Source organism: Grus americana, chromosome 23 (genome assembly GCF_028858705.1).
Source record: "Grus americana isolate bGruAme1 chromosome 23, bGruAme1.mat, whole genome shotgun sequence".
NCBI lineage: Eukaryota > Metazoa > Chordata > Aves > Gruiformes > Gruidae > Grus > Grus americana.
The window spans coordinates 7,507,295-7,650,278 of record NC_072874.1 but is presented as its reverse complement, the minus strand read 5'-3'; the positions used below and the strand labels follow the sequence as shown (position 1 = coordinate 7,650,278).

The 142,984-nt window shown below is 48.5% G+C and overlaps 2 protein-coding genes across 18 annotated transcripts; one reads left to right on the top strand and one right to left on the bottom strand.

Moving 5' to 3' along the window:
• The first annotated feature begins 32,089 nt into the window (after nucleotides 1–32,089).
• Nucleotides 32,090–52,444, top strand: CTPS1 (CTP synthase 1). Of its 3 annotated transcripts, none has more exons than XM_054802641.1 (19): nucleotides 32,090–32,249; nucleotides 32,601–32,778; nucleotides 33,235–33,405; nucleotides 34,179–34,279; nucleotides 35,478–35,594; nucleotides 37,020–37,103; nucleotides 37,341–37,421; nucleotides 39,155–39,306; nucleotides 40,628–40,760; nucleotides 42,256–42,344; nucleotides 43,256–43,350; nucleotides 43,899–43,961; nucleotides 44,838–44,881; nucleotides 45,794–45,890; nucleotides 46,153–46,208; nucleotides 46,293–46,389; nucleotides 46,687–46,831; nucleotides 49,138–49,227; nucleotides 50,748–52,444. In XM_054802641.1, exons 2-18 carry the CDS (start codon nucleotides 32,613–32,615, stop codon nucleotides 49,220–49,222), a joined length of 1,776 nt encoding a protein of 591 aa, XP_054658616.1. In that variant the 5' UTR covers nucleotides 32,090–32,249; nucleotides 32,601–32,612; the 3' UTR covers nucleotides 49,223–49,227; nucleotides 50,748–52,444. The 3 variants fall into 3 exon arrangements, with proteins under 3 accessions (XP_054658616.1, XP_054658618.1, XP_054658617.1); XM_054802643.1 differs by having other exon boundaries at nucleotides 32,094–32,249; nucleotides 32,605–32,778; XM_054802642.1 differs by lacking the exon at nucleotides 50,748–52,444 and having other exon boundaries at nucleotides 32,095–32,249; nucleotides 32,605–32,778; nucleotides 49,138–49,462.
• Nucleotides 52,445–54,315: 1,871 nt separating this feature from the next.
• On the bottom strand, nucleotides 54,316–130,996 carry SCMH1 (Scm polycomb group protein homolog 1). Of its 15 annotated transcripts, XM_054802626.1 has the most exons (17): nucleotides 130,866–130,959; nucleotides 120,159–120,308; nucleotides 114,371–114,432; nucleotides 111,109–111,193; nucleotides 107,294–107,362; nucleotides 101,413–101,483; nucleotides 100,380–100,614; nucleotides 97,296–97,384; nucleotides 96,093–96,336; nucleotides 77,169–77,401; nucleotides 76,482–76,608; nucleotides 75,248–75,448; nucleotides 74,385–74,570; nucleotides 68,134–68,265; nucleotides 60,511–60,714; nucleotides 59,192–59,334; nucleotides 54,316–56,398 (listed from the first exon to the last, which is right to left on the bottom strand). In XM_054802626.1, the coding sequence occupies exons 4-17, from the start codon at nucleotides 111,131–111,133 to the stop codon at nucleotides 56,273–56,275; spliced, it is 2,085 nt and encodes a 694-aa protein (XP_054658601.1). In that variant the 5' UTR covers nucleotides 111,134–111,193; nucleotides 114,371–114,432; nucleotides 120,159–120,308; nucleotides 130,866–130,959; the 3' UTR covers nucleotides 54,316–56,272. The 15 variants fall into 15 exon arrangements, 14 of the variants coding, with proteins under 14 accessions (XP_054658601.1, XP_054658600.1, XP_054658605.1 ...); XM_054802625.1 differs by lacking the exon at nucleotides 120,159–120,308 and having other exon boundaries at nucleotides 130,866–130,996; XM_054802630.1 differs by lacking the exons at nucleotides 120,159–120,308; nucleotides 130,866–130,959 and adding an exon at nucleotides 126,405–126,544.
• Between the last annotated feature and the right edge of the window lie 11,988 nt (nucleotides 130,997–142,984).

Here is a 142,984-nt window from a genome sequence, read left to right as displayed (position 1 = left end):
GGGGAATACAAGAAGGAAAAAAGGTGTTTAAATGCAGCTGTGTGCACATAAAAACTGGAGGGTGTTGTCAGCACCCCGTAATCACCACACAGCAGGTCAGCACATCCAGGACCCCATCGAGGCAGCAGAAGTGGGTTAGTCCCAGTGGGCGGCTGAGCCCCCCCACCTGCTTGCTCACCCTCCCAGCAGGACGGGACAGAGAATTGGAAGGGTAAAAGTAAGACAACTCATGGATTGTGATAAAGACAATTTATTAGGTAAAGCAAAAGCTGTGCACAAGCAAAGCAAAACAAGGAATTCATTCCCCACTGCCCATGGCAGGCAGGTGATCAGCCATCCCCAGGAAAGCAGGGCTCCATCACGCCTAATGGTGACTTGGGAAGACAAACGCCATCACTCCGAATGCCCCCCCTTCCGTCTTCTTCCCCCCAGCTTTATTTGCTGAGCATGATGCCATATGGTGTGGAATATCCCTTTGGTCATTGGGGTCAGCTGTCGCAGCTGTGTCCCCTCCCAGCTCCTTGTGCACCCCCAGCTACTCACTGGCCAAGGCACCATGAGAAACAGAGAAGACCTTGACACTGTCAAGCCCAGCTCAGCAATAGCTAAAACTTGGGGGTGTTATCAACACTGTTTTGGTCACAAATCCAAAACACAGCACCATGCGAGCTATGATTAAAGAAAGTTAGCTCTATTCCAGCCAAAACCAGTACACATATCCTGGAAGGACCGCTTTGGCCCGTGTGGGAGAGAGGACAAGAAGATTCTTCATATGTTCGTGTGTGCATTAACAGGAGCATTTTCACAAAGGTCAGGCTGATGGTGAAGTAAACGCTCTGCTGGGCTCGTTCCGTGGCTGGGAGAGGGAGTCTGGGCTAGATGGAGAAACTGTTAGCTCATGCCACGAGGGACATGCAGAGCAGTCAAAGCGATCAGACACTCCACGTGAGCCCCACACCCACTGATGTCTACAGGTGTGGTTTTCAGTGGGTTTCCATGTTGTCAGTGTATCCAGATGTGTGCTCACATCTGTATCGAGCAGCTGCTTGAGAGCGGCGGCCATGATGCCCACAGAGCTCTGCCATTTCATGGCAGCCAAGCTCTGGTTGGCAGCACCTTATACTGTGGCCAGGACATTTTGCGTGCTCATGAAGGCCCACCACCTACTGTGCCATGGCCTTGGCTCTCTCTCTTGCAGTGATGGATTTCAGACCTCCAAGAAGGGCTGGAGTTCTTAACTGGGCATCACCATCAGAGGTTTGCACCTCAAGCCCTTGAAGCAGAGGAGTCCTCCAGCATCTACAGAGGCTGCGGGCTCTGACATACCACCACATGTGACTTTGGCTTCCCAAGGGGAAGGTAGCACTTTAGAAAGGAAAGGGTTCATTTCTGTTTTGTCACAAGTGGGCAGGTCTCCTCAAACAAGCACACTGAGGTGCTGGCTTTCTGGAATGGGATCTTCTGGGTGGCACAGAGCATCTCCATGTGGATCTCTTCTTCGCAGAGTGTGCAAATGTCCCCCTGAAGGTGTCTGCCACCTGGTCTTGATAGTTTGCCTAGTCAGATACCCATTCACGAGCCTCCTGCCCTCACTCTGACATGTGGATGTGCTTTAGAAACGCTGCATTCCACAGAGGCCTGAGGGCTCCTCATCAACTTGTCAACGCACCATTCGATCATGCCATGGATGTGCCCTTTGCAAACAGACTGAGGCGGAAGAGCTGACTCACCTCCCATTCACATGCATCCAAATACCAAAATATCTATGAAACAACTCCAGAGCTGTTGATAGACATTTTGGTGGGAGCAAAACTAAGGTGTAGGTGGCATTTGTCCCACCTAACTAGTGATTATGTAATTTGTATTTGGGGTCCTTTCCAGAGCCTGTAATGAGAGAGAGGGACTATCCTTGCCATGGGATGGACCAGTGATGATTGGCAGTGGTGCCATCCCACCTTGTGCTGCTGTCTTCAGCAGCTGGTCACAGGACCAGGGTGGAGAGCACAAAAAGCACCCTGGGCAGCTCTCACACTCCTCTTGCTCTGCCAGGCCAGTGGTAAGCCCCACAAAGGAACAGCACAGTGTGGACTTCAAAACTGAGTCATTAGGAGCTGGTAGGAAACAAGATGAAGTTTATGCCATGCCAAAAATACCAATGTCACAGCAGCACCTCCTCCTCAAACATCACGAGAAAGTGAGACATTTTTACACCTTCCATGTAAGTGCATTTTGCACCCAGTGCCCCCTCCAGAAGTGGTTTCTACCTGGCTGTGCTTCAGGAGATGCGTGAGGCTGCAGGGATGTCTCAGAGCTGGGACTGGTGCTCCCCAGGTTGGCTCCGCTTGGCACCAGTACTGGCACCACTGGCCATGGGTGTCCGTGCACCTTCCCACCAGCTTTGGGTGGGAGAACCAGCACAGAGGTGGGCAGCCACAGGCCCACATGGTCTCAGACTGGCATGGGTGGCCGTGGAAAGCAGACCTGCAGGATCTCAGACCCTCTCAACCTGAAAGGGTTAATAGGGGTTCTTCAAGCATTGGGGAAGCAGCAATACTAAAACAAACATGGAGCTGGTCCTGCTGAGGCTGGTTCCAAGTCAGCAGTTGTCCCTAGGGTGTCTGATGTGCCCAGTGGAGCCTTGGCTCAGCTGCGAGGCAGCGGCCAGCTGAACACCAGGGCTGGTTCAGGCTAACAGCCCTGCCTCATCGGCCTTCTCAGCAGCTCCAGCCTCTAGAGGAAGGACAAAAGGCTGCCAGAAGCACCGACTGCTTGGTCAGGGACACCTCTGGTTAGGAGCAAACCAATCTGCTGCTGCAGTGGCAGGGGAGTCCCAGTGACTGTGAGGAGAGAAAGTGCCCCCACGTGAAGAGGACACAGCTCAGAGGTGAAGATCCAGTCTGACAGGGACATGGAAATGTACTCCAAGTTTTGAATAGCCTGTGTGTTCCTACTGCTGGGTCTGCAGAGGTGGTCCCAGCTCACGCCCCTGACAGCTCTTCTGTGTAGGCACAGCTTCTTCAGTGCTTGTTGAAGAGCATGAACTTGTCATCCAGGAAGAGCCTCCACTGCGCAGGCATGTCATTGGAAGCATCCTGGACAAGAGCCCTACATGTGGCCTGTAGGTGTACAGAGGAAAATATTGATACACTGAATTTAGCAGCCCCCCCAGGACACCTCTGCCAGGGGGACATTCAGGAACATGAGAGCAATCCCGGGCTGGAACAGAAGGCAGCAATGCCTATGCCATAAACCGGGGTTCAGACTGGAGGCAGCCTACATGGCCCATAGGAGAGAGTAAGCCCTGTCTGAGCAAAGGGGCGATGATGTCCCCCACCCTGGAAACACATGAGGATAGTTATTTATGACTCAGGTAGACTTTTCTTTACAATGACCTGTCACCACAGAGATGTGATGTGCAATTTGACCTTCCGCACAACTCCAGTACTACAACCTGTAGTATTTGCTTGGTTGCCTTTGTGTACTGACATTGCTAAAATGGAGACAAAATACCATGATGAAGCAGCTCAATGTCCTCAGTGACCTCTGAGCAGGTCTCTGGGAGAAGACGTAGCTGAAAGGCTCTTGGGAGGAGCAAAGACTCGAGGGTGTAACAGTCACTTAAGCCCCCTTAAGTCTACACTGTGAATTGTTGCCAGTGGTCTTAGGCTTAGATCCCAGGCAAGCAGGTTGGCACAAATGATAGACTATTTTGCAGAATATAAATGATGCAAGAAAAGCAAAGCCTGAGAACCAGTACACAGAGCCAGGTTTTCAGCAACTGTACACCAGTGAATCATGCTTGGTTTCTGTCACCGTTGGATGTGGCCCACAATTCTGAAGAAATGGAAGAGAATCTAAAGTGAACATAAAGAAAACAAGATCTGAAATAAATGAAGTGAGAAGTGGTTGTAAGTATGTGCAAGCAGGTAGAACAACCTTTGCTTTTCACATCACATGTGGTATGCAAAAAAGTCCAGGAAGGGTAGAGGCTGGTGGGGGGGCCATTAAACACATAATTAAAATAGAAGCAAAAAGGGAAGAAAGAGAACAACGGAAAGTTTTGAAAGACAAGGATACTGAATAACAGCAGAGAGAAAGGGCACTTTGTTCAAACCCTACCAAAAGGTGGTTCACTCATGAAGGGCAAATGCAGGCCCCAAGGTCTGATGAGTCTCTGCATCAAAATGAATTTAGAGAGGAACTGCAGGGGAGGCTGGATTAGCCTCAGAGCTTCTGCGGTCAAAACATGACACGAGTATTATACCCAAGGAGCACCAGGAAAATGTGAGGCTCCAACTGAGTCCTGTAGTTTCTCTTAAGGCACTCGATGCCTTGCTTATAACCTGGATCCTGGTGATATCTGAAATCAGGAAGAAGAGAGGAGCATTGTCTGGGATCATACAAGTCATGGGAATGTGCAGGAATGGTCAGACCCAAGGGCATCATCCTTAGTGACAGCATGGCCTTGCACTTGGGTGACATGGCACCTTATTGCTTCCTTCCAAGAGTCACCCTACTGTCCTTCTACCTGGATTCACCCATCAGCTGCAGTTAGAGGGACTGACTTTTCTCTCCTTTGTTTTTAGTTTAGTGAAGCTAACATTAATTTCATTCACACTAGCTCAATATAAATGTGGTTTCACCAGCCTTAACGGGATGGCTTTAGATTTACAGCAAGGCAAAGGACAGCAGGATCTGGTTCTGTCCTTAATTACTGTTTTTCCTCTTTCCATTTTCAACTATCTCTTACTGATTAAGGAACAAGAGGAAAATCGTGCCATTCCAGCTGGAAAAAATTAACCTAAACTCCAGCCTCCTCCATTTTCCTCATTTTCAACCAGTGCTGGAGGAGAGAACCTCTGCATGGACCTCTGCCCATGCTCTGAGGACACACCAGCTCTGCCTGTTTGAGCACAGGTCAGCTGCAAACTGGAAGTCCATTAACTATGGTGGCAAGGGATGCAGTCTTGGAGAAAACACCTTGCCTTTTCATCACAGCATGACCGTGGGAGCAGCAGTGCACTGGCCACGGCTCCATAGCTCTCCTGCAGAGCCGGCTCGTGTCCGCCCTGTCCAGAGCACGGCAAAGGGACCGGCACAAGGCCCGTCTACGGATGGACGTGTAGACCTGCCTTGTCTGCCTGCGTGAATCAGTGCAAGGGGAGTCCAGAGCTGAGCGAAGATGGTTAATCGGTGAAAAACAGCCTTGGAGATTCATGTTATTTCTGCACAGCATATGAATGCCCTGGATGCAGCTGAGGCTCACCAGGTCCCACAACCACGCAAGCCACTGTGGTGACGTGGGGACCCCACATTAGCTGTCCCTGTGGGCAGGCAGCACAGCCCGCTCTGCAGACCCTCAGTGTGGAAGCACCTTGTCTCTTGCACACTTGCGTGCCACGCTTGGCACCGACCTGTGCAGGGGAAGAGCCCGGTGCAAACTCAAACATCAGCATTGCTTAATCAAGCTCCCTGCTCACCCAATTTTCTCCATCCCCCACCATGCTCTGACAGCATCTCTCCCTTCTCTCCCCACGCCCCTCACCCTGCTTGGAGAAGTGCGTTCCCGCAGATTGCTTTGTAGTAATTAGCACGTTGGTGGGGCTGGGAGTGCAGAGCGGGGAAGTGGAACAGGAGGAGAAGCTAATGAGATCAGAAGACAGCATGTGGCATCCCCATGAGGAGAGGGAAGAGGATTCGAAACCTGCTGCAATCAAAGAGGCACCTGCCCAGGATGAATCCCTGGGGCCAGGAGGGTGAAAGGAGAGGGAGAGGATTTCTTACTGTAACATACAGCGTCAAGTCTTTCTCTCCCATTTGTTTCAGAGACTAATTAGGTCAATGTTGCCCTTGTAGATTCAGTCTGGAAACCTGAGGTCTGCCCGTGCTCCAGATCTCAGGGTCCTGGCAGACAGGGAGGGAGCGGGCTGGATTGCAGCCGGTTCATGGCTTTGTACAGGGTGCTCAGCGCTCTCTGCCCTTTGATACTTCCTTGATTTAAATGGCTTTTCACCCCCAACCTTGTGGTAGAAAAACGCCACCAATTCCTCAGCCCCATGCTGGCAAATCAACTGGGAGGCAAAACAGATATGACTTTAAAAAACCCACACTGCAGCCACTTACAAGTGTAAATAATGCTGCACATAACAGAGACTGCTTTTCCCACCTTGCTGCCAGCAGTGTCTGGAGCTCACAAGGCTGTTCTAAGCCACAGCATCTTTCACCTGTGAATTTTTGATTAGTCTGTGTTTCTTTCATATCATGGATATTCTGGGAAATCTCTTAGGGATCATCTCCAAAACCCTGAACTTTTGGGGCATTTTGCTTCTGTGTTTGCTCTCAGTTGTGAAACACTGAGCTACAGAGTGAAACAGTGTGCCAAGAAATGCAGCAAACCCCAGGACAGGCCAGAAAGGGGTCAGCACGGAAGACAGAGCAAAAAGATCCATCACCACTCACCACCAGTGGTCCCAGGACTTCTGCAGAAAGAAAAAGATAAAATCAAGATGTAACATATCCTGAACATGGTTCCTAATTTTATTTGACAGAAATATACAAATATAAGCCCTAAATTCTTGTGTACCAAGGTATGAAGCAGCTTGAAGAGGAAAGAAGAGAGGAAATTCTTTCTTACAAGGATTATTTCATTGCTGACAACCCCGAAATCCTTCCTGGCTCCTCTGGATCACAGTGGAGAGCAGAACTGGTCAGTCACTGGACACAGCTTTGATAAGATCTGTTGGTTCCTATGTCCATAATGGCATCATATTAAATGATTGGGGTGGCAGCGGCTCCCAGATGTGTTTTGGTGAGGGCAGACAGGCAGCTCCAGGCAGTCCCATTTAGGAGGCTCTACGAGCCAGAAGGTGACAATCCCTTGGGCAAGTGCAGCACAACCCTGCTTTCATGGGTAAAAAAGGAACCGAACGCTGATACCACCCAGATAAATCACCACAGGGATTGAATCCCAGTCGTCTGCCTTCTCTGTGTGCCCCTCTCACACGCACACGTGCACGCGTGCACATCCCCCCATCCTCTCCTCCCATTTCAGCTGGTGCTGGTAAAGCGGGTCACCTTGTGGCACCAGAAAGGTCCTCCTGCGTGACAGCTGTTCCAGTAGAAACACGTCAGCAGCTCCCATGCTATGTTTGGGTTGCGCTGTCATTATCTCCTGCTTTATCAGGTCAGCCTCTGTGGCATCTAACCTGGGGACTAATGGAGGTCTATTCCTGCAAGCTCCTTTACAGGCTTACTGAGTGCCGGTCACAGCGTCTCCATCAAGTGACATCCTGGGAAGCTGGCAGCGTCCCTTTGACTTTTCCAGATCAAAGGTGCTTGCTTTGGAAATCAGAAGCTGGTTTTCCTCCCAGCCGGCTTGGTTTTGTCAGCTGTTGGTGAGAAACACGGCACAGGTGCTGTCAAAGCTTGTGGGGAACAAGGCAGGAGCCCTTCAGATAATGCCCAGCCACGTTGGCTCAGCCTGTGGGCAGGTTGACTGCTGCTTGTCCTCTTGTCATCTCTGTCACCCTGAAGTGATGGCAGGTGGCACCATAATGCCATCTCTGCCATCCCTCTCCTCCAGGACAATTTCATGCACAGTTCTGCTCCTTGCTTTCTGCCACACTGCACATTGCCCCAGAGCTAATGGCAACAGCGTCTTACTCCTTCCATGAAAAGAGAGAGATGAGAGAGGGAAGGTAGGACTCACCCTTCACCAGAGAGACTTTTCTTCACTGGGCTCTTCATATTTTACTCCCTTTCTCTCTGGATTTTTGAATCCTGAGTTTCTTCCTCTCTGGGCTGACAGTGGGGAGTGTTGATGGGAAGGCAGATTCCTCCTTCACCACCCTGCTGCCCTGCCCTGCCCTGCCTGCAGACAGCCTGCAGGAGAGCCCACAGGGCTCAGCTCCTGGGTGAGAAAAGTGTGCCAGAGCTTTGCTGCCCTGTCTTGCCCCCATCACTGCAGGGCAAGCCTGGTTCCCTCCTGGTCAGAGCAGGATGCCTGTGGGGAAGGCTGGCACCTTGGGTGCTTGCACCAATGCTCTCTCCCCTCTTTGCTCCAGGCAAGACCCACAGATCTCTCTTCCAGCAATTCCCAGCGAGTCACCCTGCTGGGAACATCCCCTTCCCCTTCTACCTCCCCACCACAAGAAATCCTCTCCCATCCTCTCTCCACCCTTCCCTCCTCTGTGCTCCTGCCCTTGTGCTATCAACTTCTGCCTTGAGCTAAGAGTTGTAATCACCACAGCTTGGTGAGTGCTTTTGTTTTGAAAAAAGCCAGACTTAATTTGATAGCAAAGTGTCTGCAAACATTGGGAAAAAATCATGCCACTGCTTTTGGAGGCTGGATTATTAAAAAATAAGTCCTGGTCTAAAATATAGATGCCATTTCTCTAGTCTGTAGTGCAAAAATTATTTTTATTGTGCAGTCGAGATTTCAGTATTCTTAAATCTCCTTGGAAACTTGCATGCCAGCTGCATGGGGAAAACAGATCATAATTCTGCTGTTACACAGCTCTTGCTGTGGACACTTTGAGGCCAAGCCTCCCCACTTTGGTCCATGAGTACTTCTCCCCAGGAATCCCATGGGAAGAAACGCAGGCATGTGTGCCTGCCTCCAAGCAGAGCAGCTGCTGGATGCGCTGACAGAGCAAGGTAACATTGCTATCGGAGGCAGAGCTCTTTACTCTGCTGATTAGTAAAGTGTGGGTAACAGTTTAAAACTTTGATTTCATAAAAGTCTTGCTCACATGATACTGGAATGGACAACACAAACTTTGCTGATGTTTTCAGATCCTTTAGCAAGAAATCTTCCACGCTCCCGGCCCCAGGCTGTGCCCTCTGTCTTGCTTTCCATGTGCTCATTAACAGGACAGCGAGATGAGTCAGTAGGGTCACCCTGTCTCAACAGTTGTCATGCTTTCTGCATAGCTTGGCGGCTCTGCGCCAGATGAACTCCCATGTTTAGCTGTGCCACAGCTGAGGACATGGGTGGAAGGAAGCGATACATCGAGAACAGAGAACATCACCTCCTGCAGCTTCCAGCTGGGAGGTCAGATCCCCTCTGTGCTGCTTCTGTCTGTAGTTCACACCACTACAACTGCTGCCCACTGCCAGGGCAGCAGAGGTGGGACTTCTAGGGAGGGTTCATATCTCCAGCTAAACAGGTACATGTGACAGGGGAAAACCAGACCAACCATTGTAATGAAGCTATCACAAATCTCCCTAGAGTACTGCAAGACACAATGGGGAAGAGGAGGCTCTCCTTCATCCCTGATGCGTTCAAGATCATGTGCTAGCACAGGGTCCATCCCACATGCACTCTCCCATCTGTGCTAGGAGAAAGGCTGAGATCCAAGCCTGCCAGCTAACTGCTTCTCCATTTCACAAGTCCTGAAACCCCTCCAGGCACAGACTCACGACTCCAGTACAGTTGTTTCAAATCTTGTCCACTCACCCATGCTGCTTTTCATCTGGTGATGGTTTGTTTAGCCTGTCCCTAGCAAGTGACCCATAAGGATCCTGGTAGTGTTCATGCTACTGCTGATTAGCAAATAGCCGTGTGACCCGCTGGGAAAATCTAAGTCAAGTCCTTGTCTAGCTGCTGACCCATGTAAACACTAAGAATTACTCCTTTGGCTGGAGTGATACAGGTCTGAGGTCAGAGGATTAAGCTACAGGGAGCAAGGGCTGCTTTACTTCTCAGCGACAGCATCTGCACAGAGGTTTGGTGACTTACACTCCCAGGCACTACCTTCCCTGCTCTACCCAACTCAGCTTTCCCAACCCTCAGGAGACAAGCTCAGAGCATCCATCTGTTTGATCTGCTCACCTCATGGGCCTGGGAAACCAGCAAAGGGTGCAAAGGAAAGAAAAAGAGGTCAGGGAAGAAGCAGAGTGAGAAAACAAATGCAAAGGAACAAAAGGGTCTCTCTATGCCAGAGGTGGGACATCACCACTTTCTGTGAATGCCACTTTGGAAGTTTTCCAAAACAAGAGGGAAGAGATGCATCTCCCACCCCCAGCACTTGTCCTGTGGCAGCTATAGTCACTGGATCTGGAGGGAGCACAGTGCAGTCACTGGGGGCAGAGAGACAGTGAAAGAGCATCACGTGCCAATGTGATGAACTTGGTGTGACGATTCTGCTTTCCTCATACAGCCAAGGCCACAAGCACTGAGTCCACTTGGGGTTTGTGCTCAGATCTCTTGTATACTTCCTTCCACTGAGTTTTCAGCTGTGTGTCTGGCTGTACCTTCCATCCTTTGCATGCTTGAAAGCAACTATTCCAGTGAACTGGCATTCATGGTTATCCACAGTGCCGAGGCAAATACCAGAGCTGCACATCTGAACTGACGTGTCTCAAAGGTGATTTTGCATCAGGGGCACAAAAATAAACAGTCTCTGGTCTTCCTGCTTCTGCTCTGGTTATTCCACTCGAGAGGCACAGGAGAAAGGAGAACATCTCCTCTGATGTTTGTCAGCAAAGGGGCACGTGAAGAGCCACAGTGACCCCAGCTTCATGGATACAGACCAGGAGGAGAAGGACAGCAAGTAAAGCCCTCGGCTGTGGCTGGGCTGACAGCAGGGTTGGTCTCTTCAGGAGCCACTGGACCTTCACAGGATCCAGTCAGGTTGCCAGGCCCCAGCTGGCCTCCATCCCTTTGTCCAGAGACTGATGGTTTCTGGTGCTTCCTCCCAAAGACAGTTTTGGTAACACCGAGCTTTAACGCAGAGTCCCCTGCCCAGGAGGGGCATCAGCTTGGTTCATACTCGTTAGTATCTCTGGGGTTACATGGCATGGGAGAGGATACCAAACCAGGGTTTTCAGCTGAAATGAATGTTTTCTGAAGACACCTCCTCACTTCCCCATGACTGCATCTGGAATTGCAGGGGAGGCGGCTGCTGTGACACAGCTGCTCCTGGCACAGTGCCTCAGACAAAGAGGAGGATGGATTTACTGGGACTTGGGTGACATTAATAATAGATAGTCATCCTGAAATAGCAGTTTTGTCTCTATCTCCAAACTCCATACAGAGAGAGGTCTCATTTCCCAGGGCAGCATGTAACCCCATGTGCCTGTAACAGAGCTGGGAATAGCATCCACCATCCTGCGCACCAGCTCTAGCTCCTGTTCATGATGGCTCTGCCACACATGTTGTGCTGCTGTGGGTCTCTCGCCTTCTTGCTTGAACCTCCAACCCCTCCTCATATCGAGGGGATAATTAATATAACGTTCTTTCCTTTGTCCCACTCTTACCTGCACTGTAAGCTGATAACCCACAACAAGTATCTCTTACATAGTGGAAACCTATCCTTCACCTTCTCCATCAGCCTTATCTAATACCTGCTGCCTCACCTTGGCTCAGCAGCAGGAGTTAAGAGCAGACTTCTTCAAAGAGATGGTTTCCTAGTTATTGCTGATCTGGGTCACTCATAAATTTAAACATGAGTTAAAAGCTGTCAGCTGTTTTGCCTGATAATTACATGCACATGGGATTTGTTTCAGTTCAAGAGAAAGTAGCAATTTCTTTGACTAAAAGTTGTTTGGAAAAACTGTGGCTTATAGAAATTAGTCTTGCAACACTCCAAGCTCTGACTGCTCTGAGACCTGCTTTCTGCCTTAGTATCACATCCCTTTGTTATTCACCTAAGCACTCCATAGTTAATTGCAGAGCTCACACTTTTTCTTGGCTAGCTAGCTTCCTGCTGTTTCATGATTCATTACTTGTAAATGAGTCCCTGCGGTTCCCAGGCAAAGCTGATTCCCAGCTACACAGAAATCCTCAGATCTGTCCTTTGGCTGAGCTTTCGCTGTTAATGCGTGCGCCTGCTACTGGGAAAACTGTTGCTGAGTTAGAGGTAGTAGCTGCAATTTGAAGAATTGTTTCATATTCCTGAAAAAAAACCGCTTCTTTTTTTTTTTTTTTTTTTTTTTTTTAGTTCCCAAAGTTTCTATTGACTGTGAAATGAGTTCTCCGCTGTGCAACAGCCCCAGGGCAGGGCCACAAGTCATCTCCAGATGGGGACCATGGGAATAAGACCTATAGGCAGACAGTGCAATTGCACTTCACCACAATCTCCACAGCAGATCACTCATGTCCAGTGTGGGTCCTGGCCCCATGTTCCCCTTGATCAAAACACCACCAATGCCCAGCAATGTCTTGATTGTGTCTCTGGGAATAGTCATTTAAGCATCACCTCTGAACTGGAGCAATGATTTGTTATCACCCATAGATGGACAGAGAACAACCATCCCAGAATGAAAAAATGAATTTTGTTGCAGTTTGCAATGAAACCCCCAAATTTCAGAGTGATTCTCCTGGAATACATGAAGCACCTTCTCCAGAACTGTGTGTACAGCAAGCTCCTGCCACCCAGGACAGCAGTGCAGGCTGCAACGGGGCAGGCAACCAAGAATTGGCTTCTTCTGACTGGTCACCACACTCAGTGGGAAAAGCCTCACCAGGGTTTGTGTGACTCATCCATGGCAGGACAGGCAAAGCCTCCATGTGCCCGAACTCCTGTCCTGGGAGCCCATGTGGCTGTGGGCAGGTTCCAGACCATCCTGCTCCTGATCTCTAGGGCTCAATCCCAGGGCACAGGCCTCCCCATCTGACACCCCTTTCCTTCCTCCCTGAGGAGGACATTGCTATGGCAAGAGCTGCAGTCAGGATGAACTCCTCCAACTATGACAGTGGCTGGTGTCCTGTTCCCCCCAGAGCACCACAGTTTAATTTTCTGGAGAACATGAGGCAGTTAGGGTAAGGAGCACATACTCCTTATGGCAATTTTTAACACCTCGGAGAGATGGACCCTGCACTGACAGAGTGAGCGTGGGGCATGCCCAGCACTGGCAGGCCACCAGCTGAGCCAGCCAGGCACTAGGAGTGTGCAGACAGGACAGTACTTGCCCTGGGAGGGTGAGAATTGAGCCATGCAAGCATTTAGGAAACAGGTGAATCCTTCCAGAAGACCATTTGCCATCTCAGAGCAGGCGTTCAGCAAGTGTGTTGTGTGTCTTCACAATCAGGACAACATTGCTCACAGGGTGTTAGCCCACCTGTCAACTCACAGCCAGGAGTCACTCAAGCTAATGGCTGTACATGTACAGACCCACGTGCTCGCAGGCTGGTACCTGCATTTTTGCTAAAACTTGCCCGTATTGACTGTTTTCTGATTCCAGACAGAGGCTCTAGCTGCACCAATACAAGGGCCATAACTGCCAACCTGCAAGAGAGCATCCATCATGCCAGGATGTCAACAGAGTGCCTTGTGTGTGTGTCCTCATGGCTGGCTGCAACAGATAGGGACATCACCTGGGACCACAGTCCCCTCTGAGAGCTCCTGGAAAGAAAAGGAGGAGGAACATGTGTTTTCCCTAGGCAGCACTGCAAGGCAGGAGTGACCTTCTCCCAGCTGTTGGGTTAGGACTGCTTCTGACTCATCCACCACCTCCCAGCAACAAGTGACCATTACAGACCAGTCAGGAGTTTGCAACTGAACTTGGGCAGTCATTTGGGGGATCTTCCCTCTTCTTGGGGGAAGACTTTAAAACAACCTGCCTAACAAATGGGTATGCACAGCTCTGATGGTGAACACCATGGGAAGGGACCATTTAAGCACTCACTTCTCCAGGGCTCATGGTGGGCGACTCAGCCCTCTATGCTCACAGCTGTGCCCCATTGCTGGATGGATGTGGACAAACTGCTTCTCCCGCTGCAGTGGGTCCCAGGCAGCAGGCTGTCATGGCAGGAGTCTTCATCTCTGGAACAGCATCCTTCCCTTTTGTAGTCAGATAATGACAATGATTTCATTTTTGTTTCACTTTCTTCCTTGTCACCAACATTTCTTTTGTCCCTTTCTCCCTTTACAAATGTTATTTTCCGTCTTTGTCTCAGCTGTAGCTGTTTCAGTGCATTGTCTTTTGCCAACTGAAATGAAATCCTCCTCGATAGGCAGATCTTAGAAAATTAACATTATGCTGCAATTTGGAACAAGCACAGCTGAAGCAGCTGCTCAGCTGAAGAGAAAGAGAAACAAGAACAACAGGACTGTTAGTTTGAAAAGCACCTCCAACCCAGAAGAGCTTTGCAAATTTGGGGCCATACTCCGCCTGTTTTCACTGGAGTGGTGGTACTTTGTCATTTGAAGCCAGAAGAAATACCTCAAGACAGAGAGTTAGGCAGGGTTTTATATTCCTGTTGAATTTGCATCAGCTGGGGCAAGAAGAGGGACTGGGAACTATGGGCCAGTCAGTCTCACGTCAGTACCTGGAAAAGTCATGGAGCTTGTTCTCTTGGAGTCCTTATCCAAACCTGTGAAGGATGAGGAAGCGACCAGAAACAGTTAGAATGCGTTTACCAAGGGCAAATCATGCTCAGGCAACCTGATTGTCTTCCTCAACAGCACGGGCTGGGCAAACCTGCACTGAGGTGGCTGAAAACTGTCCAGACCAACGGGCCATCAGCAAGGGACTGACTGCTGGCTGGTAGGCAATGATGAGTGTGTGTCCCCAGGGGGGACATTGGGGTTCACATCATTCAATGTCTGGACAATGACACAGAGCTCACCCTCAGCTAATGGACACATGACACTAAATTAGGGAGAGTGGCTGGTGTGTCAAATGAGATGACCTCGGAAGCTCAATCCTTGGAGTGGGTCAACAGAAACCTTGTGAGTTCACTAAGGAGAGGTGCAAAGTTTTTCCTTGTTATTATCTAGCCACCCATGAATGTAGTGAGGTAACCAAGGACCTGGTTGTGTGTCACGACTTGAAAAGTTGGTGATATCCAGGCACTTGGGGAGGAAGAGCTGCACCAAGGAGTGAGAACAGAGTGATCATCTACATTGCCATGGTGTGAAGCCAGACAAGGTAAGCTTAGTGCACAGCAGACATCACTGGTTACCACAGCAGAAATGATGCAGATCTGTGGGGAGGGAAGGCCATTGTGCCAGCCATGCCTTCTGATGTCCTCTGCCTCTTCAGCTCCACCAGCCCAGTCCAACAGGCTGTTTTGTGCCACAGCCACTCCATCACTCGGTACAAGAAGACACGGCTGGTCTCCTGCAGCTCTTGCAGATGTCCCTGTCCTCCAGAGGCCGGGCGCAGGAAGGACTTCACAGCTCAGCACAGTGCTCCTCTTAAGAACCCAAAATCCTGGTTTCAAATCTTTGTTTCAAACCCTTCCATTGCTGCAAATATATGTAGAAAGTTGGACATACCCTTTCCTTGTAGATAAATTGTGTGGCCTTGTTTTATGGATCACACTTTTCATAAAGTCTTATACTTTACTCGGATAGCCAAAAAGGTTTTTGTTTATATTGTTGGGGAAAAGCCCAAAATCTGGGTGTCTGAGCAAAGCTGGAAAGTACAGAGGATAAAGCCTTGGAGCAAAGGACCCAGCAGCTTGTGTGTAGGGTCTACCCTGAAGGTGTTGGGGGTGAGCTGTGGAGAGAGCACAGTCCGGAGCAGAGGGATGTGTAGTGACACTTTAATGTTTTCAGAGCAATAAGTATGTGTTACAATGTGGTTACAAATACATTGATATTAGTTGTAAGTGAAGAAATGAAAAGAAAATATTCACAGTGAGAGGTAACCTGAAATGTCTTTCTCTCCCGAAATTCAGCCAAGTAGAAGGTTTGGGGCACTGTCTTTCTGCAAATCTGTCATCTCACCCTGTATGTGCTGAGGATAAGTTTCCTGATGTGTGATTCCCTTTTGGAGAATTTCCTTCTTGGACTCCCTCAGGGACTCCATTCAGATTCAATGTCCATCCATCAAGGCTCCGTCTCTCATTTGTGTAGTTCTGATGAATTTCCACTAAATGTCACCACACTGGAGGTGGACTGCACACCTCTTGGGTGATCCACCCCAGTACGCCACTGGCCTACAATCCCTTGAGAAGAGAAACAGCCCATCCAGTGAATGCCTACATTTCAGAAGGGAAGGGACGTCATTCATACCTCATATTTAGATCAACGAGTAAATTGGCAAATACACCTGACACAACGAGGTGACTGAGATTAAAAGTGCAGTTCCGTACTGGGATCAGCCACAACAGCGTGTCTTTCTGTGACGAGGTGTCTGCGATGACTGATCTCATGCTTACATTCAGGAGGTAACTACTGCTGGAAAGCTGACAGACACAATGACTCCATTGATGTTGATGGGCTTAGTAGCAAACACATACTTCCTTGGTGCATGGTTTTGCCAGCCAAGAGTTGTAGAAAACTGCCACCGTTGGGAGAAATACAGTAGTATGGCAGCCCACAAAGCCAGATGGAGGGATACTCCTCTGTGTTGATGTATGGGAGGTGAAAAGAACAAAGTATGTGGATTTGGTCTAGTCAACAAACATCCCGTCAGTGGAAGACTTCGCATTCTGCTGGGCAACAGACAGCAGGTCAAACAATACACACGTCCTGGCCAGTCTGTTATCACACATGTGGCCTTGGGACAGGCACAGCATGAGCCCACTGCCCTGCTCAGCAGGTGAATTGTGGTAGGTGAGGAGTGGTCGTAGCACAGTGTGGGGGCTCAAGGGCCTTGGATGGGTCGTGGTGGTACTACAGTGGTACAAGAGACAGGGCAGGGAGCTGAGGGAATTGTGTTTGGGCACCCAGAGGGACAGGGGCACCATGGCATGGTCTGGGGTCATGGGAAGGGCCTGTTGATACACAGTGCCAGCACCACAAGGCCATGGAGAAAAGGGGTGTTATTTCAATGAAGTGTAGTCAGGGCCATAACACCAAAACCTGGAAGACTCAGGTTTTTCAGTGCCTATAATCCTGAGATTATAGGGAGACAGAAAAATCATAGAATCATAGAATCATTGAATGGTTTGAGTTGGAAGGGGCCTCAAAGATCATCTAGTTCCAACCCCCTGCCATGGGCAGGGACACCCTCCCCTAGCCCAGGTTGCCCAAAGCCCCATCCAACCTGGCCTTGAACACTGCCAGGGAGCCAGGGGCAGCCACAGCTTCTCTGGGCAACCTGGGCCAGGGCCTCAACACCCTCACAGGGAAGAATTTCTTCCTAACATCTAATCTAAATCTTTCAGTTCAAAACCATTACCCCTCATCCTATCACTACATGCCCTTGTAAAAAGCAGCACTGTGATTAAGCTCCAGTGATACTTATGGCCCTCATGCGATCTCAGGTTCCCATCGCTCAGGGACTGTGCCAACATGCACAATAGTGCATTTGTCTCCACAGTATTGGACACAAACATGCAGAGTCTCAGCTTTGAGACTTGGTGAGAAATTTGGTCTCACTCTCAGTAGCTAAAAGCTAAGTCCTGCGTCACTCCGTTAGAAATCGTCGAGGCCAAAACCTGAGCTGAGGCTTACAGCAAGAGCCCACAACCATTCTTTTGAGGTTTTAATTTATCACTTTCTGGGAGATAAAATTGTTTTGGGTCATTCAAATTCATATAGCTGGGGATGGTGTCTGAACTCATGGTAAGAGCAGCAAGACCTTTGTGCTGCTAGAAGGGCAACATAGCTTTAGGTACGAAAAGCCTGTTAGCAACTTGAATAATGTACTATTTACAAGGACATGGGTGTTTTTGTTGATGCTAACAAAACACCCATGGTGTCAGCTTGTAGAAATCTTCATCTTAAACAGGCAAGTTACCATGTCAGAGACCTGGTAAGTTCCAAGTGCCGCTCCTTGTTTCAGGTTCCTTGGAGTACACTATTTACAATTTTGTGATGAGGAAAGGAAAACAAAGATTTAAAAATTGCTTTGAACAAAATTCTGCAGTTGTCTACTGAAGTCTAATAAAGTGAAGAACATGCAGACCTGCTTCTGCCCCCCTTGTCCCATGATTATACCATTACCTTATTCCTATTCACGCCAATTTGAATAAGACCAGAATGAGCCCCTAAGGTTTCGAGATAATCCCTTCAAGTTTTTGGTTTTACATGTTATAGTTCAGGAACTCCAATTTAATCAAAGTGCAGTTATTACCTTGTAGCTGCGTTACATATTACAGCTACAATTTGCACAAATGCACTGAATGAAGATAGAAATCTCTCTTGGTATTGTATCATTTTGAGAACAAAAGCTAAACATCTTCCTGGGATGCTAAGACAAACACCAGAATCAGATCTAACAAATACCATGTTCGGCTGCAGCTGCAGAAAAAAGACTTTCAGCAGTTCTGCCTCCAAAGTGAACTTTCTCCCTTGAGCTGCAGGCCACACAACACAAGGCATTAGGCAAGCATTGAGGGTGAAAGAGCGCTCAAAGGCCTGCAAAAAGGATACTGATCTCTAAAGTTTCCAGCAGCTACCATTCCAGGGATTTCGGAGGAGGTTGATGGTATTTAGTTGTTTACAGGACTGAGTCCAGACGGACTGGAAACCTCTGACTCTGGGAAGCTGACTGATTATGTTGTGGTAACCAGCAGAATGCCTCAATTAATTCCTCAATTAAATCCTCAATTAATTTATCAGATGTAGGACAGGCTGAGCTGGACAAGGCAAGTTGATGCCTCAGCAGAATCCTTTGCCAGGCTGGAAGGAATGTGGAAACCATTCAGGATTAAAATTCCTCTGGCCCATCCAGATTGCTCCTCTGCAAACACAGCAGGACTGCAGCCCTGGGGTGATGGCAGGGACAAAAGCCTGCTCTCTGATCCGCTGTTGTGGCACATCTCCTTCTCACTACTGGACTCCTAAGACCATGCTCAGCCTTATGCTAGAGAGATCAAGAGAGAGAGATCAAATAAAAATGCCAACTGTTTCACCGTGGGGTGAATATTGCTGACTTGACACTCCTGAAGCTCCCACCACCTGGTTGGGCCATTTGCAGGACCGCTTGCTGTTCCCTTTCTCCTAAAACAAAGGAGATGAATGGCACTCATTTATATCTGAAAACAACCCAGGTGTGCTTGCTCAGAGCTTTCCTCTCTTCCTGACCCAGTTTCTTCTATTTCTCCTGACTGAAACAAATAAATCTTGTTACCCCTACATGCTCAGCCAGTATATCACAGGTCGTATAGCTCGCAGATGTTCTCGCAGTATCCATGCCGAGGTGTGGGTAGCTCAGCATGCAGGTGTTGCCTGTCTTTTCACACCTTCATTCCCTTTGAGCTCTTTATTCTTTTGTGTGTCTCATAATGTTGGTCTCTTCTCAGCAAGGACTCGAGTTTATAACCTGCTGGTACTTAACTGCCTGTCTTATCTGCAGGCACAGAGTGGAGTTTGCAGGAATGTTTAACAAAATGAGCTGGAAGCATTAGCTTGACTGCAGCTCAGCAGGAAAGTGCACCAAAATCCTTTGCATTTGAGGGTTTCTTCTATAATGACTCACTTTGTGCAGGGAAATGTTATAAATTGAGGCAGAAATTAGTAGCACAAGCGTGTGAATATTTCCTCATTGACAGTTAAGCAAAAACGGTATAAAAATTAGCTGTGAAATGGCCTTTAAATGAAAAACCCATTACAGCTACATCGGCCTGGTAGAAATAGAGTGCAAGTGGTTTTGTTTCAAGAATGCAAATGGTTTTATTTCAGGAGTTTTGATTGAATTAAATAGAAGTTCAAATTATCCTGCAATTGAATTAACTGAAAGTCACTGTATTTCTCACACATTTCATAAAGATGAATAATCCAATCACATAAGATTTAAAGAGTACTTACAGCAGGGTTTCGCTGCCTTTAAGACTGTATGAACTATGAGTGATTTGTCCTTTTCCATGCAGGTCATTCTGAGAGATCCCACACTGTTTATGTGATACGCTCATTACCAACCAACAAAGCTAGCACATAAACATTCAGAAAAGAGTTGAAATCCCTCAACTTCTTTGCCTCTTCAAAATTAGAAACTAAATGGCAGAGAATGAGGAAGAGGCCACCTGCAGAGTCAGGTTTAAAGTGTAGGAGTCCAAAAAAAAATCAGTGTAAGAGAGTTAAAGACATTTCAGACTGGCAGGTGTCCCTTAAATGACTGCACCGTGGAGCTGTTATCACCCTTCTTGGTAGAAAGAGGGACGTCACTGATGGTGACAAGCTCTTCATGGGGGCTTCTGCTCAGACATAATGTGTGTTGCACTATATCTGCTATTCACACAGCCAAATGTTTTGCAGAGACTCAGGATTTTATTAAAAAGGTGTTAGATCTGGTGGCTCAAAGCCCATCCAGCTGCTGAAACAACCACACCAGTTCTGCTGATACCCTATTCCTGCTACCTGCTGCAGCCAGAGAGGCTGGTTGTTAGAGGCAAAGCCTTTTGTTGGATTTCTTTGACTTTGGGCACTGACCAAAAATACCCCACCTGACATTCTGTGGATGTGTCCATGGAGCAGCCATCTCTCAGTGTGAGACAGCAGACCTGCAGATGATTTGGGCAGAACATGCACTCAGCTGCCTCTGTGAGGTTTCCTTGCAGCTCAGCTTCACCTCTGCAGAAGTCCATCCAAGAATCCCCACAGGGCAGTCTTCCTCTCTCAGGGTACAATGTCAACCTGAATTTCCTTCATTCTCTCTCTGGAGCCTTTATGCCTCTCCTCTCCCGCTCTGGCTTGCCAGAAGGAGACTCACAAGAGTGTCGCTGTGCGACCCGGTCTTTCTCTGGCAGCCACACTGGGCTGAAACTCTTCTGTCTGCACGTCTGCTCATTTGATTTCTCACACCATCTGCTTGTGCTGGGGTCCTCTCACACCAGTTCCTCTGTTTGCTTTGCTCTTCGTCAGTGTAGCTCCTTCTGCATGTGCTGAGCTGTGCTTTGCTGTCCTCTAGCCAAGGTCAGGTCCCCACGGCTCATGCACATTGCTGTGCTACTAGCATACTTTCTCCTGCTGATGATCACATATGCTCTGCTCCTAAAATGGAAGGAGGATGCTACCTTTTTTACAGGCAAAAGAACCTGAGGGAAAGTGACACCTGGGTGAGAGTCTGTGTCATCTGCTTTCTGCAGGAGAGAGTGATCTTGTCAGATTTATGTTGTGGAGTGAAACATGGAGATCTGATCTCACTCCTTAACCCTGCCAGAAATCTTATGTGACCTTCAGCAAAACACCAAGTGCCTTCACCCCTACATCACCATCTTCAAAGAGGCACCTACAAACTTGTGGGAGAACCCAACTTTCTCCCAGAGCTGCCTGGCCGATGCTAGTCCCCAAAAGGTATTTCTCGCACCTTGGCAGCTGTTTGCAGCTCTAAACCTTCCCCTGAAAAAGAAGCTCCCTTGTGCCTTGGATAGAACTGAATCCTGCACTGAGCTGAGAGCTCTCCCAGAGGAATGGGAAGGCTCAATGCTCCTCAGTTATCCAGAAATCACCTTTGCTACCAGGCAAATGTTGAGGTGAAAGCAGAGAGTTCAATAATTACAAGCGAATATTGTCAGTATAGGTTTAAAGATGTGTACAGAAATAATGAAGCATGTTAAGAGAGCTTTAAATTAGCTCCAGATGGGTTGTTTACTGCGGTCAGTGAGGTGTTGGGACACTTACACAGCGATGTGGTAGAAAACCAGTATTTAAATAAAATTCCGGTCTTTGGCACATCCACAAAAGCATCCTGAATTAGGGACAAGTGTAACTTCACATCCCCAAACCTCCTCTGGGATTCTGGTGTTTCCTTGCAGCAGTTTGCAGTGACACACACGTCTCCTATGGACCGGTCCCACCTAATCTAACAGCAGTGATGGCCTTTGTTGCAGACTGGTCCTGACCAGATGGCACACAGACCCAAGGCGAGGAGAGGGCTCAGCTTCTGGCATTGACTTTGTCATATACTACCAAATGTACTGCGTATAAATATGGACACGGATAAACACACTTTCTACAAGCATATACCTGAAAATGTCCCTTGTGGATCAAAGTTTAGACATGATGGTAGCCAAAAAGCCACTGGGGGAATAATGAGCCTGGTATATATTTCAATTCAAGTAAAAATGTTACAGAGAATCACACTTATTCTTTTCTCTGACTTTTCTGTTGAGGATATGACTTGTTTGGGAGAGAGGTGACCTCTCAACGTGTGCCTGCGCAGTGCCTCACATCCTCCTCTGGGCCTTGGAACACCTGGCTAGCACAAACAGCAGGCATTAAGATAAACCTTGGTCACACTCTGTTTATGCAAAAGGAGACCAAACCCTGTTTTGCCTCTTGGTGCCTCACTGCTTTGCTGAATGTTCCTGCCCCGCTCCACAGAGGTCATGATGCAGGTTTTCTACATCTGACCCTTCACTGAGCCATTGCATTATCCTGTACGGCACTGAGCCCCTGTTCTGTGGCTGGCAATGACCTTCTTGTTCCCATGCAGAAGGTCCCATCACAGCAAATTCTGGCCATTTATTGAACACCTGAACAAACAAGCTTTCCTGCGCTGTATCACAATGGCAAGACATGCATGACTGACAAATGCACAACTAGCAGGGATGGCTCGTGTTTGCTTGTGGAACCTGCTAGCACACCCTGGCATCCCAGGGTGAAGCCACCTCCACAAATGTTCCTGCAGATCTTTCATCTAGTCCTTTCACCTCTTTGTACCAAGCCTCTTCAAAACTTTGCTCATTACCACGACCATGTCTGATGGGCAGCTCTGAGACATAATTTTACAATGGCGACCTGTAGCTACTAAGATGAAAGGGAACAATTAGTCTCCTTGGTCAATAAGAACAGAAGGTGTTAAAATTTAAGCCTTGAGAATACAAAACCAACAGTCAGTGCATGAGGATTTGGATGCTGGCCTGAGAGGCACCAGAGAAATCTCCCCAACGGTCAAGCTCATGACATTAAAGAGGCAGATGTAAATGACTGTATGGAAATACGACAGGCTGAAAACATTAAAGGCAGGTGATTCAGGGCATGTTGCCTGGGGGTAGCAAGTCTCCTTTCCCTATACCATTCTTCTTGACTGACTCAATACAAAGTCCTTGTACCAGCTTTCTCTGGTCATTACTAGAGGTGACTTATTGGGCTTAGAGGACTAGCAGACCTGTCACAGCACTGCGGATTGTTAGGAAACCTAAATCTTGTGGTTCATGTACAAGGACCAGCCAGCTCTCCTGGGAGCAGGCATAATTAAATTTTGCTCAATCATGCAGGTAGAGAAGAAGCTCTTGATAATCTTGCCTCTTGTCCTTGCACGCCTCCATAACAGACTGTGTGGCAGCTGGCCTTGCCTCTCTAGAATGCACGAGCTGGAAACTAAGAACGCTGGAGATGAGTATACCCATTAGGTTTCAAATGGTCTGTCTGGTTTTTCTCCTCAGAACGGTGTCCAGTAAAGCTCTCACCAGCACTGCACTCCTCAGAGAAGGAAACCTCATTTTTTCAAAGGAAAATGTCTCATTCTGGGTCTGCAGCTTCTCCATGCATGAAATACACCTGAGTCTTGCAGCAAACATGAGAGCCTGCAGACTGCACCCTCACCAGGCTGGCCAGTGACCAGCAGCTCAATCAGCATCCGTCACCCCTTGAAGAGCAGCTGGCTTTAGCATATCACAGTTTGTTTTATGTAGGAGATATAACCCTGATCGAGAGGAGGGGAATGAGACAGCACAGGTTCAGGCCACCTGGCTGGCCAGTCTCGTGAGTGGAGCTAAAGCCTCATCTCTTTGTGACCCCACGTAGGGAGGACACAGGCTTACAAGTCACCAGCAGAGTCAGTAATGAAAACACAGAGCTGTAATGTCCTTTTCATTGTAGATATCAAAAGACTGTCCCAAAAGGATCGGAGTCCTTGACTCCACTTTACACAGGAGAAACTGAGGCACAGAACTGTGGCATGACCTCCCAGGAATGAGGACGGAGAGCTGTCCAGCACTCTAAGGGCAGCACAGGCTTCATAAGGACATCATAAAGAGCTGAGAGCACATGCTACCTCCTGCATTTGCAAAACTTCTTCTCCCCGCCTTCTGGTACTGTGCTTCCCTTTCTCAGCCAGCCCTCCTCACTGCCATCTTCTCCTTAGGTCACAGTCCTCTGATCAAAATGTTTCCTTCCTAGCATGGATGAGCTCCACAGCACCTCAGTGGGTTCAGTCCTTGCTTCCTAGAAAAAGAAGCAGGTAGGAAGAGGCCTGAAGGTGAAGAAACGCTGCCTGAAAGAATCAAGACCTGCCAAGAAGGATCACAACTGCTCAGTCCCAGTGGGACAAACTACAGCTAGTTTGAGACAGCACAGCAGAGACTGATGCAGAAGGGTGCTGCCAAATGCTGTCTAACCCGCAAGGCGTATGTGGTGCTCCAGTACTCGTCCCAGAGCATCTCTGAGGTCCCCACGTGTGTCACTGCAGCCTGGCCCGTCCCTTTGTTACTTCAGAAACTCTTCTTTTACTGTTCAATTCCACCATCTAGTGGACATTTCTGGAGAAGACACAGCGCAGCCATCACTGGGCAAGACAAGAGGACAGGAGCTATCACAGAACCTGCAGTAACGCACCTTCCTCAAACAGCTCTTATTCCTACATTATTTTGCATCTTTTGTAATATCTGCCCAAACCCCCTTGTTACTCAGCATAACAGATGTGTTTACTTTGCACTTTGGTGAAAGGCTAATCAAGTTCAGAGCAAAAGTGTAGACTCAGTAGAGGATTTGAACACTTTGCACAAACTCTGTATTAATCCTGCAGGAGCCATACAGAAGACCCAAGGGGAATGTCCTGCTGTGTAAAAGTGGGGATGGACCCCACTTGTAAAAGAAGAGTTTGTTCCCAAATCAAATTCTGCTTGACAATTGCCAATGACTCCACATCGTTAACCCTGTTAAGTTTATTACAGTGAAACATCAGATGAAGCCCAGTGGTCAGCACATAACGAAAACCAAAAGCAGAAGAGTTTCTCCAGCATGTTCCAATGCCTGACCACTGCAGCAGCTTTGATCCACATGTTGATGGGAATTGGTCAGAAGAAACTAAAAATTGGGATTTTTACAGTCTTCTCTAGAGAAGAGCGAGCAGTGTCATACCCCAGGTAGTACATACCTATATTACTGAGAGAGAGCTGCCACCACCACCACTGAAGAAGCCTTTTAGTAGACATTTGGATCACGGTACGACTATATCATCACTGTTTCAGCAGCCACAGAGTAAGAACTAAGGGTGACACTGGAGAAGAGCAGATGGCAATCACTCTCATGTCTTGATTTCTAGCTGCCTGCAACATTCTACATTAAAAACAGCCAGTGATGGTTTCCATCATGGTACTCCGAGGCAGAGATGTCCAGGGCACTTCAGCAGCATGTGAGATAGAACAGAACAGACTATTTCAGTTGGAGGGGACCTACAACAACCACCTAGTCCAACTACCTGACGACTTCAGGGCTGACCAGAAGTTAAAGCATATTATCATGTCTAAATACCTCAAACACCGACAGGCTTGGGGCATTGACGACCTCCCTAGGAAGCCTGTTCCAGCATCTGACCACCCTCCCAGTAAAGAAATGCTTCCTAATGTCCAGTCTAAACATCCCCTCGCACAGCTGTGAACCATTCCCATGCGTCCTGTCACTGGATCCCAGAGAGATCAGCACCTCCCTCTCCACGTCCCCTCCTCAGGAAGCTGTAGAGAGCCATGAGGTTGCCCCTCAGTGTCCTTTTCTCCAAACTAGCCAAGGCCAAAGTTCTCAGCTGCTCCTCAGAGGACATTCCTTCCAGCCCTTTCACCAGCCCTGTTGCCCTCCTCTGTATGCATTCAAGGACCTTCACATCCTTCTCAAACAGTGGGGCCCAGCACTGCACACAGAGATCAAGGTGAGGCCACATCAATTGGGTACAGTGGGACAATCCTCTCTCTTGACCAGCTGATCGTGCTGTGGTTGATGCCCCCCAGGATGTGGTTTGCCCTCTGGGCTGCCAGGGCATGCTGCTGGCTGGCGGCAGGCTCAACAGGAGTCAGCAGTGTGCTCTGGCAGCCTGGAGATGCTCCATCTTGTCAATGGGAGGCTTTGTGCACTCCTCTGAGTGAAGGGTAGCATTCAGACACGTTCTCTGCTGTTTTGGGTTTGCATGGCAAGATTTTGGTGGTGGGGAGCTACAGGAGCGGCTGCTGCAAGAAGCTGCTAGAAGCTTCCCCTAGGTCCGACAGAACCAATGCCAACTGGCTCCAAGACAGACCCACTGCTGGCCAAGGCCGAGCCCATCAGTGATGGTGGTAGCGCTGCTGTGATAACATATTTAAGAAACATAAAACAAAAAAAAGGAGCGGGAGCTTTTGCAGCCAGAGAGAGGAGTGAGATGATGTGAGAAACTTTGCAGACACCAAGGTCAGTGCAGAAGGAGGGGAAGGAGGTGCTCCAGGTGCCGGAGCAGAGATTCTACCTGCAGCCCATGGAGGACCCCATGTTGGAGCAGGTGGAGACACCTGAAGGAGGCTGTGACCCCATGGGAAGCCCACGCTGGAGCAAGCTCCTGGCAGGACCTGTGGACCCGTGGAGAGAGGAGCCCACGCTGGAGCAGGTTTGCTGGCAGGACTTGTGACCCCGTGGGGGACCCACGCTGGAGCAGTTCATGAAGAACTGCAGCCCGTGGGAAGGACTCACGTTGGAGAACTTGGTGGAGGACTGTCTCCCATGGGAGGGACCCCACACTGGAAGCAGGGGCAGAGTGTGAGGAGTCCTCCCCCTGAGGAGGAAGGAGTGGCAGAGACAAGGTGTGATGAACTGACCACAACCCCCATTCCCTGTCCCCCTGTGCTGCCAGTGGGGAGGAGGGAGAGAAATGGGGAGTGAAGTTGGGCCCAGGAAGAAGGGAGGGGTGGGAGGAGGTGTTTCAAGATTTGGCTTTATTTCTCATTATTCTACTCTGTTTTGCTTGATAATAAATGAGATGAATTTTTTCTAAGTTGAGTCTGGTTTGCCCGTGACAGTAATTGGTGAATGATCTCTCCCTGTCCTTATCTCAACCTGTGAGCCTTTCATTGTATTTTCTTTCCCCTGACCAGCTGAGGAGGGGGAGTGACAGAGCAGCTTTGGGGGGCACCTGGCCTCCAGCCACGGTCAACCCACCACATCCGCACAGCATTTCAGGTTGCTCCTTGTGGTTTGCAGTACATAGTGATGTTAGTGCGACACAAACCAGCTGGATCTGCGTGAATTGCTGCTTTCTGCATGTGCTGCTTTGGTGTGCCCTGCACAGTACAGAGGAGAACAGAGGGGCTGGAGTAGCTGCACCTCCAGTATGTCTGCTAGTGCTATGCGGCTGGGTGGTGCCAGTGCCTTCCTGTCTGGGAGGGTGTGCTGGGGTAAGTGTTTTGCAGTTTTCTGTGAAGTTCTCAAACTACACAGGATAGGGGAAAAAAAAAAGAAACAAGTCTAAAAACTATTATAAACTGCAATAACGGCAAGGGTTTTAAGCATAAGAAAAGGGCATTTGATTTTGCAAGACTGGGAGGGTTTTGGCTCACCGCAGATATTGTATCAAGCTCTTCGGGACAGATCAGAGCTGGCTCCGGGCTCAGGGAGCAGAGCCCTGGGGTGACAGCCAGCTGATGCCACTTAGGCTAGAAAGGAGAGGGAAAGGTGTCCAGCCTGTCCCTGCCGATTCCAGCCTTCTCCTGCAAAGCCCTCTGCTGCCACCAAGGGACAGGTCAGGGTGGATGGCGAAGTCAGGGGTGTCCTCACCCACAAGGTTGCCATTTGGGGCATGTGGAGGGCATCTGGAGTAAACAAGAGTATGAGCTCAAAGCCACCCAACATGATACGACCGAGACAGGTGCTAAATGTAAATATCAGATGTGTGTGGTGATACGCAATACCGATAACCATAAAGACAAAATGTTTTCTCTGCACAGCTGCCCAGTGGTTGGGTGGCAGCGAGCCCACATAGCTGCCAGACTCTCCTCCAGTGGGTCTCAGTCAAGCTCCTGGGTATCCCATCACTGTCAGAAACACTCCAGTGCAGGGCCGTCTTTAGCTGCTTCTTTCACTAGTTACAACGAAAAAGGGTTACTGGCCTGAACTGATATCCCATTCTCAAAATCTTGTGGCAATAGATCACATCTTCATCTTCAATAACTATGTTCATCCTTACTCGAGAAGCAAACGCTTCTTGGATGTCAGCCATCCCTTCTCGGGGCAGCATCTCGGAGAGGTGCACGCCTCTCCATTGCCTGTAAGAGGAGTATAAACAACTAGCTCAGGGGAAAACATCTATGCTGTAGGCACTGAATACCACATCAGGCTGTGTAATTCCATCTGCGCTTGCTTATTCTTTTGAAACGCAGGTTAGTTTCAATACTTATACATAAAGTATTGCTCATCACACACCAGCCAAGAACTGCTGCATGGTACCACCTGGGCAGAGGGGGCTCCCTGCTTCTCTCAGGTGGAACTAGAGCCCAGAAATATGGCAAAGCCATAGCTGAAACACTGTTTTGGCAGCAAGATCTCAGAAATTAGGGCAACAGCATGATTCAGGTTAGTGGACAACTGGCTCACACCTGAAGGCTTAAGATAATTGGTTCTGCATGGGTCTTAAAGGGTGATCATTATTAGTAAATGCAGAAATAGAGAGTACAAAGGCATCGCCACAGTGAAAAAGCAGAATGCTCCCATCATGTCCAGCACCACGGAGAAAGCCCTTGGAAATGACAGGGAGAGCATCATGAGGTACACACAAAGTGGTGACGTCACAGACACCACCCTCTCACATCAACCCCTCCAGCACGTCTGCCAAGGTATCTGTCTGCAGGGCACCCCCTCTCTCAACACACTGAGCTGACTGTCCACGTACCAAAGGAGAGCACACATCACCGATGTGCGACATTTTGCACTAACATGGCAAATAAAACTTCATCATCTGCTTTAAAATGTTTGCATACATGTCTCTTCTTCATCTGATAACTCTCCCATATACTCGTCAGATTGATTTATGAGGGCCTGCAGAAGCACGTTTGACAGGCCTCCTTTTGCTTGTAGATCAGGGCTTGCATCTTGCAGATATTATAATTAGGCAAACCCAACTTTTCTGTGGAATTTTAAGGTAATCAAAGAAAAAAATGTAAAACCAATGATGAACAATGTGAACTTGTTAAGAAAAGCCCTCACTTGGAAAAAAAAAAGTGTTAAATGTACCTTTCAGAGAAAACACAAATCCCAATACCTATAATTGGGATTACAATACAATATAATAATAACCAATATGTCAATACAGTAATACATTATACAATAATTTAACTTGCATAATCATTAATATTATATATATATAATATAATAAACATTTCCCTGCATCGGTAGGCACCTGAACAATAAGGAAGGTCAAGTGGGTATCTGAGGATTCCAGTACATTATTTCCTCGCATAATCCCTGTAACACATTAACACCAGAACTATGCCAGTCCTCTGAGCAATGCTTTCCTGTTAATTTGTTCTGCTGAATCAAATCCTGTTAAACAGAGTGGATCTATTTAATCCCATTTCACATTTCTGAAAGGAAAATATTCACAACCTGCATTTTACCGAGAGCTGAGAACAAGACATTATAAAGCCAAAACTAAGGGTGAAACAACACCACCACTATTCCCCCACTTCTCCTCCAAAAAGTTGATGTAATTTTGCATAACTTGAGATATTTGTGATTTGACTTTTCTGGGTCACTGTTATTCCACACCATTTAATGTTCATAATAGCTCCCACTGGGTGTTGTTATCTCTTAAGCACCACTGGATATCCAACCCCTGAGGCCTTAGTTAGGCACTGAAGAAATGATTTATGTGTCTAAAAGGAGATGCTCATTTAGGTTACATACACCTCTGAAAGTAAGGACTTGCCTTCAGTCAGAAAGCAGTTGTTGCAGGCAGATGTCTTATGCCCCATCAGTGAAATGGGAAAAGCTGGGACATCTAGACCCAGCCCAGAACAGCTCAGCCCCCTGTGCCTTATCGGGATGTGCCACCAGACACAGCCAACACACACAGACGCTGCACACACCCATCTCCTTTCCTGCATTTGTGCACACTCACTGTCACCCCTTCATCAGGCCCATCACCACTCCTTCCTTAAAAAAGTTGTTAGAAACTGGTATTCTCGTTTATGAGCTACTTGCATAGCAGAAGAAAGCAAGAGGAGCCCTTCATGGAGAAATGAAACAGCACTGCCAGGCAATTCTGAAAGCAAATGCTTTCTCAGAGAAGGCACCAGACACTGTGCACTGCTCCTGTGCATGGTCACTGCTCACCAGCAGCAAGGGGAAACCTCCATGTGGGGAAGGTGGGAGGCAGCTTTGCCCATAGAGCTGATCAACGTATGGGAGAACGTGTCCACGGAGAAATATGTGAACACTGGAAGAGAAGACCAATGACAGAATCTACCGACATACACATTTCCACAGCACAGACAGCAGACGCTAACTGCCAGCAAGGAGAGCCTGGAACAGCATCCCCCCACCACCCCAATTCCCAGTACAGCTGCCTGAGGATGTGGCACCGTGTCTCAACCAACCTCACAGGCTGACAGGGGCTGCTCTGTGCAGCCACCACAAACACCAGACGACCTCAGCCTGGGCTCACCCCAGATAGGACCAGATATGCTTGTGAAATCAGTGCATTCCTCACCCACGCCGAACACTGCACCCATGCCCTCCACAGAGGGGTGCTCACACTCCTCACGCTGGACAGGAACCATTGGGCAAAAACCTAAACTGTGGAGGGTCTGGGGATCCCACAACCCCAGGGGATACTCCTGCAGTAACCTTCCCCAGGCTGGGAAAGCCTGGTGTAATTAGGCATTGTGACTGGGGGCAGGGAGTAACTTGGGCACATTAGCTGCAATCAACAGCAATGCATTTCATGTAACCCACTCACTGTGAATACACACAGGGTGCTTCTCTGATGTGCACATCATCCACCAAAGAGTCAATAAGCTCTTCAGAAGCAAAATCCTCTGAGTATTTGGGTCATGGAGCAGTATTTTAAATTTCTTAATTTAAATATACCTTTTGTGCAGGCAGACAACTCCTCTTGCTGTGAAGGTTGTCACATCACCTGCACAGAAGGGGTCACAAATCACAACGGAACACAGAACAGAAACAAAGATCAGTGAGCACGAAGCGTGACAGAACAGCTGGAAAGGCTGCAGTGCTGAGGAAGAGGAGCACAGCAACAGTCACCAAAGTGATAAGCGATGCTTTTCAAATCACAGGGACCTAGCTGCAAGGAAGATGCATAACAGAGAAAGGAAAGTAGGAGAAAACAGGAGAAAAACAGCTCGAAGCTGCATATCACGAAACCAAAAGACCGAGTGATTTATTTCTTAAAACTGTACTTCCATGTACAAATTGCATTTGTCATAGACAAGCACAGTGATGAAGGCGTACTTATTACTCCACAGCTTAAAATCTGTGAGAACATTTTGGATGATTTATGATCAGGTAAAATTGAGCCAGGGGAAAGGAAAACATGTGCAGAACATCAGGAGCAGCGTTCCGACAGTGAAACGGGTCGGTCTGTCCAACAGTCAAGAGAAATCCCTTGCTATGAGATGCCACCCAACTGCTGAGGACAAAACACCGGTCTACCAAAGATCAGGGCAACACTTCTTCTGGGCCAAACGGGCCGGGGCTTCCCTCGCTCCTCCCCTCCATTTGCTCGGGCGCATCCTTTTTCCTGCAAGAACCGCCTGACTGCGTCCCACTCACTGGTTGGAAAAGAGCACAAAAGTGACTGTAAAGAAACCTTTGTCTGATATTCTGAGTTCCTTTAAGTTCTGCTTCCCTAGCATACAAAGAGCGGCTGTTAGCAGCCAGTCTGAAGGGAGGCCGAATCCTCTTCCTCCTCCTGACAGGGCCAAACCTCCCCAGGCTCCCTTCTGGTCTTCTCAAACCGCGCTCTGGAGCCACCTCAAGCTCTCCTGGGCCAAGCCCGAGGTCTGCAGCGCTGCAAGTCACCCACCCAGCTTCCCACAGAGCTGCTTCCCTCGCACCCAGCGGCGCTGGAGCCCCCATCCCTCAGGGATGGACGGACCACACCTCCCAGGGAGACCTGCCAGATCCAGGACCCGCCGGCACCGGATCCCCGCCGCTGCCGGGCCGATCCCGCCGCCCGCTGAGGCGCCGGTGCGCTGAGGGGCGGGGGGCGGGGCGGCCGTTACCAGGACCACGCCCCGCCCGCGCTGAAGCGCGGCGGCCTTCCCCTCCTCCCCCTACCGCGCAGGCGCGGCTCTCCCACGGCGCCTGCGCTTCGCCGCGCACCGGCCTCATGCGCTTCCCCGCCGAGCCGGCTGGCAGCAGCGCCGCGCGCTCCGCTCTTCGCCCCGCCCGCCGCGTACCCTCCGCGTGCCGCCCCGGGCCCGGCGGGCACAGGTGAGGGCGGGGGGGCGCGGGCGGACGGGACCATGTGGGCAGGCGCGGGGGGGGACGGGGAGCGGGCGGGACCACGCGGAGGGGGGGGTGCAGATGGTTCGGCGGGGGCCGCGCCTGCGGCGGGAATTGCTGGCGGGGGAGATGGGGGACCGGCACTCTCTGAGAGGCGGGAATGGCGGGGGTGTGGGGGGGGCGCTGACAGGGAGGGGAATGGCGGGGGGTGGGCGCTGACAGGGGAGGAATGGAGGGAGCGTCGCTGACAGGAATGGCGGGGCGCGGGGCTCCTCCAGGCAGCGGGTCCGTCCCTGCCTGCCCGGGGCAGAGCCCTCGCTGAGGCGGTGTCGGTGTCAGGCAGCGAGGCAGATGAAGTACATCCTGGTCACGGGTGGGGTGATCTCGGGCATCGGCAAGGGGATCATCGCCAGCAGCATTGGCACCATCCTCAAGTCCTGCGGGCTGCATGTCACCTCCATCAAGATCGACCCCTACATCAACATTGACGCTGGCACCTTCTCCCCATACGAGCACGGTGAGTGGCCCCGCGGGGCCGAGCTGTCAGCGGGCAGCCGGCCCTGAGCTGGGCACCGGGGTCTCCCGGGTGGGTCCCAGGCTGGCTTTGCCTGGAAGGGAGCAGCTCCTTTGCGTGGCGGAAGAGTTTGCCTCTGGTCCTGCATGTAGGACCCGAAGCTGAGCCTGCCGGCGGTTTCTGACTAACTGGTGGGGCTGATCATGCCACCAGCAAACAGCAGAGATGAGCTCTAGTCTTTTATCACTGCTGCCTGGTTGGGGGGATTCGGTTCTCAGTGTAGTAGTCCTCTTTGTTATATAAGGCTTTTAGTTTTATTAGCCACTCCTAAACTTGCTGTAGCAATCAAAGAAGGTGTTTCCTTACATTGAATTTTTCCAGCTGTCACAGGCAAAACCAGCAAATTGCTGATGCGGACTGTTTCCCATTGACGTCTGTGCCTTCTTCTGTGTGCCGCAGGGGAGGTGTTTGTGCTGGATGATGGAGGGGAAGTGGACCTGGACCTTGGTAACTATGAGCGCTTCCTTGATATCCGACTCACCAAAGACAACAACCTGACTACTGGGAAGATCTATCAGTACGTCATCAACAAGGAGAGGAAGGGAGACTATCTTGGCAAAACTGTCCAAGGTGACGTGAAGCTTCATTTCTGATGCTTAGTAGTCTGTATTTCTGTTCTGGTTGGATGCTTTTGTATTTCATCCTAGCTTATATGCTGTCCTTGTGATGTTAATTTTGTTTGTGTTTTTAAAAGGGGAGGTAGAAGACACAGCAGTGCAGGTGTAGTGGTGCTGCCATACTGATTCAGGTTATTTGTAAGCTCCTCAAAACTTTCCAGTGGTCAGCAATGTGCTGCCTGTTGTTGGGACTGAATGCTGGACTTGAGTCCAGCTGTCTAACATAGCCAATACTAAATGTGAACAGACTTCAGACTAACACACCTGTGGATTGTTTCTTAGCTGGTTAAAGTGGTTATTGCTTTTGATAACTGTCGTGTAATTGGAAAACCCAAAGGATCTTTGAGGATCAGACCAGTCCCTTCCCTTTTTAAGCATCCTCCACAGCTGGTTTGGATAAGGACTTTTACAGACAATTTAAAACAGAGTAACTCTCTCTGCTTAAGCGAAGAACTGTTTGTACTTGAATCTTGCAGCTTAAAGGAAATGTTGCTTACATGTGTTTAAATTGAGGCAGGATTACATTTCCTGCCAAGGCACTTCTCTTGAAAATCGCAGCCAAGAATAATCACTTCAAAAATGCATACTTCTTTAAAGACACAAATCAGTGCTGAAGTGATATGGGAAGCACTGGCTAGTTAGTTTCAGTAATTTGTTCTGTAATGAATTAGAGGGAGAAAAGCGCAGGGGCTGTGGCTTTAACCCTTGCCTGGGTTTCTTTTTCAGTTGTTCCCCACATCACAGATGCTATACAGGAATGGGTAATGAGGCAGGCACGAATTCCTGTAGATGAAGATGGCATTGAACCCCAAGTTTGTGTGATTGAGGTTTGTAGCTCTGAAAGAAAAAAATAGGTCTGCTTCTTGTATGGAGTAAACTGAACTGTATACTTATTTTGCACAGTGAAATTTTTTCACAGTAATGTTCAACTTTGCATGTTGATGAATTGGTTAAAAATCCCCCCTTGCTAGCCTCACTTATTCAGTCTAATCTTTTGAATGCTCTGTGTCTGAATCCACATGTAGAAAGAGGTAGGTGTTGGACAGTTACATTTTTGAGATGCTTTGCTCTCTAGTGTATTGTGAATTAATCTACAGAATGAATTTTAGGTCTCATAAGCATATACCAAAGCCTGAGTTAGTCATGCTGTGCCCTCTTCTTCCTTGGTGGGTGGAGGGAGGGTAGGTAAGTCAGCCTCTTGGTGCCCTTGTTTTTCTTCCTTAGGGGTAAAGGGAGCCTTGGTGTGACTAGCTCAGGCATAGACCTAGAAAAGTGAATGGCACAAGTTAGTGGTGACAAACCCTGTTCAGTTTCCTGTGTGCTGTATGAGCCATCCTGCTGCCAGAGGAGGTGGAGCAGGGCGAAGACTCAGATGGTGCTGCTGAGTTGGCTGCAGGATATCCTAACAGAGGAGAGAGGGAGCCTGCCAGAATGCCCGGGTCATGGTGACTTAGGACTCTCCCTGCAGTGTCCCTTGAGTGCCAATTTCTGTTCCAGGATTCACAAGCCTGGATTCTGCAGTACCTAGGAGGCATTATCTGACAATGCGTGGGAGACTGTCAGTGCTCTGAAGAATGCCTTGTGTTTCTGTTCCTGCATGCGTCCAAAACTGCCCTATATAGTTACTAAAATTTAGTAGAAATTTTGCTTCTCAGTGCCACCTAATGTTCATAGATGATAATTTTAACATCTAAATCTTTTCCCCGAAGAGAGAATAGAAGTAAAGCTAATGTCCCTGGAGAGGTGCTACCCATATAAGAAGTTGTTTTTCTCGTGGCTTTTTGATTTTTGGGAAATCATGAAGGTAAAATAATAGTAGGTAGATGGGCAGCCGTGGAAGTAGTACCTATAACTGGGAAATCCTGGTGCTTTTCGTCTTGGTGTTGATGCTTCTTTAGGGAGTCGGAGGTGCTGGGGAGGTGTTTTAGTGTCCTTTTATGTATGTTTTAGTATGCTTTAGCATACAAATTCAGTAGATCATGTTTTGGTCCTAACTTTAATTCTAAATGTCTTTGTCTTTTTTAGCTTGGTGGGACGGTAGGCGATATTGAAAGCATGCCTTTCATTGAAGCTTTCCGCCAGTTCCAGTTCAAAGCCAAAAGAGAGAATTTTTGTAACATTCATGTCAGTCTAGTTCCCCAGGTAAGGACCTAAAATGTTTTGGTGGTCAGGGGCTTCCCCAATCCGGAAGTTGCTTTCTAAATATGTCTTTCTGAAATGCTATAACTGTAGGCTTTGTTATATTTGTATTTCTATATATAGAAACTTGTGGAAGAAATGCAGAGAATATATGGTTACATATTTTAAAAGGTTTGCAAGAACTGAACAGAAACTTATCATAGTGTGTAAATGTGTAATAAATAGGAGTTGCAGCAAATGTAGTGTTGCATCTTTAACTGCTGTTTTTCTCTGTGGAATTGTTTCCTAGCTTTTGCAGGTAAACTTGCTGTCTACAGCTGAAAACTTTCAGTTTCCCTTCATTCGCATAGCCTTTCATTTCTGCAAATCTCATATAAAATGCAGTGATGTAGCCATATTTCACAGCCATTTGGACTTATTAACAAGATCAAATTCTAAGCTCTTCCTGGAGTTATTTAAGATTTCTGTTGCTGTGTGGCCCCCCCCCTTTTTATTTTCTTTCCTTCCCCAAGATTTACAGTAGCTGTAGTTCATTAAATGCTTTAGGCTACTCTTGTAATTTCAAAGCATAATACTGTGTTTTGAAACATAATCTGGGGTTTTTTCCCTAGACGACATTTTTAATGTGTGTTTTGATGTTTGATATTAATTTCATAGACTCTGACTGCTGTGTAAGGCAGAACAATCTGAATGGCAGTTGCCCTTGATTCAGAGATGCAATTAAGAAAAGGTGTTAGGAAGCAGTGCTGCGATAAGAATCGGTTAATTAGGAATCACAAAGAAAAACAACATATCCTTATGTGCCAAGCAGATGGGGTGAACTCCAGTTAATATCAAAAGCATATGAAGGTGTTTTATGCCATATAATGCCTGATACAACCTCATCTGTATTATCTGCTCTGCTTTTGGAGGCAATTTATAATCTTAACCAAACAAAAAATATGCTGAAAAAATTCTTACGTGGTTATGTTAACAGTACTGGAGAGCATGAGTATTCCTTGTCTCGGAACTGGATTTGACAGAGCAACTCGATAGTTACTGGAGTGCAGATAGATCAATCTTGGTTCTTCTCTCTCTTTCTTTCCCTTTCTGTCCAGGCCAGGTTACTTATGGAGAAAAAATTAGAAATATAAAAAATTAGGTATTTGGAGGGAGCAGTGGATTAAAACCTTCGGATTTCTGCTCTCTCCTTCCCTCACTGTAATGCACACCTACTTACAGACCTGAACTCCGGTTTCTGCCGGTTGCTTTCAGTCTTTGAGATTAACATGATAGCGTACAGGGGTATTTAAAGTTCATGTGAATTGTCTAAGAACTGGCTCAAAGTTTTTACAAGATGAATGGGGTGGAGAGTCCCGATTAGCCTAATGAATCATTGCTATATGTCATCATAATTTGATATACCAAATTCTGCTCTCCTCTGACCAGCCAAGCTCTACAGGAGAGCAGAAGACTAAACCCACCCAAAACAGTGTTCGCGAACTCAGAGGTCTTGGTCTCTCACCAGATCTGGTAAGTTTGTTACATGGCTTTGGATTCGAAAATGCAGAACTGGCATGTTGCAATGACATTCTAGTCTAAATAATGCTTAGGTTGAGAGCTGTTGTATATTAGTAATAAACAAGTACCATGGGTTCCCCCTGCCCCCGTCACAGAGACTGCAGAAAGACAGCTTTTTCAGAGGTTTGTTACATGAATGTCTCAGTACTTCTGTTTTGCTTCACAACCTTGACGTTCCTGTTCTGTTAGATTGTTTGCAGGTGCTCCACTCCATTGGATACCTCAGTAAAAGAAAAGATTTCCATGTTCTGTCATGTGGAACCAGAGCAGGTAAAGATTGCTGTCTGCACTCCCTTGCAATAAATATTCTAGCTATTTGTCAAATGCTGAGTGGAGTTTTATCCGAGTGTAGCATTTTTGTGTTCTAGCTGTGTCTTTTGTTAGTTGCATAATTTATTTGGTGCTTTGTCTTACCTACCTTCCTTACACATGTAACCGTTGCAAAAAATAGTCCTTTTTATACCAGCACACAGGTTTTCTTATAAGGTAGTTAGCATAAGCTTAGAGAATTCTATGGAATCTAAGCTATTTTCTCAATAGCTAGTTTTGACCTTAGTTATTCTTCCACATTCCTTCTGTGAATACAGAAGAATGAGACTTTTTCAGTGTTAGAGGTGAAAGAGTAGTTGCCTAAAATTAGGTTTAAAGGATACCTGAATGCATTTCAAAGAATACGTGAATGTACACTGCTTTTCTCACAATATTATTCTTCTGCTCAACATTGGATGAGGAGGCATTGCTCAGAAAAATTGAAATGGTATTTGAGAGAAGCATTGCTTCACTTGAATGTTATTTGATATGCAAAAATTCCACATTAGCATGATTCTTTTTATACTGATACTTCTCTGCATAGCGTAGTCTGAGGTAGACCTTGGAAAATGATCAGTCTGTAGGCTAAATATTACCACTTTGCAATCCAGCTGGAGCTTGACAAATTTTGTCATTGTGAAAGACTTGAGTATCACTTCACAATTCCAGGTGCTGTCAAGTCATCTTTGTTAACTTTCTATACAACATGATCAGACTGAGTCGTGTAGTTTCACGTATTACATGCAGAATTAGCTGCCAATAATACTGATGTGTCAGCAGTACAGTATCTGCCTCTTGTTGGTCAGGAATTGAAAGTAAGTTGGCTCTTGTCAGTCACTTTCCAGGAAGTTTAGTGCAGTTTTACATAGCTGTCTCTCTGGCTGCAGTTGCACTTGAATTGAGATGTAAGTGCTGTTGACTATAAAGGAGGAAAATTTGCATCCTAGGGGGTTTTACTGGTGCAGTGTTGAACTCAGCTTTCATTTGAGTCAGGAGAAACGAGGCTTTAAAAATAGTTGTGCCAGTATATTTTTGATCCTTAAAGTACAGTCCCATTCCTGATGGACAGGTGACAGTTGTCCAGAGCCATCTTTCCTTTCTGTGGAAGCCCATTTTGTTGAACTAGAACCACTGGCGTAGATATGCCTCATTGACCTAAGAGTTCTTTGCTCATAGTTGTTTAATCCTAAGTCTGATGAAGGAAAACTTATTGCTGTATTGACATCACAGATTTCCCTGGGCTTTAATCAAACTGGGAACCCTGGTTATGAATGACAGTGGTGGGAAATGGGGAAGCTGGCCTTACGGGCAGTTTAACCATAGTTTCAGTTAGGATTCCCAAGAAGCTGTATCACAGAAGTCTCTTTGCAGTGTTCTTTGAACTTTGCTATGCACTCGCATGACTTGCATAGCAGCTGACTGTCTTACTGCTAGCTTATCGTGTTCTAGCCCTTCCCAAGGAGCGCCAGTGAGCAGTAATCTCTGGGAAGTGTTGACGGATGACCTTTTCAAGTATGTGGAAACTACTGCTAAGCTATTCATATGTTGTTATGTTATTCAACAGATGTTATTTCCTGGAAGTTTATGTGGTCATATGGGTGTCTGCTAGAGATAGCAGCTCTCTGAATATCTGTCTAAAAATAATTGCAGAGTCACTTATATCTGGTTTAATGACATTCATATTTTATGAACAGGTCATCTGTGTTCATGATGTCTCTTCTATCTACCGGGTTCCTCTGTTGTTAGAGGAGCAGGGAGTTGTTGACTACTTCAGACACAGGCTTGACCTTCCCATTGAGAGGCAGCCCAGGAGGATGCTCATGAAATGGAAGGAAATGGCTGACAGGTGAGCTGCACTGCTGGGCGTAGTTTGAATTAAGACTCCAGATTAGTTTCTTTTCTTGGTCGTTGGTTATTAGATGACAAGTGTGATTTCATGCTCCTCAAGCATTCTCATGTGGTCAATTTTTTTCTTTCTTTTTTTTTTTCTACAAAAATTCATTTTCTTCCTAGATGTTTAACCTTTAAAAAAAAATTCTTCAACATGAGGATCCTGTAAGATAACATTATTGAGCTCCTTGTCTTGTGTTGATAATGTACTATGTCAAAACTAGTTTGAAGTAATTAAAAGGTGGACTGCTCTGCCCTCCTTTTTTTATACAAAAAACCCAGTGATGTTACAAAGTGGTGAAATCCTTTTGTAGACATATGTAGGAGTCATCAGGAGTGTCAATAAAAAGGTATCTTTTGAGTGTGCTTTCAAGCAAGTGAAACAACTGTTTGGTAACTGTTCTGTCTGAGACTCCTAGGATATTTGTTTGGTGTGGGTTTTTTTGTTTGTTTGTTTTTCTTGCGAGGCATAGGCTCCATGCTTGTGGGGAAACAGTGAATTGAATTTGTTCATTTGGCATTCAGCCCCTTTCTGAAGCCTCAGATATGTTTGTCCTTAAAAGAAACTAATTTTCAAGATCTAGATGTTTCCCTTTATATGCACGACACAAGCCACCACGGTCAAGAACATTTTCTTTTGACAGGGAAAACCCTTGGTAACCAGCTTGGTTGAAGGTACTTAGCAATTTTGAAATAAACTTTAAACAATCTGCTGTAGCCAGGAATGCCACGTAAATCTCATGCTGCCAGATGCTGGGGATTGAAAGTGTAGGCAGTACAACTGCAGGACTCTAGAAGTCCTTTCTGTATTTCTAGGTGCTGAAGTGAACTCAGTCAGAAGCAGCGTGGGAAGATGCTGTGCAGTATAAACATATGCAGAGTTGTGCTTTGATCCTCTCTCCTAGTAGTTTACTGCAGACTTTGAATCTAATACAACTCCCTGAAAAGACAGTTTGGATCAACTCAAAATGGTTTTCGGCATAAGGAGCGATGAGTTAATTTATACGTGACTTTCTACAATTCTTTTTCTGTGTCATTGTTTTGGTTTCTTTGGTTTGTGGTTTTTTTTTTTTTCCTGCCTTCTATTCTTGCTTTGATGTTTCTAAGTCATAATTGTTACAAAAGGTCATCTCTTCCAAAGTAGTCATCTCTCTAGTTGGACAGACTTTCAAGAGGCCAATTGTTTATATTACTTAAAAGCTGAATAGAATGTAAGTGATTCTTGCCCTCATTTCCTGTTAATGACGAAATAACCCTTGTGTTTTGATTTTGTTTAGGTATGACCGTCTCCTTGAAACATGTTCCATTGCGCTTGTTGGCAAATACACCAAGTTTTCAGATTCCTATGCATCTGTCATTAAAGCACTGGAGCATTCTGCACTGGCTATTAACCACAAACTTGACATTAAGGTAGGGGGGTGTGTGTAAAAAAAAAAAAAAAAAAAAAAAAAATTCCCTCCCCTCATACTCCTTCCACCTACAGTGCGACCCATCTTAATTAAGCTTTTCACAAACCCTTAGAAAGTAAGGGAGAGTTGATTCAGCCAGTAAACTTTAAATTTGTCCTTGGATTACAGCATCAAAACATCTGTTGTCAGGCATAAAACAGCATCAAAACATCTGTTGTCAGGCATAAAACAGCTTCAAAGCAAACCAGCCTTTCATCCTGTAAGTTACACAAGGTGTCTGTATAACTGATGGAAACCCTTCAGCACTCGGTGTTGCATGCTGAACTGTGATAAAGCAGTAGATATATTTGAGGAGGGCACTGTTTACTTTGATTTCTCTGACAGTTGTTGAAAGTGATCCTTTTTTTTTTTTTTGGGGTTGTTGCTGTTATTCTTGTGGTACTCAGAGGTTTTATGATGCTTCTGCCTCAGACTTTATTAAGGTTTTAATGCTGGTTTGGCTCCACAGGTGCTTTTAAGGGCCTTGGTTGTAGCTAGATGCTCTGAAGAGGTGAAATATATATCTGTTGTCAGAAATTTTACTCTAAATATTATTTTTAAATGTCCAGTGGTTTCATGATGCTGGTGAGTCATGGAAATAGGTACTTACTTTATATAACACTGTTCTATGGTTTGGGTTACCTTTCAACTTACAAATCAGTAGAGAAGAAAAGAAAAACACTAAGACTGGAGAAGGGTAAACCCTGCGCATGCATCTATGGGTAGTTCCTGACACAGCTGTATTTGTATAGTTCAGGAGGGGAATGGGGTCTGTGAGTTCTCTGCATGGAGATCTTATGCTAGGTTCAAGAATGGTTTAGCAGTATTCCAAACTTTAAAAAAACAAAAGCCCAAGACATAAATGGTTGTTTGAAAGGGTAAGCAGACTGACAGGACGTTCAGAAGTTCAGAGATACTGGAATACTGGAGATGAGAAACTGGAAAATCTGCAGTTTTTTCCATATGTAACATTGGTCATAGCATCCTTTAATTTCAACAGCCTGTGTTTCACCATATCCTATTTGTTCTTCAGTCTCTTTTGAAGATTAATTGATGTATATTTGATAAGATAACGATACAGGTTTTCTTCTCGCTGTGCGGTTGTTTCTGTCTGCATAGCCGTGTGTTCCCATCTTGCTGTGCTCTTCACATTTAATGGGTCTGGGGCTTATGGACATCAGCTTCACTTACGTTGCAGCAGAGCTGCAGAGAAAGGAAGATACAAAAAACATGGCTTCTGTTTGTGCATCAGTAGTATGATGGTGCTGGAAAGCAGTTTTGTTGACTAGCAGACGGGAAATCAGCTCAGAAAAAACATAAGCAAGTGTCTAGTAGGAAACAAATCCATAGCTATCGAGGAGGGATGATGATATCTTAATTTAATGAGAATTAAGGAGACCCCATATTTACACTCTTGTGGCAGTATCTCATCATCCTTTTTTTGGATTTCTTCCCAGTATATTGACTCTGCTGACTTGGAGCCAGATACTCTGCAGGAAGAACCTGTCCGATACCATGAAGCATGGCAGAAGCTGTGTGGTGCTGAGTAAGACTCTTACACTCTGGCCATTTCTTTGGAGCATGTCTGGTAAAGTTGCTGCTATTGACAGTTTTGGAATTAAGAGCCTCACTGGAGACTGTTTTCTGAGGCACCATACCAGCACACTCTGACATTGCCCCAAATACCTCTCAGTGAAATTTAGGATAAGATGTAAAATGGAGAGTTGTTAAATAAGCAAGTTTATGAAAGGCAGCAGTAGGGGAGATGATCATGCCGTCGAGGATATGCACAGGCTTAGCAGGGAAACTGGGTGAGAGGAAATAAGGGGAACGGATAGGTACTGGCAAAGGCTGTTAAAGCCAGAGAGGTTGGAAGGTGTGAATGTGCTATGAAGTTCTTCAGGAAGAAAGCGTGAGAAGGGGACAAAGCATTAGAATGCAGAGGAGTGCCAAGAGTTAGCTCAGAAAACAAGAACAAGTGGGGCTCATTAGCCCTGAGGGAAGCAGGCTTTGGGTGCTACCAGGAGAAGGAAGAACTTCCTGCAGAATTTGGTGTCCTTGTTCCTGCAGTTAGTACAGCGTGATGCCGCAGCCAGCGGCTTCCTCAGCATGGGCCTGGCTGGGTGATAAGTTTGCAAACACGTTTGGTGCGGAGCATGTGAGTCAGGCAATATGAACCATTCTAATGAACCTGCATTGTATTGGGGATTTCTCAGGAAGGTAAAATGTGCATTTATAAAATGTTTCCCTGAAAATTCTGTGACATTTTATGTGACGACTCATGTGAAATCATATGGAAACTGCTGCAGACAGGCCTTGCCACATAGGCCACTTTAAAGTACTTTTCAGGAGTGAGGTCTTGCAAGCCCAAGATTTTATGGGAGAGAGGTGGTATGTGGTTGGGGAGAACCACGCTGGTGAGCCTTGTGTGAATGGAATCTTTTCATCCTCATGCAGTGGAGTTCTGGTTCCTGGTGGATTTGGTGTTCGAGGGACAGAAGGCAAAATTCAAGCTATCTCCTGGGCAAGAAAACAGAAAAAACCCTTCTTAGGTGAGAAACATGCTCATCCATAAGAGGAAATAAAGAAGGAGGTTGAATAACAGCCTAACTGGTCTGCAGCAAGAGCTTTACTGAGTTTCATTAGTATTTAGAATGTACAATTTTGAAGATAATTGGCTGAGGAAGGCAATGATCTATGCTCAGCTTAACTGGGTAATTCAGCCGTCTGTAGTTGGCTCTGAAGTGGTCAGGGCTGGCTGGAAATGTGATGACATGGAGTCTCTACAACGAGGGGTAGGAGTCTCAGAGGAAGTTTCAGAGGAGGCTGTGGTGATCTTGGCATGAGGAAATATGTGACTGCATTTAAATGAAATGGACGTGGCGAGAGACTGGAAACGTGAGCAGAGTGGATGGAGGAGGGAGGGGTGGAGTAAAACTTGTCAGAACTACTTGGTACAGGGTGAACAGACCCCTAAATCCAAGTCAAAGGTCTGTCTCATCCAGGTTTTCCTTTGACTCGGGACTGCTCTGTGAAGGTGTGTGTGCTCTGCAGTGGTCCTTGTCCTGACTTGCTCTGTGTTCTGCCTTGCCTTCTGCAGGAGTTTGTTTGGGAATGCAATTAGCAGTTGTGGAGTTTGCACGCAGTGTTCTTGGTTGGCAAGGTAATTGCACAAAATGCTTCCTGGGTTTTGGTCATTTCTTTGATTGCTTGAGTAATACCTGTAGTTTTTTTAAATACTTGTAATTTTTAATTTTTTATTGATAGGTAGATTTAATTTTTTTCTAGGCCTGTAAAATTCCCCATCTCCTTTGCCAAGGAGAAAGGAAAAAGAACTATTTCCTTATCCTATTGAAATAAAAATCAATGGAGTAGGGCATGCTTATAACGACACAAAACTTTCTATTGCTTAGAGTGAGGTTCAGCTCCTGAATGAAACACCTAAGTGGAGTTGTGCCTGTGTGTGCTGGACATCCTAAATTCCCATTATAGCCAGAGGGAGTGAAGACCAAAAAGCAATTCAGCTGACGAGGCATTTGCACCTACTTCAGTGAGTTGAATTGCTTTCTGTGCTCCACAGCTTGAATTGACTAGGTCCCTGTTGTCAAAACTCCCTGTACAGAGTGCTAAATTTAGTTTCTCAGCCTGATTCTGAGTGTCACTAGTAGTGAAGGTAGGGGAAAATTGTATTTCTGAGTATTTTTGTTCCCTTCCCTCTCCCTGGCTTTATTTAAAATATTCTAAGCTGTTGAATGTGTGCTTTTCCTGAATGACCCTCACTTTCATCACTGATAGAACTAGAGTGGTTGCCCTAAGGTTGCAACCTCCAGGCAGTCTCAGAAATTCCTATCAAACAGGGCTGACAGAGTTCTGTTTCTGCTCTCTGGGTCTGAGCTGGCAGCTCTGTGTGGGTGAGCGGCTCAGCACGGTTAAGGTTGCTGCTTGCCAGAAGCATGGGGATGAGACACAGTACCTGTACCTGGGGGAAGGCCTGTAAGTGCATGTCATGGTCTGAGGGATTTTGTGTTTCTAATTGCAGATGCTAACTCGACAGAATTTGACCCCAAAACTGCTCATCCAGTGGTGAGTTTATGGCGACTTGCCTGTAATATCCTTGCTGCACTAGACTTCTCTGCACCTACCTCTTGGTACAGTTATGAGCTTGTAGCTTTTAAGTATGTTTTCCGTCTTTCACTAATTTGAAAAGAAAATGTCTTCGCTTAGTTAACTGTGTGGCAGTTGCTTCTTCATAGAAGATGAAGTGCTTATTATAGGTGAAACACTGATTGCCCTTTTTTTTATATTTTTAATTACACTTTTCCATAAAACAAGGTGTTTTCTAAGGTAAAAGGTTCTTAAAGTGCAGCTTGAAAGCTAACTGATTTCACAGAGTAAATGATCTGATGATATCCAGATTCCACTGCATAACTGTTTAATTATGATCTCAGAAATTAACATAGACATGAATTCCTTGGAACATTTGTGAACAGGTTTCTGAACCTGCATTTCTCAGACTGCAGGCTCTGTGTGCCTTGTCCAGGGTCCAGCATAATGATTGACCTCAGCTATAATTTAAAGTGCTACTCAAAAGAAAAAAGTTTTCAAAAAAATAGCTTATGAAGTTATTTATCACAGTATAAGTGATTCTGATTTGGGGATTTTGTTTCTGTTGCTTGTTTTTTTGTTTAACATTTAGGTCAGTAAATAATGCAGTATTACTGCGTGGGATCTTTGTAGGCTTTCACTGAGATGGTCTCCTATGCAAGAGCTTTTGGAATACTCCAAACCTTCTGTATGTTCTGTACAGCCTTTACTAGAATAACTCAACTAACCAATCTAGTTTTGTTGGTCTACCTTCTCAAGACAATGTTCCTTGGGGTGGTTTGCTTGTTTTCTGTATGGATGTTGTTTTTTTCCCCCTTTAATGTTTCAGAGTCTCCCTGGGACTGTTATTCCTCCCTCATTCTCACCTCCCTCTCTGAATGCTTCTTGCAGGTCATAGACATGCCGGAACATAATCCTGGGCAAATGGGTGGGACCATGAGGCTTGGCAAGAGAAGAACACTCTTCCAAACCAAGAATTCAATCATGAGTAAGGCATTTCTTACCTCTTTTGGAAGTGTTTCCTGGGAATGAGATGCATATACGGGGAAGAGAGACTTGGGAATGTTAAACCATCCTTGAACGGTTGGTGTTTGCAGACTTTGTTCTGGTAGTGAAATGGAGATCGTTGAATTTGGTCCCCTTGAGAAGCAGCAGATTCTGATGGATGCTATTCATATGAACTTGTTAAAACTTCGCATCATGCGAACTGTTTGGTATTTGCTCTAAGAAGTGTCATCCTTTTGGTGTAGGGAAGCTGTATGGAGATCATGATTTCTTGGAAGAGAGACATAGACACAGATTTGAGGTAAAAATGCTATTGTAGGTTTTGAGCTTTTTTGTGTAATCCAAACACAAGAGATCACAGGTTTTCTTGCTTCTGGTCTTCTAGGTCAATCCAGAATTGAAAAAGTGTTTTGAAGAGCAAGGTTTGAAGTTTGTAGGCCAGGATGAGGAGGGAGAGCGAATGGAAGTGGTTGAGTTGGAAGGTGAGTACTTAAGCAATTAGTTTGTGGGTGTAGGTATTTACAAGGGAAAGTGTACAAAGGGTAGTTGAGCAGGTTTTTGTGTGGGACCAGTCCAGGCACTCTCAGAATGATTCCATCCATAAAATTACATTAAAAAAAAATAAATCCCATGTGCCTGTCTACTTAGGGACAAAAGGCAGGGTAGAAATGACACTTCTTCCCCATCATCAGGGCTTCAATGTGGTCAGCATATTCAACAGCAGTTCAGCCACAGGCTTAAGAGACCTGACGCTAATATTTTCTGATTCTTTCTCTTAGAGCATCCTTTCTTCGTTGGTGTTCAGTATCACCCCGAGTTCCTCTCTAGACCAATTAAGCCATCTCCCCCATACTTTGGCCTCCTCTTGGCATCTGCAGGAAGACTCACACATTATCTACAAAAGGGCTGCAGGCTCTCACCCAGGTAGGTTGAAGGAAGATGCCAGTCAGACCTCTCACAAGGCAGTGCTGCTTCCTACGGGATAAACCGGAGAATCCCCTTGGTACAAAGTTACTGCGGGGTGACGAGGGGGTATTGGCAGCACCTCTTTTTCCACTCTTTGAAACATCTTGTCCTGCATTTTAAGATTGACTGTAGTGCCTTAGAGCTGTCCCGCAGTGAGGTCCTGACTTGAGGGAGAGGTGACTGCAGTTTTGTGTTGCCAGTCAGAGGTGTTTGAGGAAACTGCAGCTCTTAGATGATCGGAGACCTCGTGGGGTTTCCCCACGTTCCTTGTACGGGGTCCTAGCTACAGGCTAGTCCTTCAGAAACTTGTTCCTCTTGCTGATGTAAAGAATGGGCCCTGGTGGTTGCAGCTTCATTCCCCCCCCCCCCCCCCCCCCCCCCCGCTAACTTAAGCTTTCTTTGTCTCAATTTGCAAAGCAACTAATGTTCTGGGTGGACTTAATGGTGCGTTTACTTCCTTCTCCTGCTCCCTAATGCCCTGCAGTTCTGCTCAGCAGTCATGGCAATATGCAACAAATAAACATCACTTTGGTAGTGACCCATTTTCCTCCTTATAGAGGAGAACACAGAAGGTTTGCCTGTGTAGCTGGAGTGCTAACATGCACTAAACAAATAAACCCAAACTAAATGCAAAAAAGAAATAGCAGTGAATGTATTAAACTAAAGCAATGGAAAAAACAAAGTATTGGCCTTTCTGGGTTGTGCTGCGATGCAGCTATACCACAGGAATTCCTGTGTCAATGTCTGGAGAATGGCTGTTAGCTGTGCTCTGACTGATCTGCTCTGAAGAGAGTTTCTGTGTGAAGATGCCTCACTTCAATGTTTCCAAGGGTTGAGGGATCTTTTAATTTCCTGGTTTTGCACATTTGAGTTTTAAATGGACTCTCACAGCAGAGGAGCTGAAGTTTGCTCTGTACTGTAGCATCCTAGGTTAGTATTGCCTGCTGTTGGAGTCTTTTGTGATTGTGATCACAAATTTTTTTTACAGTTAGCATATAATCTAAAAATACTGGTGGCAGTTATAGCCCAGCCTGTACTCCTTTTTATTCCTGTGCTCTTGTAACTCTCATCATGTTTTCAGGTAAGTCTCATCATGGCACTGTCATGAGGTTTGCCAGTGACCCCAAGCCAGGGGGAACAGACTTTACGCTTGAGGATGGGACCACTGTTCGGAGGGACCTGGCCTGGAGGAGTGGGCCAGCAGGAACCTGAGAGGTTTAACAAGGACAAATGCAGAGTCCTGCATCTAGGAACCCCTTGCAGTGACACAGGCTGGGGAAGGGGCAGCTGGGGGGCAGCTCTGCTGAGGACTTGGTGAACAGCAAACTGAACATGAACCAGCAGCGTGCACTGGCAGCAGAGGAAGGACGAACAGCAGCCCGGGCTGTATGAGTAAAAGCACAGCCAGCAGATAGGAGTCATTAGGAGTCATTATGTCTCTTGACTTGGCATTTGTTAGACCCCATCTAGAATATTCTCTGCAGTTTGGGGTTGCTAGTACAAGTAAAACATCAGTAAAGTGGAGACAGTTTAGTGGAGGGCCACTAAGAAGGTCAGGAGGTTGGAGTACTTGCACAGTGAGCTGAGACAGAAGGAGCTGGGCTTGTTCAGCCTGGAGAAGGGAAGACTTTATCAGGGACCTAAGAGCAGCTGCAGCACCTACAAAACTGTTATCAAGAAGATGAAAACAGGATCTTTGCAGAAGTGTATGGTGGGAGGATGAGAGACAAGGGGCATAAATGGAAATAAGAGAGGTTCTGACTGGATATAAGGAAAATCTCACCATTGGGCCAGTCACATGTTGGTGCAAGTTGCCCGGAAAGGCTGCGCAGTCTCTGTCTTTGGAGAATTTTGGAATGTGACTGGATAAAGCCCCGAGCAGCCATGACTGATGCACTTCTTGTCCCTGCGGTGTAACTGTCCTGAGGTCCCTTCCGATCTGAATTATTTTGTGATTCTGAACAAGCTGTTTAATGGTTTCAAGGCAATCAGCTGTTACTGGGAAGCTGAAATAGAATGGCTTATGGGTGGTTAAGCAGTCTCCTATTTCCTATTTAATGAAATTCCTTTAGAATAACTTTGCCTTATCAAATGCCTGTTATATGTATAATCATTTTAATTCACAAACCTTAAAACTGATGATGACTCAGCCCTGTTTCCAAAGGGACAGCTACACTAGGAATTTTTTGTGCTCTGCTTTTCAACCTCAGCTAGCAGTACTTACTACCAAACCCTGCTAACTAAAATCTCTCTGAATTCTGCAGGGATACCTACAGCGATAGAAGTGGCAGCAGCTCGCCTGACCTGGAGATAACAGAGCTGAAGTTTCCATCAGTAAATCATGACTGATTCTGGTAACTTCTAATAACCTCAACATCTTCCTTTATGGAAAAACCTCCTTGCCCAGTCTTTCCTCCTGGCATCTGAATGTTTCACATCAGTTGGCAGAAAACTGGCACACCATGAAAAGTGGTGGTGCTCACATACGTGTTCCAGCTGTGCTGAGGGATGCATAATACCTCATGTCTGTGTAACAGATGTGGGGGGGGGTGTTTCCTTAGCAAATTGACACATAATAAAGTATAAAAGTACATGCAGGAGTTTGCAATTAAATTCAAATAAAGAAACAAAGCACAAATCTAGCACACATTGCTGAAAATGGAGGGAAAGCTGAGCAAGGGGTTACTGGATTTAGAAAGTTTAGCGTTTTGGGAGCAATATCTCGCCTTTGCCAAAACATTTTTGAAATTGCTGTTCTCTCCATCTCTTGAGACAGCGAGTTTCTCTGTCAAACCAGTGGGCTTGAGCTCTGAATTGTAATAGCTGCTGCAGATGTTATGTGGATGCAAAAATTGGAAGTATATAATCCAGTCTTGTGGGGGGGGGGGGGCACTAAAACCTCGTGTTCAGACTTCACTAGCAAAAAAGGTAGAGTTAATTTTTAAATGAGTTCTCCCTTGGTGCAGTAGGTGATCGTGGACGTAACACTTTCTCCCAGTGCTCTGGCTGGCTTTGTGTGGTATTTTTGGAGAAGTTCAGCAGCATTTGTGCACACACATGTCAAGTGAGAGCAGGGGTTTATTGTTGAATGCCAGGGGACCAAGGATGTCCAACTCTTCTTCCTCCCCCTTCCCTTCATATAACAGATGCTTCCAAAGGTGAAAACGAGTGTTAGCCTGAGTCTAGCACAGAAGTGTTTCCCCATTCCTGGTCATGGGAGTGGGCCTTTGTAGTGCTGAAGATACTGGCATTGCTAGGTGTTGGGTTGTTCCCGATCTGGTCAGCAGCAAACTAAAAGCTGAAGAATCCTCTCTAGATTTTTTTTTTTTTTTATCCTCCTGAAGATATGCTGAACCTTTGGCTTGCTGACAGTATCCACAGTGCTCCCTAATGTGACAAGTCTGGCGCTGCACTGATAGCCGACAGCATGGAGGCTGTCCCGAATGGAGAAGTTGTAGGGAAAGTGACACTGGCATGTGTGGTGTGTCCCCTGCCTGGCTGGCGGGTATACGTCTCACTCAACTATCTCTTAATAGCTGCATCATTATGAAGATTTTCCTTTGGTACTGGCAGTGCTGGGAAGGGCATGAAGTTAATTCTTAGCTTACAGTGCTCATTCCCTACGTTTTATTTAAACATCAGCTTGTAGAAGGTGCTTGCTTTCTTAGGGATGTAATACTCTGGTCTTGGTGCTGCTATACTGCCCCTGTAAAACCAACAGACTACTTGTATCTGGGGAAGAGGAGTGTTGTCGGGTCCGCGTGTTGTGTTTGTCTGGGGTGATGTATGTAAGACTCAGACTTCAGCATGCTGTGCAAGTCTAGCTCTTCTCTGTCAGTAATTCCTGCTCCTTTTTCTTTCTCTCTTTCTCCAGATGTGTCTTTGCTGAAGAGAAGAGTCTTCATTAGATTTTCCAGGCATTCTTACAGCAATAGCATGAACACTGTCAGCTTTGGGCTTTCTTAAGTTATGGTTTTATAATTTTCGTTATGAAATCCTGTCCCTTTATTTCTTCTCCTATCCATTTATTTTCGGTGTAGATTCTCTTTATTTCTGGAGGAAAGCTCATCACAGCATATGCATCTCTAGACTTTCTTCATTTAGCACCATCTTGGAGATAAAAAGCAAATTCGGGTATGGGATTTGATGTGTTGGGGAGAATCCAGTTGCACACTTCCTTCCCTAATGTGTGGCAACACCAGCATGAGTTTGTATCGGACACGGACAGCTGAGTACCTTTCTCCGGCCTTTCTGCTCCCTCAGCAGTCTTTATTACTTAATGGTGAAATTACGTGGTTGACCAGATTTTTGGGGCTCACTCAGTTCTTGAGCTGTGCTGTGCTGCAGAGGATGAGTCTGTGCAGCTTTCCTTTGGTGGAGGGTGGGATGTTTTGTTATTTTTGGGGGGTTTTTTGAGGTTTTTTTTCAATAGTATTTAAAGCATTTGGCACTGGTGGTTTTGGTGCATTCATTGCTGGCAATGAACTTTTAACCAGGAAAATCTTCCTGGAATAGAGTTAACCTGGAACATGATCAGCTCTAACTGACATGTCACTCTGCAGGGATATGAATCTCTTGGATGGGGGGGGAGGGGCGGGCAGGGGAAGAAGCAAAAAACTGTCAGGAAAGCCCACTTTTGCCTGAAACGAGGCAAAACTTTAGCCCTTTCTATGCCAGTGTTTGCTGGTGCTGCTTCTTGGGCTGGGAAATTGCAACTCCTTGCATCAAGGGGAGGTACAGAAGAGACACAAGTGACCTACTTTCAGATGCTGCCTTTAACAGCTCCTGTTGTGATTTGCCTTGGACTGAACAGTTCATGGTGCTTGCTTTCGTTGGTTGGAATTGGAGCCTTCCGTTGCCTTCTTTTATACGGCAGAGCCATGCGTCCCGCACTCGATGCAATACAGAAGTGCTGTTTCCTGAGGGAGGGGCTTCACAATTTTCCTGCGGTGTTCCTTGGATCAGTTGGTAGATGTGTGCTGTCTCGCTGTGACAAGCTCAGCTTTGCAGTCCTGGGGTAGGAAATGCACTTGCTTTTTGTTTTCCTGCCTCTTGCTGCAGTGTAAGCAACACAGTTCTTGGTCTTTGGGAATTCAGAAGAAAGGAAGAAAGTGTCTCGGTTGTCTGAGGTGTTTTTTGTTCAGAACCCTTCAGTTCATTAAAGTTTGGAGGAGGCTGCACGTCTTCAGTCTGGCTGAGTACTAATGCCTGTGTTGTCTGATGCCAAACTTAATTAAACACTGTCCTGTCTCATCTTAAACAATCTTTTCCACAGCCCCTCTTGGTTTATTCCTCAATTACATTAAATCTACGCCGTAAAGCTGCTTTTAGCCACGAAAGCTTTGAGCATTCTTTGTGTGTGCCAATTACAACAGTTCTGCAAAAATGATCAAGCATGTTGAGATGCTCGCTGTACTTGAACAAACGCTGGTGGTGAAAGGGCTGGTCCTCTGGCAGGGTGAGATCATTCTTATCTGTAGCACAACGTTGTTTTCTTTCTCCTGAAATATTTTTGTTTTGGCCAGAACTGTGCAACTGACTCCGGTCATTAAATGCTTATTTGTAATAAAATAAGTAGCCAAGAGTTTGCTACACTGCTTCTATAGCTCAGAGGGAGTGAAAAGGACTGAAGTATAATACTTTTTAAGTTAATCCAGTGTAAGCTAGAAAAAGTTAGTTAACCATATTTGCAGTGATTCTCAGACATGTATTTCCAAAGTCTGGGCCTTTTCCCCAGCAGTGGAGAACCCTGGGGAAGCTGGACTGATCCTGCAGCCTGTGTGTCCTGCTGGGGGGGGGGGGGGGCAGCGTAGCCCAGGGCTGCAGGTGTTTCTGCTTTGATGCCTGCCCTTAGCTGCTGCTAGCTTAGCTGCTGGGGCTGCAACCGAAACGAGCATTCGAAGTTAAAGGAAGATGCAGTGAAATTTTACAAGTAAAATGGGCCTCTGCGGGGCTTGTCACAGGGGTGCAGCAGCACGGTCACCGTGGGACCTGGCTAAGGCAGCGCTGTGCTCCTTCCAGCCCCAAGGGTGGATGGATCCAGCTGCCACCCAGGCTTTGCTGCCGTGGGGTGGGGGCTTGCTCCCATGGCTGTCCCGGGAGATGCGGGATCTGGGGGGAGGGCTGGGTGCTGATGTGGTGGCCCATCAGCCAGGGCTGGGAGCACCACACTGCTGGCGTGTGGTCCAAGGGGTCCTGGGGTGCCCAGCGAGACCCAAGGCAGCAAAGCCAAGGCTGCAGGAGAGACCTGGGGTGCTCCTCCCACCCCACCCAGTGTTGGACCTCCAGGACCAGCCAAGCCCCCTTCTCCCCTGCAGCACCCACCTCACTGCCCTCCCGGGGGCTGGGTGCCTCTCACCTGCCTTCTCCAACCACCAGCGTCTTCCCTTGCCACCAGCCCCTGAGGAGATGTCACAAGGTGCTCCAGGCACCTGTCGAGCCAGAACAAAACTCAGGCTTGCCCCACACGGAGGCGAGACCCAACGGTGGCTTCACCACCACCTTGTGGTGGTGCCGCTGGAGGACCAGCCCTGCTGAGCCCAGGGGCACACCCAGCGCCCCTCAAGCACCGTGTGGGGCCTGGCCGAGCCTTCTTGGTCTCTGCCCCTCGGTGTTGCCAGCCCATGCCCCATCCCCCTCCCTGTGGATGGAGCTGCCCCCGACAGCTCATAGGAGCTCCTGCCTGACCCCGATGTGGGGTCCATGGTCATGGCAATGGCCTGGGTTGGTGAGCAACGGGGGCACTCAGGGCTCAGCTGGTCCCCACCATCTGGCTGCGTTACCTGCCCTGGGCACCACGGTGGGGCAGACGTGCGGATTTGAGGTGTGTTTGCACAGTGAGGGGTTCAGGGACTCCAGCCAAGGGCTGCTCCTGCCCCAACACCCCCCACAAGCTCCCGTCAGGAACAAAGAATTGTGAAAGCCTCTGCCTGCACCATGGCACATCCCTGAGCAGCTGTGCACCTGGGCCAGGAATGGGCAATGCTGAAGACTCCAAGGCAGCGCTAGAAAGGTGGTGGTGTTTGTAGGGCCGGAGCCCTTCCACCATGCATGTGTGGCAGTGCAGGGACCTGCAGCGCTTCTCTCAGGGATGCTCATGGGGAAAATCATCCTGGAGAGCAGCGAACAGCTGCTTTGGACAGGGCCAAGTTACACTCGAGGCTTCTTGCAGAGTTGCAAAGAGCAGGAGCCTGGGGCAGTGTCAGAGGGGCTGAGCAGAGATTGGGCAGAAGCCGATGCACCTTGCTCTCATCACCTCATTCACTGCATCACCAGACTGCTTGTGTTGGTTTGCTTTCCTCAACAAACAGCTCTCCCACAAACAGCCCCGGAGGAGCCACCATGGGTTTGCCTGTCCTGAAGCAACACCCTGCTCCCTGTCCCCGCGCTCCTGCGCAGCAGGGGCCCAGCCAAGCGCTCCCGTCAGTGCACACACAACCAGTGGGGAGGAACATAGTTATCCTTTTATTTATAAACAAATCAATGTAAAATACGTGCAGAGGAAAGCACTGGCTGACCCCGCACGGGGACCTGTCTGCAGCGGGATCAGCGTCAGGTAAAAACGAGGGGTGTCCCGGGGCCAATGCTGTGAGCGACAGGGCTCTGCGAGTGGCCGGAGCCCCACCTCCCTCTTGACCACGCTGCCGCAGCAGCAGGGACTGCAGCACAGACTTTGCTGTACAACTAAAAGCCTTTGTATTACTTTGGGGTATTTTTTTTTTTTTTTTTTTTTTTTGCAACTTTTCCCCTTAGGGGTAAACCTGACCCAGTGCAAGAGACTGGAGAGTTGTTCACCACGGGGCCCGTTCTGCTGCTGGCCAGGGCCCTTGAGGTTGGCAGGGAAGAGGGTGCGAGATGTTGCTCTGGATGCACGGAGGGTGAGTTAAGACAGGAGAAGAAAGAAGTGCTCGCAGTGGAGACCCTTGTCCCAGCACTTTGGTCTTTGCAGAAAGGAAGCGTGTGCAGGAGCGCGCTGTGGGTGCACATATGGGCGCGTGCCTGGGCCAGCCCTTGCCTCCACCGCTCCCCGTCAGCCCTCCCCAGCTCGTTCCAGGCCAGGGCAGGCGACGCTCCAGGGGACGGGCAGCCCCTGTCCCCACAGGCAGCCCCCAGCCCGGCAGCTGCTGTGCAGGGGACGTGGTGGCACGGCTGGGTGGCCTCTGCTCTGATACTCCTCCTGCAGCTGCAGTAACATGTCTGGAACAGCGGGTTACCGCTCAAGTGCCATCAACAATAAATACATTAGACTGTCTGAAACAAACAGGTGCCCCCGGGAAGGGCCAAGCCCTTGCAAGAAGAGCAACGCAAGGGCAGGTCACCACACTGTTGCCAGACCCAACACCCTCTTGCACACACTGCGCTGGGACGGTAGTCCGAAACACCAGAGGACTGGGAGGGCTCCTGGGAAGACGAACCTTTGCATCTCTGGCTAAAAATCACCAAGAGTTGCGAGTTCAATAACAGGTAGAAAAAAAATCATTTCATCAATTTAAACAACTCCTTATAAAAAAAATTAAAAAAAAAAAAAAGAATCAGTTGAGTCCTGCAGCATCCAGCCAGCCTCCGACACCAACCCAGGCGCGTCCTTGCCACGGGCACGCCAGACCCAGCCACGCTCCTCGGCTTTCCCACAGCCTGCTCCATGCTCCTGGGCAGCGCCGTGTGCCGCCTCCCCAGTCAGAAATAAATATGAAGGCCTCCATCCCCGGCCCGGCATCCCCAGCCAGAGGAAGGCTAGGAGCTGAGGGGCTGGCAGAGCTCAGGAGGCGAGTGGCCACCGGGACGGGTGTCTGGGCGCGCCCCAGGCGTGGAAGACAAGGATGGGGGTGGTTGTTGCTCTGAGCTCGATGCGGTGCTACAGGGGCTGAGCGTGGGTTGGGGGCACTGTCCCCCTCGCAGCTGGGCTGCCTGGCAAAGCGTCCAGCCCCCCCGGCCCACCCCCCTGTGAGGGGCTGGGAGCTGAGGGCCGCCCTGAGCAGGCGAGGCCGGGAGCACACGAGCCACAGCGAGGGAGAGGAGCTGGCACGAGCACCCAGTCCCCATGGGCTCTGCCCAGAGCTGCTGCTCCATCCCAGGGAAGCAGGACCGGGAGCCTGCAGAGAAGCACTGGCTGGGCAGCAGGGAGGGACCCTCCGCTTCCAAAGAGGATGCCCACGACTGAGTCTGGTGCGAAGCCTCGGGACCAAGCACGTGCCAGCCTCCTCCCGAGCGCCCGCCGGGGCCTGGCTGCTGGCGCAGGGGTGGGCGGGCGGCTGGACCCCTGCAGCAGGGCTGGGGTGTTGGCGAGGTGTCCGTCTGCGGCGTAAATGGGTGTGTGTGCATGCGTACCTGTCAGCAGGCGAGCGCGGGTATGGATGGCCAGGAGCGGAGCTTCCAGGATCCGTCCTGCCAAGCGTCCTCTCAGAACTTGCCTTGCTTTAGCTTGTCAATGTGGTAAGTGAGCTTCAGGGCTGGCCCCAGCTTCAGCCCCATGTACTTCATCATCATGTCACTCCGCAGCAAGAGCAGGGCTTTCCCGTCGATCTCCTGCAAGGAGGGGAAACGAGCTCATGAGTACCACCAGCTGTGCACACCTGGCAGCCCCAGCCCTGCCCACTGAGCCGTGCTGTGCCCAAAACAATGATGGCTGAAGCAGCACGGCTGGGTGTGGGAGCTGCACCATCCCGGCGTGGGCATCCCTGCATCCCGCCCTGCCCGCAGCATGGGGTTTAGCCTCAGAGCCCTGTGTGGCGGTGGGAAAATCTGCTGTGTGAAACACCCAGGAGCCATGTCCAGCTGGTCAGCAAATCCTGAAGGGAGAAAGGAAAAGAGGGGATTTCCCTGAGAGGGGAATGGTCGAGGCAGCAGCCCTGCAGGGAAGCAGTCTCTCACTCGAGGGCATCATCATCATCCATTGCAGCAGTCCTGCCATCACACTTGCAGCCCTGAAGTCAAGGTTGGAGAAGGCAGCAAGGGACCAAACCCTGAAAACCCAGAGAGAGACTGCCACTGCTGCAAAGCAAATTTCTGGAGTTTCTAAGCAAAGTCCCAGAAGCTGGCAGAGCAATGGTGGAGCATCTCATCTGCAGCAGGGCTGATTTCAAAATCACAGCTTTCAAAAGTATTTGGTGCTTCACAGCTGAGACAGATGTGCCTTCACTGAGGCGCAGGAGGGGAAGGATCCTGAAGCTCAAAATAACCAGAGAACAGCTTTGCACTTAGCATCTGCGACTGGAAGTTTTCCAGTCCCTTGCAACACTCCTTTCCTTGACCAGAGCTTTGCAGTGGACAGATTTCCATGAAGAAAACGTTAATGGACTTATAAACGAAAAAAGAAAAATAAATCACAACCTCTAACAACAGAAAATCCTGTCCTATGCCAGTGCTTGGTTAGGTTCTGTGTTGGGTTTTGTGTGGCAAGGTTTTGGTAGCGGGAGGAGCTACAGGGGTGGCTTCTGTGAGAAGCTGCCAGAAGCTCCCCCTGTGTCTGACAGAGCCAATGCCAGCCGGCTCCAAGACGGGCCTGCCGCTGGCCAAGGCCAAGCCAATCAGCGCCTCTGTGATAACATATTTAAGAAGGGAAACAAAAGAGTTAAAAAAAGCTTTTGCAGCCGGAGAGAGGAGTGAGCAGATGTAAGAAACTCTGCAGACACCCAGGTCAGTGCAGAAGGAGGGGCAGGAGGAGCTCCAGGCGCCGGAGCAGAGATTCCCCTGCAGCCCGTGGTGAAGACCATGGTGAAGCAGGCTGTCCCCCTGCAGCCCATGGAGGAAGGATGAGGGGGTGTAGAGATTCCACCTGCAGCCCGTGGAGGACCCCACGCCGGAGCAGGTGGAGGCACCTGAGGGAGGCTGTGGCCCGTGGGAAGCCCACGCTGGAGCAAGTTCCTGGCCGGACCGGTGGACCCGTGAAGAGGGGAGCCCACGCCAGGGCAGGTTTGCTGGCAGGACTTGTGACCCCGTGGGGGACCCCACGCTGGAGCAGTTTGCTCCTGAAGGTCTGCACCCCGTGAGAGGGACTCCATGCTGGAGCAGGGGAATGATGAGAGGAGTCCTCCCCCTGAGGATGAAGAAGCGGCAGAAACAACGTGTGATGAACTGACCGCAACCCCCATTCCCCGTCCCCCTGTGCCGCTGAGGGGGGGGAAGGTTGAACCTGGGAGTGAAGTTGAGCCTGGGAAGATGGGAGGGGTGGGGGGAGGTGTTTTAAGAGTCGATTTTATTTTCTCATTCCTCTACTCTGTTTTGCCTAGTAATAAATTAGATGAATCTCCTCTCTACATTCAGTCTGTTTTGCTCGTGACGATAATTAGTGAGTGATCTCTCCCTGTCCTTATCTCGACCCAAGCCTTTTGTTAGACTTCTCCTCTCCCATCCCGCTGGGAGAGGGGTGAGTGAGCGGCCGCGTGGCACCCAGCTACCGGCTGGGCCTAAACCACGACAGGTTCATACTTGGTGACATCTCCAGGAATCTCCAGCACCAGGTTTGTTCTACTTTTCCCTTCTTGAAATGAAAATGAAGTTCTTCCTCAGGATTGCCAACACAGGGAACTTTCACCCCTTAGCAGAGCTGAGCACTCTCTTACATAATTAAAACAAAACATTTTTCAATTACTGGCGGTTCTAAGATAGAGCTAATTTAAAAAAAAAAAAAGGAGAGAGTGTTGTCTCAGCCCAGCACAGAGCAAGAAACATTCCATCTGCCTCTCCTGCCTGGGGAAGATGGGTATTTTCTCCTACTGCTCTTCTGACTTCACGAGCACCAGCATGTATAACATGGACTGAATCAAAAGGCAGAGGGAAGATGAACTGTCTGGCAGGAATCAGGATGTGGAGCTGCCAAAATTTTTGTAGCTTTAATTGTACAAACTTCGTGCTGTATGTCTGCAGCTATTTTACTCTTAAAAGACATGCACAAGAACCAAGACCCCTTTTTATAGGAAATGGGAGTTTAGCAGCAACGCGCTCAATGAATTCCACTTGGAACATGCTTCTTGCCAGGAGAAACTTGCTACGAGGTGAATATTAAGACTCCAGGATGAACAAGGTTTCATGTTTTTGGCGCTAGGGTTCAAATCCATCTTGGAGCTGAGCTCTCCATACACACAAAGGCAGCTTTGGAGCTTTAGCTGGGCTGTGATGCCTTCCCCTTGGTGATCCCAAGCCTGAACATGGTATGAGCAGGATTTATGAGGGTATCTTTCTTTGCACAAAACTCCAGCTGGAACAAAGTGCTGCCATTCTGACTCTCCCAGATTTTCCTTGTGTGACGATCTGCCCCCTCCCATACATAATATATACATACACACACACACACACAAAAATATACATATACAGACATACATGTTTTCGAAAGAGGTCAGCGTGGGGTCCCAGCTGAGGATCCGCTTCTCGTATGAACTGCATCACCTCCTCCACCGTCCAGGATGAGGGGTCGCGGCTGCTGAGCCGTGAGACATCGCGAGATCCGAGGTATCTGTCAGAACCTGGGGGATTGTGAAACAGCAGCCGTTACTCCACGTACCCCACAGCCACACTCCAGCTCTTATTCACCCTTAATCTATCACTCAGTCTCTTCTCTTACAGCAATGGCAGAGACAACATGAAGGGCACGTCCCAACCGTGCCCCAGAGATTCCGGCAGCACAGGTCTAGCACTGAAGCCTTGTTCTCTCTCCTTAGGCCTTACTTTTTGGGGCAGCCTTCTATACTGAGCCCTTTTCCTCCCTCTAGACCCCAATTTCCCCTTGCCCCCCTTCAGCTGAGTTTGCCCCCCCCACCATTCCCACTTTTCCTTGCCCATCTGCTGATGGTTCGCACCTTTGCAGAGAACAATCCTCCATTCCCACTTCTCTGCCCAGGCACCATTATCCCCTCGCTCGCCTGCTCCGAACACCACCTTTAGCAATTTTAACAGGGAAAGCTGGTTCGTGTTTTCATCGGCTGCGTTTTCTGATGGACTGAGCCCATATGCGAAATTCTGTTGCCTTGAAGCACCGCCCAAGCTAACAAGAGTCCTGCTCCCAACGTGCCGGCATCAGCACAGCCCGTTGTTCCAGCTCTCTGCCAGCATACCCAGACATGGGGGGAGGCAGACAGATCAAGGCATCGGCAGCCTGAGCTTTTTAGAGACTTTTATTAATGCCGTGCACCCAGAAGTACAACTTTTTTTGCAAACACCTGGATTTGACACGTGCTGATTTACTGCAGTGACCAGCTCTCCCGCCCCTACTCCTCCAGACAGACAGGTGCCGTTCGTGCATCCGCCCATGCTCCTGGCCACCCGCCCCATCATCAGGCACGTCTTGACTCCCTGGCCATTCCCGATCCATCCTCACGGACTCAGACACCCATTTAGCGCTTTGACAGCCCCCTGCCCATACTCGCAAGCTCAGCTCCTGCCTACTTCTTCCTCTCCACTGACCTCCAGGTCCCACCTAGCCATCACGCCAAACAAGTGACCCTGCAAGCGTCACCTCTCCGTATTTCCACCCGCCCATCTGCCATGTCTCTAGAGCTACCGTTAAACCTAACAGACTACCTGTTTAACAGTGTAGAAGCCAGTCTCTGGTACTTGCTGAAGTTAGAAAGGTGTAACTGGAGTTAGAAAAGCCCTTTATTGCCAAATTTACAATCGGAGGGCTGGCTTCTTAACTCTCTTACCCCCAGAGCTAAGCCTACGCAAGGCAGAGGTACTGCCCTGGGTGAGGCTAGAGGGTTGGTGCAGGTGCCTGTATCCTTGCAGGCGATAGTCTCTGGAGCTCCTGCTGTGGCTGGATGAATTGACAGAGTTCAAGGCAGAGTCCATGGGGTCCAGGCGAGGCTCCAGGGGGCCTGGGAGCCCATCTCCCAGAACAAAGGTTTCACCTGGAACGCACCAAGCTGCAGTCAGTGCACCCGAACGCCACGCAGCCCGAAGTTACCGCTCGGCGGCAGAAAGCAGAACCGCAGCAAAGGCAGCGCTCACGTGTGGCTACGGGAGCGGAGTCGAACCACCTCATCGGTTGTCTCCTTGAAAGCACAGAAATTAATCCAGGCACTGCTAAAGCGCTGCAGCCTGGTGCTTGCCCAGCAAGTGCCAGTCCAGTCAGTTACAAGTGACAGTGGTTGGTACCCAGACTGAGCAACAGCTACTCTGCTAATGCCACCACCAGCTCCGGCTTTGGTCCCATGTCCTTACTGCTTCCAGAGGCCCTTCTGTGACAGTGGGGCACGGCGGTGGTGGGCGGCGGTGGACTGCCCGTTCTGGATGCTAGCAGACACAGGACTCACACAACAGCCCTGAGTGGGGAGAGGGGGCTCCCTGACATTCGGGATCAAGCACCCTACATCACCGGCATTAGTGTGCAAGGTAACGGACCAGGCAGTTGGCATCGTGGGGGATATTTAGTGAGACTCATGCTGTAGCCCAAATGGCAGCACATGTGCACAGCGGGAGGGAATAGCAGGCTCCTCTGAGCAGCTCAGCTGCACCATCACAGCCAGGCAACGCTCTCATACCACCAGCTGCTCACCCCTCCTGACCTCCGGCTGGGCCCCTTCTCGTGGCCTGACCAGGTCAGTGACCAACACCCTTTGCTGAGACACATGCAGGAGGGACAGGGCAGAGGGCTCTCCCTGGGCAGGGGGCCCAGCGCAAGACTGGCTTCCTCACTTTCTCTTCCAGAAACACATTTAATTTTCAGCTGTCAATGGCAACTATTAGGATGGAGGGGGAGGAAACGATGCAGGATGATATATTGTATTGGCTGAGCCAGCAAGATCTCCCTTTGCTGTTATACTGTGACAGCTTCATCCTAGGACCCACGTGTTTGAGATTTTACTATGGCACGCACAACCTACTCTCAGTCCAGGTGGACCTGATGCCTCATGCATCATCCTCAAATACCTGCGTTCTTTATTATGAAATACCTGGCAAGTTTGTACAGCCAAAGGGGAAAGCAGCTCCTACAACAAGGGGTATTGCCTGTGCACTCTAGGCCAGGCCACCATGTCTGGCTGGGAGCTGGAGCTCCACTACCAGCGTCCATAGAGACCCTGAGATCAGCTCACAGTCCTGAGCTGCTGCCACTCAAACACGACAGGGGGTGACAAGGATGAAGAAACCTGAGCGACTGCCCCAGCCAGGCCCTGGGCTTCTTCCCTGGGACTTCCCAGACCACAGGAGCAGCAGGTGAGAAGCCAGCACAGTGAGACTGTGCTGAACTGGGATGGTGGTGAGGGTGCAGAGACCCAGAAGCTGTTGAGATCTTCCCAAACTTTCCTGCTAAGCTGATGCTGCCCTGCTCCAGTGGAGGGAGATACAGCTTGCCAGAGTCTGAAGTGGTACCTGCATGTGGCAGAGGATGGGGCCCACCAAATGGGACAGCCTCTCTCGGAGATACGTTGTTCCCTCTGGTTTCTCTGAACTATAGGACTATTCTGTGACCTGGGATCCTCTTGTTTCAGCTGTTCTGTCCGTGCTTGAGCAGAGATCCCAGAGGTGAGTTCAGCTGGAGGCAGCCAGCCCATACCTTCTCTGGCTTCATCTCATAAGGCTACAAAATGGAAACATTCCTCTTGTCTAGCAGTATGGCAATTCAATGAAGCAGATGTGAGGTTATCACCTGCCTACCCTCCATCTCGTGGGCTTTGTTACTCTGCACTTGAAGCATTTCTGCCTTTCTTTGCTTTTAGGTCTCTGGGACGCTCTTAGAAACCAGCAGCACATCCTTAAAATCTCATGTAGACACAGTGCTCGTGTGAAGACTGTCATTCCCCCGGTGACCTGTGCTGTGTGCTGGCCCACATGTCACTAGTTTTCTGTGTGGGTAGATGTGTTAGGGAGCTTAGGCAGTGTGGGTTAGATGAGTGGACAGTGAGGTGGGTTGAGAACTGGCTGAATGGCAGAGCTCAGAAGGTTGTGGTAAGCGGCACAGAGTCTAGTTGGAGGCCTGCAGCTAGTGGTGTGCCCCGGGGGTCGGTACTGGGTCCAGTCTTATTCATCAATGACCTGGATGAAGGGACAGAGTGTACCCTCAGCAAGTCAGCCGATGATACAAAACTGGGAGGAGTGGCCGACACACCAGAAGGCTGCGCTGTCATTCAGAGAGACCTGGACAGGCTGGAGAGCTGGGCGGAGAGGAACCAAATGAAATTCAACAAAGGCAAGTGTAGGGTCCTGCACCCAGGGAGGAATAACCCCAGCACCAGTACAGGTTAGGGGTTGACCTGCTGGGAAGCAGCGCTGTGGAGAAGGACCTGGGAATCCTGGTGGACAACAAGCTCTCCATGACCAGCAGTGTGCCCTCACGGCCAAGAAGGACAATGGTACCTGGGGTGCACTGGGAAGAGTGTGGCCAGCAGGTCAAGGGAGGTTGTGGAGTCTCCTTCTCTGGAGATATTGTGTTGGGTTTGCATGGCAAGGTTTTGGTAGCGGGGGGGGGCTACAGGGGTGGCTTCTGTCAGAAGCTGCTAGAAGCTTCCCCTGTGTCTGACAGAGCCAATGCCAGCCGGCTCCAAGATGGACCCGCCGCTGGCCAAGGCCAAGCCAATCAGCGCCTCTGTGATAACATATTTAAGAAGAAGAAAAACACTTAGAGAGAGAGAGCTTTTGCAGCCGGAGAGAGGAGTGAGCAGATGTAAGAAACTCTGCAGACACCCAGGTCAGTGCAGAAGGAGGGGCAGGAGGTGCTCCAGGCGCCGGAGCAGAGATTCCCCTGCAGCCCGTGGTGAAGACCATGGTGAAGCAGGCTGTCCCCCTGCAGCCCATGGAGGAAGGATGAGGGGGTGTAGAGATTCCACCTGCAGCCCGTGGAGGACCCCACGCCGGAGCAGGTGGAGGCACCTGAAGGAGGCTGCGGCCTGTGGAAAGCCCATGCTGGAGCAAGTTCCTGGCCGGACCGGTGGACCCGTGAAGAGGGGAGCCCACGCCAGGGCAGGTTTGCTGGCAGGACTTGTGACCCCGTGGGGGACCCACGCTGGAGCAGTTTGCTCCTGAAGGTCTGCACCCCGTGAGAGGGACTCCATGCTGGAGCAGGGGAATGATGAGAGGAGTCCTCCCCCTGAGGATGAAGAAGCTGCAGAAACACTGTGAGATGAACTGACCGTAACCCCCACTCCCCGTCCCCCTGTGCCGCTGAGGGGGGGGAAGGTTGAAGCCGGGAGTGAAGTTGAGCCCGGGAAGATGGGAGGGGTGGGGGGAGGTGTTTTAAGAGTCGATTTTATTTTCTCATTCCTCTACTCTGTTTTGCTTAGTAATAAATCAGATGAATTCCCTCTCTAAGTTCGGTCTGTTTTGCTCGTGACGATAATTAGTGAGTGATCTCTCCCTGTCCTTATCTTGACCTACAAGCGTTTCGTTATGCCTTTTCTCCCCTGTTTAGTGAATGAGGGGAGTGAGAGAGCGGCTCTGGTGGGCACCTGGCCTCCAGCCAGGGTCAAACCCACCACAGATATTCAAAGCCTGCCTGGATGTGATCCTGTGCAACCTGCTCTGGGTTATCCTGCTTTAGCAGGGGGGTTGGACTAGATGTTCTCCAGAGGTCCCTTCCAACCCTGACCAGTCTGTGGTTCTGTCATTCTGTGTTTTCACCTGCTCTTTATGCATAAAAGGCTTCTGACTCATGACTGTCCCTGAATAACTTTGAACCCCTCCTTCACTCCCACACCTCTTTTCCACCATCCCATTTCAGCACGAAGCTGGATGCCAACCCAGCACTGACCTGACTGCTCTGGGCCCAGGGGTGGGCAGAGACTCCCTGGCCCAGGCCCAGACAGACCCACGCTGCGGATGTGACTGACGCCAGTGGCACTCTGTAGGAGCTTCTTTATAGCCACTATACAAGGTCTCCTCTCCACAGGACAGTTTTACTTAAAACCCAAACCACTTCCCATTAAACATCTGTGCAAAAGGGTGATGTCTGACTCATGGGAAAGTGCAGAGGCATGAGAGGGATCAGCGGGCACAGCTCTCTGCACTGGCCTGGGTGCTCTAACAGGAAAGTGGCTGTGGGCATGGGAACAGGTCTGTGCTGCACAGATCCATCCTCCAAGGAAAGCCAACACCCTCTGCGAGGTGAGGCACAGCCTCAACTTCCCAGGAAGCCCTGGGACACTCGTGCCAGATTGTGCTGGGTCAGGCAAACGCACGTGTCTGTCTGCTTGTGAGGACCCCGAAGCTCACACAGAGGGGATCTGTGTCAGCAGAAGGAACTTCTGGGCTCAGTTAGCAAAGACTCCAGCCTGGGAGGCTGCAGGACCACGTGTACAGGCTCATGTCAGTGCAACGCTAAGGATCCAAAACTCACCCTCTGAACATATTTAACTCAATTAACACACTGTCGTTATCCTGATGTAAGTGCACTGTGATGCATTCCTCAAGTATGTAATCATGTTCTCACATGTGCTTGTGATCATACATCTGACAAAGAGGATGAGGCCGTGCAACTGAGGAGCTCTGGGTTTTGCTCAAGAGGTAGAACTGAAGCTGCACGTTCATCCTCAGGTTACCTATCGTGGGACTGGCGAATGCTTGGTTGGGCTGTAAATATTGCAGCAGAGCTGGAGGCTGCTTGGTAGGGTCAGTGCAAGAGAGATTTAGGATTTTCTTAAGAATACAAACACACAGGGAACAGCTCAGATGAACGGTACCTCCAGAAAGGGGAGAGGGAAACAAGGCAAGAGGGCAATGATTACTGGCTCTGTGAATCATCTGTAGCAGGAGACAACATGCTTCTGCAAGTGGCACAGACTGCGTTCAGGCATAGACACAGTCCAGAATCCTTTTGCCCTTGATAAGTAGCTTTGGAGTGAGGAGGAGGTGGTTAATTCTTTGGCAGATTTTCTTATACAAACTGCTAGTTTTAAATAAAGGCTTGCATTCAGAGCTTTGTAGAAAAACACGCCACAATTAGTGGTGAAGAGGCAGGGAGCAGATAATTAAAGTTTAATTAAACAAATAGTACTATAGATTCAAGAGTGTCATTTTACTGCTAAAACATGGGAGTTTGGCCACAAGCATAAATCTGATTTGCACAACTACTAAACACCCACTGTTTCCAACAAATGATAGTCTTTGAAAAGCAGGTCCCCACTGTGCTGGAACTGCAGCTTTTTAGCAAAAAGCTACATAAATGCCCCTGGATGCAAGAGGAAAAACAATGTAAGAAGTGAGATCCCCTCCTCATCTATCTGACTTTTTGCCAAAGGCACGATGAATGCAGACTTCCCACTGCTACTCACTGCCTTCAATTTGGCAAACTGGAAACTGTTCAGGTACTGTTGTCTGTCACACTGCTGAAGCCAGAATATGCTCTGCTGGAGGAGTTCATCCCTGTGAGAAGATGTACCTCCTTCCTTGAGAAATATTCAATAGCTGAGAATTTCAGGCTCATATTCTTAAAATATATCCTCTGGAATGCAAATATTCCTGCTTGCACTTAAATTTCATGGGGGAGGAGGATGAATAGGCTTTTAGCTATGGGATAAAAATTATTTTCTAGATGGAATTTGGAACTGCCCCTCATTTCCCCCTGCCCTGTACACCCCCTGCTTGGACCAAGAACAGAACAGGACCAAGTTTTTGTAGGAAGTTCTCACATCACCAGAACCATCACCCTCACATGAAGGCACACTTTCTGCCCACTTGTCTCTAATTTTACAGAAGAGGCTGGAATATTCTGGGCATCCAGATGGCATGACCCATTCAAAAGCCAAGAGATAATTGAATAGACTTTAAAGTAGACTAAGAATCAGTCTTGTAGACAACCTAACGTAGGTTCCTCCTTGGAATTACCCATTACAGAAGCCTTCTCACTTCCCTGACAATAAGGCAAGCGTACAATACCCACCACCTAACCAAGGCACCTTAATCTCTAGAGCACACCATCATGCTTCAACACCAGACCGAACACTGTATGTTCCACCTGCCCATAAAGAAGGCGCAGACAGGCTTTGCTAATGGTTACCTAAGTGCAGTGGTTGATGCATTAGAGGAGAATGTCAAGGAGACCAGCAAGGACGTGTATCTAGAAGTGAGAAACAGACTGGGCCTCAGGGAACAATTTTTGACTTGTAAATATGCTGGAATAGATGAGACAGTCCCACACATCACCTTGTTCTTCACATCAACTATGTGACAAACCTACAATTGCAATCAATGTAGATACTAAGGCCACTAGAAACTGTCCATCATAGGATGCAAGTTTAGATCAGCTGTGCTTACATAGGGGGTCAGTAATCCTGAAGAGGACGGCACAGTGATGGATGGAGACTAAAATTACATCACAGCACATGGGAGGCCGTGCACTCTCAAATCCAGGATCAAAAACCCACAGCGAACTCAGCAAGAACCAGGGAAACAGTGATTCTAAAGGGACAGCAACAGAGCACAAAGCCACTGAACTACGGGTCCAGCCAAGAGTCTCCAGCAATTTTTCAGGAACGTATTACAAAGAATTGAGACTAACACCTTAGCATTTCATCATTAGTTAATTAAAAGGTTTTAGTAAGGTTAAATCTCCAGTCTGCATTATGGAGTGCTTGCAGTTCAAAACAAAAGGGAAGGTGGAAGCATATTAATTGAAGTCTCCTGCTCAGGCAGTCCTCCAGCTACCTGGTCCCCCCAGAAATATCCCACCTGCACATGCAAAGGACACCTAGGGACCATGTACCAGAAAGGACATTTCTGCAATTGCTTTTGAGAACGTTGCACAGCACATCTGCACCAGCTGTACCAAATGGACGCTGCAGGAAGCAGCAGCGCTGCAGGATGTGATTTGATCTGGTTTAGCTGGTGGAGCACACGCCAGTGAGACCCTCCCTGCTATTTAGGGAGGACTGTGAGGAACAAGATGGGATCCTGGGAAAGGGCAGCAGGTTCCTGGCTGGACAGCTGCACATCAGCATCTGTACAATACACAGCAGCAAACCATCACGGAAAACTTCGGGGGAAGATTGAGTGAAGCAACTGGGCAGTTTCATGACCGTTGTCACCATGCATAGCAATGGAAGCTAAAATACGTGTCATTAAATCCCACATTATATGGTAATTAGATGATGACTATCAGGGTTAGAAGGAATTCTCCCTGCATTCCACATGCCTTACACAACTGCGTGGGGAACCTGCCTTGGCATAGAGTGGTTTCTTCACTTCTCTCCGAAACGCCAAGCACCGACCCATGCCAGAGACAAAGCAAAGCAGACTTCCTAAGCGCACTGCCTGATTTGGCACTGCAAGTCTAATCCTGCTGCATCCGTTACAAGTCGCTATAAGCAGCCAGCTTTGGGAAGAGACGCTGTGCTCACCTTCCAAAGGGTGACGGTCATTCTTTGGTAACTTGGGGGAGAGAGGAGCACTGTATGGAGGGGAATCTTGGGAATATCGCTTTGTACCCCGGCCTGGTCCCTGCAGAGTGCCGTCTAACGAACTGCTTCTGTCTAGGAAAAGAGAACAAGCCCTATTTAGGAGTGCAGACTTTCTGGGAAATTCAGTCTTGCCGGAGTCACTTGAGACTCGCATGCATCACCACCCTGGTAACAGCCTGTTAAAACTGCAATCCAGCACATCTGTCAGTGCTTAACATTTTGTATTTTGCTTTGCAAGTTTTATCAGAGAAAAAGGGTGGTAAGAAACCTAATGAAGAATCTTAGCCACGTTTTGCCATATTTCACCCCAAATATCACCTCTGATTGACTTAATTCCATTTCTCCTCATTCTACCCCTTTGGCTCATCCCGCACAATTCCTGCTCCTCCCCACTCTTCACCTTTCAGACGCACGTAACCCTTGGACGACTTGCAAACAACCCTTGGATGATTTGCAAACACTCTGTGCCATACACAGTGCTTGATTAAACCGTACTCAAATTTTCAATCTTTCCCCAACTGGATCCCTCAAGCGCCCCAGCTGTCACTGCTGCTTTTCTCCAAATGCTTCCCAACGACGGGTTCTCCATATTGTACGTGGCAGACGGGACGTCAGGCTGGGCTGCGAGACGTCTCCTTGCAGACAGCTAAAGGCTGCACACAAAGTGTCGGTGGGTGGATGAACACAAAGCATGGAAGCGCTGACACAGATGGGGACAGCAGCCAGGCAAGCGATACAGTGGGTGGCAGACCATGCCCCATATGGGCACGGCATGGTGAACTGAGAAGCAATGATGAGGTGACCCACCAGCCGCCGCCTGCCCACGCAGGCCACCAGCGCTGCTGGCCGGTCCCTTCCAGCTGCCCCAAGCACGGGCGACACGTGTGAGCCTGCAGCATTTGGTGTGCGGGGAGAGAGGGGTGAAATGCTCGTAGACAAATGCCGGGAGCTGGACAACAGCACGGAGTGGCCCCAGCTGGCTGCGCAGGGCAGCGACGGGTGCTGGAGGGGTGACAGAAATACGGCGGGGAGCAACTGGGGCCGGACACCAAGGGAGATGCATCATGCCAAACAAAGAAACGAAGGTACAGATGGGTGCGAAGCATCAGACGGTCACAAATTAGTTGAGGAAAGAGAAATACAAAGGTAGAGAAAAGTATCTGTTCTATCAAAATCCTTTGGGGAAACGAGAGATAAGCTGTTGATACTGAGGCCCTGGGACTCCATACGAGTATGATCAAAAATCACTGTAACATTATTGGAAAGACAAATACTGTCCTCAGGACAAGTCCCTGTAAGAAACATTCATTGCCCAGACAGAGATGGGAAACAAATGCTCTTAGTGATGTCTCTGGGTATCTCTAAATGTAAAACTGCATGACCCTCCTTACCAAACAGTCACAGAACCACAACAAAATGTGATGCTTTTTAAAGGTTTTAGCAGGTTTTGGTTTTTTTTTTTAAATTGCTTGATTTTAAAAGTAATACACACAAAGAAGGTCAGGTTGTAGAAGATAACCCAGGGAATCAAAAGTTAGGTCAGTGTAAATTAATGAAAGGATAAACCAAAAGTAGGTCTGTAGTTAGGGTCTCCAATTTTAAAGGACAAATTTGAAGAAAATAAAGAAATGAAGTAATACACAGAACTGCACCCAGCAGTCACGATGCAGATCACCAGGGAAAAAAAAGAAAATACCTTCAGTTTAAAAGATGCCATAAACATCATGAATGTGTATCATCAGTGAGGAAATAATCTGGGAGGAAAGGACCCCAAATCTAATGGATAAACATTCACTTTGAGAAGGATGCTGAGAACAAGCAGATCATTTACTGGAGATGAAAAGGACCTCCTCAGTATGGAGCCGTATGCCTCAGAGGATGGTGAGCGCAGGGACAAAGTTGCTTTAACATTTTTATTATTTATGTATTTATGTATTTATATTATTTATTTATTTATCTTTTAACTCATTCTGTCTTTTGACACAGTGCAAAGGAAAAGACAGGACTGCGTCTTCAGCTATAGAAGTAACAAGCGCATGGGAAAGGAGCGAGAGGATACTATGCAGAAAGGTAACGATTGAGAAAAAAAGAAAAAAAAGGTGTCCTTGTCTGCAAACGATGGGACAGCTCTGAGGGATATTTCACCTCACCTAGCTTGGGGGGCTGGTGAGGAGGAAGAGAAGAGCATCTGCCCATGCCTGGGTTTGTGCTGTTGGCCATCCTAAGGCAGTTGGGATCGATGCCTTTACAGTCAGTGAGAGTCTGCTCACCTCATGGGGTCAAAGTCAAGGCTCCTACTTTAGGCTGCTGTAACTTGCACTGACTGCCCTGGTACCTCCTCCGCGACTGCAGAGCGTGCCTACCAACCTGCTCAGGTGTCGATGCCTCGGTGACATCCACCTGCATTCTGTAAAACAAATCCCACCCTTCACTTCCAGTCAGCCATGCTGAACACCAGGGCAAGGCTCAAAGGGTAAAATAAACGGGACAGGAAGGAAAATATACACTATTGACTAAGAAATGGAAATCAAATAACTGAACGTACTCAAACTGGGGATGTGTGGGTGCAGAGGAAGCCAAAACGTAACTTCAGAAAGAAGGCGCATGTGAAACCCTGGGTCTGCCACAGCAAATTCTAACAGAACTCAGTGATGCGCTGCTCAGAGTGACTAGAAACACACTGCTAACGTTTAGAAAAAGGTGAAAAAATATTTTGGCAACAAAATGCTCGTGTCTAACCTCAGCAGTACTGCAAGGTTTGTAAGAGGTTCTGAAGGAAAGGGTAGGGAGAATACTGCAATTATACATGGCACATACTGCGGTAGGCGTTCGTCAGAGGAGACTAACCCAAGAGCTTCCTTACCATGGGAAAATAACTGATCTATCACACAAAGGAAGAGTGGGCAATCTCGTTTACCTGGAATTCAGCAAGGCATTTGATATGGAGAACCACCAGCTGAGACAGAGAACATGAAGATTACAAAAGCCTTGTTACATGCACAAACATCTGATTTGAGGGGAAAAGCAGCTGGCAGAGCACTAAGCAAGAATATGAGGTAGGAGAGCAATTGCTAATGAATTTTCCTGAGGATCACTCTTAAGCCCATTGTCATTTAATATTTTTATTAATAACTTTGGCACAAATTTTAGAGATTCACCAATTAAATCTGCTGATGTCTTCCCAGACATCAGGCCAGATAAAATAGCATTTGAAATGATGCAGAAAAAATATATATACAATGGAGTACCAGAAAGGAGGTAAATCCAGCAGCAAAATGCAGATGTGCACTTGAAACATTGTCCCATGAGCTGGGAACTTGCAGTTGACAATAACGGATGAGAAGAACAGGGTACGTGACCAGGACGGGTTGATCATCACCTGCTACAAGAATACAGCGACGAAAAGCAGCTTCCAGAGATGCTTCTTGTGAACATGGTACTGCCAGTGCTGTGGCATCAAGTTCCCATGAGCTCTTCCCCAGAGTGCTGGGTGGCACTCTGGTCAGCTCATGAAGTTTAATTCAAACCAACACTAGATGAGGAGAGCAGAGAGCTGAAATTTCTTACCAGAGCAGCCAAAAGGTGAGCCCCCCTGAAGGATACGACTGCTCTCTAACTACTTCCAGAAGAAGGAGAACTAAGTTAAACTAAAAGACCATGTTAAGACAAGGAGAAACAGACACCAAGTTGCCCAAGAATAAATCTGGGCTAGAAACTACAACATAGTTTCTAAAAATTCAGAAAAAAACCTTGGAGCAGCCTCCAGTGGACAAACAAAATCCCCAACTCCAGGGTTAATTAAAGCAACACCGTATGCTGTGGTGCCTGTAATAACAGGCTCCAAGGCTCAATGGTCCAGAAGGTCCCTCCAGCCCTGTGTTTTCTGATGGCTCCAGATCAGATCTACCTATTCACAACATTTCATAGCCCATCCCTCTTCCTATTAAAAGCAATCAACTCCCTGCTTTCTGGCAAATCTACTGTTTCCTGATGTACAACTTGATCTATTTCCCCTTATTTCCATGATTACGCCTTACTTAGCAAGACAGAATGCCAGGATGCAGCTGACCTAAGGGCTGCTGCAGACCTTCCTTCTGCCCCAAACACACGCACAGATTCTCTGCGGTATCCACAGTGGTACTCCTGTTAAGTGAGTTTGTTCTGGGAATTGAGGTCAGGTCCCATCCTAACCAGTGATCATTTTCTGGAGGAACCAGCCCCATTCAGACACATGAACACCTGCACCATAGAAGAAACAAAGCAGGACACACAGCTGAAGGTGAGACCACAGCAGCCTTGACACTTGGTGTGGTTTAAGCTGATGTACAACTTCACCCTCACTCTTCCATGACCAGCCCGAACCTCTCAAATCGCCGGTACTGTTTCTTTGCCCTCACCAGAAGCCACTGTTACATGCAGATAACGTTTATCATCTTCTTGCAGGTGCTTGAGAAAAATGTTAGATGACCAGATGTGCAACAATCCCTGAGACATCAGTATGAACTACAGGACTAGGTGTTATCACTTCTCTGGACTGTGATTAATCTTTCTTTAATCCCTGCAAACACTCTAATGAAAAGTTCGCGATGGGCAGGTCTCAGCATCACGTCATATGTGGTGCTCTGCCTGAGCTTCCCTGAATTCTGACTTTGCTCTTTATACTTTTCCACCCTGCCAGGCAGCACAGCTCTTAGCACAGACATCACTGACATCTCATGGTGGCTAGAAACCATGCGTGAGCTATAGGACCCTCTCCATCCAAGCCTGCTACCGTGCCCAGACCCTGGCTCCTCTTCCTCCTTCTGGTTTTGCTCTAACTCATGACAGGATACTTCCACACAGAAACACAGGGATTTCTTCTAGGGGTAACCTCTAGTCCCAGTAACGAGACATACTGTTCCTGTACATGCCACAGCAGCCAACCCGCTGCCTACAGCTCCTCTTCTAACAGCACACCACAGCTCCCTGCTCCTGGCTTTGCTGGCTCCAGCACGGCTCTGCACAGCCCCAGCCTGCAGGCAGCTGTCAGCCACGGAGGAAGCAGAGGACAGTAACGCGGAGACACTCGCGCTCTTTACGCTGTTGCTAACCCCCTCCCCTGAGCTTTGGGTGTTTTGCGAGATGCCATGCAGCACTGTAGCATTAGGCTGTTGTCCCTAAGCTTCACAGTTAGCAACTTTTCCTTCAACAGTTCTTCCTAAGTGCTTACCCTTTAACATTAGAAAGTCTTGCTTTTCTTGTCAGAGCCATAATTACCCAAAGGATTAACTCTAGAAAGACCTCAAACAGCTGTTTGCTGGGTCGGGGGGGCAGAAAGGTAGTGGAGGAAGCAAGACAGGAGAGCAGATCAGCACAAGACACTTGTGAAGTACCTAAAGAGGGTGCAGATAGCTTCTATCGTCTCCACGGCTGGCATTCCTACAGCAGCAGTTCTCCCAGAGCCCCACAGCCAGCCCAGGGAGGCAGCTATCACCCTGGGGGTTGTTGCCACTACACAGCACTGCAGGGAAAACTATTGGTTGTCTTGTTTTCCACCGCTTTCACTTAAGAGCAATTTTGCAGCCTGATGATTTGCATCATGGCATGAACTATCTTGCCGGGGGTGTTGCTTCAACGCAGCCGAGCGTTAGCCATGCCAAGAAAAACAAAGCCATCTATGCCTCAGATCGCTGCAGCGTGCATCATCTCTGAACAGGCTAAGCGTTCGCTGAGGGCTGGATGTGCTGGCTACTGGCAGCAGATTCACAGCCGCTGTGGAAACTGCTCTGCTAGGTTTTAATTCCGTTTCTTCTAATTACAGTTTACCTGCTACGTGTTATCACTCTTCTATTTCTCATGCAGAGTCTTTCACCTTAATTCCTAACTGGAAACTGTATGAAGTCACTATAATCAGATTACAGGAAGTGGGAAGGACTGGGGGACAAGGAGAGGAGGGAAGACAAGGAGACAGCACGGATGAGCAGAAACCTACAGGCAGAGATGGAAATCAGACCGACAGGCAGAAAATACAGCAACTCAAATCCTGAGCAAAAAGAGCCCTGTGGCCATGTGCATGACACTAGGTTTGATGCAATGAACCCTGCAGAGAGGGCTCTGAAACGCACACCTGCCTCCTGAGATAAAGATAAAATCGGGGTTAAGACATGGAGCACCTGGGGTCCCTACAACGCCGCCCCCGCCCCAGCTCCTACCTGGTAGATACCTGTCGTGGTCGTACTCGTGTGCCCGCTGCATGTGGCTGTTCTGAGTGAAAGGCTGGTTCCCAAAGAGGTTGTCACTGCGGAGATTGTGGCAGAGCTTCTCCAGGAAGCGGAGGACGTAGGTGATACTGTTTACTGCTGGCAGGTTCAGAGTGTGCTGTTCCCGATCAAACACAGCTGGAGACAGAAACAAACAGAGCCCAACACGTAAACCCCCAGCAAAGGCAGGAGACTACGCCCAGGGCTGCACAGCCAGCTTCTGTATCTCAGCATCGCTGGTCTAGACTAGAGCAAACAAAAGCCACTGCCTTCCGCTGGCTGAGCGCTGGCGAGCTTGCTTCCCCGGGACAGGCTAAAACCAGTCTGCTGCACCCAGCGTCAGGTACAGGGCTGCAGCGCATGAGAAGCTGCGTTCGAGGGAATGGAAAGGCATTCAAGGAGGGACCTGCAGTCCCAACATCCGGGTAAACGCGGGCTTAAAAGCAAAATTAAAAAACGGGGAATTCCTTGTCTTTCCGTCAGGAGCTCTGAAAATCCCACCCGTTCCGCCTCCTCCTGGGGGCTCGGGCAGTGCTGGGGGATGATAGGTGAAGCCAAATGCTGCCCAGGCTGACAGCAGGGCTGCACAGTGCCTTCTCCAGCAGCCGTGCCTGGAGGCCACACTAACCGCTCGCTTCTGAGTCAGCCACTAGCTGTTGCTTCACTGACACAGATGTCTGGCAAGAAAGAGCAGACAGAAATCTTCTGTCTGCCCCCGGCCCATGACTGCACCAAGCTTCAGGAGAGACATCTTCCAACGAGCGAATTCTTGCAATGACATCTCTGAAGGCAAAGTGCTGCAGGCCAGTTCTCACCTGAGATGACCTCTCCCCCGTGGCCTTGTTTTAAGAAGGAGAAGACTGTTTTCTGATGATAAGCGCAATCAATGCAGGCCTGTACTGCTTGCTGCAGGACAACAGAAGCTCGAGCTGGTCCAAAATGGTCTGGCAGCTGCTGAACTTTCTTCTTGTCTAGGTGGGGCCCAGTGCTGCCGTTCTTGTTCAAGTAAATGCAAACTGCCAAGATGAGAAATGTGTTTGCCATTAACCCACTCAAGAAAGCAAGAAACAGATGCCTAAAATCCAACCTGAGAGATGCTGGGATTTTAAGACTCTCAAATCACCCACAAAGGGGAATCCACCACGACTGCCTGTCTGCATCCTAACAGCAGAGCCACTTACAGAGGGGAATTGCCTCCAAAATCTTCCTGCCTCACACTCACCGTCCAAGCTGCTGCTGTTTCTCCTACGCTTTCCCCAGCGCTCAGGCTCCCAAAGGCAGGCTGCAAAGTGGTCCCCATGCCAGCCAGGTATGATGAGATGAAGGAATGCAGCCCCAACTTTTTAGGGACACTGCGTTCTTTAGGTTCCTCTGAAAATTGGCCACTTATGTTCTGGGGAAACAGAGGGCTCAGCCCATATCCAGTGCTTGACTGAACATATAAAAAGCAGCTTTACATTAGACTTTTCTGCCCAGATTCATCTTCAGCTACATCTCACAGCTGTAGCAGAGCATATACTCTGCACTGTGCTCCTACTCCTCCCCTGCTCCCTCTCGTCCTTGTTTGCCTCAGTATCCTGGCTGAAGCTGAACAGATCATGGCCACTGTCACTCAGCAGTTGTCTGCATCTCGCTGTGGCTTCAGCAGCTGTGCCTGGCATGGTTTGGGAGAGCTCGCGCTCTGGACTCACGAGAGGTGCTGCCTCTGGGCACAGTGGGCCTTGAGAAGTGCCCTTCGAGAGCTGTGGAGTCATTAGCATGCACATGGTGACTCAGGGAAAGGGGTCCCTGCACTGACCAGATGGACTCGCAATCTTCCTACGACTTCATTATCTCCAAAATAGACGGAGAGATAAGCGAATGGCTGATCTGAACTTGTGTGCCTCTCTTTTCCTCCTGACACTCTGTATTAGGCCAGCCTTTCTGGAATTGTAACGTTTGCTGGTCTGTGGGTTTAGGAAGAAATGGGAGTATCTCAGTGTGTCGCTCTCTGACTGATGCAGCTCCTAACTGTGCAATCTTGTCAAGAATGTGGTTCGAGACCCTTACCTGTGGGAGCCTGCATGGCAGAGCTGGGGATTGTAGCAGCGTCCTGAGGCACAGTGCTTGTGTCTGGTTCTGGGGTACTGGTTGTTGGAGAGGTGGGTGCTGGGTTCAGCAATGTCCTAGGTTTCCTCTGCAGAAAAAGAGGAGATATTTCTCCTTTTATCCCTGCTCTCCTTTACCACCCATGATCACTACACTCTCTCCTTTGCATCCAACAGACAAGGCACTGTGGAACATGACACACTTCTGATGGTGATGACGGGGAGTCTCAAGAACCTCGTAATCAATATGTGTGTACTTTATAAACCACAATCCTGAAAAAATAACAAGCCTGAGATCTGCCACCTCTGCTTGACTTAGACCAGCTACACACGATGGATGGAAGAGCTTATTCCACCGTTTGGCCATCCTGTCATGATCACAGCATCTGCCATGCTACTTCACAGCTAATGCAGCTCCAAAGACACAGTTTCTTGATGGAAATGATCTTTAGGACACAGACATTTCTCTACAGTTCTGGGGCTGGACTCTGAGGGATATTCCCAGCCCACATACCCCTCTGGTCTCCTACTTGCTGCAGTCACACAGCCAGAGGCTGAGACAAACGTGCACAAACACACGCATGCACCATCCCATGGCAGAACTTGCAGCACCTGCTTTTCACCCGCCTGCATCAGCATCAGCTTTTACCTTACTGCCAGGCTTGGGGCCTCTCTTTCTGGGGAATTTCAAAGGCTCCACTGACTTGGAGGGTGTAGGCATGGGGTGATGGATTAGCGCTTTGGTCGTTCGACCACGCTTCTTCCCTGTTTTGCGACGCCTTTGCCCTTGTTGATGCCCCAAAACAGTCTTTGTGCTACTGTGCATGCTAGGTTTCTCCGAGTTTACTTCGGAGGCAGGTAAAGGGCTCTTTGGAATCACAACTGAAATAAAAAGAGAAAAAGCAAATATAATTAAATCAGGCGAGAATCAAAACAAGAGCAGCCTCCATCTTTATACAGTGTCACATGGAAAAACCTGGCGCATTTGCAGCCCCCTGAATGGAGGCTACTGCTCTCCATGCCAGAATAAAAACCAAACGCACTGATCCTTGGTTCAGCACTTGAGCTGTGGGACACTGTGGCTTAGCCTGGATGGGCTGAACTCCAGAAGGATCGTGCTTTCAGCCATACCTTCCTTCCTGAGAAAAACTGGCACCTACACCTCTTCCTTCTGCGAGTGGTGACCTGCCAGCAATCACGCAAAATGCACCGAAAGCATGCCTAGGGGGAGGATCAGTCAAGACCTGCCTGACGGTCACAGAGCCAGTGCTGTGCTGGAAATCCCCTCTCTCAAGGCAGAAGTCAAATTTTCTCAAATTACCAGTGAACTGCAGTGGAAGGTACCAGCTCCATCCTCAATGCCTGCAAGGTCTATTGCTCCCAGCCCCAAGTAATAGCTCATCTTGGTTGGATCAGCTGAGCTGCTCCTCTCACATACTGCCAGAGGTAAGTGAAGTGCCAGCACATGGTCCGTTCCTTCTTATCTTCTCACACTTTCCATGACAAAACCAGGTTTCTGGTGTATTTGCCCACCCCTGAATTTGGTCATTCATCTTTCCCAAGCCTTGCTAAAGGCTAGAGATGAACTGGCCCAGCTCAGCAGACCAGTGTTTCCTTTAGATTTAAATTTCTGCTAAAAAGAAACAAAACAAAACAAAACTCTCCTAGATTTTGAAAAAGGCACAGTGACCTTTAGGATGTCTTGTTTCTTTGACCTGGAAACCTCACTGTGTATTCAACATGGGGACTCTGAATTAGAAAGAACAAAACCACTCCTGAAGTGAGGAGCTTTATAGTTAAGACGAAAATCTTGGCAAAGGAAACAGAGTGCTCTAAAAGATTGATACCAGCATGGCACACAGCCCTAACAGTGACACAACTGTGGGTATATAAAGAGAATTTTAAGTTTTTTCTAACAAGGGTTTTATGAGCTGTTACTCTAAGCAAGGACTCATTCCCTTGGCACAGAGGAACTGTTTCCTGCCAACAGCTCAGAAGCAGCAGAGCCAGGTCCAACTTTCTAGGGGTCTGGAGAAGATCAGTGGGCTGCGAGGTCACAGCAGCAACCCCAAGTCTGGAGATACTCCAGGGATGGGGCAGCGAGCTGACGGCTCTGTTAACTACTTCACTGCTAACCAAACACAGACCGAGTGAACGGTGTGGCTGGTATGGGGAGATCTGCATAAGGTTCCATCAGTGGCAGCTTATTATGGCCTTATGCGAACGAGCCATTGGAGGTGGAGGATCCTGCTTCGCTCTTCTGGTCTGACTCCACTCACCAGCTTTGGCTCTGGGGTATCCTGCGCTCTCCCCGGGGAGACTGGGCATGAACCTGGCTGCCAGGTCCGAGACAACCCGAGCAAATGGTTCGTTCAGGCAGCTGGAAACCAGCACTGGTGTTATCTTGCAATAGGACCAGATGGCTTCACGCAGGTGGGTGTGCTGGCCCAGCGCTCCTCCAGGTCCAAGCTGCCATCGGGACTCCCAGCCTCCAGCCACATTTCTGTCTCGTTGGCAGTGCCAAAGACGGCCGTGCAGGGGGCGTGAGGGCGGATGGAGCCGACCCCAGCTGCCAGCTCAGTGTCACATGTGTGGGGTGCAGAGGTTAGCAGGTACTGCAGGGAACGCCAGGAACACCAGGCAGCACTCCTCCTGCTGCCAGCAATGGCTGCTGCCACTGGCAAATCTTGTGTACGCTTCCACTTGCTGCCTCGAGATGATGAAGTCTGCTGTCCCTGCCCTACCGCACTGAGATCCTGCATGTTTCTACAAGTAACCTGCACAAAAAGTGAAGTGCAGAATGTCCTGCATTTGTCTTCAGGTGGTTTACACCCACCCTAACCTCACTTTGCACTGGCACAAATAACGCGGTATATGATACATCCAGGAATCGGCCCCGTTCTGCTTGTCACATGGGCAGGGCAAGATTTCTGGTGCCCTCAATTTATTTTTTTTATTTTTAATTTTATTTCCTTGCTTTTGTGCATTAGGGTTCGGTATCAGATGCTGGGGAGTAGTACACAGTCATTCAGGGATTTAACTTGCCCAGTGATGTCTTTTTTTGTGTCAGGCAGATACAGAGAATTAATATTAACAGCAAGACTACTTTGCTGGCAAGAAAAGGAATACAATAGCACAAATGCTTCTTACAGTTGATGATTTTCCAGGACAGTGAGTGTCACCTGTCACCAGGAGACATCTGGCATCCAGCTGTGCTAGCAGAGAGGACAGGCACTGATTGCTGAATTGGTGTGCCTCCAGCCTTATGTGTGCATGGCTGATCTCAGCAGAGAAATATTTGTATTAAAAGATTTACTAGAATCCCACAAGTTGATAGAACAAGGATAAACACAGGTAAAATGCTCAGTACTTCAAAGAAACTCTTAAACATCAAAGGGATGTGTAGAACAATGCAGGGGCATTTCATTTGCAATCTGCACCAACGCTAAGTGTCTGAGCCAAGCTGTTCTGCAACAAGGTTTCTCTAACCTGGAAGAGAAATTGAGGATTCTACAGACAAGCTGTGAAGCAAACACACAATCTCAGTGTTACTAGTGAAAACCCCACAGAAACGGTGCATTTGGGAAGTTGGGATGCAGTAGGCAGAGCTGCTGAACTGCACCCTTGGCTCCCAGGCTGGAACCACGTTGCAGAGAAATCCCAGTGCCAGGGAAAAGGTGACTGATGTCAGGTGAACTCCTGGTGCGCAAGCTTTCACTGTATAATTTTATAATAAAAAATGATTTCATCTTTTGGTACAATAAGTAATAGAAAGATCTATTGTTTGCTGCAGCTGTAAAGATATTACAGGTAACGTTAATTTGCAAGGCTTAAAGAATTGCTGCTTTGTTTTTAGGGCAATAAAAGCACATAAGTAGGTGTGGGCAGACCACATGATAGGAAACCTCATTTCATTCAGCCAAGCCAGAGGAGTTTCCACTGCTCCTGCTGCCCCTGGCAGCACGTCCCTGCTGCAGCCACAGCTCCCACAGGGATGGAGCTCAAAAGGCTGTTCAACGAAACAGGCTAAGTTACATCTAAATGTGTAGCCAGCTCAGGGCATAAATACACAGAAAATGACCTAGATTGTTGCTTTGTGCCTAACAGTATTACTGAATACAATGCTGAATATGTTGCTGAACATGCACTAATATTTCTTCCTGCGGCTGCTTCAATGAGACTGATATAATGCACAGCTAGTTTTCTGACCCAGAGTGATTGAATGAAATGAAGTCTTATCATCCCACGATCCAGCGCCATTCAGCAGACCTGCCTGGCGTTTTGTTTGATTTTAACCAGAATCTGAGAAAACACCTGCCCGTGCTAATTCATTTCTCTTTCCTCTCCCAGATGTGTTGAGCTGCACGCAGTCAGTGCGATGAGGAGACACCAACCACTTCAGAGTGGAGCCATCCTGCCAGCTGCACCTACGTGGCAACGGTGCAGCCACAGAAACACAGACTTATGGCTGGCCACACTGTCATCTCGTCACCGAGGCATTTCTAACCACTTCCAGTGACCGGATGCTTCCTAAAGGAACCTGGAGTTTTTGCCAGGTGTCTATTACCTTCCTTCAGGATTTCAGCCCCTGGTGTTACCAGGACATGGTCAACTAGCACAGGATTGCTGCGGGAAGGAGCGGTGCAGAGGGCTCAGCCCCGCTCGCACCCACCTGACGCCCACCAAGCTCCTGCAGCAGTAACGGCTGTGCCCAGCAAGCAGGCTTATCTTGCAGCTGCAAACCATTGCCCACATACCCTTTAACTGCCAAAAGCTTCGATTTACTGCATCTTATTCAGCTGGTGACAGTGCCAGCCCAACAGTGAGCATCTGCCAGGGACATCCCCACGTTCTTCTACCTTGTACCACTGTCTTCACCCCACGGTGAACTGCTGAGAGGAGCCAAATTTTCAGAAAATCAAACGGGGCCCACTTAGAAAATCAACAATTTGCTATCACTGAGAAAAGCAGCATATCTCTGCCCCACAGCTTTGGTGCTCACACGACCTCTGAGCAACCTAACCAACTCCAAAGCTGGCCTTGCTTTAGGCAAGGAGTTGGGCCATGTATCCTCCAGATGTCCCTTCTGACCAAAATTATTCTGTGATCTGAACTCATAGTTAATCACTTCAGCTCATTAATCGAACAGAAAACTAATCAACAAAAGTTTTCTGCTGGCTGAACTGTCCTGTTTTGGGTCATATAGGCATCCGGGTCAGCACCAGGGCAGACACACGCAGGGGTGGGCTGGCTGGCATCGGATCAGTTTGGCTGCAGTGACAAACATCACCCAAAAGATGCAGGATCAAACACTGCTGAACTCCGAGCCAAAGAAAAGACGGACACCACTGACTGGGTTACTAATCACTGAAGGATTAATTTAAATGAGTCTTGAGCTTCCTGCAGAAACAAAGAGACTTGACAGAGAATTCCAGACTTCAGGCTCTATTTCCTAATACCAAAATATCCCTTGCCAGTTGACACATGGCACCAGCAGCACCTGCAGCTGCCCACCACACTGTGACTCAAACTATTATTGGCAGAAGACTCTTTAAAGTTGCCATCCACACTTTGAGGATTAGCCAATACTAGAAAGCAGCATTTGTCACTCATCAGCTTACCTCAGGCTTGTCACAGCTTGAAGAAGATACAATTATGTCTTTGGGTAAGAATAACAAAGCCAACACTTAGGAAAATATGTAACAGAAGAGTTGAAGATGGAGGATTGTTTCCTACTTTTCCCTCCAATACACCAGCTATTTAACAGTTTGCATTTACTAACAGCTGTTGGATCGCAAAACACAAAATCTCCATTTTACATGCTAAGGGCTACTGTACTCTTAGATGCAGCTGTAGCTGACAGCCCTTCTCTCAAGAGGTACTAGTAATGACCGCTGCAGTGTCTCAAAACACAGGGGTGGTTTCTGAGAAGACTGAAAACGCTGTTCACGTCCATTTTAAAGCAGAATGCTCTGTAGGCCGCCTGCCCAGTGGTTCTTTGGTGCTCCAGCTGCCCCTTGTCCCATCTTCAGCACTGCACGGTCAGAAGCGTGACCCGAAGAGGTGGGTTAGAGAGACACATTTCAGATAAACAAATTTGCCAGAGAATAGAAATCTTGTTGAGACCTGGCTGAACTCTTCCTTGGATGCTGCAGTTCAAGCCTAGACATCCTGAAGGCTGGAGCTGGACAGGAACCAGAGCTCAGTGCCTGTCCAAGAGTAAGATGTTTAAGTTTCAAACCTCTGTGATTCTTCCCAAAGCAGAGACTGTCATCACTGGCCACTATGAGCACACTGGAACCTCAACACGGGCTCAGGGAAGGCTCAATATGTGGCACATTCTGAGCTCTCACAGCAGAAACTGTCAGAGCGGGGGTGGGAGACATGGGCTCCTTGCAGGGACAGGGATTAGGAACAATCCTCCAAATCCTGGAATTTAGAAGTCAGAATGCAATTATTCTGATAATTCATTATTTCCTGCAAGGATTCATGCTCTCCAGCCTACAACATCCGCTTGAGCTAAGGCTGAGAGATCAGAGGGTGTATCTAATACAGTAATACAGCAAGAGGATCCAAGTGCTGCATGGTTCAGCATGTTTGAGATGTTCTCACGATCAGTTACCTTAACTCCCAAAGATGCATATTCTTTTTACACAAGATTTGTCTAGTTTCAGCTTTCAACTGCTGAAACTTGCTGTTGCCTTCACTGGAAGCCATGAGGTGCCTTATTCACCGATCCCCTCCCAGACCTCACTAGCCAGTCGTTACATGGCAGCACACACAAAATACAAACCCATGGTCCTTCAAACTGTCCCTGTCCTGCTCATGCTGACAATCAGGTTGCATTTTAATGTCCGTTTTTGGACAGGACATCCATAGGCATGTGAAGAAGAGCTTAAAACTAAAGCAATATCTTATGCATTTGTTGAACCTGAGAAAGGCTCTGAACATTCATCATGAGTGTCTCATTTCTTAAAGGCTGAGAAGCATTGCATGGCCCGGAGCCGCAATTTTCTTACTCTAATTGTTTGCTTGTGCTTAGATGAGCTCTGTGCACTGCAGACGCTACTGTACATCCCATTGGCACAGGCTGTGTCATTTTTATGGTTGTTTTATTTACAAAAATAAAACAACTAAAAAAAAAAAAGGTCTCAAGAGTCACAGTGATACCAGAACTGCTATTTGCTTTTTGCACAAGTCTTACATTTACAGCTCTCAAGGCAGCATTCCTGTGTGCCCTAAACTACACTGGTAATTACACTCGGCACTTTCCGAAGGCAGGGCAGCCAGAGATCATAGAAACCTTCCCAGGCATTCACTACACCTTACAACACATTTCAGAGACGCTGGGCAACACACTGACAGCCAGAGGTTTAGCGACTCGCCTGAAGTGCCAGACCAATAACAGTATTGCAAAATGTCCCAAGTGTCCTAACTCTAATTATAAGCACACATGGATACGTGAAAAAGAACAACCGAAGATTGGAGTCAGTGCTGCTGGAGCTGAAGGCCAGAAAATTCCTATTCTGGACCTGCAGGGTCTGTTTATATGAATCAAACCCCAGAACTCACAACTCAGAAACCCCTCCATCGGCAAGGCTGCCCTTCTGTGCATCACTGTCTGCCCCATTCACCCAGTCATTTGCTAAATCCAAGTAGCTAATTTTACTGATGCACAAAGTGCATCTGGCTAAAACCTTTTCCGAAACAAAACTGAGGTGTTATCCAATAACATGGCCCCTAAGAGGAATCTGACGGACGTGGGCAGTGTCAATACAGCTTCTGTAACAGAAACCTGGCCTCGTGAACCTGGATGGGTCAGTGAACGCGTGGACGGATGTGACACAGCCTACCTGCCTTTCCACAAAGTCTCCGAGATCCTCACCAAAGACTTTTATAAAAAATTAAAGAGCCATGGGATAAGAGGAAAAGTTTCTCTAAGGATAAATCAAGGGTTAGAAGAGGTAAGAGCAAACAGTCATTCTTGCAGAGGAAAGAGGTCTATGTGGAGTGCACAGGGATCCGCAGCGGGATCTGCACTGCTTAGTGTATTCATGAGTGACCTGTTGAGGGGATAAGCAAAGTGTGTTTTCTCATGATTGACACTTCCCAAGGTAGACAGTATGGTGGCAGCCCGTGAGCAGCTCCCAAGAGAAGCTAGGAGACTGAGTTTCAGGGCAAGAAAACAGCAAGTGACTGTCACGCCGATAAATATAAAGCAATGAGTGGAGAAAACCACTCCTACCTTCAGATGCAAAATGAGGGCCTCTGAGCTGCCTGGTGCTCCTTCAGGAGGGAGAACGTGGGCTATAACATTCACTGCACAAGAACATCAGCTCAAATCACAGCACTGGCCAGAAAGAACCAGGGAAAAAGATTCCACTTTGGAAAAATGAGAGATCAGCATGTTGGATGTCATGGTAGAAACCAACTGAACAGAAATCCTCATTACGCTGGTTAAAAATCAAGCAAAAAGTCGCCAAACCTGCAGCCAATCCCTGCATTCTCATTTCCACAGAGTTCCAGCCTTTCTGGGGATATCTTCAGCCAGGGCTAAGCTTTGCCTTGCCCTGCTACATGCCAAGAGCCATCCCGAGTCTGCCCTTCACTGTTCTTATTAAGAAAACTCTTTGATCAGATTGAGCATTTTTAAGAGTTCCTTCACACTGCTTTGGCTCTTCTGCTTAGCATACAATGTAAAATATCTTTTAATGTTTTTAACTAGTTTCCAGCATCATTTCAGAGACAGTTACTCTTATTATAACTTTGCAATTATTGGCACTTATTAGAGTATAAACCTATGTGTGCAGATATTCCTCAATGCAGGGGGAAGTGCTTTGAGACCTGGCACAACAAGTGTTCCGAATGTGCAACACAATAGAATTATTTATTAAAATACTCTGGGGGTCAGCACAGTCCCCATTCTGTTGATGGCAAAATAAACAGAGATAAGTGACTGGCTCATGATCGGAGACAAAGACAGTGACAGTGCTGTGAAGAGCAAGGATGCCCAAATTCTCATCCTCAGCAAAAGTAATTTTCAGTTTAGCATTGAGCGCACAGATTTACTTAGTCCCAAACCCCAGGGCTTAATTTCTCCCCCATACAGGAAAGAAATTAACTGCTTTGTACCCACTGGGTAGCATTATAAAATGTATGGGTAAACTGAGTTATGCATCTTTTTTTATAAAATACTGCGAAGGCTAGCATTTGGGTAAGAGAAAATGGCATCACACCTGCCACCACTGGAGAAACTAAGCAAGTTTCTCCCCAAACAGGAGCTCATAAGACCCTCATCTCTCAGCACGTTTGCTCTGAACATCTGCACAACCATCCATAAACATTTCACGCTGCCAATTATATGGCTGGAGCTTGGAGGAGCAGCACGCTCCTGCTTCTTCAGCCCCTTTTCCCTGCCATCCCCTCTGCCAGCTCCCAGAAGGCAAAGCAAAGGAGCAGAAAGCCCATGCTGGGAACAGACCTGGCACAGGCATTTACACCACAGAGAAACATGGCAGTTTTGGACAGTGGGACTGGTTCGAGGGATTTAGCGTGCAGGTCTGGATTGTGCAGGAAGCCCTCAACAGAATTACAGCCCATACTGCAACAGTGCTGTTGTTTATTCCATGCAGAGAATCCTCACCACCCTTAGAGAACTACTCGCTTGTACGAGCCAGTGCCCAGCAATCTTTGCAGCCCATTTTTACAAAGCTGGTGGCCTTGGCTTGTGCTCTGTGCCAGCATCGATTTTTATTTCTCCAGGGCTCAGACAACTTAACTCTGGGTCCAGTTCTGCAAGGCCAGTTAGATGCTCCTTTGCAGGTGCAGCATAGAGGCTACCAGCTCCCCCAGCCTGCAGCACAGTTCCTCCTCCTGGCCCAGGTACCAGGTTGGACAACAAGGAGCTGCAATGAGCTTACTGGGGCATATGGTTCAAATGCAGAGGACAAGCAAATGCCAATTTTGTCTATAATCATCCTCTTCACATCCCAAATCAGCAGTTTTCCTTTGTCCCCATCCCACTACCTATTATTCCAAATAAACTGGCTGCAACACAACCCGAGTTCCTCCTTGCTGTGACCCCCGTTAGTCTCATCTTCTCCAGTCCACTGCAAAAAAAAAAGCTGTTGTAACGGTGTGTTGTTTTAATCAGCTGTGAAGCAGCTATGGGATTAAACCAGAGAAATTCTGAACTACAAAAAGGAGATGAGAACTGAGCTGGGCAGCTCCAGCATGAGAAACGCATCAGCAGAGTCGGAACTCAAGATCCTGACTGAGGGGATGCACGAGCGGGTGAAAGAAGACATACAGGGGCAAGCAGGGAGCTCCAGGAGAAACGGCAATGTCAATATTCATTGGCAAAGTCAGAACAAAATCAAGTAAAAATCTGAATTTCAATACTCAAGCTTAATTTGATTACCCCGAAGCCAGGCTGAGATCGTCTCCTGCATGACAATGCCAATGGGCACATGGTGAGTACTCCAGCAGCAACTGTGAGAGCCCACTTGTGACCCCCTGGAGCTGCTCAGTAGATGGTACATGAGCAGAACTGGCACCTTTGTTCCTGACACAGTGACCGACAACATAAACAAACTCATTTCCACACCTCAGGAAAACCGTCGTACTGCAGCTCTTCCAGGCTTAGTGCTTCAGGAGAGGCCAGCAGCAGAATACGTACCCATAGTCCTCAAGAAAATCCCAGAGCTGTGGTCTTAGGAAGCAACCAACCTGCAGACTGGGTGAGCCTTCAGCTTGTGCAAGCACATCCAAGTCAACCTGAATTATGCCTGCCGCAGGACAGAGCTCGCTAGTTGCTTCGCAGAGTTAGAGCCCGCAGGAAGGTTGCAACGGCATGGCTATCCAGCTAGCTCAAGGACATACATTCAGTGAAAATATGAGAGGCCACCACAGCCAGTCTACTGACTGATCATGTCTTCCGCCCCTGGGAGTTAATTATCAGTGGGTTTCCAAAGCCCCATGTTGAGAATCAAAACGTTTCTGTACTCTTGCCATATTCAGGTTATTCAGGACTGTTCCTGGGGTTTCTGCTTGTTCTGATCTTCTCTAAAGCTCTTTTTTTAGCTTTGGCTTCCTGGTTAAATATTAGCAGAACACCTTCAACATATCAGTGCACAAAGAACAAGGAGACTGCCAGGTGGGTGCGGCTCATTCCACCTTTTGTTCTTTTTTAAAGCTGTTCAGAAGTTATAAAAATACTGAAGATCAAGAGGAGAACTGTGACAAGCTGCAAGAGGTCCAATCTTTATAACAAGAAGGGCTGTATATTCAGTACGAATTTCCTAGATCAAATAAAAATACACGCCATGGCAATATACACTTGTTCACCAAAGCCAGGGTCAGAGCTGAGCTCAACAACATTTACTTCCCCTCTCCAAAACACAGGGAGGAAACAAAAAACCAAAGAAGCTACCCAGTAGGTCACGAGAAGATGATGTAATGTTCTTGCTCCCATGGAGTCACTGTGAAAAATTCCACCAAAATGGGTCCATTTCTCCCATATGTGCACACGCTGCTCCAATCACAACCACCCATTAACCATGTGCAGCCTTTACAGACCTTTGTGAGAAGACTCAGGTCAATCATTCTGGTTACTCTGGTACTTGTCCGCATCAGAAGCCGCATCCCTACAAGGGACCAAGCTCCTGTCACCAACGGCTGGCGTATGTGTGCTGGTGACAAGCAGAAACTAGGAGTCCCAAATCCTCAACGTGAAGCTTCTTAGTACCAAGCGTTTAAAACACTTCATTTAGATGGGAAACGGTGCTCTCTCCCTGCAGCTATCCTCAAGATACACTGGGCACACTTCAGACTTATTAACTCTGGCTCCAAACCTGGCAGCAGAGGATGGTTAGGGAGAGACATCAGCCCTACTTGTAACCAGCAGCTCAGGACACCCCGAGTCAGACACTTTTAGACCCCCCAAAATAAAAGCCCCAGACCGTTGCTGTTCCTTGAGTTTGTCCAATTCCATCCTGAAAGCACTCAGACCTTCAGCTGACACAAGCTTCACGCACAGCCTTGCACCACATCCCATCAGCAGAAGCATTGTTAACGGTCAGAGATCTTGCAGAAATGGAGTGGCAACCCCAGTGTTATTCACCCAAAGAGAGGAAGGTTTCAATAGCGATGCTCCTGTAGAAACGTCCTCCAAAGACTCAGTAACATCCTGAGATTTTAAAACCCTGTTTTGGGCCAGGAAGCAGGGAAGGAAGGCCGAGACGCTGGTATTAAGGACAGGCTGGGGGACAGTGAAAACTCTGCCTTTCCAGGTCAGCTCCTCTTCTCAGAGGCTCTTGCCAGCCCTGAGACATCACGCAGTAACATCAGGTCTTTGACACGCCAGACTCATTCCTCCCACTGAGCCACAGATTTCCTGTTTGCTGAGCTGCGGGCACTGTCAGCATCCAAAGAGGGTCAGGGAGCAGCACACCCTCCAGTGCTGCTCCTGCCCAAGCCCCCAGACCTCTAAAGCCAACGGTTATTCCAGGACACACATCCGAGCTGAGCCGGGATTACTGCTAAGCGCCTTGGCTCCGTGCTCCAAACAGCTCAAGAGCTTTTCTTGGGATCTTCCGATAGCAGTCTCAAAGGCAGCAACACCAAGGTACCACAGCTGCACGTGCATTAGACTTGCGGGTAAAAGAGAAAATGCTGAACTTCTTTGTGTAACCTTCTCCTGCCGTTGGTGCAGAAGCTCTACCTGTGTGGTCCCAAATCCAGCCACCCTGACACACATCAACGTCACCCAGCTTGATGTATGAGTTCCAAATCCCAGCTCAGTCCTGAAGTTACTATTAATATTAATTAATATTTTTCCATCTCCTCCAAGCAATGAAGCACAGGAGCTCACCTGAGTGTTACCCTGCCAGCTACTCCTGATGAAGCACCTCCACCCACTGCTGTGTTCTCACCCCATAGGAGGAGGAGAAACCAAGCAACATCAAAAATAAAGTCATAAAATACACATTACCTTTTCCCATGGGCAGAAAATCTAGCATCTGATCATTATCTTCATTTGAAGACACCAAGCAGTTAACCAATAAATCAGATGGCAGCAACGGTGGCAAAACGTGAAGAACTTCATGAAGTTTCTCTCCAGGGTCAGCATTCTGTGCCTCTCTGCGACCTCCTGGAGTTACAGCTCCCGGCGCAGCACCCACACAAGGGCAGGCCAGGCCCTGCCAGCACGCTCCGGTCTCTTCGGCAATACGGGCGGGCTGTGTAATGCATGCAACAGATGGCGAGTCCAGGAGTGGATGCAAGCTCCACTTCAACATATCCCCATGGTAACTATCTAAAACTATTAACTTTTGCTTGCTTTGCAAGCAAGAGGGAAACACTCTCAAGGCAGCCAAGCCCAGGGAGGGGGAGCAGCGTGCCGACAGCTTGCAGCAGACCCAGGCGAAGGCAGTTGAGGCAAGTGCCGCTGTTGAATCGTGCTGAGCACCAGGGTCTCCACACACTCACTGCAGCTCCCCGTCGGCCTTGGTACAGCGGCCAGGAGGACGTGCTCCGTGTTAGCTCTGCCGACCTGGCTGGGCGAGGGGCCTCTCCGCCAGCTGGGCTGGTGCCAGGGCAGCAACTCCACTCCTCCAAATTCCAGCGCCGGGGCTGCTTCCAGCTCTGCCCGCCCAGCCTTAACACTTTCACTGCTGCCCCTCTCCCACACCCAGCATGGTGTCACCCCTCTCTCTGTTACAAAGGGTCCAGAAGGGTGGAAAAGGGTGTAACAAACCCACCAGGGAACTCCAGAGGAACTTGGCAGCGGCCAGAGGCATAGCCCAAATGGAGGAACAGCACAAGGACCTTCTCAGTTACAGACTTTGACAGCGATACTTGTGACTGTGGGCAGGTTGCTGCAGGCTGCGTGTGTCCCTGCATCCTTGTTTTTAAGGTTAGAGTATTTCCCTGACCTCCAGCAGTGATGTACTAAACATGCATGAGCAGACTCAAGGGACACGATTACAGTGGAGGAAGTGTGTGTATACATGTGTGTGGGGGGAAGGCATGGATTAAACCTGGATTTCTCAGGACCTGGAAAATGAGCTGCAGGGAAGACTGCCCCTGCCACAGCATCTTCCTGCAGCAGTACTGCGGGGATCCTGCACAGAGCCATGAGCGCTTAGCTGTAAGCAGGGCTCCTGGGGGTCCTGTAAATGTCTCACACTTTTTGAGGCAAATCACAACTAAAGTTCCTGATGCTGTAGCATAAACCCCAGAAATTTCTTTGAAATTTAAAGCTAGTGTGTAAATAAAAACGTTCTACATGCTTTCTTGTGTAAAGACCCAGACCTTGCAGAAAATCTCAAGGATTCTTGTGCCCACAATCAGCATCTATAGGCAGAAAGCCCCGATCCCATCTGCTCAGTCCCTTTTTCCCAGGCTGTGGCCCTTTACCTGGCACAGACGGACTCCTCGGTGCATCACCTCCTCAGGTGAAGAGCTCAGAGCTGGAAGCCACCTCGCAGAGGTACCTGACAAGACCCCAGGTTGGTTCCTCTTCCCCCAGGGGCTCACAGCTCTCCATCCCACAAACCTCTTCAGAAAGTAACTTCTCATGCATCCTCTTCCAACGTGTTTCCCTGACTACAAAGGACTGAACTTCTCTCTAGTCTGTGATCGGTTGTGAAAACCCAATTTTCCCATGGAAACAGTTGCATCTCCTCTCTGCAAGGCCTGTTCATGAGGGATTTCCTTCATCCCACCTCCCCGCTGAGGGCAGGTGGCCCCAGAAAATACAATCATTAACCAGCCTCTTATCTCTTTCTTCTTTCTTCTCAGTGATTCTTATCACAGTCTCATATTTCCCTCTTCAATCCATTTTGCCCTGAAACTTAGCAGCGGCACCTCCATTTCGCTCTTTCTCCCCAGACATGATTTAAAGTGACGAAGCAACAATCCGCATTCTTAGGTTGATCCTTAACATTGATTTTCTGTACTGCTTATAATGGAGAGGGACTCTCCAGAGCAGCTTTCCAAATCTGCGCTCCACTTATGTCAGTGACCTGAGAACAGGATTGTTTCTGTCCTGTTGAAGAGCCAGAAAACTCAAGTTGCTTATAGACTCCCCATGGAGCAGGAAGTTTAGGAAAAGAAAAACCCATGCAGAAAGTTTTTCCAAAAGCACTGTACTGGTTTTGGCTGGAATAGAGTTAACTTTCTTTAATCATAGCTCGCATGGTGCTGTGTTTTGGATTTGTGACCAAAACAGTGTTGATAACACCCCCAAGTTTTAGCTATTGCTGAGCTGGGCTTGACAGTGTCAAGGTCTTCTCTGTTTCTCATGGTGCCTTGGCCAGTGAGTAGCTGGGGGTGCACAAGGAGCTGGGAGGGGACACAGCTGCGACAGCTGACCCCAATGACCAAAGGGATATTCCACACCATATGGCATCATGCTCAGCAAATAAAGCTGGGGGGAAGAAGACGGAAGGGGGGGCATTCGGAGTGATGGCGTTTGTCTTCCCAAGTCACCATTAGGCGTGATGGAGCCCTGCTTTCCTGGGGATGGCTGATCACCTGCCTGCCATGGGTGGTGGGGAACGAATGCCTGGCTCTGCCTTGCGTGGGCAGCTTTTGCTTTACCTGTTAAACTGTCTGTATCTCAACACATCAGTTTTCACACTTTTATCCTTGCGATTCTCTGTCCCATCCTGCTGGGAGGGCGAGCGAGCAGCTGCGGGGGGGCTCAGCTGTCCACCGGGGCTAACCCACAATGGCTGACCTACGTATCTTCCTCCTTCAATCTCTGTTTTCCTCCCAATTTATATTTCTACCTAACATTGCTACAGTGCACAGACTTGTACACTGCTTATGTGCATCACGACTTAATCCAAACCTTGAAACTCTCAGATTGAGAAATATCAGCTACCTCTGCTCTGCGTCTACTGCAATGTCAGTTGAGTCACTACATGACTCAAACGGAAAAGCACGCAGGCCTGGCAGATGTGGATAATTCCTTCCCAACACACCTTCAGGGTTTTATGCTGAAAAAATCCACATCATGTGCACACAATGTATTTTGGCCTTGCTTTTCTGTGCTGCAATATCTAATGATGGAGAAACACCATTCTCCTCTGTTTTGCCCTAATTCTCACCCCACCATGCAACAGGAAAGTCCAAAACCTTTGCAATAAGTTTGGGTTTGATGCCCCACACGACCTTAATTCAGCTGGTTTATTTATATGTGCTGTGATAGATTAATATTCCTCAAGCAATATTTCTCTAGGATGACTGCTTGACTCAGTAAGAACGGATGTGCAAACAGCTCTTCTGGAAACAGTCAAAAAAAAAAAAGCTAATTTCTAAAACTCTGGAATGAACCCACAACTCATGAGCACCTCCTGTGCAAGGCATTAACAGTTTGCCCTTCGAGCAGAACTCAGAGCTGCCATCCAGCACTTAGTTTAACAGGAAGTCCACCTCACCTTATTTTCCTAAAAGCCCAGGGTATGTGTTTAAGGGTAAAAAAGCACATGTGTAAGAGGCATGAAAAAACATCTAAGATGCTGAACACTACGTGTGAAGGGTGGAGTGGGGATTCCTGCCCAAGAAACAACCCCAGGAGTGCCCCGCTGGCATGGGTGGGAATGCTGCACCTCCACAGAAGCCCCCTGCCTTTGGGACAGTCACGGGGACCTGCCTTCTCCAACTGCTGCCAAGCCGGTGTGGAGAAACTGAGGATGCGCCTTGCTCTGTAAGCCCAGCAGAGCCGACCCCCAACCCCAGCCCGCCAGCTGATGCAGAGCAGAGGATCAGGACCAACCACGTGCGTAGGCACCCCCAGAGCTGTTTCCCCTGCGGCACGTGTTTATTTGAACCCCCCAGCTCCAAGCATCAAGAGAGGAGCTCCAGGAGACCCCCGGGAGCCCACAGCCATCTGGCCGCCGGCCGTGGCGGAGCTTTCCCAGCAGGCCACCGCACAGACAGCACATCCTGACAGCAATGTAATTACCAACCTGGTGCGCAGAGAGCTGTTCTTCCTCGCCGTTTGACCTCCCTTTCCTCCCTTCACACACACTTGCCCTCCTGAAAGCTCCCCTCAGCGTGGCTGGCCGGGCCCCAGCTCCACCAGCACCCTGCCCAGCCGCCCCAGCTAAGCAAACACTGGTGGGAGCGGGAGGCCCCAGAGCCGGAGAGGGGATGTGCCTGGGAGAAGCCCTGCACTCCTCCACCTCTGCTGGCAACCAGCAGAAGGGACAGATTAGAGCTGAATTAAGTTACCGGCATTAAATAAACATGCCTCTTTGAAGTTCTGCTTCCCGTGAACATGAGCTCATTTCACAGGCCTCTCTTCACTCAGCCCCAGGAAGCCATTAGTCTCAATGGAGTTAACTCTTTGCAGGACTTCTCAGCTCCCCCAGCCATCTCACCCTGCGGTACCACCCGCTCAGGGCAAGACGGTCAGTCCGGCACGTGAGCAGAGTCTGGTATAACCACGGTTAGCACTGACCTCCTCCGTGTCTCCCTGGCTCTCCCTGATTTAAGGGGAATTCCCACCAGGAAAAGGAACCTCCACAACTCCACTGTGTGGTCCTGCAGGCTCCAGGCTGGCACACAGGGAAGCTTTACTGGAGCTGAAGGAAAGGGGGATCCCTTTGCAGTGAAGCATCCTCCAACCCTGCCAGAAGCAGCACTTTCAGGTCCTGGGAGGACTGTGCTCAACGCTCCTCCAAAGCAGGGCTGAGGGTAAAGGAACAAGGGAGGAATTTAATTACAAATGAGGAAAGTTCCCAGCGCTCTCTTCTTTTGGGTTAATCCCACAAAGTAGAAATTGGAAAGTCTGGGGCAGGAAAGGGAGGGGGTAGCCACAGAGAGGAAAGTAAAATACCACAAAGACAAGGCTGATCCTGACTTCACGACATTTTTGTATGGCTCATGCAACCTCTGCCAACCCCTGCTCTTGCTCCAGTACTTGAAAAACACAGCAAGGAGAGCAGAAATCTGCCTGAGAGCAAGGGCTGCCTCTGCCTGGAAGAGAGGAGATGTGACGTTCAAGGTTCACTATTTTTGTACATAAGCGGGAACTGCAGAGTTGCTGCCAGTGGTGCCAATGGGAGAGGGAGAGCCTGCCACTGCTGCCTGCCAAGGGGGGAAGCAAATGTTTCTCAAGATGGCTCCAAATTACCACGGTGTTGCCCCCATGATGGGGTGTTATTTCTGGATGCTCTGCTCACTCACAGCTTCAGCCCCTGGCACAGGGAGGCTGGGGAGGAACAGAGCTGCCTGCACCAGGTGCCACGGGTCAGATGGAGGTTCCCACTTCTCCTGGGAAGATGGCTTCCACCTTGTTCCTGAAACCCTCCACCCCCAGTTTGCTTCCAGGAGAGCTCCCACCCAACACAAGCATGTCTTTAGCCACTCGTGCAGTACCTGAGAAGCAACTTAGAGACCCTAGGCAAGAGCCCCTGACGCCAGGGCACTGCTGGAGACGTCAGCCACTGGCTGGGAGGTCCCCAGCAGCTCTGCAGAGCCTGCAGGGTGGCAGCAGGCAGGACGCAAACAGCAGGAAGAGAGGGAGAAAGTGGGAACAGCAAGGCCAAATGCAGAAATCCAAGATAAACAGTGAGAGTGCCTTTCAGTTCCCAACATAACTGAAATCATCTCCACCCGAGGGGAGCCCACAGCTTGGCTTTCACACAGGCCATGCGAGACAACCTCAGGCAATCCACCCTGACACTATCCTTGCAGCACGGGAGACAGCAATGGCTCACATCAAGGGACGGCAGGAAAGCACCAGCTGAAGGGGTTAGCACAAGCTGACCCTGGATTTTCAAGAGGAATAGTCTCATTAGAGAAATGCCTTTCCTAAGTAATCCTTCAGTTACCAGCCAGTACAGAGGTTGCCCTCCTGCTTCTCATTTCATTGACAAGCGTGTGCCAGACTTGCCAGCCAGCAAATGCCAGTGGGATATGCATGGGGACAATGACAGCTCCCCTGGTCCTAAACACAACTGCAATGCTAGCAAGCTAGAGACGTGTCTGAAACTCAACAGCCAACACTCAGACCTTTGCAAGGCAGCAAATTCCCCAATACCATTCCTAAGTAACAATCACAGTTCTAGGAACAAGGCAAGTACAACCTGATTCAGACTTGCTCTTTCCATGTTTACAGCAGAGATCATAGCATAAGGCAGAGCAAGGTAACTCTCAGAAGTACAAACAGGCACAGATCTGCAACTTAATAGTTCTCATTATTCCCTTATATCCACAAATAGCCCAGTCAGTCTCCCTGTGAAAAAGTCCCTAGGAATGTATGTTCCTGCATACAGGAAAAACTCTGAGGAAATTCCTGAAGAGGAGCAGACATCAGCAATGTTGTACACCACCAGCCATCATCTTGCCCATCTTTACAGATGGCTGTTCCTTAGCGCCTTGATGCCAGGCTGTTACGCTGCTAATAGGTTTGATCATCTGTACCTTTACCATGCGTGAAGCAGCATAAGAAAGCCAGACAGGGCACCCAGATGCCCTTGCTGCTAGCCTCTGCCTGTTTTGCTGCTCTTTGAGAGCTGAGTGGAGGAGGAAGACAGCTAAGCAACAACGTGGGCCTTACCTTTTGTTCCAGGGGGCTGCAGATTATCTCCAGTCAGCGAGCACCAGCCTACGGGAAAGATGTCCCGGGAATCATATCGGCACCAGTAATCGAAGGCACCTCTCCAGCCATCAAATGTTATGAGGACCTCAGAACCTCTCACCTCCCCAATGGTGGCCGGGCAGATGAAGTGAGGGTTCTTCCTGTCCACTGCCTCCAGCTTCATACCTGTCTTGAAGAAGTTTTGTGATGGAGATGGTGGTTCCTACAAGAAGAAGTTGAAAATGTGCTCAAAGAGGATGTGCCAGTGCCTCCCCAGACCAGAGCTGTTCCCTTCATCAGCACACTCACCTCCACGAGCAGATGAAGGAAGAAGTTAGTGGATTGGATTTGAACCCCAATTAGGTGTGCATGCACTGGACTAGCTACGCAACCACATGTCCTTTAAGTCAAGGGGCAGTTAAGTCCACTACCGACTGCTCTGCATCACCTGGCTGCTGGACCAAATCCAGACAGTGCTACGTTAACACTGCACCCTGGGACAACTCTGCCATGCAACCCAGGCAGAAAATAAAGCTCCGAAGAAAAGAACCTCTGTAGGATACTCTCACCTGGTGTCTCAGAACTCTCACCTTGTGTCTCAGAACCATTCTTCCCCTACCTTCAGGTTTGCTAGACATGTGAGAAACCCGTCATCCATCTTTACCTGGGGCTTGATCTTCCTAGTCTTTTATATTTGAGATACACTAAAGCCACATCAGCCATCCCATACCACAGCATACGCCTCTAGACTGGCTTCTGTCTCTGACTTCACTAAGGGTGCGAGAACACAAACTACATCATCATACTTGCAGTGTTGCCTCACAGCAGTATTTGCACTCCTTACAAGCTCTAGGACATTAAAAAGTTTCAGAGAGGTGTGCTGATTTTCACATATTGCACTCCTGACTTTGAGTAGCATCTGCAGCCCAAGTGAAAAACAAGAACATATCTCAAGCTGAAGACACTTTCTTAGTAGACCTCTGCCTGCATCCTCGCACTGCTACGACACAGCAGCAGAGGGTACAGGTCTGTCCTAGAGAAGCAGCACCGTGGCAGAGCTGGGCAATGTTCATCTCCTCTGGGATGAGCAGATCTCACATGAGATGCCAGCTGTGATTTTGGTGCTCTGCAGTGAAGGGGACATGCCAGAAGGATGTCTTCACAAACAGTACAGTAAAATACCTTGTGAAAAATCCGGACAGGAGCCATCTCTGCTCCATTCAGAGTCTTCAGAAGGAACATGGGCCAAGAGGAGGCATTCAGCCGAAAGCCTGCAGAGAAGGAAGCAGAGATGGAGACTTTAAGGCTGTGGAGGCCACTGGATCCGGCAGCACATGCCTGCTCTGATGCAAACTTTACAGCGGGCACACATTGTGATCTCACACTATCCTCCTCCTCACGCTGGAGAGTCAGGTTTGACATTTTCCAGATACTCTGAATGCAAAACATTATGTTGTTGAAAAGAAACATCTGGAAATGGATGTTTGACTGCAATATTCGCTTATCATAACAAAAGTCTGTACATTGACCATGCAGGCAGAGCACTTTGTGCAGCTCTAGTGCTGGCAGCTTCAGTGATCCTACTACAGGGGAGACATGAATCAGTAAGTGCATGCTCAGGCTATGAAATTTCTTCCTCAACAAGGAATCTTAACTTCTGGGTGGCCTCCTCCACCTTATAGCGTGAGCTGCAGGAAGCTAACCTGAAGAAATAAAGAGGCTGTGACTTGGCTGGGAAACAGATTTAACCATTAGAGGAAAGGATGGCAGGTTTTGGCTCGACACCTTCTGTGAAAAAAAGTAGAGAAATAATAGGAAGGGGCTTATGGGAAGAAAAAAGCAAATTCACATGCTCTGAGTCTATGGCACTGAGTATGACTGCACAACCAACAGAAGTCTCCAGATATTACAAAACATCATCTTTGCTAAATGTGCATTTTTCTGTACAGGCAATTTCTGCTGCTCAGCTGAACACAGCATTGCGCTTTCTGTATTTGCAGTGTTTTGAAGGTAACCCTGGGACCGGACCTAGAAGGAGAGCATCCCACGATGATTAACAGGGCAAAGTTTTGCCAGGGTTGAAATGCCAGAACACAGCCAGCTCAGTAGAGGCCACCCTACCAGCCCTGCAACTCTGTCAAAGCAGCCTAGAAATCAAACAAGCTTGCCACAAACCTCAGGGGATAGGAGAGCTAAGCTCCCAGAGGGGCAAAGATAACCTTTTATATGAATTATCTATGTAAAGAAGGGGAGCAGCAGCAGATGCATACAAACAGAAAAATACTACAAGGAGCATAGAAAATCCTTGCCGTGTTTTCTGGGCCCTCATGCTCTGCAGGCAGAAAGGAAAACTGTAGACCTAGCTATTTGTTACCTGTCTTTACACTGCGTGCAACAGAACCACTCTTGTCTGGCCCAAGGTTAAGCAGGTGATACAGATCACAGCTGGGCATGCAGACTTCGTCCAGAGTATGAACACTCTCTGGTTCTCTGGCACATCAGAAATGAGTTTTGCTCTGCAACTCGATTACACTTATTGCCATCTGCTGGCAAAACCAAGACAAGGCACAGGAGGAACACATCCTTGCCAGCGAGGGCAGGTACCTGCAGCAGAGCTGTGAGCTGCACCCTGGGACGAGACTTTGAAAGAGATGTCTGCAAATGGACAGTAGCATGCATGAAAATAACATGAAAAATGGTGGCTTCCACATTAATGGCTGCAGCAGGCTTTGCCTGTAGCAATTATGAAGGGGAAGGTTATAATTAGACTTGCGCACACACGGCTTTGGCGTGATGTGCCAAAACATGCACCTGCTGATGTTTCTTCCTTCTTCACAAAGGTCAGTCCCAAGTGTCCCATTGCAATTTAGACCGTACTTCCACCAAAGCTCACAAATGGTGCTCCAGAAAAAAACAGGAATAAAAATATTCGTAACTCAAGGTATCCTACTGAAGGTTTCTTGCATCACTATAGATTGGCTTGATGTTATTTGGGGATGTGCTAATTGAGAGAGAGATTTATGAAACACTTGAAAAATAATGGGCAGCAGAATGCAAAGGCAGCTTAATCTTGCTGCTTAATCAGGAAAGAACCAGCAAATCAGCTCATCATCTGGCCAGTGTCAAAAAAAAAAAAAAAAAAAAAAAGTGTGTTTAACTCAAGACAAGACTGGAAGAAGTGTTTGACTGTCCAGGTTATTTATAAAGCTGTAGCCAAGCAAAATTAAATAAACAAACAGATGAAATATTGCAAGCGGCCCTTCACATGAGACAGGACGTAAATCAGTGGGAACCTTTCCAGACATTATGTTTCCCCATCAGATGGTCTGCAGCTAACCAGCTATTGCCCCAAAGACACTTGGGCACAAATACACTCAGACAGCATGAATGAAAATTTAAATGCTTTTGAAATCACAGTGTCAGAATTAGCAGTGATACAGCAGATGCCTCAGCCCTAATTGCTCTCTTGGTTATTCTCTACATCAAGATTTACAGATCCCCAGCAAAGTATCTCCACCTGGACACCGGCACTGTGCTAGGCTCGAAGGGGGAGTGCAGGGGAAAGCACTAACGGATGGCAGCTGTTTCATGACAAGCACACCTTTGAGATGACAGCACTTGCAAGCGGGATCAGAAGCCTAAAGCAATGGGCAACAGCCAGAAATCAAGCCACTGCTAGAGCTCTGTGCCAGGACTGCCTGTGTGACTGTGTGGCGTCTCCCAGAAAAAAGAACCTAGATCTGTTCTATCCTTATACAGGCAGTCACCCAGGAAAGGCCATCACAGTTGCTCTGCCTTCAACACTACTGCCCACACCCGTGGGTCACCAGGACTTTGGGGTCCCCTCGATTGCTTGTGTGTCTTCTGGGAAACAGAGTGGCTCTGGCATTCTTTCACACAAATGCATGGAAAATGTGGTTTTCCTTTGAGGTACACAGGGAGAACTTCAGAAGGCAGAAGAGCATGGTCAGCACGTGCTAATCCTGAGCTTGAGCTGCAAAGAGTGCAAGCAGCTCACCTAGCTGCAAAAACCTCTCTCACCTACACTCTAAAGCATCTCCCTGTCCATGCCACGATGTCCACGTGGAAATATAGACCTGGTGTGGGATACATTTGTTTAACAGCCCAAACTAACAGGGCTGGTCTACATCACAGTGTAGGCAGGCGCTGTTCATGGTCTCTGTCCCAAGCACAGCAATATAAAAAAACCTGGGTTCTCCCCACAGATAATGCAGGCGCTTGCTGGACAGCTGAACTCCATCTCACCCAGTGGAGGCTGCAGCATCCCTCCATTCTTCTCACAGTTTCCTATGGGTTGGATTTCAGCAGAGTCCACCAGCCGCCAGAAGTCATTCTTGTTATCACTGCCATCGAGGCGTAGGCGTAGGCGTGCGCCTGTCAGACCCACCACCGTGGCAATGCAAGTGGAGGTCGTGTTCCTGGGGTCCTGGGCTTCTAGTTTCATACTGATCTTGAATTCATTTGCAGGTGGGGTATATGACTGCAAAGAAAAGAACAGGGACCCAGTTAGAGGCAAGATTTCCAATATATGCACCACCTCAGTCATAAAGCTTAAGACCTAAGAGCATCAGAACTGATTCTACCGAAGACTGACAGCATCCTCCAAGCACAGCATGGGAGCAGACACCACAGAGCAGCAAAGAAAGTTTGGCGAGACCTGGCAGATCTGTAAGCCAGACCACCATCTTTCAGTACTGCATCATCTAGACAACAAGACCTACCCTTTTCTCTTACCCCTCTTCTCGGGACAATCACCCACCTGACCCAAGGCCCAAAAAGATACTCCTCTGTGCTGCTGCCCCTCTGTCTGTGCCCAGGGGTGCCATGCCAATTCACTCCTGTATCCCCTCTACTCAATGCTATCACCTCTGTGCTCAAGCGCCCAATGCTTGGGGCGGGGGGTGCTATTCAATTCACAAAGCTCTGGTGAATTCTAACAAAAATCTCCTTGCGGGGAAGGATCCACCAAAACCTGGATCACAGCCCACTCAGAACATTTTTTCTCCAAGATTCTGTGCTCAGCAGAGAGAAAAAAAACATTCTTGTGTTCCCATCCATACACATCTGAGAGTTAAGTCTTCTGCACTACTCTAACATTTGTAGCGCCTGAACGTATGTTTTTTTTTTATCTGCTTCAGCAAAATTAGATTTCTATTAAGTCTCTGATATCCTTAAGCATCTTCCTTGCCAGAAAAGGGGCCTATTCCAGACACAGAACCCTTGGATCACCAATGGACCATTGCCCTTGGCCTTTCTTGTTTTCATTCACTTTTTTTACCTGCTTGAAGCAATGGGCAGGAGCTGGGATGGCACATGTCTCTTTCAAGTATTTCTCCCACGTGAAGTGACCTGAGAAAAGAAAAGGATTCAAATAGGAACCGATAAGCAAAGATCTCAGAAAAAGAGATGGCTGGACTCTTAACGCTGGCAGTTCTCCACTTCTCACAGAGGAGGTGCTCACAGGCAACATGTTTTCATCAAGATCCTCTGATGTTTGTGACCACAGAAGATTTACAACTGCAGCTGACAGGCAGAACAAAGCATGGTGCTGCCTATGGCATCTTACTGCCTCTGTGCTGCTGAGGAGGGTCTGCAAAAAGTGAGGATAACAACCTACAGTTTAATATAAAATACCCAGCACAGATGGGAATCTGTGAAGTCTTCCAGACAACTGCCCCTTAAGAACTATTATTTGTTAAACGCGTTGCTCAGTCTGGGGATTAAGAACAGTCACTGCGGGCTAAGGGCAGCCCCTATCAACAGGAAACTGTGCTGTGCTGACTTTACGGTTCCCCTGGTCCAGCACGCATGCAGCCTGCCCCAGGAGCCAGCAGCTCGGAGCAGGTATCAGCCCGTCCCCAGCAATTAGTGGACAGGTCAGCAATTAATTTCCTGAAGCAGAGATGGAGTCCATTGCTTGGGCAGGATGGAAGCAGGGGTCCTCCAAACAGGGATTTAGTGAATACCGAAGCCTCTTCACTGAGTGCTACTGCCAGGGGAAGCGTATTTTATCCTTGCCTGCACCTTTCCCATGTACAGCAGGGAGGGTAAAAGCGATATGCCATCCAGGGAAACCTGTTATTAAATGAGGAATTAAAAGCTCTTGTGATCCGAGCAAATCATGACTTCTGCCATTTAAACTGAGCAGCTGGGAAAGGATCCTTCCAGCATGACATTACTTGTATTCATCCGAATGGCTCCCAGGAGACTGCTGTTTTCAAGTCATTTCAAGACCATTGGTGGCAGCACAATTAAAGAGTCAGCTACCGCTTCCCCTATTCATGTCAAGTTTTTAATCAGTCTATTTTCAAAACAAAAGCTACATTAAGAGCCATTTTAGCTACTGCAGTGCACACCACACCTCTAAAAATTCAGGCATTAAGGTCAGCACACGTAACTTTAGTTCTGCCTCACGTGCACAGAGAAGCCTTAAGCACTCAATAATCTACTAGCTTCAAATAAATAAAAGAAACGTTGCTTTCTTCCCACCTCCCATGCAGATAACTAGCACACTGTTAAATATAGTGGAAATTAACAGAAAAAAAATATAGTTTTGCTGCCACACTGGCTGAATATATTTCTGTTTACAGACTGACAGCAGCTCTCCATTCCTCAGAGTACACATTTCCATCCATTGGTATGCATTTTTTTTCCAGCCAACAGTATCACACCATGATGAATGAAGAAATTCAGTGATCAACTGCAACGATGCTCTCACAAAACCAAAATTCTTTTTCTTTAATTGAAGATACACTTTTACACTCGGTTACATCAATGAAACTCTTTGTGTGAATAATGTGTAATAACTACCCCGCCAAAGCACACCCAGGCACGCCTGGCATGGAAATGCCTTGCTGCATCCCAGCACTTAACTCTGGTTGCTGATCTGGCTCATCTCAGACTGGGGTGGCCCTTCGGAGGACCCTGTCCATGGAGCATAGAGAATGCCCGTGGTGACGGCACTGGGGCCAGGAGTGCAAGCCTCAGCTGCAGGGCTTGAGCAAGTATCCCGAAAAGGATCAGCTGCGCTTGACAATTTTATTTTAAAAAAAGAAGCCTCCCCTCAGCTGGTTTCAATCCCTCGCTATTAAAAGTAGACATGGTTTTAATCCTTCCACTTTTCACTCACTCTGAACCAAGTGAGGCCGTTTTGCTGCCTGCAGCAGCTCATGCTGCAGCCGAGATCGCTGCTGCACAATCCCAGCAGGAGCAGTAAATTTCTGAGACAGCTGCGTGCCTCTAAAAATAGTCTTTGGACACAGAACTTATTTGAGATTAATTCTAGAGCCTGTTGGGACCCAAACACCATACGAAGACACACACACAACACTAGAACTGCAGCTACTTACGACTCACGGTTCTGGTGACTTATTTTGCAAAGAAAAGCAGGAGCAGCAGAAAGACTTCTCTAAACTCTAAGAAAAGACAGAGCCGATAGAGCAGAGTTAAGCCTTCCTTCCTCCTCTGTTCACTATTCGCCATTTCTTTACATAAAGGTGGCATGACAAGGACAATTAAACACTGCACTTCTCTTTCAGGATTACTCTCAAACCAGGACAGAAACTGCGTACTGAAATTGGAGGCTGCCACCATTGCCTTAGCACGAGAGGAAGCCCTGCACAGAATGTAGGGAATGGTTTTAAATTAATTCAGTAATAGTATTTAGCTCACGATACAATGCTTTTCAAGCAGGAATTTCAAAGTACACTTAAAGTTAACCAAATATGATCAGCTTCAACCTAAAAACCGCAGGAAAAATCAGAAGAAAATGGCATAACACAAAAGTTGGGGTTTTGGGTTGGGTTTTTTTTTTTTTACAACAAAGGGAGAGCTGCCAATAAAATAGAAAAAAGCAGGAGGTACTTAAGGCTTTTTTAATCGGGGAGCAAACAACAAACCCCGAGCTCTGTACTTGAGAAGGAGCGTGTATGGTTGAAGATGGGAACATCACACTTGGGCCTCTCAACCTTAGCTTCCCTGGGCAGTACCCAAATCCTGCTTGCCACATCGATACCCACTCCCTTTCATCACGCAGCTTCAAACAGATCTGCTCCGGAGCCCCCACACCAGCCATGCTGTCAGCCAGGACACCAAAACAATGCTGTTTTACAGGCTCACTGTGTGCTGAGATTATATGGCCAGAGGGAAACATTGAGAATATCCTGCTTGTTTTCTTGTTAGCGCTAACCGACTATCTTTTATTTTGTATTCTCTCAATATTCTTACTCATATTAATAAACTGGATGCCTTACTGTAGTGGGACAGGACATTTTAGTCTGCAAGATGCTTGCTTCTTATCTGGCCTGGGCAGGTAACACTGGAGAATGTTTTCTGAGTGTTGGTCAAAAACCCCTAGTGGCTTTTCTTCAATTCCCAGTGAATCACTTTGCTTCATAAAACCCAGCACTTCAGCTGGTCCTAAAGCGTCCCTTTTTTTACTGACGGAGCAGGAGTGTCCTAGGACAGAGCTGACTGTAGGGACTGAAATCCTCTCTGACCTGAAAAGCAAAGGGGAACACTCGCTCTGCTGCTACCCCCAGCTTCCAGTACAATATGCAAAATGTCCTACCAGCCCTAAAATCACCCTCTATTTTGCCTGGTCTCTGCCTTCTCTTTCATCCCCCCTCCCTGGCAGAGCACACCATACTCCCATAGACTGGAAGGATCATTGCTTGAACGGACCATGTTCCTCCTTATAACATATATCAGATCTTCTTTACAGGAGGAAACTAGAGAAGGACACTTAATGAGAAACACCACATTTTTGTAATTACATCTGTGAGCTAAACAAAAGCCAAGGATTGTAAAACTATATGACTCCCTGTAACTCAGCTGTGAAAATGCCTACTCAGGGTGACTGTCGATCACTTTTGCTTGCCTTTGGAAAGCTCCTTACCATGCGCTTGTGCCAAAGGGAGATATTACTTGCAGGCAGAGCGTCAGATTTGGGCTCTGACATCTTAACCTTTGAAAATATTTACTACACACAAAACACTCCACACACCCAAGGGGTCAAACTACAGTAGTTGTGAACAATGCAACTCTGCACCCTTGTGTTTGGATTCTCATCATGTTGCATTTAATGTTGATCTTTTGTCCAGAATTTAAATGAAGAATTTAAATGAAGACAGAGTTTCTGTTTATATCTTTAACCAAAGTCTGGTTTGGGCTCCATTAGCATTTCAGCTCCCAAGGGGTCATCAATCCAACTGAAACGATACATGTGCATTTCAGGTCACATCTGTGAAGGAGAACGTGCCCTACTCAGATCAAGGCATCCCATTAAAGTCTGCAGCCCATATGTGTGTCTGCTAACGAGCATCAAGGCAGCACATGAAAGCAGCACGGCTTGAGCCAACTCTGTATGAAAATTAGTAGAGTATCGTCTCTGCTCGCAGATCCAAAGGCGACAGTGGCCTTCCCCGACGTCTGGGCGCAGCCTCCCAAGGGGTCAGCTCTCCCGCCGCGACGGCAGAGCTCCTGCACGTCCTACCCGTTATAACTTCCTGGCACTTTGCTCAACCATCAATCCGGCTGCACATTCTCCATTGGCAGCAGCTGCAACTGATGACATGATCCCACTTGCTCACTGTCTTCTCAGAAGAAAATGCGAGAATGCGCGAGCCAAAACTAATAGGTTTCAAACACCACAACGCTGTCTGCTTTGCTTCTTCTCAGAGGTGTCCCAATTCAGTATTAGCTTTGAGCAGAAATCCTTTCAGCGTGGACTTTCAGAAGGCTGCCACAGTTTCCCCCCCCTTGCTGCATACCCCAGCTTTGGGCACCTTCAGGCAGGGAGGCGATCCCTGATCCCCGCTGCTACACCATGCATTTCCCAAGCAGACATGTGCACATCAGTGTATCATCTGCAGCGTTTCCTCCCTAGGCCAGCAACCCCTGGGATGCAGTGAGGTGCGGAGGTTGGTGTGCTGGGTTACCACAAGTGCTGATGGGAAAGCACGCCTCTGAATTTCACAAAAAGCTTCATTTCAGGTCAGCATTGCCACCGAACAACAGCCAGTCCTCTGACATCTCAGAGGTGCTAATAAACTTCCTCCCTTTGGAGGAGGTCCTTCCCAACCTGTGATCCACAGTACTTCAGTATAGGGGTAGACAAGGACAGATGAGATGTCCCAAGAGAGAACGGCGAGGGCTGATGGTGGCCACAGTCCAATGTGGCCAAGACCCTAAAGTCTTGCCTCGGGGCCCTGGATAACCAAGCCCCTGAAGCACAGCAGCCACTTCAGCTCTCCCAGGGGTTCTGAGAAACACAGGTGAGCCTTCCACGAAGGCAAACATGTGTTTCCTGTCAGAAATGGCTTAACGAGGCAATCATTTAATTTCTTGTCACTCTGTACTCGGTGGGAAGTACGGACATCACATTAATATAGGGACACAAGGAATCTAAGGATAAGGACATCATTATTCTCTATAAGTAAAATACAGGCCCTAAAATCTTTTGCTAAATAATACAAGCTTTACATAAACTTCCTATAGTTGGAAGTCACCTGCATATCCCCCCAAGAGATAGCAGGAGCTGCCAGTTTTACGAACTCGACCTGCAGGTGCAGTGCACAGGGCCACAGCTGCCCTGCCCAAGCACAGGACACCCCATCCCCAAAGGGAGCGAGAAGCGACTGACTCCTGCGCCGCTACAGCCAGCCCTCACCCAGCACTCTGCTGAGCCCGCCAGCATCACCGCTGCTGGGGTAAGGGCCAAAGTCCTGCCACCGGGGAAGAGGGAGTGCAGGTCACACCATGGCTCTCCTACAGCAACGAGGACTGGGCTAGCCACTGCTGTGACCATGAAAGAGGAGCTCGTGGAGGAATAAGAGGCTCCTTGTGTCCAGGACACAGGTGAAAATGTGGGCAGAGTCACTCCTTGGCACTTGTGGCTGGGCAGTAAGAAACAGATCTGCTCGATCCTGCCTGATTTAAAAACTAGCCGGCTCATCTGTGGGCTTACCCTGGTGTCTTCTCAGCCATTTTTGACTGTGGTCAGAATTAAACACATGAGGAACTGTCCAAAAGCAGTTTTTATCTGTAAACTAACTTGGCACGCTGCAGTTTCCCACATCCAAGCAACTCAAAAAGCTTTTATAGAAAATAAAACAACAAACAAACCACAAATTGGAGAAGGGAGCAGGGAGGTCTCTTACCTTGGTACTGGGAGGGAGACTCTGACGGGCGGCTGTACTTGTGCTTTTTACCATCTTTCCAGTCTATGGCTGAGACAAGAAATAAAGGATTTGTGTCAGTGAAGGAAGCCAGCTAGCGCACTCTTCAACATTATCTGCTCATGTCACCTGCTTTACAGACAGCTCTGAGGAGAGGAGTGCCCTCGCTGTCATGACCCCAGGTAACATGGATGATTTGCCTAAACCTATGGGACGTGCTCCCTTCCTCCACACAGCTCACGAGAAGACGTGACAAAAGGTATCTGCATCTTGGTCTCTGCCCAGTCCTCACCAGCGAGTGTTCTCCCACAATGGCAAGCAATAATGTAAAAAGCAGCAAACTGCTAGAGCTTCATCATTTTAATTGTGTGAAGAGGTGGCAAGGCTTGAGAGGAGCAAATGCAAAAGCCAGTAAAAACAGCTCACGTGGATCTTGTACACCGAGAAGTGGAGCCTGAATCGTTCCTTTTTTATCAACGCCAGAGTACTGCAGCTGGCCTTGCTCACACAACAGCCTCAACCCTCCCCAGCGACTGGGAGAGGACTTCTCCCAAAGTCTGCACAACTGCCCTTTGCATGCACAGCACGGGGTTACCGCGCGTGTCCTGGGCAGCTCATAGGAGAGCACTGCAAAATGGCACCAGCTCTGAAGAACATCTCATCTGAGCAGTCTTTACTCATGACAGCTTTGGGCCTCCAAGTTGCAAAAAAATAAAGTTCCCAAGACAGGTCTGGAAGGTAATAGAGCAAAGAGTGGGGTTGCCCATCCCTGTCTCTAGCCACCTCCAGCCCAACGGAGGGATGCGAGAGCAGCGTGCCGCAGCAGAGCTCGCCCTGAGCTTGCTCCTCTACCCGCCTGTGTTGGGTTTGTGTGGCAAGGTTTTGGTAGCAGGGGGGGCTACAGGGGTGGCTTCTGTGAGAAGCTGCTAGAAGCTCCCCCTGTGTCTGATAGAGCCAATGCCAGCCGGCTCTAAGACGGGCCCGCCGCTGGCCAAGGCCAAGCCAATCAGCGCCTCTGTGATAACATATTTAAGAAGAAGAAAAACACTTAGAGAGAGCTTTTGCAGCCGGAGAGAGGAGTGAGCAGATGTAAGAAACTCTGCAGACACCAAGGTCAGTGCAGAAGGAGGGGCAGGAGGTGCTCCAGGCGCCGGAGCAGAGATCCCCCTGCAGCCCGTGGTGAAGACCATGGTGAAGCAGGCTGTCCCCCTGCAGCCCACGGAGGAAGGATGAGGGGGTGTAGAGATTCCACCTGCAGCCCATGGAGGACCCCACGCCGGAGCAGGTGGAGGCACCTGAAGGAGGCTGCGGCCCATGGGAAGCCCATGCTGGAGCAAGTTCCTGGCCGGACCGGTGGACCCGTGAAGAGGGGAGCCCACTCCAGGGCAGGTTTGCTGGCAGGACTTGTGACCCCGTGGGGGACCCACGCTGGAGCAGTTTGCTCCTGAAGGTCTGCACCCCGTGAGAGGGACTCCATGCTGGAGCAGGGGAACGATGAGAGGAGTCCTCCCCGAGGATGAAGAAGCTGCAGAAACAACGTGTGATGAACTGACCGTAACCCCCATTCCCCGTCCCCCTGTGCCGCTGAGGGGGGGGAAGGTTGAAGCCGGGAGTGAAGTTGAGCCCGGGAAGATGGGAGGGGTGGGGGGAGGTGTTTTAAGAGTCGATTTTATTTTCTCATTCCTCTACTCTGTTTTGCTTAGTAATAAATCAGATGAATTCCCTCTCTAAGTTTGGTCTGTTTTGCTCATGACGATAATTAGTGAGTGATCTCTCCCTGTCCTTATCTCGACCTACAAGCATTTCGTTATGCCTTTTCTCCCCTGTTTAGTGAATGAGGGGAGTGAGAGAGCGGCTCTGGTGGGCACCTGGCCCCCAGCCAGGCTCAACCCACCACACCGCTGCTGCCTGACTGACGCACCACTGGGAGTGCTGGGCAGTGCAGCTCGTGTATATTACGAAGCATTTTTAGGGCTATTATAAACAACAGTTTGGTAGTGCTCTACAAAATGCGCCTTGACCCCAGAAGAAGCAGTTCCTTGTGGAACAAAAAAGAAAACAGGAAAAGTTTTGAAATCTCCTGACAAGTAGCTGAAGGAGGCAGGCCATGAGCTACTGCTAGAGTGGCCTGGTGGCTCCAAAGATGTCTGAAATTGCTTTTGGACCATTATTTTTGCAATCTTCTCTTCCTGACATGTTCTCTTCCACACAGTGGACAGGAAGACTGCATGCAGGTTTTATCCCTCAAATGAACAGGAGAGACCCACGGAGTGTGGCCACAGCATCACTAGATGTGGACAAGACAAAGAGCCTCCACAGAAAGACACAAACGACTGAAAAAGCTGGAAGGATACCCTTTCTATAAACGTATTCCCATAAGAACAGTATTCTGCCATCTCCTTAAGAAAGCAAGAATAAAGGACACAAAGTATTTAAGTCAGAAGCACAAAAGCCCCCCAGGATGGGTAACGCTCCTCTCAGTGTTGCAGGATAGCTCTCTAATAGCATCTGTGCACTCAAAAGTAGCCTCTTGCCACACTCTGCAGGTGAAGAAGTTACATTTTATTGTTAACCTTTAACATGCAAAAATCCTCATTAAGCAAGCTGCAAAAGCAGCAGAGAGGGAAAGAAACGCAAGAATTTCTGCAGGCAAAAAAAAGGAAGAGTTCAATGCATTATTAAAAAAGCAGGTAAGTAGGACAGAAACCCACGTGTGCACGATGCAGATGTTGCTTCTGCAACCTATGGCATGGCATTCGCAGCACAGGTCACACAGCCATGCTGGCTGGAGGTGCCCTGCTGCGCGAGGACAAGCTGTGTAAGAGGCTAAATTCAGCCAGCCTGGTCCGTGGCCGCACTGCTGACTAATCAACCTGCCTCTTTTATTACCAAGCCCTCCAGCTGCCTCGCAGCAGGCTCTCCCCATTCCCTGCTTTCCTTCATTTATTTTCACTTCATTAAAGGACAAGCAGCATTAGGAAAAGGATAATGCTTCTGTAAGATGAACCACCAGAGAAGCAAAGGAGACGTTTAAAAAAAATAAAGGGAGGAGAGAAATTGAGCATAGAAATCTCCTGCAATAAACCTTGTGAGCGTGTAGCAGATGTGAACAAAGAACTGCGGAGGATGCTCCATCCTCTACGCTTTTCCCTTCCCCCATCCTCCGAAGTGCATGTGATGAGATCACTCCAGTTGAACGCACATGCATGGCACAACACTAAAGGAAATCAATATTTTAGTTAAGCACAAGAAGTCTGAGCAGCTCAGCCATGGACAGCCTGCTTGACTTCACCCTTTTTGTTGGGGCAGGAGGACACAGCTAGCATGCGTGCGGTTGCCCTGAGCACTGTGGCTGCTACTGCATGTAACGGGACAAGAGAGTCAGGCGGCGAGAGGTACACGTCCGTAACAGATTTCCTCTCCACAAGGTAGGCTGGTCTTTGGTTTCATGCCTCATTAGAAGGGGGAGGCTTGTGCCAGCAGAGAAGCAGTTGCCTCACGCTGGGAGCACTAGCAGATGGTGCGTGCCGCAGGCTCCCCAGAGCACCCTTGCCACCTGACACCATGCCCCACAAGCTGCAGTGAGTCCCAGTGAGGGACTCTTCCTCTGCCTGTCCTGGGGGTGCACTGATGAAGCCCTCTCTGCCGGAGAACCAAATGACTCTGTTTTGAGCATGCAACCAGCATGCCCCCCACACTCCCGCACCATCGCCAGCCTCCCAGTGTGCTGCACTCAGTCCTTCAGTCCACACCAGATCGCTGCCGGGCCTTTGGCTCCGCCAAGCATCACTGCTCACCTTTCTGAGGGCCTGGTTTCCGCATTATATCACCCGCTGCTGTCCTTATCCTGGGACTGGCTTGCTTTTAGATAACTGAAGATGTCTAGGACAAAAGAAATAAACATGAGAAAATTCTCTCATTCTGGAGCACAGAGTCATCTGCAACATTAACTAATCACACAGCAGGGAGAAAATAGATGCTCTTTCACCCTGGGTTGCACAGAATATCTCCTACTGAACACAGACAATTCATTTCAACCCCCCTGAAACTATAAGTCTTTCTCCAATATGTGGACAGCTTCAGCGGGAGTGGCATAAATAAGCAAGAGAAGCATATGCCAGTCTCTGTGCTAACTCTACAGCGGGTCCCGAGTGTGTGCCTGGAATGGGGGGCTGCTCTTGCTCACTAACAAAGGGAGGCAGAGCTGAAATTTATGAAAGAAAACACATGGAAACATAACATTAACTCTGGCAAAGCAGCACTGCAATCCCCAGCTCGCCACTTGCAATTCAAATTGCTCGTAGCAGATCTGGGTAATAAGGATGAGAAATTGGACAATGACCCAGGAAATATTTTTGCTATTAGTCTTGCAACAAATGTCCAAGTTGTGCTGCATTTTTTTCCTGGTTGGAGGAAAACTGGCTGGACTGTCCTCAAGAAGAAAAAGCATTTGCATTCCTGTTATAAGCAAACGTTACCAAAAATCAGACCTCTTGGGAGATGCGTGCTAGACACACACACAGAGACCAGTGGTCCTGCACAGCTGGTCTCACAGGGCAGTGCCTCCTGTACGCACTGAGCCTTGCCAAGCCCTGACAGAAAATATCTAAATGAATGGCTGAGCTGCAAACAAGCCCTTAGGAAAGCTAGTAAAAGCATGTTTTGACACTACACTAACTAATGAAAGATTAATTGTGTCAATATAACTCCATTTTGTTCACAGTGGGGCAGTCAGGCTGGAGGACGTAAGAGGAAGCTGTCCCAGGATGCAATGCTGAGTTTCTGCTTAAAGGGTTATTTACAGATCCAACTTGGCGAGAAGTTTTGATTTTGAAAAACCAAGCTTTTTCCAAACCTAAGAGAAACAAAGAGTTTAATTTTCTATAAAAGCGCTACAAACTACACAGTAGTCTCTTATTGCCTCTCTCATAAATAGCATGTGTGTTTGTGCATACTTGTGAAAGAAGTAAAGTTTCTTTTCCTTTCAATAGTGGAAGGTAATCCACATGCGAAAGCTTATTTACAACTTTTAATGCTTCTTTTCATAATTTTCTCCAGTCATTTTTATTAAAAGCTAGCAGTCATGGTAGGAAAGGTCCCCCAGCCATAAAACCCAGGGTGAAAGGTGTTATATAAAGGCACGAGACAAGCATTCACCATCTCTGGCTCCGCACCTCTGCTGTCTGCTCGGCTCCCCCGGACGCAGGACATTCTGAAGTACCTAAACACTAATCATAAATCTCATGCGTTTGGCACGGGACAGGAGCTCCTGTGCCACTCAGACGGCTTTTGAAAAGCTGCTACAGCCTAAGCACTTCAGAGCCCTACCCGGCAGGGATGTGTAACCCTTCCCTGCAGAAGTATTTGGAGGAAAAATTCGTGACTGTGTAGGAGATGCTCAGATGCGATTTGTGGAAGGTTGCGGCTTGGGAGGAGAGGTGAAACTACTGCACCCTCCGTCCTCATACAGACGGGAATGGGAGTAACCCTAACAACTTGCAAAGCACACAGATGACTGGTGGTGTCCCTCAGCCAACACTGTAGTGGGTTCCCAGCAAGATCTCATGTTGAGACATGAGACATCGTAAATATTGCTCCTATTAAAAAAAAGGTGACTCTCCCCAAAAGACGATGACTTAGGCTGCATGGGGAGTCCCACTCTGCTGAGAGCCACATGGGTGTGAGCCTGGGGACAGCTCAGTCCAAAACACACTTCCAAGAAACTGTCCAAATGAGATGGCCCCAGCCTGATTTCTGCCCTCCTTTACGATCCTCCACTGCAGCTCTGCACTACCCAGCTCCCCTGTATGTTCTCACACCACAGGACAGCAACACTTGGTTTCATCCTGCAAGATCATAACTCAAAAATGAAAAAAAAGAAAAAAAAAAACAAACGAATTGGTGTGATTCAGGGCCTCGTAACGCCCAGAAAAGACCCAGAGCCAAACCGCACAACATATGGCTTCAGCCCGCCTGCCCTGGCAGCAGCTAGCCCTGCGCAGCATGGATGCGAGCCCCCAGAGCCACCAGCCCCGCTACATCCCAGGGATAGGGACCGGTTACTGCCCTCTCTTCTTTAGCCACAGAGACATAGCCCGTGTACCCCAGCCCCCCTGACACTGGTGTAAGGTGGGCTTTACCAACATAGGGCTTGGGAATTGGTAATTCCCACTGGCTGTGATTTCATTCTGTAGTTGCCCAGAAAAGCTGTAAAATCTCCATCCTTGGAGATGCTCCAAGCATGACCAGCTACCACCCTGACCAGCGTGATCTAACCTTAAAGTTGAGTCTGACTTCGAAGCCAGCCCAGCTCTGCGTGCGGGGCTGGACCAGATGGCCCCCAAAAGTTCCTTCTAACCTGAAATACCCTATGATTTTATTTCACTGACAACTGATTGGAAGGCAAGCGGAATTGCCCTAAAGGCTCTGGAAACCCTGGTGAAGAAGAGAGATTTCAGTCTAGAGACAAGAAAGTGAACAGCAGAACAGGCAAGCTAACAGGCACAAATGCAGTACGGATGTATGTGGTCTTTACACTGTTCAGAGACTGAAGACTAAAAATAATCTTAAAGTAATAAATAGCAGAAGCTTCAGTTTGACATCCAAGGGGGAAAAATGGTCTATCCACACAGAGAGATCTTCCTGAACCACCTCAGACACAAACATGCTCCCGATGAGAACTTGTCGTCTGGGTCAATGAAATGAAGGAGACAATCTTACTTTTGCATCAAAGCATCCAAGATTTACATATCCCAGCACATGCTGCAATACTCCCATCTCCAGAACCTGACACTCATACAAAGCTGCATACCAGAGTTAAAACTCCTCTTTTTTGCAAAAGCTGTATGTCTCATGCTTGTGGATATCAAGATAATCTTGCAAGTATGGACCACGCTTTTACAGGGCATTGCTTTCCAGAATTTATATCCTGAAAGGACAGATCATCGTGCAAATTCATTTTAGCAGGATGCTACCTTAAAATCTAAAAGGCCAACTGATTTGCTGCCTTTTGTAGCAGATAAAGGGCCTTTCCCACAGTTTCAAACAACTTCCACTCACCGAGATATCAAAAGTGCCAACGGCTCCACTGAACTGTCACGGGCTCTAGTTCCCCATCATTCCTACAAGACAGCAAAGTCAGTACAAATACTGCGGCATATCAAAACCTGAAAGCATAGAGACAAAATGAAAAAGTTTGCATTTAATTGCAGAAAGGCTACGTTACCAGTTGCATTATTCATGTTCATATTTAATTCATTTAAAACATCCAAATTTAAAGACAGCTGCAACAAACATTCCCACTTGCCATAGTAAAGCAGCACAGAACTTGACACAATTTAAGTTCAGCTTGCAATGAGTACATGGGACCGCAGCTGTTAAACACCTTTGATATGAGTAAGATCACATCAACCGAGTTGATATAAACTAGTTCAGCTTTTGTAAAATGAAACTATCACACAAAGAAGGATTTAAAAGACTAGACCTGATTAGTAATAAAAAGGAGAGAGACCACAGGAGAGGCATATAAAATAATGAATAGCACCAAGGGATTGAACTAAGGACTCCAAATTATCCCTTCCACAGTGTAGCAGGGCAAACTGGTAATACTAAAAAAGAAAGTATATAGCAGGGAGAAGAAAATTTTGTTTATTGGAAACTAACAGACATGCAACTTCCTCATGGAGGATGTTACCAAGACAAGTAAATAAGTAACAATAAAAAAGGACAAAGGCATTCAAAAGCAAAACAGCATTTATAACTGCATCAAAGTATGAAATGCACAGGCCATTGGTACTCACACCTCAAGCAAAAGTTGACTGAAAGGTGGGGTGACCAGCCGAACCCTGCCCATACCACTACCGTGTTACCTACTGTACTTTGGCAAGGAAAAGCCAAACACTCGCCTTCCTGCCAGGCTGCCGGCACCAGGTCGTGGCCAGAGGCAGGACATCAGCCTGAGACGTGGTTTTGTTCGCACCCCAGTGACCCCTTGCATTGGTTTACACTGAGATTTACACCTCAGATATATTTTCCTTTTTCTTGTTCAGAAATAAAGGCAGCACAGAAGCAGCTAGGCCTGGGAAGAGCATCCCAGGGCATGCCCGGCTCAGACTGCCACTGTCTCTGGCAGCCACACCGCACAACCCTCAGCACAAACATCACCTAACTGCATCTTAATCTAATTAAGTTCTCCCCCCTGCTGCTCTTACCAACAGGCTCTTCCAACAGCTCATCCTTATCATCCCTAAGGGGAGAATGATTCAATTTACCTGTGCCAGATTGGAAGGGACCTTCAGGGTTATAAAGTAGCCTGCTCTGCAATATTCTTCCACTAAATGTTGCAACTGCAACGTCAGTAAAACAAAAAGTGAGAAAATGTGGGTGGAAGATACTGTCACTGCTACACAGACCTCATAAGATGCATGTAATCTCTTTATCTACAAAGCCTCTGCTCCTTTGGAGTGCATAATTATGAAAAGAGTAAAAGCTGAGGTTCTTAATGTCTCCTCTAGGCTCTTCTTTATTCCACTAAAGGCACCACTCGCATCTGAATTATTTCCTGGGGTTGTTTGGACTTCCTATTATACGAGGAAGATTATGGTGAACCTTGGGATGGAGGCCAAGTCAGTTCACAGCGCTACCATGTTTGATTGAAAGGGTAACTGAAGTTTTGTTGACAGCGTGCCAAGCTTCAAACCTCTTTGGACAATGCAGTTGCCAGCAGGCAAGATGTTTTCAGAAAGAAGAGGAAGAAAACTACCAGCAGCGAAGCTGAAAAATGGTTTTATTAGGTCGGATACATACCCCACAGATTAGGATCAAGGGAAAAAAAAGAAAACTCTGCATATTGCCAGAGGACTGTGAGAATGACGCTTCTTGGAAATCTCATGGGACAGCGACAAGAGAATCTTGAATGTTTCTCATAATGCAAAATGCCTGCAGTCATTGATTTTTTCCCCCACAAAAGCATGGGTCTTGAGCACCACGGCCAGTCCAGCTAGTACAAATCCCATCAATGTAACCTCTGCTTCAACCAAGTTTTTCTTCGTGGGTATCCTTCCATCAAACACCACAATAATAAAGAGCTATTCCTTAGAAATTCCCTCAGGAATTGTGAGGGCAGCATTGTAAGTTTCTGCCCATCAAGGGTGACAGCGGTGCTGCCATCCAGGTTCCCAGCTGGAGGCTTGGCTGTGCCAGGTCCTGCCTCAGCACCATTCTGGAAGCCCATACGTGCACCACAGGTTACACAGGAGCACCCAGCTGCATCCTGACCTGGTCAGAAAACCAGGCACAGACGAGCAGATGCATATAACCACCTCGGCCTGCTCCTTTAGTATCTTTTATTGCCATTTTTAATTTCTATGGTGGAGAAAGGCACTTCCAGCCTAGCTGAGAAATTAGAAGACTGCCAGCACGCGATTTGAAACACTTCTTACCTCTCTTGGTTTTCACACCAGACTTAGCTCCTCAGATTTCTGCCTGACCTGCAGACACCCTAACTTTCGCTGGTCTGAAATCATGGTTTTCCCCCTCAAAGCATGCTCTGGTGATCCAGCCGACTGACCCCTCGTCTGGGTAGAAGACAATGACCATCAGACAGCTCTCAGCACCACCGTGAACACCAACTTCCTCAGAGCCAGCACAACCGACAAGCAAACTAAATGCCAAACAAACGCTTACATGGGACCTGAAGGAAACTCTCAAGAGCAAGTAGCTGCAAATTTTGAAGAGGTGAGTCAGAATTTATCTTGACCAATGGGTTTATTTCCTTCCACCTCCCCGTTATCCTCCTCCCGGACAAGACTGGAGTTTTATTTCCCTTCGTCTGTGCAAAGCCGTATTTTGGCAGCTCTGAACAAAGGCTGATGAAGCTACAGCTACCTCTGAAAGCATCTCCCCTCGTTAGGTCGCAAGGGTCCTTACATTCATACTAGGAATTTTTTCAAAGAAACACTGTAACAATGAATGTCGGTATTTCCATCTGGAGTACTGATCCCCTTGTGTGATCTGAAGTATCTGATGGCTGCAAACCATTACTCCTCTTTCTACCAGAAGGATTTTGTGTCATTTCCAACATCTCTCCCTCTCTGGAACTAATTTTATCTTCCTACCATGTAAGAAGTGGACTGATAAACTCCAGACTTCACAACTGGCTCTTCAGAAACACATTCTTCTGAAAGATGTTAAGACACTGAGGTGCCTCAAAGATGTGATCACAAGCAACACGCTTCCTTAGTCCCTGAGCCAAATCTCAGGGGAGAACATATTTTAAGAGAGACAAAAACATGCAAAAAACTTGGATAGACCATGTCTCTACAATGAAAATACCAACTTCATGACTTCCTTTTGAACACCTTCAGGTTGGAGGGGAGAGGAGATGAGTCAACCTCTGAGCAAACGACAGCTGGATCATCAGACACTGCTGAGTCAAGCTCAAGGGAAAGCCAACAGCTCAGGATGAAGATGAAAACCAGGGACCACTGGAAGGAATCACTCACCACCACAAGGGAGGCTGCAGGAGTTACCACCTCTCAAAACTGTGGAGGAAATGAAATAAAACCTTGCAGGATTCCAATAAAGGTTTCCTTCTCTCAAAAAAAAAAAAAAAAAACCCAGCATGGGCTTTGGCTTAAAATAGAAACATCTTGCTGTGTATCACTGCAAGCAGACCTTGCTCTTCACAAAGATTCAAGAGGCTGCAATAAAAACTACATTTGGCACGCTCCAGGAACAGGATACCCAGGCCAAGAGAAACAGAGAGAGGAAAGGGCTTAAAAAAAAGCAAGCCAGGTGAGATAGTCTGGCTTGAGTCTGCTAAGAGGAAGCCCCTTAACATGTTCGATCTTCTCAGTACAGACTTTTCTACAGAGGAGCTGGCCTGCTCCATGTCTGCCATTTCTGTGGCGATGGGAGTGAGCACCCTGGGCCTTCCAGTCCTCTTCAGAAAGATGGGGGTTGACTGCCGTAAGAAATTCACACATTGTGGAAAAATCAGAACTGCTTTTAAGACCAGTGTTGCTTTGCTTCTTAAAAATCCCACACACAAATAGAAAGCAGTGCAAAACCTAAAGCCTCCCCATGCAGGGAATCACAGACTAGGTTGAGTTGGGTTGATAAGGACCCTAATGACCTGCTAGTTCCAACCCCCTGCCATGGGCAGGGATAAATATCAAGCAGAGGATCCTGTGCTGCTCCTCCTCGAGGCAGCGCTGCGCTCAAGGCTTGGAGTGAAGACCTGGGCTGCCTTTCATTGCCAAGGAGACGGGGAATGGCCCCCATGAAGACTGGCTGATGTGGCATAGGCTTAAGCTAAGCATACAAAACCAATTCTCTGTCATTACAGCTGGGATTAAGGAAGCTTCATTATGCTCTGGAATTATTTCAGCAGATCCCCTCATTGCTGGTCATGCTGCTGAACTGACTTTGTCACCATTGTTTCTCCTCAGGTGAACAATGCCCACATACCACATCTCAGTGTAGATGAGGCTACCAAGACCATGGCTCACCGTAAATGTTCTGAAGGAGCTTTGGGAAAAGCAGCAGGTCTCTGGTGTTAAACAGAGACATTTCTGACCTGTACCACCATGTACCTCCAGTGGAGCTCTCCCAGATGCACTGTAACAGAAACCAGCATGGACAACTGACTTTTTGAACAGGCAAGACACCTTCTACATGTAGAAAACTGAAGGACTGGTTGACTTACCAAGTGCTGTATAGGAAGAACGTGTTAAGGCACAGAATTGAATCTGTGTGCCCTATGCTGATGTTTCTCCCACTGAACCATCTGGGTTACAACTATTTGGCGTCAGCAGGACTCACACAAAGTTTTCTACCTTTAAAAGAGGCTTGGGCTACAGTAGTGGAAGCTATCTAGAGTGGCATGCCAGTGTACCCAACACCCAACCCACAGGGGTCACCTCAAAGTAGAGGAGAAAATTTATCACACACGTGGCGCTCTGTAGTCCTGACCCCAGTGCATTCTGACCATACCCCAACACCCTGAGGGCAGGGAGCCAGGCCCTGTGCCAGTTTTGCACGTACCTGGGTTTTCTTTCAAAGCAATCTCAGGAGCACAGAGAGGTGCAGAGATATGGTGCACCCCAACACACCTCTACGCTGGGTCATGCATCCCCCACTGCCCAGGGATGAGCTGGAGGGCACAGACTGAGAGCAGGGTGCAATGCAGAGCACCCTGCCCCGTGAGAGTACACCCAGGCTGCAGAGGCTCAACGGGAAGGCCAAACCAATGCAGGCGGTAAAGAAAGTTTTGCAGCAATGTGGCTATTTTAATCTGCACTGAGCCACATGCCAAATCCAAAAGCTATTACTGAAAGCAGATGGCTTACAGAAGACCTTGAAATGGGATTCTGCCCATGACAGTTACAAAGTCACCCCATACAAAAGCACACAATAGGATGCTTCAAAGTCTTTAAATAAGAATTTAAACAGGAGTATGTAAAAAAAAAAAACTCGTAAAGAGTGCATGGTTTCCATATCATCACCAGGCTGTAACAGAGGCACAACCTTCTCTCCCAGCAACATGACAGGCTAATACAGCACCCCCCTCGCAGTAAATCATGACTGCTTTTCCAGACAGCAGTTACACACACAACGTATGTTGCCCCAGAAATGCGCCCCAATGTGTAAACCCTTCATAGGTCTCTGTTCAACACCCAGTATATATATTCTACAAAAACCTGTTTAACCATCCTTATACTTATTCTCTGCTGGAATATATCTTATTAAAAACTAAGCTTTTTATGGGATGGGACATATGGGAAGACAATATCAGGTAGATAAATATATACATGATTTGTAATAATAATAAATGAAATGAATGTACCTTAGCTCCAGGAAGACAATATATACCCTTGTCCCTAGCAAGAGGAAACAGGAGGTAATCCAGAAAGAAAGGTCTGACTTCCAGCTGTGTCTCTATTGGAAATGTCGCGACAGATTGTGTAATGATGCTGCAAGCTGGATGTGAGAATTCCTGAAAGAAGATTTTGCATTAACTATTTCTAGTCAGTAAGTTTGATAAAGTTTCAGCATAACATCTTCAGGAGAACATAAGCAGGAAAAGGCAGTTAGAGGGGGAATAAAAAAACCAAAGGGATGGTAATTAGGGGACACAACAGAAATGTAAATGAGGAAAGCCTTGGAAAGGGAGGGGAAGGAGATGACCCCATCCCTTATATTACCCTGTATCTTGCAAGCACTCCAGCACAAGGGAGGAGGATGCTCCCCAGGGACAGACACACAGGGCAAGGTGTTTCCACTGAAACGGCAGAGAGGGAGATGAGAGCTCAGAGTGCAGACAAGAGCAAACCAGCCCTGAAGGGACAAAATCACCACTCTCTAATGAGCTAGAATACTAGATACATGGGGGACAACAATGGTTACATACACCTAGAATGGCATTTTCCTGTTTTCTACTTTCCTTCTATAACCGATCCTAACTATTAAATTGAATGCTTAGTAATAACTCTTGGGAAAACACACAGGATGAAAACTTTCATCCTTAAGCCTCACATGACATCAAAGCAATTGCCAGGCGTGTTACTCAGAGTGCGTAAGGTGCTCTCTTCCCTCATCCAGCACAAAGTAATGACCTTCTTTGGAGTTCAGTATTTCTAAACTTCCTGGGGTCCAACAGTAACACAGTCACATCCTTACTGGCAAGCAGCACTGGGGGGGGAGTAGGGGGGGTGCAACTCAAGTCACACTCAAGGGTGAATTCTTCATGGATCTGTATACAAAACCCTGTCTGTGACTCAACATCCATACAGCCAACCTGTCACATACAACTCTGCCTGCCCTCCTGAACCTGTTTCTTAGAGAAGACAAGGTGAGATGATCCCTTTAGCATCTATATCCTCAGACTGATAAAACTCAGGGTCTCCCCTGCCAAACAGCATGGCCAGATTCAGAGTCAAATTCTTCCCTCCAACACTCCCAACAGTTGGTGGTTCTTGTGCAAATGGGGGACAGAAGAGAAAAAGTTCCTGCTGATCTGCCCCATCCACAAAAGAAATGAAAAAAAAATATCTGAACCCACACAGTATGGAGCGCAGCCACACAAACCTGGATTTACCCCTGCTAGAGCTGAAGAGGAGTCTGCCTCTGCTGCTTGGAACATGGAGACAGAGGTAATCCAGTCCCTGATAGGGGGAAAGCCTGATGTCCGGGAGGGTGAAGGGAGAGGTTGTGCCATTACTTCTGCTTCCTGGCCTCCTCCAGCCCAGCAGCAGCTGGCCAACGCAGCAGGGCTGCGCGGGAGACAAGAGCTCACAGAAACTCACTGTGCCCCACGGGGAATGGCGTGCCAGGGCAGGAAGCAAGCATCTTTGTTTTTTCTCGCTCATGTAGAGAGATATTAATTCATCTATTTCTTAGGAAAAGAAAAGGAAATTGCAGCACTGCAACATGTCAAGAGAGACTTGAAGAGCCAGGCTCACTGAGGATGGGTATTAATTACTGCTTTCTATTTTTATCCTGTGTATAACTCTGGTCTTGTCTGTGACTTAAGGAGCTAAAATCCCATGAGTCAAAACTGTAAATCTACTGAAATGGGTGAAATATCCTCTACAGACTGCAAAGTCTGGATACAAAGAAATTCTAACAAGTGCCCATCAAAACTTCCGTAAATTTTAATAAGAAAAGAAAGAGCAATCTAGCAGTACACAGAAATGTTATCTCAAGAGAATTACTCCCAGAGAGGAAAAATCACTAGCCAGTTCCTGCAAGAAACCCTGAACAGATTGCTTTTAATTATGTAAAGAAAAAATTGTTAGGCTGCTTTACAGTCCTGAAGGGCCAAGAGTTTGGAAAACTAAAAAATACATTGTGAGGCCCTCCACTGTTGTCTGTACACGGCACTAGGAAATCTCTTATTCTGGCAACAACATGTACATACGGTAGATGCCAATATTAAAAAAAAAATACAAACAACCATGACCACAAGCAACCAAAAGTCCATCCTGCAGCTATGAAAGTATGTTTAGTGTCTGCCAAAGAGCTAATGAAAAAAACACACTCTTACAGACTGTATCTGCTAGACATTAAACTACCTGCTGGACATTTTGTACAGCTTATAAAGCCATAAAATATCACAGGGCATTTACAGATTTTCCAGCTGACAACAATATGAAATAACTGAACAGACCCAGAACAGACTGAGTCCTCTGGTCAGGCTCAGTGGATAATGCTAAATATACAACTAGAAATCGTGCCAGCAACGCACAAGACGAGAGCAAAGCTTACGGTGATGGAAGATGCGCCAAGATAGCAAAGCCATCCCTCAGCCTCGCTGCAATGCTGGAACAACCGCGGGACGGCCCAGATTTACAGCGCAGAGCCCTGGATAATGCCCAGGTGGAATCAGCTCCTCCTGCCCTGTCTGGGACACAGGCAATTCACCATCAAACAAGCTGCTACCTCCTGCCATGCTGGGGGACATGTGGCATTGTACAGCCACCTAAAAACCTCCACTTTGGGACTGCGGAAATGACAACATGGACCTCACCTCTGGAGCCGTGACAAGCCAGGAGGATCAGCCATCTGCCAGGGTTTATTTACTTCCCTTGTGGCAAGAGCCAACGGCTCCAGGCGAGGTGGTGGCCTAGCTGGTTAGAGCTGATACCAACCAGTCACCAGTATCTTCTGGCTGATGTCATGTCAACTGTACATAACACGAGGTACAGCAGATATTGTGCAACAGAAAAAAAAAAAAAGCATTTTACTGAGTAATCTGCACTCAAGGATAGAAATACCAATAGCACCAAAACCTGAAAGATGTAAGCTTCTATCACCTCCAGAACAATGTGGGGACCATATATTACACTGTTACTGAACTAGTAAGAACTACTACACAGATGTAAATTAACAACAATCCTAAGATTTGGAGGCTGATAGCACACCACTACTTTAGCAGAGTTTTCAGTCTTCCATCCGCAGCTGATACTCTAATGGAGACCCCTACCCGAAAACATTTTTAATGATGCTGCACTACTTCAAGAGTTACTTTCTTTAAGAGTCTGACTAACAGCTCAGGACATGAGCTGATGATGAGGATGCCTCCACAGCCTTTTTGCAGGCAGGCGCAAGCTCACCAGACACCAGAAACTCCGAGCTGGAACTGTGCAATTGCAATGAGAACACGCTGTGCAGCCCAAACGCGGCATCATGCAGCTACGAGGCTCTCAGTTCAGGGCTGCCTCGCCCTGGGCTTGCTACCAGCAAGAAGCAGGGAGTATCGCTTTCCACCTGCCAGGTACCTTTCACAAGTCTTGCGGGTCTGGAGAGCTACCGTATGCACACACAGGGGCATTTCTCGTCAGACTGTAGCGACATGCAGCCACCAGAAGCATTCAAACAACTGCCTGACAACACGAACATGCTCTAGGTACATGCGATAGTGAAAAGTTTCACCAAGGACTTCTGCAGAAGCAAAATGGAAATAAAATTATGAGGTTTAATACATAATGACACTAAAAACTACAGTGGCAATGATTTCCAGGAGATGGGCAGACAGGGGCACCATTAAAGGCATCGTTCACATTTGTTGCTGCTGTCTCTCCTCGCAGAGCTGCAGGAACAGTTACACGCTGCCAGTACAAAAATGCAATCCAGGAAAACATATGAGCTCCAGAGATAACAATTAGCAGACACCAGTGGCTAGAAAACACAGGAAGGAAGCAGGATAACTGTGTTACAGAAATCTTCATTCAACACAGAAGGCTTCAATATCGGTACTGCTTCACAGCTAAGAGTCCACCCCAGCCCACTCGGGCTTTGCAAGGCAGTAACTCTTGTCTTGTCTTGTCATCCCTTTTTCCCCTTTTCTGAAGAGAAAAAAAAAAATTCACAGCCTATTTCAACTGTAAATCTCTCCCTGAAATGCATCGTAATGATTTTATCAATGACCAAAATGAAGAAATGTTATGATAATGCCTGGAAGTTATCAGGAAGAGCCATCGTAGCATGCAAAGGGAATGGAAATTATCTGCAGATCATGAAAATGCACAATTCATAAAATGTTCAACCACAGGCCAAGGAGACAAAACCCCACTCCATGACAGAGAACAATATTCTGCTCCTTCTTACTCAGCAACAGTTTCATCAGCAGCATCTCTATACCACGTTTTGAAGTAACATAACTTTTAATGTCATCCTGTTGATTTTTATAAAATGTATTACTAACCAAAAACTCTGTGAGATGTGCATTTTGCTATAGAAGTATGAGACAACTGGGAAATTCGTGATATACAATTTTAATAAAACACATCACCTCAAGCGCCACATTTTCACCGACATCAGCATAGATCAAGGACTGTTAGTTATGACCACTACAACGTGAGGAGTCGGGAGTAGGGCTTCCCAGCTGCCACACACGTGTATTAAATACACAAAGTGCACGAGAGCCTGCAGATGCTCTCAGAACACAGAAGGGAAAGGTAGAAGGGAAGATGAAACTACACAAATGATTGCTTCTACATTTACAGAATTTTTCTTCTCTTTGGTAGCCTGCCAGAGAGAAGGTGAAATGTCAAAATGACGAGGTTAAAGTACAGTAATACCAGCCTGAAATCAAGCAAAGCTCCTTAATCATCCAAATAGTCAGGCACTGGAGTGGATTGCCGAGGAAAGTCTGAATCATCATCATTGGAAATCTTTAAGTACAGCTGAGACAAACCTCTAGGAAACACTATGTGTAGGTAATTCTTCAAGGTCACTTCTAGAAACACTGAAACAACCAAGACCTTTCTTCATAAGCTTATATCTGATCACACAACCACTGCAGTATTTTGATGGACTGTAGCATCTTTTTTTTTAAATTTGCTGGAACAAGACAAAAAAAAAGAAAGCAAACAAACTCAGCGTATAGAGAGCGTCAGCCTCCGGGCTGCTTGACTTATTTTTAGAAAGTGGAATTGGTGCAACTTCCTCCTCAGTCCACATCAGACTTTATCAGCTCTTCTGCCTGCTCACTGCGCCTTCATTTAACGCTCCGTGTGCATACAGCAGAAATTTCTCCTACCTTAAACACACCACTTGGGCAGGAAAGGCCATGCTCCAGCAAAAGAGGGGAGTGGGGAGGCGAGGGCCCCTTTGCAGCAGCAACAGCAGGGAGGGGAGCACCTGCCAGGAGATGCCCGAACACACCACAGAGCCCACCCAGCACATTCAGCGCGAGCCTAGAGAGCCAACCTCACCCTAACACGGTCACCTCTGCAGACCAGCCAGTTTCAGGGACATAAAGCAGCACGGTGTGGACGGCGTTTCATGCTGCCAGCAGTCAGAGTCAAGCCCAGGTTCTTGCCTTGGAGAAGTGCTGCTTATCCCCGTCCCCCCACGACGTGTGTGCAGCCCAGCCTGGCTTCCTAAGGGCTCTGCTCGCTGGCTGCCAGCCTCCCCCGCGGGCTGCAGGGGACATGGGGAGGGCAGGCAGCCTCTGGCAGGCGGCCCAGGGAGGCTCTCGACCGCCAACAGCCAGGAGGTAGCTGAGGGGGAACACAAGCCACCCCTCCCTTTGCTGGAGGCGCAGCTGGACGTGCGTCCCACAGCTTCAAACGCAGGCAGAGAGGGCTCAGCGTGGTGGGAGGCGGCAGGGGCTTTTACAAAACAGGGAAGGGAAAGAGAGGCCAAGGAGCTGGGGATAAGGTGCAGCCGTTGCTGAAGGGGAGGTCAGGGCGGACAAAAGCCGGTGCCAGGCTCTGGCTCGCAGCAGGCATTGTGGCACTGCCTCTTCCAGGTGGGCAGCGGGCAAGGCAACTGCAAACGGCATGCAAAGAGACCATGGCTCACTCGGTGCCAATCGGCTGCGGGCCGAAGTAGCACTGGGTTGTTCACACTGCACAGGGCTCTGCCAATGCTAAACTAAAAGAAACAGCACAAGCGTCCGGCAGCTCCCCTCCAGACACAAATTCCTTGCTGGAAAGCAACCACTTTTCTAAGCAGGACCTTTCCCCGGAGCCAAAACATCAGCAGTCCTGGGGGAGCTCAGAAGGGTGCGCCTACCACCCACAAGCCCAAACAAACCACAGCAGATGTACCTCCAGCAATGTGTGAACCAAACTTGTTCCCTCACCACGATATCCAGGAGAAGGGACCTGACGTAGTGTCCAGAGCAATGCTGGAAGGGCCAGGGAGGGGAGGAATCGTGTATTTCTGAACGGGCAAAGATGGAGCTTCACAAATTTCCACTGGCATCTACTCCTATGGTTTCCGCTGTTAAAAACAAAACAGAGCCACAGGGAGGTTTCTGGACGGTTCACGCTGTGTCAGTCTGGAAAACATAAGAGCTAACAGAAGTTGGGTAACTCGGAGCACATTGGCTGGGATGATGTACCTCCAAAAAGAGGTAGGCTTCTGACTGAGGCTAATACCATTTGATTTGCAACACATACAAAAAACCTTCTGAGCAAGAAATGGAGAGGGGCGCATGTATTTGTCCCAGGGAAAAAAAAAACAACAGTCCTGCGCTGAACTCTCACGTCAGCTCCCTTCTGTTGGTAATGGCCATATTGACTCATATCTGCTCTCGCTTCCTTATCTCCAATGACCAGCTACCAACCAGACAGTGGAGCTGCAAGGGTGACTTACTGCTGCTGATAAAGTCAGATCTCAGGAAGACAAGTGCTGGTAGACTCTTCTACAGCAGCTTACGACATCAGCCCATCCATCTGGCCTTTGGACGAGGCTGCCATACAAACAGTGGAGGCAGCAAAACGGACATTCATCTTTTTCTTCAGTTCACAGACAAATACTTGAACTTCTGCTCAGGATGAGTCTGCATAAAACTGTGAGACTATGCACAGAAAGAGCGGTGGCACAGACAGAAACTCTGCTTAAATGCCTGCTACAGGTGCAGAAACATTTGGTAAGTGTCTGAGCAAACCCTGCAGACTGCAATACTGTATATTGTGGCACCTAAATCTGCTAGAGGTTGTCTGTCAGAAACGATTGTAAAAGAGCTCAGCATTATACTGTTCTTTTAAGGAAATTTAATGCAAATGGAGATCTCAGGGAATTAAAGTTTTCAGCACCAGACAGGCTGCAGTGATGCCCCTGTACTGAACTCTCCTGCTTGATGAGAGCTTACGATTGAAGCTACCTCTGAAATTTCCCATTAACAGAGACTGCTATGCAGGACAATCAGCAAAGAGCACAGCTTCACAAACAAGAGGCGGTGGTGATCTCCAGTGCACAGGTGCCCTTGCCAGATACTGGTTTGGCACCACCAACTCAGGCCACTAGACATGGATGAGTTGTTTGCTTCAAGGCCAAGCCCAGCAAGACCTGGTGACACAGATGGAACATCTCACAGGCTTCCCGCTATTTTCAGACTTGCATTATCACTTTAAACATTGAGCAAGCATTTTATGAAAGCCTCTACTGTTAGATATTTAAGCTTAGTAAAAAAGGAGTTCTTTAAAAATATAGGTATACATAAAAAAGCATTTGCCTTTAGGACTAGATCCTGTCATCCTGCAAACAAAGTGGGATGAAACATTGCTCATCTCGCGCAGCTTGGAGTGCACATGCTACACCAGGGTGTACCGCTGGGGCGAAGAAAGGGCTCAGAGTTACCAAGAGACCCAAACATGCCAACCTTTAACTTAAGCCAGCCTCGAGCCCATGCTGCTAGCACACTACTCCAGCTTTTGCAAATAGAAGTTCACCAAGCACGCCAAGTCCTTTGCCACATACGTCTGATCTGCATTCTTTTTCACACAACAGTACTTAGACATACCCAAAATGGGGTCATTTGGGCCCACTTATTACTACTCCTCCACAGAAGCTCAACTAACACAGTCCTACAAGCCCAGCCTGACCGTGGTGCTTCAAGGAAAGCGTGGACCAACAGCAGAGTCCTGAGAAGGGCAGAGATCAGCTGTGCAGACAACAAGCCCCTGCAAAAAGAGCTGAGAAACAGAGCTTGTTCAGCTTAGGAAGGGAAAACAGTCTTCAAACACTACAAATTTAGCTGCAGATATCTAGGGAGTAGAGCGTTTTCCACACGCCCTGAAGATCAGAGAAGAAGGAACACGCTTAAAATGCAAGACAAAGATTTAGATTAAACACCAGGAAAATCTCTCTAATGGTGAGGATGTCTGAGTGTCGGCGTACATCATCTGTACAGGATGTGAAATTGCCAGCAGGAAGAGCCTTAAAAGAAGAAACATTGCTCAGGAAGGGTTTAGATGTATACCTGACCTTACCTTGGGGTTGGGAAACAAGGAGGACATCTCTGGAGGTCCTCTCTAGACACACTGTGTCTGAGGCTATGAAACAAAGTTTCAGAGATTCTTTTAAATTAGATATACCGCAAGGACACAAGCCCCAGACCACTCGCATCGTGGTCTGAAACACAGCTGCTTGATGAATAACATCATCGTTTTATACGCTAACACCACCTTCCATTTAAAGACCCCAAACTGTGCTGCAAAATTCATCCAGTTTCCAGAGAAGTGACTCAAGAGTTAAACGTTATCAAAATTTTAGACGCAGGAAAACCAGGGGGCACATGCTCACAACTTGCAGGGGATGCCACTTGCACTCCTGTTCTAAACTCTGCATTTCCTTTCTTTCAATTAGCCGATTTAGTTAATGCCAAATACTTGACTAAAAAGCAGATTACCAAAATGCAGATTTATCATTTCCTAAGATCTAAATACCGAAACAGGAGGATCGAGGGTCAGTGTACCTCTCTCAGATAAAAAGCACTTTAACCTTCAATAAAATAAATACTTTAACTAGCACAGAAATACCTGTATTTCCCTCTTGCCCGTTGTAAAGGACTCCCCTATGTCTGTCTGCATTTTCATACCATCTACTGGGCAGATCCTGAACTACCCAACCGCAGAGCACAGGCCCTGCAAGGCTGCAGCCCACAGCTGAGTCCCCCACAAGTCGAGTTTTACTCCCCACGTTAGCATCAAGCCACAAGCCAGTGTTTGCTACAAAATGCGAGGGAGGTATGAAACCACCATCCCATACTCCAAATACTTCCAGCGAGAGCGTGGGGACACCACAGCCTGGCCGGCCGAAGTGTGAGGGTAGGAGAAGGGGAAGGCAGAGAGGAGGAGGAGAGGCGGCCGTTCCTCTGCCAGCATCCTCGGTACAACCCGCCGCATGCCGCCACTCCAGCAATTGAGCCGAGGTAGGAGAATGTTTTTCCCCAATATTACTGGCTGCCGAAGAGGAGCTACCACATGGCTGTTCTCAGCCACTCAGTGCACGGTGTTTACTATAAACAACAACAGTAAACAGAAACAGAGCCAAAAATCAAAGCTGGGTACCCCAGAGCTGGGTCTCCACATCCTGACTTTACCCATGGAAATAATTACTTTAGTATTCAGCTGCTGAACCTAAAACATCTGAGGCTGAAGGGAGCAAAGTTGCTCAGTGCATCTGAAACTTAGGCCGCCTGTTCAGATTCGCTATCTGTAGCTTTAGCTGTCCAGACTCCAAACTGCTGCCACGATTTTACACAAGAGCTTCACAGAACCTTCAGATTAAACCTGAACGATGCGCGGCTGGAGCCAGCCTGACAATGTATTTATTTTTAAACATCTTAGTGTGCACGAAAACCTCAAATCTTGTCTCAGTCCCAGCTCTAGTCAAGCGCCTGACTCAGGGGGGCTGCGAAGGAGGCACAGACGTTTCCCCAGGGACAGTGCTATGGGATTTCTCCGTCTGGTCCCGGGATCACCCCTGACGCCTCCAGCGGCAGGGACCTGCTCAGAGCATCGTTGCCCATCTCCAAAACACACCGTGGTTATGGGGAGAGGTTTCCCTGACGTCCTAAAGAGCTCCTGGGGAGGGAAGGGCACAAACCTTCCCCGGGCACAACCCACAGGCAGGGGCCACCTCCTGCAAATCCTCCGGCAGCTCGGTCTCGCTTCCCTTTTCGTGCAAGGAACGTCCGGCAAATAATAAACAGCGCCGGGGAGGAGGGCAGCAACCTGAGGTCCGCCAAAACCGCTCTGAGGCCTTTGGTGAACACGATAACCGCGGCCCGGTGCTGCTGGACGAGCTGCCGTGCCCGCTCCCCCCGTCCCCCCTCGCTGGCAGGGCCGTCCCGGTCGAGCCCTGCCCGGGGACACCTGGAAGAACAACAAAGCCCCTCGAAGGAGCTTTACCGGCAGATGCAACCCGGCCGGGAAGAGGCAGACGGCCCACGGGCAGGCGTGGGAGGCCGGCGCTGACACCCCCCCCTCCCCCGGGCCTCTGCCCCCTTGCCGGCGGGAGTCGCGGCGCCGCCGGAGAGGCCCCGGGGGGATCCGGGCCGGACCCTGACGGCCACCAACAGGTGTCGGCGGTGACACCCCACCTCTGGCCCGCAGCCACCACGACCCGGCCCCGCGGGTGAGGCGGCGGCCGGGCCGCGCTGACAGGCTGGATCCGCGCCGGGCCGGGCCGGGCCTGCCGCCCTACCACCGCGAGGCCTAGTCATCCGACCCCCCCCCCTTCCCGACCTCCGGCAGCGTCTCACTGTACCGGACCGGGCCGTAACGAACCGGACCACCCCTGCTGTCCCTCTCACCTGCACGGCCGCCGAGCGCTGGGACTGCTCAGTCCCTCGCCGCCGCCATGTTTCCGATGCGCAGTGAAGGCGGGGAGCGGGGGAGGGAGCGCGGACAGACCCGGCCCGGCCCGGCCCGGCCCCGCGCCGCCCCCTGCCGCCCGGGACGGCGGCGCTACGCGGGGAGTTCGTGAGGGCCGGGCCGAGACGAGACGAGCTCGTCTCGTCTCGTCTCGTCTCGGCCCGGCCCTCACGAACTCCCCGCGAACGTCGCCGAACGCTGCGGGCGGCCCGGTCCTCAGACTGAGCACGGGGCAGACCCCCACCATCATCCCCACAGCTAAGGACCGACCCCGGTATGCCCACCCGGGACCCTGTGGGTAGCGGGGAGTGACGCCCATCCATGTCTGGGTGTTCACTGGGGACTGTGATTGCTCCAGGCCCCACGGGAGACACCCGGGATGGGGTGGACGCCCATGCAGCACTGCCATGGGGACAGACACAATGGCAGAACCACAGACTGGTGAGGGTTGGAAGGGACCTCTGGAGATCATCTAGTCCAACCCCCCTGCCATAGCAGGATCACCCAGAGCAGGTTGCTCAGGGTCACGTCCAGGCGGGTTTGGAATCTCTCCAGAGAAGGAGACTCCACAATCTCTCTGGGCAGCCTGTCCCAGTGCTTGGCCACCCTCAGAGGGAAGAAGTTTTTCCTCATGTTGAGATGGAGCTTCCCGTGTTCCAGTTTGTGCCCGTTGCCCCTTTCCTGTCACTGGGCACCACTGAGAAGAGTCTGGCCCCTTCCTCTAGACACCCACTCTTTAGATATTGATAAGCATTGATCAGATCCCCTCTCAGTCTTCTCTTCTCCAGGCTAACCAGCCCCAGCTCTCTCAGCCTTTCCTCGTACGAGAGATGCCCCAGTCCCCTCATCATCCTCGCAGCCCTTGGCTGGGCTCTCTCCAGTAGTTCCCTGTCTGTCTTGAACTGGGGAGCCCGGAACTGGACACAGAACTCCAGATGTGGCCTCACCAGGGCAGAGCAGAGGGGGAGGAGAACCTCCCTCGACCTGCTGGCCACGCTCTTCCCAATGCACCCCAGGACACCACTGTCCTTCTTGGCCATGAGGGCACACTGCTGGTCATGGAGAGCTTGTTGTCCACCAGAACTCCCAGGTCCTTCTCTGCAGAGCTGCTTCCCAGCAGATCAACCCCTAACCTGTACTGGTGCTGGGGTTATTCCTCCCTGGCTGCAGGACCCTACACTTGCCTTTGTTGAACACTATTTGGTTCCTCTCTGCCTAACTCTCCAGCCCATCCAGATCAACCCCCAGATATTCCCTCTTCTCCCACCCCAAGCAGGATCTCACCTTGCATGCAGCCCTGCATCTGCCTTCCAGCTAGAGATACCACAGGTGTACCCCAGTGTTCCCAAATCCCCCCAGAAAGAGTAAGATGCCTTTGACTCCCACCATTATATCTCATGACCTTCATGGCACCATCCTCAGCTTGCATTCCAGAGACACCCCTGTGCAAACCAACCCCATGAGCACCCATGAACCTTGGTCACCTCTCCTGAACAGAGACAGACCTCTTCTGTCCTGTAGAGCCACACACAGTACCCTCAAAACATCCCCTTAGCATCCCTTAGCTAGAGAACCCCCTATGTGACCCATGGCTACTGCAAGGGCCACCTTTGCCCCCACAACTTCCCATCAGTGTCGTCCCTCTTTCCCTTTGAGCCCCTTGCACCAACACACACAGAGATGTCTCACCAACACATCTACCTGCAGCAGAAACCACCATCCGCTCACCCCCAGGCCTCCACCCTTTGTGCAGTGTGGCCGCCTCCCATCCTTGCCAGAAGGTACAAACCCTGCACCTCTCTGGTGCCATCAGAAGCCAGCAGGACACAGTGTTCCCAGATCCAGGTTCCCAGCTGAGGATGCCATTTCCCAGTTGCTCTACTGAAATATTCTGGCCATGCTGAAGACTCTACTTCCACTGCAAGGTATTGCAACTAAAGAAGAAAGCCATTCATCTTAAACAGCAACCAGGTCATGCTGCAGCTGGATACTGAGCATGAGATCCTGTCCTCTCTCTGCTTGCTGGATTGCCTGGGGGCAGGGCGGGGGGGGGGGAAATAATATTTTGGGTTCTGGAGATCCAGTTCTTATCTTCAAAGCTGCTCATGTGAATGGTTGGTGGATCTAAAGGACCCCTTCTGGGTAACAGTGACTTCTCATGACCCAAATATTTCACTGAGACATCACTTTGGAGAGAGTCACAGACATCTGTGACAAGCCTTCTCTGGGAGAAAGTACCTGAACACTTTCCAAAGTGCATGTAGTGACAGGGCCAACATCTGAGTCTCTCCCTGAATGTTGTCTTGTTCTGGGGGATTACATGGAAACTTGTGCGTTTAGGTCAAAACTGAAGCAAAAGATCAGAAGGAAGCATCCCCAGTGCAGACAGGGCTGGGCTGAGTTTGGAAAGGTTGTGTCTGAGAAAGCTCTGCCAAATGCAGGATTTCCTGCTTGTGGCTTTGTTATATGCAATGGAGGGAAGGTAAAGTCACGTTTCATCCACTTACGGCCTGCTGTTGAATCTGTGGTACCTGCTGGTCCCAGCCGGGAACCAGTGCTGATGCTGAGCAGAGGCACACGGCAAGCAAGGGCTCTGGTGGTGCAAGGAGAGGGGGGGCCTTCCTACCACTGCCCATGGGGAAACCTTGCAGGAAGGTCTGAAACCACCTCAGCCCATTCCTGTGCTCTTCCCTTTTCCTAAGGGAAGGTAATGCCCTCTGCTGTGTGGGGCTGATGGCTGCAGGAGGATTCCCAAGGAACAGAAATGGATGGCTGGCCACCATCTACTGAAGGCAAGAGACAACACAAGGTAGGTGCTAACACTGTCCTGGTTCAGATGCTGGACTCGGTCCAGCCTGTGCAAGGCATAAGATCCTGCCCAAGGCCAAGTGAGCTTCCGCCTGACCAGTAGCTAACTTCTGGGGTCCAGCAACTAGCCCACAGCTCTTCGACCCCCTTCTCAGGAAACAAAAGGGATGATCAGTACTCTCAGAGCAAAATACAACCTGCATTTGCCTGTTTGTCCCCACAAAAAATGGTAAATAAAGACATATATTTAATCAAATGGGGTGGAATTTCTGAGGTCTGGGGAGAAAACTCTTTGAGAGAGAGCTGTTCCAGAACTGCTGTTTGTAGGCTTCTCGTGTCCTTTTCTGAACGGTGACAATGACCACTGCTGAAGATGAGCACTGGCCTGGAAAACCTCTTGTTCCTAAAATATTCGCACTGAGGGGATGGGCACTTGGAAATGCTGATGAGGGCTTTTGTTTTAATATGTGGAGTACTTGGTTATGATGGTAGGACACAGAGGCATATTCGCTGCCATATCAGAGCTTCATGGTGCTGCCTATCAACACAGCATCCAAGCACCTTCCCTGCAAAATCTGAAGTATCATCAACAGTCCTCATGGGTTTCATCAACTCTGGTATTTCCTCATTTCCACAACAATCAGGATTTCATGAATGGAATAAATGTGCAAGAGCTAAGAGCTGAAGATGGAGACAGGAGAGAAATTTCCCCATTTACTTTAATTTGGAGTTACCAGCAGCCGAGTTCAGAAGGATTTACATATGACATCCATATGAGCACCACAGGAATTCAGTTTGATTAATATTACAATGGAAATGAGCCACAGAAATGGCTTGCCATTTATTATGAAGTGTTGCCAAAAAATCTCAAGCACATTTGCAGTCTGGTTTGGGTCAGCTCTTGGAGAGTGCCAGCACGATAAATGACTGGGAGGTAACGACTACAAAAGGGCACCGATACCCTGATGCATGTGGTGTCGGACACACCAGAGCAGGACCTTGTGAAGGGGAGGACGTAGGTGAATGTAAGGCAATGTGACTGGGAAGAAAACCTCCTGCTGTCTGTATTTCTCCCCTCCCTCCTCCTCCCTGGTTAGTGCCTCTCAGCAATCTGGGACCAAACTTCCTCCTAGGCTGGTTCCTGCTATTTGCAACGTTCCCATTATATCATTGACTTTGTTTTCTGCCAGGAATTGATCCTGAATCTGGTGCGGATGATATAAATATGGACCATATTCTGCTAGAAGAAAAGCCTAGCATCCCATGGTCCATGACCTTCTTATCCTGAATCTGATATTTAATAAAAAGGTGAATAATAGGGCACAGGGATGGATGCAGAGGAGGATGATCTAAAGGAACATATGCACATAGTAACCCTGGGGCTCTCATCAATATGCTTTTTGACCTGACATCTCCCTTGGAGAGGGGAGGTTGGAATCTCTTCCCCATGCCTTGAAAAGTCAGGAGGAAAGGTTATTTACAGAGTTTAAAGCCCTGATGAGCAGCAGATCGCCTTGCAGGTCCTCCCGTGCGTTCACTTTCCCAAAGCAGTCTCATATTGAGACCAGCTGTTGAATTTACCTGGGGTATGTCCTCCCAAAAGGGTCCATTTTTATTCTGAAGACTTCATGGACTGGAAAATCACCTTTGTGAATACAAGTAAGCTCTTTTGGTAGTGGTGATTTGTCTGGCATCATGTCCCAAATGTTTGCAGGCAGCTCTGCCTTTCCCTGCCAGATTGCAGAGTGATCCTCTGCAAGAAGGCTGAACACTGCAAACCCATGCAGTCCCCCTCCTCTTTCAATCTCCTTGTGAGGCAAAAGAACAAATTTTCTCATTATAGCACATTTCTCTTTCTCCCATTTTTGATTGCTCTTTTCCTTACTAGTTCTATTTTTTCCACATCCTTCAAAAACTTTGGACTCTAAGCCTGGGTGCAAAGAGCCAAGGTCTGTGTCACCATGCCATGTTCAGGCTCACACCCCCGCTGTTCATCATACCCACTCCTCTCCAGTATATGCACCCAAGTTTAAGCAAAACCCCCTTTCTTAAAGAGTCACTCCTGCAGTTCAGGTCTGCTTTGCTCACCCCTAACTTCTTCCCACAGTTGCCACTTTCCTGAGCACAATTGCCCATCCTATCCACCCCGTCTTTGCTGCTTAGCACCCACCAAACTTCAGTACTTATATATCATCGTTCTGTTATTCTGATAGCAAGCTAGCCTGCTCATAATTACCTGATTTCATACTTTCATGATAGCTCAATACCAGCACCCTTCCTGTCTCAGCAGTTCTCTGGTATTTCAAAAGCCTGCTATATATCTCTGCCAACTCTTTAAGGATGCTTCTGTTTGGGTTATCCAGGCCTAGGTGTAAAAAGTAAGTTTATTTTGAGTGTATGTTGTTTAAATTTCTTGGCTAATAGCAGTCTTGCAAGTCCCTCATCAGCCTTATGTATTACAAGAAAAATGATCCAGTTTCTCTGCAAAAGCAGAATTTAGAAAGTTATCAAGCACCTTATTTGTTACTGCTGTTAATAAATTCCTCATGTCTATTAATAAACTCATATGGGTTTGAATTTCCTTTGTTCCTAGCTTATTTTAAACATTTCCTACTGTTGCTCTTTAACGCTGCCAGCCACGAACACTTTCCCTAATAGCTTGTTTCTTCTATTCCTACCCTTCACAAATTACTGCACGGCTTAATCCTGGCCGACCTCTTGTCCTCCCATAGGGATTCACGACTCCAGAGTCCTCTTTGATCCACCTATCGGAAAGAAACACCGTTCCCCAGGACATAACAAGCTGCTGCGGATGGGTCATTAGTGCTCGCAGGCTCCCGGCCAGGCAGCCGGGGCTGAGTTAATCTTTGGGTCTGTAGGGAAGGGGCAGGGGGTGAGCTGCCTTGTGGGAGCGAGCTGCAGGGACATGAAAGAGCGGGGGCATGGTTGCTTGTGGCTCAGTGGCCTGTGTCTGTGCGTGCCAAGAGAGCGGAGGGATCCTTCCAGATGCTCACAGATGCAGCTGGATGTGGGAGAATATAAATCACATCTGTATGTCCTGGTGTCCGATGCCTGGCATGCAGGGGTGACACTAAGCAGGTCAGAGCTGGATGAAAATTTTCATCAGTTTTCTCTTGCACAAAAAAAGAGAAAAAGAAGACTTTTCTCCCTTGGCTGAACTTTGAAACCAATTGTTTGAGGTATTTAATTTAGTAGGGAAAGTTCTCATGTTCAGTCCTCCTGTTGCGTTTCCTCCCTTCTTTCCTTTTTGCCATTTTCCCCAACACAACGCTTGCTTTGCTTTTCAAATTATTGTAGAAAATTTCAAGCAAAAGATTTTTCTTTTTGGAATCATAATAAACTGTTGGAATGAGGAAACAGCTCAGGTTATTGAGTCAATTTGGTTCATCTTTTCTTAAACCACCCTTTGCATTTCTGGGATGGTTTAAATTCAGGGTCATCTTGGACTCATTGAACTTGGATCAATATAAAATGTTATTACTTATATGTCTCACTTTTTGTTTGCCCTTACTGCTCTTTGACATGTACACATCAATTTGAGATCATGAATTTATTATTTTTTTCCCCTGCTTTTCCAATGAAACAGGATGGGATTCCAGGTGTTGCTTTCCTCCCAATGTTGTGACCATTCTGAGATTTTGAAAAAGAGTTTCTCCAGGAAGTCCCCATCTCCATTCAATTTTTCTGACCAAATTTTTCCTCCCCAAAAATTTGGCCAGTAGCTTGCAGCTCCTTCAAAGCAACAGACTCTCAGACTGCTGGCTAGGATCACCTTCCCAGTGAGCATGGCACCTTTCTAGTCCCTTCAGAACGGAATATCCCTTTAGAACACAAAAAATTATTAATCATGTTATGCTAATTTAAATAATACGTAATCAAGAAACCAGACTGTAGAGTCCACAGTGACTGAAGGTTGTATGCATCTTTTGGGGAAGATTTCTTTGTGAACCTGGTGTGAGTTCATCCAAGTACTGCTCCAGCTCTGCTGGATGTCCTTGGAAAATCTGTCGTTTTGCACCGATGCAAGCTCAATGACATCGAATATTTTCAAGTTGACACTCTGGAAAGCCTAAACCCAGGACTGACAGGGGAATTAGCTGGGAAGCTGTCTGTGTCGCGAATGGTGAGATTTGGCAAGTCTTGCAAATTTGGAAAATCCCAAGGGACTGGAGGATTACAAAATTGCCATGATGGTTTGAGAAAGGAAGCCACAAACCCGGATCAAATGGTGGGAAGGATAATTGAGTTTCTACAGCTAAGTGTTGGCTAAACAATGTAATTAATGGCTTTTGGCATGGCAAGTAGGTCTTGCTGGACAAACTCTTGGTCTTTGCTGTGAGAGATTGGGGCTGGTGAAAACATCCACGCTGGACCAGGCCATGTCTGAGCAGTTTTAAGCAGGCACCATGGCAGCACCACGCTATAGGCAGACTGAATACAAATCAGTGTGGAAACGGTACCACCAAGGAAATCATTAAATGCTCTAAACTAGCAAGGTAAATGAGGGTTAACAGGCCGCATCAGCTGTCTCTGGCTTCATGACAGAGCTCCCTACCAACATCAGCACTTTGAGGTGAAGGAGAGATGCTGTTCCTGCTGGGACTAGAAATCAGAAACATGGAGCTGTGGGGTCATTTTATTAAAGATGTAGATGACAATTATAAAATCTTTGGTAATGTGTGCAGGTGACAAAAGGACTGATCAGGACAGGTTACTGCTTCAAAACCATCAAGATCATTAAATAGTCCCAGTCCAGCCGCTGTTTGAAGAGCCATCCACAAAACTGCACCTGAGAGCCAGGAAAACACATTTCCCAGGATGAGACACTGTCTCACAAAGCATCATGCAGGGCAGCTTCAGAGTAATTCTGTGCATCTGCCTGACGTCGGGTGTATAAAAGGGGAATAGCAAGAAGTCAGGAGTGACCTAGATCCTTCACACAGCATTGGAAAAGCTATTGCAGGAACACTGTGGCAACTCTGCTGTCAGCCTCTGATGGAGCCAGTAGAAGCACAAAAGAGGGTTGGAAGAAAAGCTACAAAAGTCTTCTGAGGACTGGAAAACATCTTTCTGATTTGAGGTCAAGGATCGCTTCATGTATGGCACAGAAAAACGAAAGATCTTAGCCATGGTGCGCCCCCCTCGCAGGGCAGCAGCTGGATGGTGAGACAGAGGGGCTGGGAATGGAAATGGGGGTGATGCAGAGTGGGAAGAGCTGCCCGTGCCTGGGGTGGCCTGACCAGAGCCAGGGAAGTGAGACATCTTCCTATGGGCAGTGCTTTGAGTCACATTTTTTATGATATATAAATATCACACTCTGAGCTTCTCTTTTTATCAGCAGAAAGACTTCTTGTACTTTTCTGGGTTTCCCTTTCTCCCAATTATTGCAGGTCTTTCCCACCTGGAGATGGAGCATGGTGGACCCTGTTTTCACCTGCGACGGAGAGTCTCTGCTGACCCTGAACGGTGTCTTTTAATCAAGTACAAACCTCGGGAGGAATTAGCTCCCCAGGCTGGCAGAGGTCTGAGGAGTTTCCATCTCACTTCAAGCACGTGGTTTGCCATGTTGACTTGAGGGGAGTTGCCTTGGCAGATCCCACCCGATCGAGTGGTCCCTTTCTGCTGGCAGCTGGGTCTTACAGGGTTGACATATTCAGCCTCACTACAGACTTTGGCCTCAATATAGAGCACTTGAGTGAGACTATGACCTATGACAGATAAAAGTTGCAGTGAGTGGTCTCTAATGGTTACTTTTGGCTTTAATTTTCACAGCCCCTCTGTGGGTAGAAATAGCTGCTCAGCCCATTCATCTCTTTCATATTAAAATTATTTGCTGTTTGCATGTGAAGAGGCACTCCCAGGCTGACAGATCACAGCTGATTTTTCTTGCCCCGTGCCCGGCTGCCGTGGTGCCATGGTGAGGGTAAATCCTGTAACTAGTGATGGTGGGAAAGCAGGGGCCGGCCCTCGGTCCTTCCCGCGGGGCTGGCAGTGCTCTGAATTCCCTGGCTTCGGGGAACCCCTCAACCATGGGTACTGCAACTCCTTGCTTGCTCTGGCAGCATCAGCCACAGTGCCACATAGCTGCCCACTGTGATGCTCCCTGCCAAGCTTGCCTGCGTTTGCCTTTCATCGCCACTTGCAGCAGATCCTTGAATGCATGCTTTGCTCAAAGCTGGTTGGAAAAGTCATTTTTGCAAATTAATTTGTGGGAGCTGTTCATTCCAAATATTGATGGGTGGCTGGGTTTTGTGGGGATACAACTCCCAGTACGGGTGGGTGCGGGGGGCCATGGGGAGCTCCTGGGGTTGGGCTTGTAAGAATGTTTTCCAAGGTATCACTATGTTTTCCTACAGGTATGTCACTTGCTTATTTATTGCCCATCTATATGGGTAAGAATACAGAGATTGCGTTACAGAAAGAGGGAGGTGTTCCTGTGCAATCCTGCTGGTAAATAGCTAACAGGGATATTTTAGGACATGAACTTGGAAATCAGGCTGTTCAATATGGAAGTGGAGCTGTCTTTGCTTTCAAAAGTACTTTTCCTACATAATGTCTTAGCTCTTCTTGGGACATGGCTTTCAACCCTTGCCAGCATGCTTAGGAGGAGCGCAGGAGATTTTTTGTATTTTCCAGGCTTTTTGCAGGATTTGCATCTGCCCAAACTACACGCCAGGCGATCTCAGCCTGCCCATGAAGGGCTGCGCTGTCTATGGGTGACAAACAGGTCGTTGTTCCTATCGCCAACACTCTAGCTTCAGGTATTCACCCTCTTGCACTTAATATCAGCTTGAGGACCGCCAGGCTCTGAGCCGGGGTCCTGGGGCAAAGCGCGGCCATTGCAACTGCTCAAAATGAGGTGAAACACCGTGGCCGGGGGGGCTGGGGGCAGCAGGGGGGGCAGTGGAGGGCAGGAGTGAGCCCCAGCCGGCCACAGGGTGCAGGGAGGGATGGACGAGGCCTGCTCCTGCTCCTGCTCCTGTTCCGCCGGGCAGGTCCGGGCCTGCTGCCCGCGGCCCCCTGCACCCCCCGGCTGCAGCGCCTCGCGGCGCCGGGCACGGACGGCAGGGGGCGCGCTGCGCCGGGCACTGCCTGCACCTGCCCTGCCTGCAGCCACGGGCACTGCCTGCACCAGTCCTGCCTGCAGCCATGGGCACTGCCTGCACCTGAGCTGCCTGCAGCCATGGGCACTGCCTGCACCAGCCCTGCCTGCAGCCGTGGGTACTGCCTGCACCTGCCCTGCCTGTAGCACCGGGCCCTGCCTGCCCTGCCCTGCCTGCAGCCATGGGTACTGCCTGCACCTGAGCTGCCCTGCCTGCAGCACCGGGCACTGCCTACACCTGCCCTGCCTGCAGCCATGGGCACTGCCTGCCCTGCCTGCAGCCATGGGTACTGCCTGCACTGCCCTGTCTGCAGCCATAGGTACAGCCTGCACCTGCCCTGCCTGTAGCACTGGGCCCTGCCTGCCCTGCCCTGCCTGCAGCCATGGGTACTGCCTGCACCTGAGCTGCCCTGCCTGCAGCACCGGGCACTGCCTACACCTGCCCTGCCTGCAGCCATGGGCACTGCCTGCCCTGCCTGCAGCCATGGGTACTGCCTGCACTGCCCTGTCTGCAGCCATAGGTACTGCCTGCACCTGCCCTGCCTGCAGCCATGGGTACTGTCTGTACCTGCCCTGCCTGCAGCCATGGGCACTGCCTGCACCAGCCCTGCCTGCAGCCATGGGTACTGTCTGCACCTGAGCTGCCCTGCCTGCAGCACCGGGCACTGCCTGCACCTGCCCTGTCTGCAGCCATGGGCACTGCCTGCCCTGCCTGCAGCCATGGGTACTGCCTGCACTGCCCTGTCTGCAGCCATAGGTCCTGCCTGCACCTGCCCTGCCTGCAGCCATGGGCACTGCCTGCACCGGCACCGCCTGCACCAGCCCTGCCTGCAGCCATGGGTACTGTTTGCACCTGCCCTGCCTGCAGCCATGGGTACTGCCTGCCCTGTCCTGCCTGTGCCGCGTGCTGTCTGCAGCACTGTGCTCTGTCTGCAGCACTATTCACTGCCTGCAGCGCCACGCACTGCCAGCCCTGTGCACTGCCTGCAGTGCAGTGTTGCGCTCTGCACCCTGCGCCATCTGTAGCACCTCACACTGCCTGCTGCTCCGTGCCGTGCCTGTGCCCTGCGCTGCCTGTGCACCACCTGCAGCATCACGCAGTGCCTGCAGTGAACTGTGCTCTGCCTACAGCACCACGCACCACCCGCCTGTGCGCCAGCCACTCTTTGTGCCCTGCACCACCTGTAGCCTCATGGACCTCTGCGACACTATGCAGCACCTGTACTCGGCCCTGCCTGTGTCCTGCATTGCGTGTACTTGTGCTCTGCCTGCAGCACTGTGCACTGTCTATGCTATACACTGCCTGCAGCATCACACACTGCCTGCACCTCACCCTGCCTGCAGCCCCGCACGCTGCCTGTGTCAGTGTGCACCACCTGCAGTGCCATGTATCCCATGCACTGTGTGCTGCCTGCAGCATTCTATACCGCCTCCTTTGCATACCGCTGACAACACCATGTACGTGTGGTGTGCACTGCAGGCAGCATCAGGGCTGCCTGTGCTCTGCACTGCTTACACTGTGCGCTACATGCAGCTCTGGGCCCCACTTACACTGTGCAGCACCTGCATCACCAGGCGCCACACTGCTGTGCCACGCTGCACCTTGTGCCATCCTCACCATGCACTGCCTTGCAGCGCCATGCGCTGCTTGTGTTATGCACTGCCCTGTAGCACCGTGCACTGCCTGCACCATGTGCCACTGTGGTTTGGACACCTTCTGCACCACATACTGCCCTGTATCAGGCGCTGCTTGCACCATGCACTGCCTGCATCACTGTGCAGTAGTTTGCATTGTGTGCTGCCTGCACCATCCACTTCCTGCAGTGATGACCTCTGCTCTGCACCGTGCACACCCTTGCAATGCCCATGCTCCCTCGCTGCAGGGGAGCTGCAGGCCGCAGTGGGGCTGGTAGCATTGCTCAGCTACCCCAAGCACTGCAGCATGGCTGAGCACAGGGAGGTGCAGCAGGGTAGGGGGAAGGCATGAGCAGTGCACTGCTGCATGCAGGAGATTGGGACCTGCATGCAAATTTGGAAGAAGGGGTGAGGGGTATTTGACAATGGGCTCACTGGGAGTTCTCAGTGCATAAAGGGGTTTGGCTACCCACGTGCACCCAAAACATGGAC

Bases quoted from the DNA above. Each gene is read 5' to 3' on its own strand.
- CTPS1 (XM_054802641.1), top strand. From the start codon at position 32,613: ATGAAGTACATCCTGGTCACGGGTGGGGTGATCTCGGGCATCGGCAAG. The intron at 34,280-35,477 runs GTTTGTAGCTCT...TGTCTTTTTTAG, and splicing joins CCCAAGTTTGTGTGATTGAG to CTTGGTGGGACGGTAGGCGA. The intron at 39,307-40,627 runs GTGAGCTGCACT...GATTTTGTTTAG, and splicing joins TGGAAGGAAATGGCTGACAG to GTATGACCGTCTCCTTGAAA.
- SCMH1 (XM_054802625.1), bottom strand. From the start codon at position 111,133: ATGCGGAAACCAGGCCCTCAGAAAG. The intron at 100,615-101,412 runs GTAAAAAAAGTG...TTTTCTTTGCAG, and splicing joins CTGCCCATTGCTTCAAGCAG to TCATATACCCCACCTGCAAA. The intron at 75,449-76,481 runs GTAAGGGTCTCG...TCATCTTGGCAG, and splicing joins TGCCATGCAGGCTCCCACAG to TTTGCATTTACTTGAACAAG.